A 120,679-nucleotide genomic window follows, 5' to 3' on the forward strand; every position below is an offset into this window, starting at 1 on the left:
AAAGGGCAGTTTGTGCATAGAGTAATCGGTATGTCCTGGCTCACACTCTGTAGGAATCCCCAGAAAGGCTCTTAGAAATCAGAAAGATGATGTATTCCCCTGCCATGAACCCTGCTTACCAGCATTTCTGCATGGTCAGATGAGCTTTATGCTCATGAGCTTTAAGTGCATAATTATCCAGGATTCTAAATCCTCAACTTGTTGTAGCTTGTGATCCTTCAAAGTTGGGTCAGGCATTAGTGCTAGATACTAGAAATTTTCATTTCCCTGTTGCTATTGATCAGAGAGACAGGCATTAATTAAAAACAGAAATATAAGAAAGGAAAGCTTCCACCCTGTGACTTCCTATCAGGGGACAGTGATCTTGCCAAAAATTTTTTCCCTTTCTTTTTTCTCCCTACCCTTCCCACTCCTTGCCAATGCAACCATGCTTTCTTCTTTGTAGATGCTAAGAGTTTAAGCCCTTTTCCCAGGGCATTTAACCAGCCAATCAGAACAGCACATCCTTTAGGGGAGATAACCTGGCCAACAGTGGTATCCATCATGTCAGCTCTGCTAGAGGGATGGGGCTCAGGTCCTGCTGCCCTCTGGCCTGCCCCCTGCTCCCATATCTATTACTGTGTCCATAGGAATACTCGGTAAGGGCTCCGTCTCTGTCAAGCCATGTAACAAAGGACACTGTGGGAAAATGTCTGGCATCAGAGGGAGCATGTGGAGAGCAACTTAGGAGGAACAAGTTTATTTTGTATTGAATGATTTTTAATGAATGCAATATTAATCCTTGCAGATGAGCAATAATCATTAAAGTCAATTAAAATGATAAGACCTTATTGGAATCCTGTGTCATTCTTGGTTGAACAACACCTTCATTTAGAATCTGTTTTCCAAGATGAGAGAAGTCATGGGTCAGTTAGCAATATCTAAGAGATTTTTTAGGACCTAGTATGTAGAGAAAGAGGCTAGATGCAGAGTTCCTCAGTAATATCTTAAATTTGTGTCTGCTCTGTGCCCAGCATTGGGCCTGCACACTTTCACTTTAACTTCGTTCCTGCACCTTGCTGCCTAAAATTCAGGCCTCCTCAGATACACAGTCCCCTTCATAAGACCCTGTACCTAATTCTTAAAAAATGCCTCCAAAGTTACATAAGCTTTAGCCCATCCCCACCCCACACCATACCTGTATCCATCTCTGAAGTAGTCTCCATATTTTCTGATTTAACAGTGTATCTGTTAATATTGTTCAAAAGTAATACCCTTTCTATTTTATTAAACTGATCCCAGTGTTGATTTTGCAGTGCAGATTGGTAAAATGAGTGTTTTTAGTTCTGCAAGGTTTTATCCATGCAAATAAATCCAAATATAAGATAAACTTCATGTTGCCTAGAGTTAAACTTTTAAAAAAAACTGTTTCCTGAATCTGATAACTTTATAAAAAGTTTATTATGATGGGAAAATATTTGAAAATTAAGTGTTTGAATATAAAGAATTTAAATGAACTGTTGACTGTGCAGTTTTATAAAATTAATTCTTCAACGTGTCTTTTATTGCTTTCTATGCGCTAGGATCTGTTTTAAATATTCGGGATACAAGTGAAACGAGGAGCTCTTCCTTTACCCACAGTTCAGCATTAGGTAGGGCTGCTATCCAAATGGGTTCCCAGCCTGGGATATGTGGGTGAGAGCTGGGATGTGGCCTAGTGCTGGGAGTCTCCCTGCACTTGGGGTGGGGAGGACAGCCATGCAGGAAAGCCATGGCAATGTTGGAGTATGTAGGAACAGGGAACTTGATTAAACCAGAAGAAATGCTAAGGCTATTGGAAGCCAGCTATCTGATTTTTAGAGGAGTTGTTAGAAAGGGAAAAGACTAGAACAAACTCTAGTGTTGAGTTTGAATAGGAGCTACAGGGTTTTGGTGTGAACTCATGAATTTCAGCATAAAGAAATAGGGGAATGGGTGTTTGTACAAACATTCCCTGGCTCTGTCTACTAAGTGAGCCTTGGAGCAGCAGTTCCCCTCTTCCTCCAGTGCACTGCATGCTCTAGCATCCAGATTCAAGCATTACATTCTCCACTTAAAGGAGTGAGGACTCTGGAGAAATGGCTGATTCTATGGCTGTGCAGAAGTACATGAAGAGCAGGAAAGCAAGGAAGTACTCAAAAAATGATTGCATGTCAAAAGGACACAGAAACCGATATTTAAGGGCAAATCTGGAAAAATCTGAGCACCCAAGTAATGGTTTATAAAGCACTGAATAGAAGAAGAAACTATATACTGATATAAATGAATCAGTTTAATAATAAAGAATGAGATATATAAGTAATTTCAGAGCACTTCTCCATAAAATACTTCTTAACACATTATTGACCAGAGACATATTAATATGCCTTTTGTTACCTGAATGTTATTGACCAGAGACGACATCAATACGTTTTACAATTAACATTACCATGCGAAGTTGTTAGAGCTTGAAATTGATCAAGGGTTCATTATACAACTTAACAATTGTCATTATCATTCACATTTTGCTTCATTAGGTTTTTGTTCGAACCTTGTGTATATTATTAACACAAAATTATTACTGTAAAATTTTCAAAAGTGAGACATCATGAACTTTTGAGTGAAGAATTTTTCAGTGAATTTTATGCAGTTTCTTTCTCTGATTGTCCGAGCAGTTTACATACTAGTGTCTTAGAAGATGGTAGTTCTTCAGAATCTAGTTCTGATTCAGACAGTCCTGGCGGGATTCAAATTTCAGTGTCTGTAAATGAAGTTTTGAACACAAACCACACTCATTAGTTTATGTAATGTCTATAGACTACTTCATTCACAATGGCAGAGTTGAGGCACAACCAAATGGCCCACTAAGTCTGAAATAGTCTTCGATGTAAAAACTTTGCTGACCCTAGGCATAAAGGTTATGTTAGGGATAAAGGGATAAAGGGAAAGATGTGTCTGAAGGCATTTACTGCTGCTGCTAAGTCGCTTCAGTCATGTCCAACTCTATGACCCTGTGGACTGTAGCCCACCAGCTCCTCTGTGCGTGAGATTTTCCAGGCAAGAATACTGGAGAGGATTGCCATGCCCTCCTCCAGGGGCTCTTCCTGACCCAGGGGTCGAACTTGGATCTCGTGTCTCCCGCATTGGCAAGCAAGTGTTTTTTTACCACTAGCACCACCTGGGAAGCCCCCTGAAAGCATTTGACTTGCGTTCTATTAGGTAAGAAGAGGAAGTCTCTGTGACAGCAGAAAATGAGAATGAAAGCATCAGAAAATAGCATTAAAACATCTTCTTTACCATATGTAAAGTTAGATAGCCAGTGGAAATTTGCTGTATGATGCTGGGAGCTCAAATCTAGTGCTCTATGACAACCTAGAGGGGTAGGATGGTGTGGGAGGTGGGAAGGAGGTTCAAGAAGGAGGGGATATACATATACCTATAGACGATTTATGTAAATAGATGTATGGCAGAAATCAACACCATACTGTAAAGCAATTCTCCAATTAAAAAAGAATACACACCTTTAAATACACATGACATTCTAAAAATAAAAAATATCAAAGAGTATTCTAGTCTAAGTGCATGCATGGTAAGTTGCTTCAGTCGTGTCTGATTCTTTGTGACCCTATGGGTGTAGCCCACCACGCTTCTCTGTCAATAGGATTCTCCAGGCAAGAATACTGGAGTAGGTTGCTATTTCCTTCTCCCGGGAATCTCGGACCCAGGGATTGAACCCCTGTCTCCTGCATTGGCAGGCTGATTCTTCACCACTGAGGGACCATAGATTAACTACTTTTTTCTTCCCTGGTAGTTCAGACGGTAAAGAATCTGGGATCAGGAAGTCTCAGCAAACCAATAAAGCAATTTTAAAATATTTTAAGGGATTTCACTGGCTGTCCAATGGTTAAGACTGAACTGCCAATGCAGGGGAGCACGGGTTTGATCCCTGGTCGGGGAACTAAGATCCCACATAACCACATGGCCGAAAGATAAATAATTTTAAAATTATTAAAAATTTTATGACTCCAATATAGAGTGTGTAATCAATTTGTGTGTGTGTTGGAGAAGACTCTTGAGAGTCCCTTGGACTGCAAGGAGATCCAACCAGTCCATTCTGAAGGAGATCAGCCCTGGGATTTCTTTGGAAGGAATGATGCTAAAGCTGAAACTCCAGTACTTTGGCCACCTCATGTGAAGAGTTGACTCATTGGAAAAGACTCTGATGCTGGGAGGGATTGGGGGCAGGAAGAGAAGGGGACGCCAGAGGATGAGATGGCTGGATGGCATCACTGACTCGATGGACGTGAGTCTGAGTGAACTCCGGGAGTTGGTGATGGACAGGGAGGCCTGGCATGCTACAATTCATGGGGTCGCAAAGAGTCGGACACGACTGAGCAACTGAACTGAACTGAACTGAATCAATTTTAAGTTGTAATCAATTTTTTGTATATATGCAGTATTGGAAGTTACACAATTGGAACTTTTAATAATGGTATTTTGTTTATTTTTTTTAGTGTTTTTGTTTGTTCTCCACTGCAACCACCAGATGGCAAGTTTTCTCACATTGTCTGGTTGTCGCATAGCATCTCTGGCCAGCAAAGGATAATAGGTTCACAATTCCTTTTATGAAACTCCTGTGTTTTAAAATTGAGAATATTTCAGATTTTTAGGAAATATACAAATATATAATTTATTATGTTATACCTCTTAAGGGGATGTGGAGCAGCATTCCATAGACAAGTTCAGTTCAGTTGCTCAGTCGTGTCTGACTCTCTGCAGCCCCATGGACTGCAGCACAAGAGGCTTCCCTGTCCATCACCAACTCCCAGAGCTTACTCAAACTCATGTCCATTAGGTCGGTGATGCCATCCAACCAACTCATCCTCTGTCGTCCCCTTCTCCTGCCTTCAATCTTTCCCAGCATCAGGGTCTCCCCTCCCCAAATGAAGCCTCCAGAAAAGACCACAGCCTTGGCCAATAGCTGGACTATAACTTCAGGAGAGACCTTGACAAAGACTCTCCACTTGACCAAATTCTAGTCAGGGTCCTCTGGCCTTTCTTCTTGACTAGGCCTTGACCTTGGCCCCATCTTGCGTAGCTTGGTTGTAACAAGGATCCTGCTAGGTCACTTTAGCAAGAATGCCTTCACCCTTGCTATCTGATCATATTCCCCATCCCCTACCCATACTATCTGATCACCCTTGCCTGTCTTCAGCAAGAATTCCCCTACCCTTGATGTCTCCTCTGAGTAACTTTTCACCCACTGACCCCTTCATTGCACTTGTTGGCTACAAATTCCCAGCTGTCTTTGGACAGCTCAACTTGGAGTTGAGCCCCACCTCTCTTGCCTATTCCAGTAGCATTGACACCTATCACAATTGCCCTGAATAAAGTCTTTACATTTTAACAAATGTCAAGAATAATTTTTTTAACAACCGTGAGCTGGAGACACCCGGCTAAGCCATCCCCAGACTCTTGACCCATAGAACTATGAGATGATAATTGGGTTTGTTGTTGTTTGGTGTGTTTTTGTTGGCTGCGTCAGGTCTTAGTTGCAGTGCATAGGCTTAGTAGTCGCAGCTTGTGGGCTTAGTTGCCCCTTGGCATATAGGATCTCAGTTCCCTGACCAGAGATTATTGAACCCGCATCCCCTGAATTGGAAGGCAGACTAAAACCACTGGACCACCAGGAAAGTTGTTTGTCATGGCAGTCTAAACACAGGTTGGAAAAGAATTTCCAGACACAAGGCAGAATGAGAGGAGAATAGAGTTTATTAGAGTGGGTGATGCTGTTACAGCAATGGGCCAGCTAAAATGAGAGCTGATGTTTATCGTGGGCTAGTAGCCAATTTTCATAGCCTCAAGAGAAAATTCCTACTGGAAGGGTAGCATTAGATGATTCGTTAGGGTGCTATATAGGGGGAGTACTGGAGTGGGTGTTTTTGACTAATGGGTCAAGAAGCTGGCTGGCAATGATGAGGGGGCTTTTGGCATCACTGATTCAATGGACGTGAGTCTGAGTGAACTCCGGGAGTTGGTGATGGACAGGGAGACCTGGCGTGCTGCGATTCATGGGGTCGCAAAGAGTCGGGCAGGACTGAGCGACTGAACTGAACTGAACAAAGGGGATTAGTCAGTTTCAGAGGTGACCTTGGTTCTGGGCTCTACGTCTATGTCTTTGGCACAGAGCCTCACACCTGTGGCCTTGGGATAGGACTCCACAGTGTTGTTTTAATCCTCTGTTAGAGTAATTTGCTACACAGAACTAGAAACTAATGTGTGGTGTATCCTGGATACTGTGATGCACTGCTCAAAATCCCCCTCCAGGGCTGCCGCTCTTATTCTACTGCCAGGAAAGCTGGCTGCTAGTAGTTCACAGATGTATGAATGTGAAGCACCTTGCCCAGTATCTGACACCCTATAGACACACTGCTGCTGCTGCTGCTGCTAAGTTGCTTCAGTCGTGTCCTACCCTGTGCGACCCCATAGATGGCAGTCCACCAGGCTCCTCTGTCCCTGGGATTCTCCAAGCAAGAATACTGGAGTGGGTTGCCATTTCCTTCTGCAATGCGTGCATGCATGCTAAGTCGCTTCAGTCATGTCCGACTCTGTGCCATCCCACAGACAGCAGCCCAGCAGGCTCCTCTGGCCACGGATTCTCCAGGCAAAAATACTGGAGTGGGTTGCCATTTCCTTCTCCAATTTAATCATTAAGTCATGTCTAACTCTTTGGAACCGCATGGACCATAGCCCACCAGGCCCCTCTGTCTATGGGATTTCCCAGGCAAGAATACTGGAGTGGGTTGCCATTTACTTCTCCAATTTAATCATTAAGTCATGTCTAACTCTTTGGAACCCCATGGACCATAGCCCACCAGGCCCCTCTGTCTATGGGATTTCCCAGGCAAGAGTACTGGAGTGGGGTGCCGTTTCCTTCTCCTCTATAGACACACAGTATGTGCCAATTTCCTTCTACAGAGCCCAGCTGGAACAACTACTGTTTTTACAGTACCTACAATGCTATAATAGCTCACACTTGAAATTTCATTTCCTCTGGTTTCTTGAACCATGACCGCTTCTGGTAAAGGAAGGGCCTTCTCATCATAGGCATCACCTCTTGGTAATAAAAATAATTCTCTTTTGAAAACAATGATTTATTATTTTTAAAAAAGGTTTCCCATAAATTAGCTCATTTGATCCATAGCCTCAGAGAGAGGTGGTATTATCCTCATTTTGTAGGTGCGGAAAGAAGATTGGAAATTCATCAAGGCACTTCTGCAACTTCTACCCTCTACTGACTGAATTGTCCTTCTCTGAAAGTGTCTTAGCCAGTGAGGGAGGGGGAGTTTATCAGCTCTGCTTCAGCTTCTTCACACTGGAGATTCCTTTTCCTACCAAATGCTACAGTTCAAGGAGTTTTTCCCAGGGTGGAGTGAGTACTCTCTGGAACTCAAAAGTAGTACTAATTTAAGTAGCTCTCCAATTTAGAATTCTTGTGTTAGTCACAGCTTGGAGATCCTGCTTTCATTCAGGAAATATTTCCACACAACCTGGGACAATTCTTATTTTTTTTTAAAAAAGGCATGTTACTTCTCAATATTGAGTTTAAGCAAGCAAGAAAAACTGAAACAACCCATATATTTATCAACAGGTGATTGGATAAACAATGGAATTCTATTTATGTACTATTGATATCAGGCAACAAGATGAATGAATTTCAAAATAATTATGTTGAGTGAAAGAATCCAGACAAAAAAGAATGCATATGGTATGATTCTGTTATTGTAAAACTGTAGAAAATGCAAACTAATCGGTAGCATCAGAAAACTTAACAGTGGTTAACTGGGAATGGGAGAGGGATACAGGAATGAATAGGAGAGGATTACCAAGAAAATTTCTGGGGGTGATGGAAACTTTTTTTACACTTTGGCTGCACTGGGTCTTTGTTGCTGTGCTGTCTTTAACTGTGGTGACCAGGGGCTGTTTCTAGTTTTGGTGAGCAGAGTTCTCTTTGTGGTGGCTTCTCTTTGCTGTGGAGCATGGCTCTAGGGCATGTGGGATTCAGCAGTTTTGGTGCACAGGCTTAATCCCCCGCAGCATATGGGATCTTCCCAGACCAGGGATCTGAACCCATCTCCCCCAGATTCTTAACCACTGGACCACCAGGGAAGTTCTTGTCTTGAATATGGTCATGATTTTATGTGTTTATGCATATGTCAAAACATATCAAATTGTATACTTCAAACATATGTGGTTTATTGTACATAAATTATACCTCAAAAAATAGCACCTTAATAATAAAATTTTCAAAAACACAGAAAAGTATAAAGAAGGAAATGAAAATAATGTAAGTTTCTACCGTCTAGAAATTAAACCTGCTACAATTTTGTGTATTTCCTTCCAGTCTTTTTTTCTATACACACATACAAACACAAGCACAATGAGAACCAACTGTACATTCAATTATATCATAAGTATTTTCCTATGCCCCTAAAAATTCTTACTATTAAACATAAATAATGACTTCTCCTTAGTCAATCTTTTGCTTGCCCCATTACTTACTTGGCTGTTTTCTTTCTTTCTTTTTTTTTTTTAACTTAGCTGTTTTCTTATTGACTATTTTTCAAATTAGGTTGTACCAACTTTACACTATTGAAAATATCACTGCCCGGAAAATCATCAGACAATATCTTTGCCTAAAGTTTTATCTCCTTAGAACTTATCACTAAATGTGGAATTACTGGGACTTTCCTGGTGGTCCAATGCTTAAGAATCCGCCTTCCAATGCAGGAGACGCAGGTTCAATCCCTGGTTGGGAAACTAAGACGCCATACGTTGGGGTGTAACTAAGCCAGCGTGCCACAACTGCTGAACCCTTGCACCAAAACTAGAGAAGCCCCTGTGCTACAAGGACCCAGTGCAGCCAAAAACAATAAAACAATTTTTTAGAAGTGGAATTACTAAATCAAAATATCCTTTATTCTGAATGTAGCTGAAATAGTGTACTGTTTAAAGGTCTAAATTTTTCCCCAGGTGATACAACTTGTGGTAATTAAGTCTTGGAACTTGATCAAAGCTTCTAAGCTTTTGGTCAGTCTTAGAACGTGACCAAACTGTGGTCACTGAAACTAGATGTCAGGTGTTCGGTTGTGCGGAGTTTGTTGGTATTACCTAAGAATTCTCTCAGCTTTGGTCCTTTTCCTGCAAATTCCTTAGTTTTTCCTATCAGCTTGAACCAGCTCAGCTTGGATGAAATGCTAACTTATAAAATATATTACTGGATTTGAGAAGGAACGGGACCAAAGGACAGGAACATAGGTAGGAAGTACCAACATAGCAGCTTGGGATTTATTATTTTGCAACAAAGACTTTTAAAGCAACTACCAGGTAGAACCTTGGCAGAAATCATATAAGAGTTGCATCACAATGACTTTCCAAGAACTCAGCAGCCAAAATGTAGTTCTGGAGAAACAAGGATAAATAAAACGCTTTTAAGGATTTCACAGCACAGTATCAGGTAATTACTACATATCACCTCTAAGATGTCAAATGGGCATCTCAAACATGACATGTCCAAAACAGACATCCTGATCTTCCTCCAAACCTATTTTCCTCTGACATCTCTATTTTAATAAACAATACAACCACCCACCCAGTTGCTCAAGCCAAAAATTTAGGACTCATCCTTTATTCCTTCCTATCCTGCTGATAGGATTCCAATCTTTCAGCAAATCTACCTACACAATACAGAAATACCATATCAACCCAATGTTCCAACCTGGCGTAAGACACCATCATTTCCATCTATATAGTCTCTGAACCTGTCCACCCTCACCTACTCTTGCAACACCCCAATCCTTTCTCCAAAAGCAGCAGCAGGTCAACATTTTCTGATGGCTTTCCATTTTACTTAAAATAAAATCCAGACTACTTTCTATGCTTTTCTAGGCCCTATATTTATCTGGCCCCTGCATTTACATGGCCCTCATCTCCTACTGTTCTTCTCCTGGCTCACTCAGTTCCTGCCAAGCCACCTAGGAGGCTCTGGAGTTAGCTGGTCCCTCTGTCTATGTTACCTCCATGGATATTGGTATGGCTCTCCCTCACTTCTTTTAGAACTCATTGAAAATCACTCTCAGCCCCTCCTTTCCTAAGCAGCCTACCTAACATAGCCCAGCTGTACCTCGATCACTGTCACCTTCCAATGCCTTACACTTGTTTTCGTTTCTTCTTAGCACTTGTTTGTGAGCGCATTGTCTGGCTCACTCACAGGCTCTATGTTATAGATCATTTCATTTTTTTCATTAGTGTAGGAACTTGATTTTGTTCCCCACTCTCTCGCACTGCCTGAAGTCTAGGAGACATTCATTAAATGTTTGTTGAATGAATGATTAAAAGAATGTCATAATTGTAATTGTTTCATTGATTTGCTCATTCGTTTCCCACATCTCCCCCACGTGAAGGTAATCTCCATGAAGACTGGGATCGTGTCCATTTTGTTCTCTACAATATCCCGCAAGCTTTGGACAGAGCTGTGAAAGTAACAAGTGCAAAGCGATGTTAAAGGAAAGAGAGGGGTTCCACTAAACTGGCTGAGGGGCTAAGCGAGGCTTTGCAGATAAAACGATCTCTAAACTGGAAACGAAACAGAAACTATAAGAAGGATAAGATTTCACAGAGAAAATCTCGCGAGATGTTGGGCAGTCAAGATGGCTCTGGCATTGGCCGCCACACTTAATATGGCGACCAGGGCGCGTTCCGGGAGGAATTCACGCGAGAGTTGCATCACAGCCATGGTCAGTGAATCGAGCCGGGGGTGTGGAGCCGCCAAGATGGAGCCGGCAGCCGGCACTCCCGGCCCGCTGATCATGAACAACAAGCAGCCTCAGCCGCCGCCACCTCCGCCGCCTGCAACCGCGCAGCCTCCACCTGGGGCACCGCGGACCGCCGGAGGCCTCCTGCCTGGTGGCAAAGCCCGAGAGTTCAACCGCAACCAGCGAAAAGACTCGGAGGTCAGGAGCTTCGGGGAGCGAGGCTAGCACCAGGCGGGCGGCGGCGGTGGACCCCGGCCCCACTTCGGGGCCGCTTTCGGGTCCAGGCTGGGTTTCCTGGAGGGTTCGGCAGGGGAGTTGTCATTTACAGCGAAAGGAGCTGGAAGCAAGGCAGGCATTCCCGGGGGTCGGAGGCGTGAAGCTGGGGTCCCCGCCCCGAGCTCTGCCGACCGGGAGAACCTCTCGGAGCCCGTGTCGCCTTTTCTGAGGCCCGGGCTGTGGGCGCGGCCTCCGGGCCCCAGCCCCTCGGAAGTCCGCCCCCTGCCCCATTTCTCGGGTGAAGAGTCAGTGATCTGCGTGCGCTCTAGAGGGCGGGGCGGCTACACCCCAGACCCCCTAATCATCTCCAGTTTCTGGTCCTGTAGGTTCCGCGGCGCACGGTGGAGGGCGTGTGTGGGCTGGGAAGGGACTGGCGAGGGTTGGGAAGGCACCTCAGAGAAGGACTGAGCTAATTAATTAGCACTAATAATATCAATACTACGCGCCTGTAGGTCGCGATGGTTGGAAAGGGGAACAGTCTTATTCTGCTCTGAACTTAGCCACTGCAGATTCAGGCCACGGTTAGACAGTGCCCGGTGGTTGGTGTGCCCAGTCCGCCCGATGCTGAACTGTTAAAGATCAGAAATAACTTAAACAGGCGTTGGGGCTCAACATCTCTCTTCTTTCGTTAGTGGGCTGTTCCTCCCATTCCGGAGACACCGTAGTCTGGAGCTGACTAGTCACCTCACCCCCAGTTAAAGAATTACTCCCACTGCATTCCATTGTAGAATTCATGAATGAAGACACACACGGTAGCAGCGTTTTAGGGCTTCTTAATCAGCATGTTCCCAGAGCACTTACTAGGAAATTTCTTTCACCTGAGGCTGATTAGCAGTCAGGTGCTTATTAATGAGAAGGCATTTTTTCTTGTCCAGATATAATGTATCAGGTCATACCAGAGTGATGATGCTGTCTTTAGACACCTGAAATCAGTACCTCTCAAGCTCTTGGTTTTTGTTGGCAAGAACAAACATCTGGTCAGACATCAAAATTTGACAAGTTCCAGTCAGATACACTTTGAGCTTGAAGTGAATTATTTGAAAAAGCAATGAAACCGACCTTTTAGGAGCCCTTGCATGATGGGCTGATTGCACATCAGTGGTGACTTATTAATAATTTTTCAAGTATGGAGGATTTTTAAAGTGGTAGGGGTGAATCCAGTTTCATCATCAGAAGCATCATAGTTGTTAAATAGTTAACAATTTTCCTAAGTGTTTCCATTAAATGTACTTTCTACCCTTTAATTTCTATATAGATTGAACACATGGAAGGTCATTCAGTGAACACATTTAAGCTGAGAGACCTGTCAAAATCTATTTTCTTAGAAATACTGATAACAGCTCTCTTTTGAGTCAAAGCTGAAATCAGTCGGCTGGGAGCCTGAGGCATGCCTGCAGAACGGGGAGGCAGGTGTTTGATGAGAGCCCACTGTGTGCCACATCATTTTGATTAGTCCTTAAAAAACCTTCAAGATAGATTTTTGTCATCCTCATTGCATAAATGAAGAAACTGAAGCTCAGGAACTTATGAAACTGTGCAGTCTGTTGCCTCTGAATAAGAAGTAGACTTATTTATGTTATTCATGTTTGAGGGTATGTTATGTCATTTTGTGGGTGGTCATTGTCTTCCCAAGTAGATTGTAATTAAGCTGAGGACTGCCTTTTTCTTCACCTCTTCTCTTTTCCCAGAACAGGGCTTCCCAGATGGTGTGTTCTCAGTACTCACATATTTCCAGCAGTCAAAAGATTCTTTGCCATAATCTCTCCTATGTGTGGGAGGGAAGCCATTTCTGTTCAGCTGCTGCCTTCTCTGTCAGTTCTTGCTGAAATTTGAGAGAAAGGCAGGAAGACTGAGGGTGTCAATACTTATTTTGTACTGAGCTGTTGATAGCCCACTAGCCAGAAAGAAACAAGGCTTCTAAAATCTTCATACCATGTGGAATGATCATTTTACTGCATGGAACACATGGAAGCTTTAGTGTTCATTTATCCAACAAGTACTTATTTGAGTATACGCTGTTCATTCGGTCATTCATGCCAAGTACTGTGCTGAGCATTGTGAAATCATTGGTGAGAATGGACACTAAACAGATGCACAGGTGCACGTATAATTACTAGTTATGGTAAGTGACATGAAGGAGTAGTGCAAGGTACTCTGAGAGGGCTTGGTAGGGAGAGCCAAACTAACCCAGAAGACAAAAACGTTGAGATAAAACGTCAGAAAAGTGAAGGCAGTGATGTCCTATAACACAGTGGTGTCTCTGGAAGCATGTGTGTTTGTTCCTTTGGAAAACACTCACAGTGATCTTTTATATAACCCTTTTTTTCTCAACAGGGCTATTCTGAGTCTCCTGACCTGGAGTTTGAGTATGCTGACACAGACAAGTGGGCTGCAGAACTCTCAGGTAAGGCAGAGGCCTTCTATTACTTGGTGTTTAATAAAATTGAGAGTGAGTGTCATTTTGGAGTTCATTTTATCTCCTAGTTAGTACTAGTAATGATATGTATATATGAAACTTAATATTAGATTCAAGCCCTTCGTATCTCATAACTTTGACTTGTCCTTTACTTTTATGAAACATCTCCGCATGGTCAGCTCAATTGGCTGTGGCCCAGTCCCACTGTGGACATTGATGTTCTTTGGCCATACACAATCCCCCTGACAGTGGTCTCTCCTCGAACAAGGAGTCCTGAGGAATGCCAGTGAGTGGGTCTATCTCTGTGTCCATCTGTTGTTGCCACTGCTGCTCATGTATAGTATGCAATCAGCCTGAGCTGCTTCTCAAGCCTCCATAGTACAGGCCCTGTTCTCATGCCACTTGAGAGAGACATGTTCATGGTGGCAGTTAGCCTTTGGCATAGCATGGTGGGATCAATGCGCATTGGACTGGAAATGCCAGGCTTTATGCCTAGCTGGCATCTGGTTATTGGCCGCAAGGGTAGTCAGCATTCCATTGTGCACATTAGAGCATTGAGACCCCCTTAGTAATTAGATAGCATCATCCAGGAGTCACTATGACTCAGGGACAGAGTTGGGCCTGGAGGCAAACACCTCACCTTCTCTGCTCCTTGTGGCCCTGCTATGGGACATCGACATGGAGATGATGACCTTTTTTCTTGACAGAGCTCTATAGCTACACGGAAGGACCAGAATTCCTGATGAATCGAAAATGCTTTGAGGAGGACTTTCGGATGCATGGTGAGACGATTCCCCTCCTTCTTGGCTCCTTTCACCCTGCATCCTGAGAGCTACAGGTTTCTCTTAGTCATCTGAATGACCTCAGTCATCCTGGAGTGGCCTAAAAAGCCTGCTGAACCATGGTTATTCAAGGCTGGATGTGACATGTAGGGTGGGCTTGCAGGTACTCTGGTGGGGGCTTTTCAGAAGTGTGTATCATGGGGGGAGCTTTATGTAATTAAAATTGCACCCAAAATAGCAGTATTTCAACCACACTTCAAATTCATGGGGCAGTGGTGTGACCTCCTCCCTTATGTAAGGAGTAATTTATCTTTCTGAGCTTCTGGTCCTGTGGCAGTCCTGAATTTGATGGGTTAATATGGTGTCTGTTCCATTGGGAGGATTTTTCTGGGCTCCAGTCTAAGCAGTCTCTCTCTTGGCAGTGACAGATAAAAAGTGGACCGAGCTGGACACCAACCAGCACCGCACCCACGCCATGAGGCTCCTGGATGGCTTGGAGGTCACTGCCAGGGAGAAGAGGCTCAAGGTGGCTCGGGCGATTCTCTATGTTGCCCAAGGTACTGAGTGGACACCCAGAGACCCCCTACACCAGCTTCAGTGATGCTGCCCAGTCAGATGCGGGCAGGGGCGCAGCGAGCCGTGCCCTGTGTCTGCTGCCCAGTCAGATGCAGGCAGGGGCACAGCGAGCCGTGCCCTGTGTCTGCTGCCCGGTCAGATGCGGGCAGGGACGCGATGAGCCGTGCCCTGTGTCTGCTGCCCGGTCAGATGCGGGCAGGGGCGCAGCGAGCTGTGCCCTGTGTCTGCTGCCCGGTCAGATGCGGGCAGGGGCGCAGCGAGCTGTGCCCTGTGTCTGCTGCCCGGTCAGATGCGGGCAGGGACGCAGCGAGCCGTGCCCTGTGTCTGCTGCCCGGTCAGATGCGGGCAGGGACGCAGTGAGCCGTGCCCTGTGTCTGCAGGCACCTTTGGGGAGTGCAGCTCAGAGGCTGAGGTTCAGTCCTGGATGCGCTACAACACCTTTCTGCTCTTGGAGGTGGGCACCTTCAACGCTCTGGTGGAGCTTCTGAACATGGAAATAGAGTGAGTTCTTCTGAGGGGCTCAAGTGGGGGAAGGGGGGCAGAGGGGCAGAGCTTGCAGAACTAAGCAGTTTTGAGTGGGTTAAATGGGCCACGTGGGGCTCTGTTCTGACCCGCCAGCTTGAATAATAGGCGAGATGCTGACCCAAACCTCGAAGACCAATGAGGGGCCCACAGCTCGCTAACACCAAAGAGCTCATTAGACAGTGCAGCTCCTGCCGACCTACAGTGCTCCTCCAGAAAAAGATAAAGGTCTCTCACTGTGAACCTGCGTACTGCCTTGAGTTTCCCCTGAGCAGGAGACCGGGCACAAGGCTGGCACATGGGCTCAAACAGCACCTGCTCTGGCCTTTGTCTCCACTAGTCCTTTGTCTGGTGGACACGCCAGCTGCTGCTCATCTAAGGAAAACACCATCAGTAGTAAAAGCACTCGTTGGGTGCTTGCATGTCCCAGGCCTTGTTCTAAGGACACTATACCTACTAATTCATTAATAACATAGCTGCTGTTACCGTCCCCATTTTGCAGATGGGGAATCTATGGCATGGAGAAATTGAGTGTCCAAGGGCACATGGCTAGGCAGTGTTAGAGCCACGATTCCAACCTTGGCAGTCTGGTTCAGGGCCTGAGTTTTTGCCCGCTGGGTCCTGTGGGCTCTTGTGAGTCTAAGTGCATCGCATAGGGTTTTATCACCTTGTTGGGCAGCACTTGTTGGGGGAACCACTTCTCTTCCTCCTGGGGGAAGGCACTGACTCTCACATCTCTCCCACAGCAACAGTGCTGCCTGCAGCAGTGCGGTGAGGAAGCCAGCCATCTCTCTGGCGGACAGCACAGACCTGAGGTAAGGCGAGCAGCACCCCTGGGCTCCCTGAGCGATAGCCGGAGAAGGAGGGCAGGGCAGGCAGGGGCTCCGGGTTTCCTCGCTGTATGTGCTGTTCTTCTGCACGTGCTAATCTGTGGATGTGATGGGCTTGGTGTATGATGAGCAGGCCCTACTGAGGGCTCCCTGAGTGGGCCCTGGGATGAGACCCCCAGAGGAAATCAGGGTGGAGCCACTTAGTATAAGTGTGGCCTCCTGCCCACGCTGCTGCCCAGAAGCTTGGTGGAGTAGCTTTTTGTATTGGGATGAAGCATGCGAAGTGGCTCCTTGTGTCAGCCATGTACAACCTGTGCTTTTCAAGCACAGCTTGCCCATCTGCATGGGGTTAGTCCTGATGACGTCAGGATGTTTCCTGGCTGTGTCCCAAGTTTCAGTTCAGTTCAGTTCAGTCGCCCAGTCATGTCCGACTCTTTGCAACCCCATGAATCGCAGCATGCCAGGCCTCCCTGTCCATCATCAACACCTGGAGTTCACTTAGACTCACGTCCATCGAGTCAGTGATGCCATCCAGCCATCTCATCCTCTCGTCCCCTTCTCCTCCTGCCCCCAATTCCCTCCCAGCATCAGAGTCTTTTCCAGTGAGTCAACTCTTCGCATGAGGTGGCCAAAGTGCTGGAGTTTCAGCTTCAGCATCATTCCCTCCAAAGAAATCCCAGGGCTGATCTCCTTCAGCATGGACTGGTTGGATCTCCTTGCAGTCCAAGGGACTCTGAAGAGTCTTCTCCAACACCACAGTTCAAAAGCATCAATTCTTCGGCGCTCAGCCTTCTTCACAGTCCAACTCTCACATCTGTACATGACCACAGGAAAAACCATAGCCTTGACTAGACGGACCTTTGTTGGCAAAGTAATGTCTCTGCTTTTCAATATGCTATCTAAGTTGGACATAACTTTCCTTCCAAGGAGTAAGCGTCTTTTAATTTCATGGCTGCAGTCACCATCTGCAGTGATTTTGAAGCCCAAAAAAATAAAGTCTGACACTGTTTGCACTTCGCCATCTATTTCCCATGAAGTGATGGGACTGGATGCCATGATCTTCGTTTTCTGAATGTTGAACTTTAAGCCAACTTTTTCACTCTCCACTTTCACTTTCATCAAGAGGCTTTTAGTTCCTCTTTGCTTTCTGCCATAAGGGTGGTGTCATCTGCATATCTGAGGTTATTAATATTTCTCCCGGCAATCTTGATTCCAGCTGTGCTTCTTCCAGCCCAGTGTTTCTCATGATGTACTCTGCATATAAGTTAAATAAGCAGGGTGATAATATACAGTCTTGACGGACTCCTTTTCCTATTTGGAACCAGTCTGTTGTTCCATGTCCAGTTCTAACTGTTGCTTCCTGACCTGCATACAGATTTCTCAAGAGGCAGATCAGGTGGTCTGGTATTCCCATTTCTTTCAGAATTTTCCACAGTTTATTGTGATCCACACAGTCAAAGGCTTTGGCATAGTCAGTAAAGCAGAAATAGATGTTTTTCTGGAACTCTCTTTTTCCATGATCCAGCAGATGTTAACAATTTGATCTCTGGTTCCTCTGCCTTTTCTAAAACCAGCTTGAACATCAGGAAGTTCACGGTTCACATATTGCTGAGTCCTGGCTTGGAGAATTTTGAACATTACTTTACTAGCGTGTGAGATGAGTGCAATTGTGCGGTAGTTTGAGCATTCTTTGGCATTGCCTTTCCTTGGGATTGGAATGAGAACTGACCTCCAGTCCTGTGGCCACTGCTGAGTTTTCCAAATTTGCTGGCATATTGAGTGCAGCACTTTCACAGCATCGTCTTTCAGGATTTGAAGTAGCTCAACTGGAATTCCATCACCTCCACTAGCTTTTTTGGTAGTAATGCTTTCTAAGGCCCACTTGACTTCACATTCAGGATGTCTGGCTCTAGATGAGTGATCACACCATTGTGATTAGCAGCTGCTAAACAGAAAGATTACCTTTCCATTTTTGTGAGGATTAGAATCCACCTCTTTTTGTGAATTTGGAAGTTTTCAGATTAGATGCTGGTGACGTTCCCTACTGTAGTTAGGGTCCCTGGCCATCATCCTGCTCGCTCCTGTTTCTACTCCATCACAGGGTAAACATTTGCTTGTTCTCACCTTGACCATCCTCTGCTTTGTCTGATCCAACACCCACTTCCGCAGCTCACTCCTGCCTCTGTGTTTTTCTCATTCCAGGAAGCTTAGGGTAGTAAATGCTTTGGGCCATTCTTGCTCATGTCTGGATATCCATTCAGTAGCCATTTATTAAGCATCTGCTTTGAGTAAGCACTCATACCCTAGAAACACAGAATAGAAGGTCTGGTCCCAACCTTAGCACCAAGGACAAAGAAGGAAACATCACAGGTGTTTTGTGGGACTGAGTTATCGGTTTTTCTACCTTACAGTCCCCACAGCCCTACGTCTACCCCCGCCCCAGCCAGCCTTTGTGTGCAGGCTTTTCTCATGTCAGGTGGGATGTGAGGAAACCAGGGGTGCTCCCTTGATCCCCCATCTTGCCCCCTTATGAGCTGCCTCTTATTCCCAGGGTCTTGCTCAACATCATGTACCTGATTGTGGAGACCGTTCACCAGGAGTGTGAGGGTGATAAGGCCGAGTGGAGGACGATGCGACAGACCTTCAGGGCTGAGCTGGGTAGGACTCTGGGGGCCCTGGCTGGAGGCCCTCCTGGGAACAGAGGCTGGAGGGCTTTGGAAGGGTCCTGTTGCTGCCGGTGGTCCTGATACCTTGGTGTCCCCCAGGTTCCCCGCTGTACAACAATGAGCCATTTGCCATCATGCTGTTTGGGATGGTGACCAAATTTTGCAGTGGCCATGCGCCTCACTTCCCCATGAAAAAGGTTCTTTTGCTGCTCTGGAAGACAGTGTTGGTGAGCACTTCCTTGAAGGGGAACTCAGGTGCTAGGGGACAGGGGAGGAGGGAGACTTTCACTGTGTATCCTTTTGGATATTGAATTGTATGAATACATAACTGCTTTAGTTGAAAAAAAAAAAAAAACTCTGAAAGAAGGGTCCTGAAAGGAAATGACAAAAAAGTGTCACTTTGGGCTCACAGCAGCCAAAGAGGACTTGTGTTTGAATCAGAATAGGTGGTTGGTTCCCTGGTTCCTGGAAACTGTTTTCTGCAATCATGGAACACCTTCTCCCCAGACAGGCTGCTCTTGAACCTGGAGCTTGTAAAATGATTCGAGGCAAGATTAAAGCTGGTGTAAAGGGCCCCTCAGTCAGATGTCACTGGAAAGAAGAAAGGGTGAGCCCTGAGCCTACATTATCCTCAGGGTATGGTGGCTTACTTTCTTTCTAGGTAGGGAAGGATTGGGTCCAGGAGAGTAGGCTGGCCATCACCCTTAGCTTGGGGGCCATGCTCAGTAGCCAGACCCATACCAGACCAGGAGCCCTTTTTTCTGGGAGGACAGAGGAGCTGGAGTCTGTACTCTTGCTCTCCCTGGGCCTCACCTTCCCATCTTCCATAATAGGCCAACTCTGCAGAGCGAGCTCAGTGAGTTTAGGCCCCTTCAGAGTGGTCTACACATTGCATCTTGGCCAGAAGCCTGTTGGTTGCCTGTGAAGCCTCATTGAAGCCAGAGTGGAAAGCAATTGAATTGCTCAGAAACAGTGAAATGAAGCAGCTTAAAATCATTGAGCTCTACTGGGGTTTTACTTCTAGAGGGCTGTTTAGATGAAGTGTTTTTTTTTTTTTTTTTCTTAATTTGAGCATCCAGCAATATATTCCCAATTTAAGTTTGAAAGACTAGCACGTACAGCATTTGAAGCATTTGAGTGTCACCTACTTTTCTAGGAACTTGAAGGGTTAAGCTCTTCAGGCAGCTTTGTTGTTACTTGATGAGTCCGTGGGCCGCACAGAGCCACGTGTGCTTCTGCGCCAGGCTTTGTCAGCCTATGTGTCTCTCCTCCTTGACCCCCCTTTCTCCTCTCCCATGATGATGTCACTTGCTTCTCTTGGAGGTGGGCTGAGTCCCTTGTTCAGGGGCTGTGTCGTCTCTGTAAAGACGTGGTGTCACAGATACTTTCGAGCCTGACACAGACAGGGACTGGCTTATGGACATGTTGACCTGGCTCCACACCTGTCTGATGCAGTGCACTCTGGGCGGCTTTGAGGAGCTGCAGAGCATGAAGGCCGAGAAGCGCGCCATCCTGGGGCTCCCCCCGCTGCCTGAGGACAGCATCAAGGTCATCCGCAACATGAGGGCTGCCTCACCCCCGGCCTCTGCCTCTGACCTGATTGAGCAGCAGCAGAAACGGGGCCGTCGGGAGCACAAGGTGAGGGCGACAAGGTCCCCATGACTCCTGAGGGTTCTCAGGGTGCACAGGTGCAGTGGCATGGTCTCTGGATGAGCCCCAGGTTATTGCAGGTCCCCTCTGATCAGCGTCAGTGTGCATGCCTTTAGAGCAGGGACACTGTCCCCAGCCCAGGGGCCAGGATCTAGTGGGCACTTAGGACGTGGCACTTCTGAGGGACTCTGGGGCAAGAACTGATTGGTCACTTGGGCCCGAGACCATGACTTGCTCTCAGGTTTTTCCACTGCTCCTGGCTCTCTTCCTACCACCTTTCTACGTAATTGCCTCTCCAGCCTCCATGCCCCTTTCTTGTTCGTTGGTTGGCTCTTGTCTGACCCTTCCTCTGCTTTCAGGCACTCATAAAGCAGGACAACTTGGATGCCTTCAACGAGCGGGATCCCTACAAGGCTGATGACTCTCGAGAGGAGGAGGAGGAGAATGATGACGACAACAGTCTGGAGGGGGAGACGTTCCCCCTTGAGCGGGATGAGGTCATGCCTCCCCCACTGCAGCACCCCCAGACCGACAGGCTGACCTGCCCAAAGGGGCTCCCATGGGCTCCCAAGGTCAGGTGAGTCTCAGACCTCCCGAACGCTCTTCACTCCTGAAACCAGAGTCATCATTCCCGCAGGCCTGGCATCTGGCCTGAGTTGTCACATGAGGTCCTGTGCAAGGCCAGGATGTCCTTGGCCTTGGGATAAGCCTCTCTTGAAGTACCCAGTGCTGGCCCTGGGGGGTCAGGGTGCTGGCCTGGCACAAAGAGGCCCTTACATGGCTCTCAAGTCAGTAATGTGTATTAGCTCTTGGTTAGATGCGATACTAGTGAAAGGAATTACGAAAAAGATTAAAACAAGGACATTTAAGTAAACCCATCTCCACTCTCCCAGGGGTTATGTATGATATTTGACAGAAAATTATAGATTAAGGAAGAACTTCTTTAGAACCATAATTAAGATGCTTGAGATACATGTGTGTGAATCTATGGATTTGAAGGTTCCTGTATGCATATAAATGTAATCTGTTTAAAAGGGCATCAACTTAAGAAATAGATGAACATGGGAAAGGGTATAGAAGTCATTTTCTTGATCTAAGTAAAGCCCCAGTTTTCAGTGATCTGTAATGGGAATACAGAACAAGTCATCAGAAAATGCAAGCTAGCCTAATGGTCTGAGACAGGACAATATGACTCATATGAAAAAATGAGTAGTTTACAGCTGTAATTGGAAATTTCAAAAATATCTGAGAAATTCTGTTGACAGACTTGTTACTAACATCAAGTACACTTGAATAAAGTACGCTTTTAAGTTTGATGTAGCACCTTAATTTTATGAATTAGTTACACTTAATATGTTTTCAGAGTATTGATCCAACAGCATTGTGAAGGACTTTAAAATAGTTTGAAGGTTTCAGTTCTTTCTTTTTTTTATTTTCTTTTTTCAAAAAGAAAAACAATTGTGGGAGACTTTTTCTTTTAGCTTCACAATTTCTGGACGTTTCGTGTTTTATTAACCATGATGCCTTGAGGTAACTTGTAAGAAAGCTGCAGTCTTTTCCTTTGGCAGAGAGAAAGACATTGAGATGTTCCTCGAGTCCAGCCGCAGCAAGTTCATAGGTTATACTCTGGGCAGGTGAGTATGATCTGAGTGCCTTTTAAAGAAAGGTAGTGGGAAGGTCACCCTCCCGGCCTCAGGTGTTTGAGGACCCAGACCTAACACAGGGCCTTTGTTCTCCAGTGACACGAACACAGTGGTGGGGCTGCCCAGGCCAATCCACGAAAGCATCAAGACTCTGAAACAGGTAGGTGGCTTCAGGTAAGCTTTTGGCCTAGTTTGGTCCCAAGTGAGTAAAGTGAGACCAGCCTGTTGGCAGAAGCTGTTTTAGACTTCTGTCTGCCTGAAGGAACCAGGGGTGGAGGAATAGGTGGACAGTGGCAGTATCCTTGAAAACACTTTTTCATACATTTTATTTATTTTAACTGAGCTTTTTTTATTGGATACTTCCTGGGGTACCCATTAAAGATTATATTAACTGACAGTTGGCGTTTTAAGGGGCTTAGGAAATAGCCTCCGTTTTCCTTGCCCAAGTTCAGGGAGTTGAGTTAGAGGAGTAGGCAGATGGAGATTCAGATGCCAGCTTCATTGCCGATGGAGTGCTTTGAGAGCACAGCTGCGGGAGGTGTCCTGACACCTCCCTTCCAGAGTTGGGCAGACTCGCCCACCCAGACCAGAGCGGGCTGGAGCCCTGCTCAGCCCAGCAAGGAGCAGAAGAGTGTACAGGCTTTCTTTTTCCTTAAGAGAGAAGAGAAAGAGGTGGAGCTGAGACTGTCCTGTTCCTCCTCCCATACTGGCCAGTCAGGAAGGGGAGGAGTGAGTTGGGGGGCGGCAGGGAAAGACCAGGGTGTTTGGTACACACGTGTCCCTCCAATGGGAGGAAACAGCACAATGAGGAAGAGGTGTATCTCCTAAGAGCGTATCTGGAATATAAATGTTCATATATTTTTGAAAAATACTTTTGAAATTTGTAGTACTAGGTGGGCCTCATGCAGCTAGGCTTTTTGAGTATTTGAGTACTTGATTCTGAGTACTTGAGTCCTTGATTCTGCTTTTAAGTTTCCTCCTATAGCTGTAGCTATCTGAAAGTCCCCTTCTCTCCTTTAATTTTCCTTTTTTCCCCCTAACCTGTTCTGTGCTTTTTTTTATTCTGGTTTTAAGAGATAGGTGCCCACTTAGAAAAATATTTTGGGTTTGGGTTTTAGTTCAGGATCTCTGTGGCGACTTAGCCCTCTTTGAGAAGATGACGTTTGAAGAAAATTGCATGGGGCCTTTCCCAGGTGTGGGCGTTTGGCCAGAGTGCGGGCTGTTTGCCCTAATGCCTCTTTCCCTCTCTTTGCAGCACAAGTACACGTCGATTGCAGAGGTCCAGGCACAGATGGAGGAGGAGTACCTTCGCTCTCCTCTCTCAGGGGTGAGTTGGGGGCCTTCCTCAGCTCACAGGATCCCAGCCGTTCGCAGCACTGTATGGGCCTAGGCTGCAGAGTACCCTGGCCTGCCCTCCCACAGCTCCCAGTCTAGCTCCTGCTGCAGGGCTGCTGCGTGTCGGGTGCAGGGGTAAGAGCACAGACCTGGGCCCGCCACCTGCCTCGGAGTCCCAGCTCCACCCTTGGTGGATGGGGACTTAGGCAAGGTACTCGATCTCCTTCTGCTTTCCCTTCCTCGCCTGTTAAATGGAAATAACAATAGTACTTTCTTCATAGAGTTGTAGGAAGGATTCATTGTGTCTTTACAAGTGAAGTACCTGGCACATTTTGTTATTGAAAGTTTGTGATCATCATCAGCATTGTCGTTTACGTCCATACTTAGAGATTCTCCTCCAGCCAGCTAGCAGGCTGGCTCGGGAGAGCATTGTTGGGACCAGGCTTTGTATCAGTGCCCCTTGTACCCATTGTATTGAAAGGGAGAAGAGGAAGTTGAACAGGTGCCTGCAGAAACTCTGTACCAAGGCTTGCTCCCCAGCCTGCCACAGTACATGGTGAGTGCGCGCCTCCTGAGAGCTCTGCCTGCCATGGGGTCACCGCCCTACAACATAGGCCTTGAGAGCATGCCCACCGGTGTCCTTGAGTGCCTCCTTTTGCCCCGTAAGCACCTCTAAAAGCACCGCCTCTCAGAAGTTTGTGCTGCCTGGGGCCCTCTCAGCCACGCTGTGTGAATGTCTGCTCCTTGCCAGATAGCGCTACTGAAGATCCTGCTGGCCGCAGCTCCCACCTCGAAGGCCAAAACAGACTCAATCAACATCCTAGCTGACGTCCTGCCTGAGGAGATGCCGTGAGTGTCAAGTCTTGAGTGTTGAGGATGTACAGAAAGGGGACATGTTTGCCTTTCAGTCCACTGTTGCTGGGTGCTGGTGGTTCTTGGTTGTGTTGTTGCTGCTGCTATGTTAGCTCAGCTTCTCTGCAGATTAACTTCAGGGTATTCCTGGTTTAGAAGAAAGAAAATGTACTGGGTAAAATATTTAGTTTTACTGCTTGTGAGGACACTTTGATCTAGTTGGCCTGGATTCTAGTGTAGACTCTGCGACTGAGTGAATTGGAGAAGTCACTTCCTCTTTCTCCTCTGTTAAATGATTAGGACATTCAGGATATACAGTTTTAGCTTCTTCACAAAAATCAGCCATTGGAGCTGGGTGTATATTCCTTACTATTCACCAGTGAACTGGCATGAAAACTATTTTTGAATGTCTCAGGGTGATAGTGAAATCTTTAGGGGTTCTTCCTCCCTGGGGCCCTGACCTCATCTTTTTGATGTGAGAGTACAAACTCAGATCACGTTCTACTTTGAGAAGGACCTGGGCACCTGATCTCCTGCCTGCCTGCCAGGACTGCCCAGCTCTGAGCCTAACTCCCTGGTGGGCTGGCCACTTGGGTCCAGTGGTGACAGCCAGCGAGGGAGTAGGAGGGTTGGCTGACACCAAAGGGGATGTCAGAGAACGCCAGGCCACCTGACAGAAAAAGGGTTCCAGACTCAAGTATTAAATCTCCTCTTATAAAGAGTTATAGTTAACTCCTTAATTAAGAACTTAACTCCTAAATTAAGAAACTGATTTAAGTAAATACTTCCTAAATTTATCTGACTCAGAATCCCTTTTCCCCATAACAAGAGCCATCTCAATATACTGGTATTCCAGCAGAACATGCTCTGAGAAACACAAGTGCGTATGGTGGCAGAAGCCTAAGGAAGATCTTGAGATGAGAAGTTCATTTTTGGAGGAAAAGCAGGGAAATAGGCTAAGAATATGTTTGGGGCATCAGAAGGAAGAAGTCAGTTGTACTGAGCTAGATTGCTTGGGAGGTGGGTGGGAGGAGCCGGGCCTACCTCTGAGATGTCCATAGGGTGGAGGGTTAGGTGGGAGCTCTGCCCCGAGAAGGCTCAGGAGTCCTGTGTCCTGGGAGCGCCAGGCAGGAGGTGCTGCACGTGCTGGGGGCTCACCGGGGGTTGTGCTTCCAGCACCACAGTGCTGCAGAGCATGAAGCTGGGAGTGGATGTGAACCGCCACAAAGAGGTCATCGTTAAGGCCATTTCTGCCGTCCTGCTGCTGTTGCTGAAGCACTTCAAGCTGAACCACGTCTATCAGGTATCTATAGCCCCTTCCTTCTGTCCACGGGGCCAGGGCCTTGGGCAGTGCCGCTCCTCTGGCCCCAAAGAACGGAGGCTTGGCCTTCAAACCTCCCTGAGCTCTGCACGAATGTGCAGATAAACAGTCCTCCATGCGAGGCCTTTTATCACTAGAGAAAGGGTGAGATCCCAAGGGGCATGCTTATTTTTTCTCCTGTTGCTTTCAGTTTGAGTACATGGCCCAGCACCTGGTGTTTGCCAACTGCATCCCTTTGATCCTAAAGTTCTTCAATCAAAACATTATGTCCTACATCACTGCCAAGAACAGGTGATAAGGACCAGGGATCAGGAAGGGGTGGGTATGGCCAGATGGCAGGGCTCCTAGCTGGCCTCTTCCACTGAGCCCAGTCAGCATCCACAAGCTGGTGCTCTGCCAGATGTCAGGACCCAAAGATGAAAGAGATGTAGTCTGTAGAAAACGCCAGTTTGTCAAACCTGAGTCTGGCTAGTCTGGTGACAGGTGACTCAGTCTGTCTGTGCCTGGGTGGGAGGTTCTCATCCTGGGCTCCAGTACTGCCCTCAGTCCTTCTGTGTCCCCCATTCTTTTGAGGAGCCTGGCGGGGCTGCCTGCGTGCTCCAGGAGCTCGGCCATGTGCACTGCGATGCCTTGTCTGCTCTTATCCCGCCCCATCACCTGGTGCCAGCTGTACTTGACACTGACTGTTTGTCACTGTGATACGCCACAAGCTGAGCTGTTAGCCAGACACAGTCTCCAGTAGGGGTTTGGTGTAAATTAATTGCCTTGAGAAATCTACCCCCAGCCCCAGGTTTGTTGCTGTGAGGGATAGAGTGCTCTCTCCACCCCTCACAAGATTACAAGCTTGTCTCTGGCTACAAAGGGGTCTTATGAGTGCTCTTGTAGGCGGTGTTTCCCTATCAGGGTAGTGCAGACAAGGTAGATTGCTGTTTCTGCTCCGGCAAGCCAGAGAGGAAAGCCAGAAGCCAGCGGCCGTTCCCCAGGCCCCAGCCCTTGCTCATGGTGGGTGCCTTGCTCTCTTGCCCCCTGCAGCATCTCTGTCCTGGACTACCCTCACTGCGTGGTGCACGAGCTGCCAGAGCTGACTGCCGAGAGTCTGGTGAGTAGCTGACCTCTGCCCCAGCGCTCCCTCTGAGTAAGGGCCGGACCGGAGAGCCTGCCCCCTCACCTGGGGAAAGGCGTCTTCACAGGTCAGCTCACTGTTGAGTGCCTGGCTTTTGAAGCACTGACATCGCATAGGAGGACCAGGGAGGGGACCTTGTAGGAACATTTGGATTTAGAAATTATTTTGTCAGGACTGTGGTCTTCAGGGGCTGCTGACCCAGAGCTCACCTGGTCGAGTTGTTTCCTTCTCCCCTCGCTGGAACTCTGGGGCCACAGCTCTGAGGGAGCCTGGGTGCCCCAGGTAGTGGGGGCTGAGGCCAGAGCCCCCAATGTCATGCTCCACATTGCCTGCAGGAAGATTCTCGGGATCACCCCCTACCCTTTGCCAGCTTCTGGGATGGCATTCCCCCAGGCTGAGGAGAGGAGAGGGTTCCTGGTGCCCACATGGAGTGACCCAGCAGTGCTGAGGTCATATATGGGAGGGCCTGGGAAACTGTGGGGCGCCTGCCGCTGTGCAGGGGACAATGGTTCCTGGGTTTTCCCTGCAGGAAGCAGGTGACAATAACCAGTTTTGCTGGAGAAACCTCTTTTCTTGTATTAATCTGCTTCGGATCTTGAACAAGCTGACAAAATGGAAGCATTCAAGGACGATGGTGAGTCAGCACAGCCAGCAGGCATGAGTCCCAGAGCTTAAAGCAGAGTGCCACACACCATCCTGTCCCCTTCACGTGGGGGCAGAGAGTCCCCAGGGTTGCTGGAGCAGCCACATCTTCCTCACCTAACTCTCCTGTAGCCACATCCTTACATGTTGAGGGCGGATCCCTGGTTCCTTGATGAGTTGAACTGGAAGCGGCACAGTCATGCACTGAGACAAATTCACGTGTAATATAGAAGGAATTTTGTATAGCCTCCTAATCTCCACCGGTAACATAACCAGGGTTCTGAGAATTGTCTTAACTCTGTGGATGCCTCGGGTGGGGAGGCCCACTAACCCCCTGAAATCGTATGTACCTGCACATAAGGATACTTCGGGTGGTGGAATCCGTAGCTTTCTTCAAATTCCAGAATGACCCATACTTGGGCGACCAACCGTCCAGGTTTGCCTGGGACTTGCCTAGTTTTAGCCAGGAGACTTTAGTCTAAGTCATATGTCCCAAGAAACTCTTCAGTCTGAGGAAGACTGCGACAGTTGGTCACCCTACCCAGATGATAGAGCAGGGTTCATTTCTGCCCTCAACACAGCCTCCCTCGTGCCCATTTCCAGATGCTGGTGGTGTTCAAGTCAGCCCCCATCCTGAAGCGGGCCCTGAAAGTGAAACAGGCCATGATGCAGCTGTATGTGCTGAAGCTGCTCAAGGTGCAGACCAAGTATCTGGGACGGCAGTGGCGAAAGAGCAACATGAAGACCATGTCTGCCATCTACCAGAAGGTGCGGCATCGGCTGAACGACGACTGGGCCTACGGCAACGGTGAGGCTCCGTGTGAGGCAAGGGAGGGGGGTGGGGGCAGGCGACAGCTCTCCCTTTGCTCTTAAGTTTCCCTCCGAGCAACCAACCTGGCAGTGCCCAGCTCCTGCTTCTGTAGCATCAGAGAGGGAAGCCCAGGAAGGACTTGGAGAAACTGCCAGGCTTCTGTCTGTGGTCATCCCTGCTCCTCTCTGTGCCTCCTCTTTCCTTTACCAGAAATTGTCACAAGACTTTCTCCGACCTCTCATCCTTTCTCTCACCCCTGCAGCTGCCTTGGTTCTGGTCACCGAAATTCTCGCAGCTCCTGATGGCTTCCCTGCCTCTAGTTCCTTTCCCTTCATCAGTGCCTCAGACTTTGCCCTACTGATATTTATAAAACCCAGATCCGGTGGTGGTATCTCTCTGAGTAAAATCCTTCTTTGACTTCTGATTTCCTGAAGAATTAGAGCCAAACTCTTAACGCATCAGGCCCACACATGGTTCCTCCCTGTCCTCTGTAATCTGTCCCACTTTCTCAGCCCAGCTTCCATCACACTGAGGGCTCTGAGCACCTTGGCCATCCTGTCCCGGACTTTTGTTCCCTCTCCTGGCAGGGTGCCTCCCTGTACCCCTCTGTATCTGCACGTGTTCCTCCCCTCCCACCTTGGCCTCCCTGGCAGAGTAGGTCTTCCTGGTACCCCCAAGCATGCTGCCGCACCCTTCGAATTCCTGACCACGGCCCCAGGGCCACGTGACTGCATCTGCACTCCCAACGCCCCGAATTTGTACAGAGCCAAGGTGGCACGCAGCACCTGGTCGGGGATTTGAGAGAATAAGCAAAGGGGGCATGTCTGCAGGTTCCTGCCTCTAATCTGGGAGAGCCAGGGGGAATGTGACTTTCAGAGAAGTGTGTTGTACTCCTGGCTTTCCTTCAGCAGATCCACATAAACTGCTGTATAGCCTCTTTCTCCGTAGCTCTGGTGTTTCCCCTTTGACCTGACTTTCCTGTGTACCTAGGAAAGAAGTTCTGTAAGTCTTCCCGAGGGTTGGGCTTGGAGGTTTCCTGCTATTGGTTGACATTGAACAGTCCAAGCCCAAGCCTGTATGGCCCTGAGCTGCAGTGACCCCAAGGGGAGCTGCCACAAGGCTTTGGCTCTCAACATAAAATGTCCTCCTGCTTCATCGTAGATCTCGATGCCCGGCCTTGGGACTTCCAGGCAGAGGAGTGTGCCCTCCGTGCCAACATCGAGCGCTTCAACGCCCGGCGCTATGACCGGGCCCACAGCAACCCCGACTTTCTGCCTGTGGATAACTGCCTGCAAAGTGTCCTGGGCCAGCGGGTGGATCTCCCTGAGGACTTCCAGATGAACTATGACCTCTGGTTAGAAAGGGAGGTCTTCTCCAAGCCCATTTCCTGGGAAGAGCTGCTTCAGTGAGGCTCCTGGGTGGGAGGCTGAAAATGAAAGAAGGGGTGATCTCCAGGTACTCCAGGGGCTGTCCTGGTTCCTTGCTGCAGTGCTCCCTTCCTCCTCCAGGTGGCAGCACATCCCTACTGTGCCCTTCCAAGCCAGTGCTGGGCTGGTGGGCAAGTCTGGATCTGGCTTCTCTTTGATTCCCAGGGTCCTGCTCGGGAGTGGTCATCTCTCTGCTTGAGATCCTCTCTTCTTTCACTCTTCCTTGCCCTCCTCTCTTGGACACAGTTGGTTGCAGCTCCTTTGTCATTCCACTGAAGGCTGGAATGGGCTGGGAATGCACCATGTCTGAATTTCAGGGGTCATGCTCACTCTTCTGAGACACAAATCCTTGGCATGTCAGCTTGCCAAAGAAGGAGGGCTTGGGATTAGAGCGGAATCTTGGCCTTGCTCTGGGGGTTTCTGATGTCATTCCAGCCTCTTGCTAGGTTTCATCCAGAAGCAATTGCAGAGGCTCTTGCTGCTGCCCCAGCACTTTGGTTTTGGATAGGGTTAGGGGAGAGGCAGCTTCCATGAATCGGAGGGGCTGTTTTTTTTTTCTTGGTGTGCAAGGTCTGTAAATATCTATATATAAATCTCTGTGTATTCTCGTGTCATGTTGAGGTTTTTAATGTGTTTGTGTATTCTGTTTACATTAAAAGGAAGCAAAACCAATGCCCATTGCCTTGTCTGCAGGAAACATGGCCCCTGAACATCTCCTCCAGGTCTAGAAAGTGGATTTTCTTGCCAGCATTGATAGATCACCCCCTTGTCCCTGCCAAACTGCCCACTTTTCCCATCTGAAGGAGAAGCAGAGGGGGAGTTGGTACTTAGCCCAAGTGTTCTTGCCCCAGTTAGTCTGGTTTTGCTCCAGGGCTTCCAGCCCCAGGGCTCAGGGTTGCTGAAGTGATAAGTTGTTTGCACCCCCCTGGGTTAGAGATAATTGCACTAGGAGCCCCAGGTTTCTCTGGCTCACACCCTTGAGCTGGCCTCAGCCAAACCAATTCCAGTACTAGGAGGGGAGGGGCCAGATCAGAGAAGGGGTCTGTCCTGGGCCCTCACTGGGCAGGTGCTTGGGACTGAGAGGAGACTTAAGTGCCCAAAGCTTGGGGAAGCAGACCATCAGGAGTCCTGGGAAAGAGAGGGTCGGCAGGCCCGTGTGGCTGAAGAAGGGCGCACCTTTGTGCTCAGCATCAGTGAGGCCTCCTGGAGCCTGCCTCCAGCCTTCAGATTCCCAGATGTGTCTGCCTCCACCTTGCTGGATCTTGAGGCTCTGCTTCTGAGGATCTTATGTTCTGATGCTGAGAAAGGGTGTCCCCTTTTCAGAACTGCTTCAAGTTTCCTTATCTTACTTGTAGGCCACGTATGGGGTTTTTCTAAGTCTCCAAGGGGTCTTGACTTATAAAGGAAATGTATTCTAGGGGAATTCTCCCCTTTGTTGGCTCTTCCGTTCAGTACCTGCCCATTGAGCCTCACTCCAGGCCCAGAGCTGGGCTTCCAGGACAGGCATTGACGTACCATCGTGATTATGAGCAGCCTGGTGGAGCCAGCAGTGTGCTCCATGTGTAAGTCACATGGCCTAGGAGATGGAAGGTCCCTGCAATTATCCTTTACCACAAAGTAACTCGCACAGGACAAGGAGATTCAACACAATTTATGTGTACATGATGGATTCTCTGCTGTTCTGTACTAGGATCAATAGCAAGTGTGTATTTTGAGACTGTAGTTTGAGTAAGATAAATTTTCACATTCTTATTTCACCATGCAGCCTGGCTCCCTGAACCCACCTAGCAGAGGCTTTTACCTCCTTCCTGGTTTTTTATTTCCACAATGTCTCCTCTGAAGCTTCACCTTAACAAAGGTGCCATTTTCTCTCTCGGTTTGCAAAGGTCTGTAAATATGTTTATATCTATGCAGAATGAACAAAGACTATCAAAGCTGCATGGGCCAGTAAAGCTTGGGCAGGTGAATCCTACATCTGCTGGTCCGGGAGGGGAAGGGCCTTAACCATGGCCACAGACAGTGCTCTGGGCAGATTGGCCATTTGAAGCCAGGTGTGGGCTGAGCCCATTCTGGGTGTCCTGGGTGTCCAGGTGAACAAGACACCACACTGTTACTTTCCTTGAGAAGCTCACAGTCGATGGAGAGCTGGCCAGAAAAGCAAGTGGAAGCAGTAATGTGGTAGAGACAGACATCTGGAGGGCCTCACAGGGCCCATTCCTCCCAGCCAGTGCCCTCCTACTGGGGAAGGGGCAAGGCGAGGGGAGCCTTCAGTTGTTGAGGGGAAGGCAGGGGGCTCCAGCATCAGGAATAAGGGCTCCTGGAGCACATGCTTTGTGCTCACAGCAGGGATGAGCCAGTGCCGAGGCTGTTCTCCCCCTGCTGGATACAGGAAATGCCCAGTTCCTGAGGATGCTGGGCTCCATTCCTGTCTGGGGCTGCAGAGGGTCTGTGCATTGGGGTTATAATTCAGGCTGATGTGTAAAGGATTGGGAGTGCCTGGGGCTAAAGATTGAATGGCTGTAATAAGAAGCATTTCCTGATGCTGGATTGAGACTGGAAGCTGAGACTGAAGGGCATGCTAGCTAGGGCTCTCCTCTCTGGGTCTGGTGTCTGAGCCCCTGGCAGGATCAAGATTTAGGGCTTCTCTAGGTGGGACCCACAGGAGCGGAGAGGAGCCTTAGCAAAGGGAGACCAAGCCTAGCTCCTCTCAAGATTCCAAGTGGGTCCACTTCCCTTTTCCTTTTCTAAAAGGGTGAATTAGAGCCCCCAACCTGGCCTTGACTAGGCTGAGGAGTAAGGCTGCCTCTGGAGTGAGACTGGGGGCAGGGGCGTCTAGAGACCTGGGGGCTGTGTCTTGGGGTGAGACGCCTAGGGTGTGGAGGGGGAGGATGGGAGGACAGCTAATGGGAAGCAGGTGGAAGGGCTGCCCGAGTCCCAGCCAGGGGACAGGCCGGCTGGGATGGCCCAGTCAGTGGGAGAACCCGTCAACTCACAGATAATCCCAGGGAACAGGCTCTGGGATGCCCATTCATATTCATTATGTGTGAAGTGGGCGGTTGTAAAGTTAGCTTTCTCTTCATTTGGCTGTCACTAGACAGAAAAATATGAGCTGTGGGCAGATGCCCCTGGATGGGGGCCAGCAGCTGGTCTCCGGCCTCCCTGTGCCCTCCCCCACCAGGGCCTCCCTCCCGCACAGGGCCCGCTGCAGCCCTGCCCGCCTCTCCCGCCCTTGCTGCGTTGATCTCCGACTCGACTTTGTGTTCTTCACTTTCTGTCTCTTTCCCACTTCTGTTTCCTTTGCTCTCACAGATTCCTTCCTCTTCCCTCTTTCTGAGCTGTGAGAGAGAGGGGGTTGTGGTTTTTCTTGACCACCGCTTTATGTCTGGCAGCCAGCATAAGACGTGGCTCAAGTGGGCACTCAGTCTCTGTAGAACTAATCTTTCTCTTTGCATCATCTTCTGTGAGACAGTCCAAAATCTTGCTGGCTACTCCTTAGATGAAGAAGCGTATAGTGCAGTGCTCTTAACCCTGGAAGTAGCAGGGTGGGTTTGCTTCCCAGTTCATCTTTGACCAGCTGGGGGAAGGTGGTGCTGCTCATCAGTGGTGGCTGGGACTGCTTCTCCCTACTGCCCAGGCTCTTCCCTTCCTGATGGACATGGGCTCAGGACACCTGGACCTCAGAAGCCAGACCCTCAGGGAAGAGAAGGAAGACACTGGGGTCCTCAGGGGCGGGGGGTGGTGGAGCCTTGTCACTGACTAGGCAGATCCATCCATCCGATGGATCTGCGCCCTCCTCGGGAAGAAGCACAGTGCTGGCCACTGGAGTCTTTGTGTGCTTGGGTTTCTCCGCGCCTGGAGGAGGCCCAGGATGGGGGTAGCTGGGCTGCTAGCTGAGGCCAAGCTGCTCTGAGCAATGTGGTTGTGTTTACTGGGAGGGTGGGAGGGCCGGGCCTGCTTTTTTCCTGCCTTCCAGGAAGATAAGGCAGAAAGCGGGGATGAAGGATAGAATGGGTAATACTCTGAAACCACAAGAAAGGGTCCTGGCTTTCGTCTCTGCCCTACAGCTCAGACATGCTCCTGGGGCATCTGGGAGCAGGGAATGGCCCCACCCCCACTACTCTGGGGTCCCTGCTCAGGGAAGCTCAGAACCCTCAGTGGGCTCCCCAGACTTCCATCTCCCCTCCAGTGTCAGTTCACCCACAAGCTGTTTCAGCTCTCTCACTCCCCTTCGGAGCCCTAGTTTTCCCTTCCAGATGAGCCCAGCAACCCTAGAGCCAGGCTTTTCCCCTTGCTTTCCTGTACCAGCTAAAGCCACAGGGACCCTGGGCAGGTGACATGACATGCATGGGCCTTGAGGGCTGGCTGCAGGTTCATCTTCCCCTACCCTCTAGGATCCCTGCCTGGACCCCAGGCACAGACCAGCCCTAGAGCAACCAAGTGCCAAACCCTGAGCATACACAATCACCTGGTATAAAAAATACTGCCACCTTTATTATTATGCTGGGCAGCACATTTTTTTTTTTTTTTACAAAAGTATCTTTACAAAAGTGGGGTTTGGAATCTCAAGGGCTGAGTCTGGGGAAATCTGTTTTATTCTTACCAACATCCAATGAGTAAACCAAGGGAACCTATGATCTCCACAGCATTTCTCTGGCCTGATCTCATGGAAGAGAATTCAAATACTGGTAGAACTTCTGGTAGAACTTCTGCCCCTTGGAAGGGGAAGAGGACTCCACAGCATGTTGCAGGAGGGGGCACAGGCCACGAGGAGAGGAGCAGGGGAGAAGGGGCGCCTTCTACGCTGACCTCCAGTTTCCAGGCCTTTGTCGGCACCAGACACTGGGTGCACACCCCCTGTGGTGGCAGGCCATCTGCGCGGTTGTACAAGACTCTGGTTTCCTCTAAGTGGCAGGAACGCCTAGTTCAACCTGTTTCATCCTCCCATTTTCCTGCATTCCCTGAATGAGGGGCCAGTTGTTTCAGCTGGAGGATTGACAGTTTGAAGGAAGTCTGAAGGAAGCAGGGCAGTATCTTTTTCCCTCCTGCCCAGAGTTTGGGGGAGGGGACCCAGTGTGTGGTAGGAAGAGTCCTACCTGCTTTGAAGCCCCCTTTCTCCTGGGCAGCCTTGCCTTATTCTAACTGGAAAGATTCTGTAGCTCGTTCCCTGCGGAAGCCTGAGGGTCCCAGCTGCTCTGCCGGGGCCTCCAGGAAACTTCTGGGCTTGGAGGCAGAGGTGCGCCCCCTCTGGCATCCAGGCCGCAGTGGGGTAGGAGCAGCTGGGAGCAGAAACAGGGTTGGGCAGCTCAAGTCTGCGTGTCCACGAGACAGATCATGTGGTCCAGTTCAGCAGGCTGGGCGGCTCCTTGGGCTTCACCCTGAGTGAGATGAGGCTTGGAGACTTATAGTCGCCATCCGGAGAAGGCTCAAAGCTGTGGCCCCCTAGGGCGGGGGAGAAGCCATGGATGGAGTAGATGCCAGGGTGGGCTCCAGGAGAGGTTGGCACCCCCATGAAGCCAGCCACATTCCCATGAGGGTGGGAGTATGGAGACATGCATGGGGAGGGGACGCCCTCTGGACTCACAAGGCAAGGACCCCCGGGGCTCCCAGACCCTGAACTGGGCCACAGGGAGTTCTGTAGCTGAAAAGAGAGAAGAAGCAAGCCCATGAATCAGAAGGCCCAGGGGCCTCCCTCACCTAGAGACTCTTCTCTTGGCCTTAGGGCTCCATAAGCTTTGGAGAGAGCTTCCTCTTGGCCCAGGTCTAGAACCTACCCCCCAACTCTCACAGTGACATCTCAGAAGGCCCCTGCCGTTACTTCTCAACTGAGCTTTCCAACTGCTCTACATACATCCATGAGACTGGTCAAAGCCCATCTTGCAGAGAAAGAAGTGATTCACCCACAGTCACATGGAGCCCTAAGGCTGCTCCTGCTCTCCCTGGGGCCACAGCTTACACTCTGGCTGGCTTTCCCACAGAACTGCCAGGCCCTGAGTCTGGGTGGGGAAGGGTCTCACCTGGGGATGGCTGTCGGTTCGGGGCAGCATGGAGATGTCATAGGCAGATGTGAAGGGGTTCCGCCCCTCCTGGATCTTCCCATAACGCTCACGCTTCCGCCACTTGGCTCTGCGGTTCTGAAACCAGACCTGGGGACAGGTTGGGAGAAGGTTGAGGAGGTGACAAAGCAGCCACGAGGCATGGAGCCCACTGGGTAAAGAGTTGATGGCTGTATCCTCCTGTGGGTGGTGGGGAGCTGGCTCCAGGCTGGTGACTCTGAATTGCAGGAACTTATAAATTCATGTCATTCTCAGGGCCTGGGATGGGGCCTAAAAGAAGCCCAAGCCCAGAGAGGGTTTACTGGCCCTGTGGGCCCTCCCCTACCCCGCAGGCTGAGTCATACTGGTTCTCCAGTCTGGCTGTGTCTGGTAAGGGTAGTGTTGGGGTCTGTGGCCTCAGAGCCCCGGGGCAAGTACGCGTGTTGGGCTTCTAGTCTTATCTCTTCCCCAATGTCCGCACCTGAGAAATGCAGTAAGGTAACCTGAAGGCCACAGCCTAAAGCCCAGCTCCTTAACACGGTCCCTTGGCACTGACCCCTGCCCCTCCCTACAGCCTCATCTCCTGTCGGGCAACAACACTCAGTTCTTCCTAGCAGCCTCTCACCCCAGCTGCCGTCTCAAACACTGCTGTCTTGCTCCTCCTGCCTTTGCCTAGGTTTTTCCAGCTTGCGCTACCCGTCCCCCCACACATACATGTGAGCTGGGCACCCTCTACTGGACTTCCTGAAAAACCCAGCAGAGCTCTCACGATACTCATCGCATCCTACTGCCACCATCGGTCTTGGAAACTCTTCCCCACTTATTACTGGGGGTGAGGGGGGCACATCTGTGTGCTGCCCACGTAGCTGGGCTGGATTTGTCACCTGGTTATGTCCTGTGTGTGCCGGTGCACGTGTCAAGCTCTAGGCTAGATATCGGTACTATCAAAACCAAACCAAACACATTGTCCTGCTTTCCAGGGATTCGGCTGGGAGCCACAACAAAAGGAGCTGCATGTGTGTATAAGCAACCCTATCTGAGTCCCTCACTGCCCACCCCCTCTCACACAGAAGGGAAGGCCCGATAGTTAAGAAGTTGGGCGTACTCCTGGCCCTTAACCCAGGGTTGCAGATCCCAGAGCAGGCCTGGGTCAAGGCTAGGGAGGGCCCACTACCGGTTCCTCCTTGATCCTTAATTTGCTCTCCCTCCCCTGCAGTCCATGGGGTTGCAAAGAGTTGGACACGACTGAGCAACTGAGCAACAACAACCTCTGCAGACAGATGGAGGAGCCTGGATTTGCTGATCACTTTTCTTGTAATTCTTCCGTCACCACCCGCTCTCCCCTGAGCTCTGAACCTGCCCCCTGCACTGTCCCATGGGTGGTCCCCTTACTCCTCCCACCGAGGTGGGGTCTATGGGTGGTGTCAATGCTCCTGTCAAGCATCCCTGGTCTTGGGCCTCAGGCATCATGGAAGCTTCTGGACTAGGTCTGGGCCATCCCTCCACCCCTTTAGGGTTGAAAAGGCCTAGAAGGGCAGTGAGGAAAGTGTGTACTGCCTCCCCAAAGCAGTTCCATGGGGGTAGCTATTCGGAGCATACCCCCGCCACAATCCCCACTGAGGCTTGCTGGGCTGTCTGGAAATGTGACATTTGGACTTCCACAGCTTATGTGATCTGGAATTATCTCGAAAGCTGGGCCTCTTACCCTGATGGTCCCATGCCCTGAGGAGCCCTGGGGAACAGTTCTCAGTCTGCTTTGGGGGCTACCTGGTAGGAACATGGAAGCAGGAAGACCCAGCAGAGTAGAGTCCTATGTTGAATTCAACTGAAGGGCATTCTCTGCTAGGCTGCAGCTGGCCTCTTTATAGACTGACTGCTGGTTCCCATATTCCCTTAGAGCCTCTGGAGGGGCCCCCACCCAGGCTGTGATAAGCATGAGCTCTGCCCTGGGTCCACTGGGACAGGGACTCTCCTTTGCCTAGAGGTCACCTCCTCACCTTTCCCAAGAAGCCCAAACCCAACCCTTCTCCTGGGGCCTCCAGCTTGGCATCAGGGAGCCTGCTGTGTCTCAAGCAGGTTCAGAGCAAGGCAGCAATGACCATCTTCCTCTTGGGCCAGACTCGTATGGAAGCCCCCTTTTCTGTCCCCACCTCCTGCTCGCCACCTTCGTGTTCTTTCTCACTCCCAGCAAGCCTTGGACATGGATTCCCTTCCTTTCTCTCTTTCCCAGCATCCCTCTGTCCTCCCGCCCCATCCACACAGGCTGGGCTCCACCCAAGTGAAGCTGGCGACAGCTCCATCCAGCCCCAGGGCCTGATTTCTGTTGGGAAGAGTTTGTTGTTGTGGGCAGGGGCTTCCCGCCAGGCTCTCCCAGCCACGGTCTGGGAATTGGCAACACTGAGGTCACTGGCTCAGGCTGGCTTTAAGCACCAATGATCCTGAGACCCCTGGCAGGGACCCTCCCCATTCTGGGCAGCTACCCTGGGAGCGGCCCTGAGACGTGTTTAGCATTTCACATCTAAAATGCTGTCACACCTGTGATCCTCCAAGATATCCTCATGTGGTAGTACTATCATTCTCCTTTCCTAAATTGGGAAACCAAAACTGTGACATGCCCCAAGTCACCTGGTCAGCTAGTAAGTGGCAAAGTTAGGACACCCACACAGGTCTTCTGACTCCAGGAGGCTGTCACCCTCATCCCATACAGGAGCCTCAACTTGGACTGCAAGCCTGTGGCTGCAGCTGAGCTGGGCGTGGAGGGGAGCCCGGGAGGGCTGACAGGGGCAAGGGAAGGGCAACGCTGTGGTGCCAGCATCCACCTCTCCTGGCCCCCGTATGGCCTGGCTCACGGTCTGGGTGGTCAAGGCAGCCAGGGAGCCCTGTGGCCAAGGTGCCCTCACCTGTACTCGGGCCTCGGTCAGGTCCGTGCGCAGAGCCAGCTGTTCCCGGGCATATACATCAGGGTAGTGGGTTTTCTGGAAGACTTTCTCCAGTTCCTCCAGCTGGAACGTGCTGAAGGTTGTGCGGTTCCGGCGCTTCTTGCTCTTATTCTTGGCCAGCTCCATGGAGTCAGGGAGTCCCGGGGACAGAGGGACACGCAGGCTGGCCAGGCAGGGGCCTGGGGAGCCTGGCAAATTAGAGGTCCCGTCTCGGGGGCCCCCTCGGCAGTCCAGGGGCAGCTGGGGGAAGCTGGCAGCTTTGGAGGCCTTCTCCTCAGCTGCAATGGAAAACACAAAAAGGAGGATGGAAACCGAACCAGGGGGTTTTGTGGGTGGAATGGAGGGAGGGGGAAGAACGTTGACGCTTCAGTCCCCGCCTCCCCCTTCCTTTTTCCTCCGTCCTCCCAGCAGCCACCCTTCAAGGGAGCCTGGCATTCGGAGGCCTGCCTGCTGAGCCTACAGCTGGGGAGGGGGCCCTGGGGAACCATGTGCTCTGTGGTCTGGGCGGATCTGCTGGGGCCGGAGGAGGGTTCATTTCGGGGAAGTGCTCTGTGGTGGCGCATCCCACAGAGTGTGGAGGTGCCAGGATTGATGCCACAGCAGGACCAAGCCCAGGAGTGGGAGGAGAGGGTAGGGATGCCCCCTGCTCCTGCCTCCTTAGCCCTGACTGCAGGCCTTGGCTCCTGTACCCTCATGCCCAGGTCTCTGCTCCAGGACCAGACAAGGACAAGGATGCCTTATTCTCTGAAACCCCAGTCTCAGGACAATGTCAAATCTTCATGTCCTGGTGTAGAAAGGGCAAAGAAGCTTCAAGAGGGATTGTCAGATTCTTCATTGATGTTTGGGCAAGCACTGAAGCCCCAGCATTAGACAGCAAGAGACAGGTGACAGGCTATACTCGGAGAAGGAGAGGTGGGGAACAGTGGGGAACAGCACAGCCTCAGAGCCCAGCATTCTCGCCACCGTCCATCCCCACTCCCTGGGAGTCTCTGACTCCCCCACTGCCCATGATTAACAAGCAGCCCCACTCTGACGTGCTCATCCTCATTTGGAAAGCTTGGTGGAGCTCCACCACGACAGGGCATGGTGAAAAATAGGTCACCCTGATCACCCCGCCCTCTCCCTCTGGCAAGGACCCCCAGCAGCGTCGCCATGAAATCTCTTCTCAACAGTCCTCTGGGATATCAGCAGCGACGCCACAGAGACGCCCAGCTGATTCACACAGCCCCTTCCCTGGCTGGCGCCAGGCCCATCTCCAGTGGGGGCTTGGCCCCCAGGAAGCCTAGGAAGCTGGCACCAAGAGGCGGTTTCTTTCCCAGGACTTGGTGTTGGCTCACTAAAGTGGGGAGGGGCAGGAGAGAAAAGACTGAGAGATAGGATCAAAGAGATGGGTTCTGGAGCTCTGGATCTGATGAGTCCCTGTGTCCTTGTGGAGGACAAGTTGGGTGAGGTTCACCCCTGCCCCTGCCCCCCATAGCTGGAAGGTGGTGAGTGACCTCCCAGGACTCCCCAGGCTGTGAAAAAAGCTATGCTTCATGAATGTCCTGGAGGCTGGGGAGAGTCAGGTAGGGCCTGCCCTTGGGCTAGGCCATAGTGACAGCCCAGACACTTCTTTCATGTTTCAGGTGGAGCACAGGTGGGGAAATTGCTTCAGTCCTTGACTTCTATTCCTGGGCAATACATTTGCTTATAGTGCTAGTTCCACCAGGTAGGACCTAAAGAAGGACGACTCAATGGTAGTTTGAACCAGATAATGTTAAGTGGTCAGGAAGACCAGGGAGACTGGGAGGGGCACCATACACACTGCAGGCTGGAGAGGGAGGGGTTTTGGTATCTCAGATTCAGAGGGAGGGATGGCTGGACTCCAGGCAGAAAAGGGTGAGGGTGGCTCAGGGATGGGGGTCAGAGGAGCTCTGATGTCCCTGCAGAGGGCTCCCCAAAGCTCCAGGTCTTGCTCAGCTCTCACCGGGCCCTCAGTGTCTGTCTCGACAGGATATGCCCAGATTGGAAGGGATCAGACCTGGGGCTCCAGGACTTGCCTTCTTGACCTTAAGCCACCCACCTACCAGGGATGAAAATGCAGCAAGCCTTCTTGGAATAGCTACCCCCCAAAAGAGCCAAGCTGGCTGGCCTCTGCTGGCCTCCTGGGACTGCCCGTTCTGCAGCCCTCCCAGAGGACCACAGAACTTCTCCCCTCCTCAGTGCCATTGCCCTGAAACCTCCATCTGCCCAGAGGACTCCAGCGTGAGGCCAGAGAATTCCCTCTGTGGACAGGGGTTTGCGTCACAGAACACCAAGCAGCCTCCTGAGAAGCAAGGCCCAGAAGACAAAAGAGGTGATGGGCTAAATGGAGGGCAATGGTCAAGGAACGGCAGAGAGGGAACAGAGGCCGGTAGTCTGAATCTGAGCTTGTCATGGGAACGATGCACTGTAAGCCCGGAGTACATTCAAAGTGTTCACGGGCTCTGTACAGGAGTCACTTGTACCTATTGGGGCCACTGGGAGATTAAGGGGGTAGTGCTCCTGTTGGAGACTGGAAGCCTGGAGCCCAGCACTGAGGTGCCAGGTGGCCTGCACAACCAGTCTGTCGGCCTGAACGACAAGAGTCAGGAAGAGCATCAGCAGAGCTCTGTTCCTCACTTCCTTCTCTCCAGTGCACTCCCCCATCCCGGGTCCTACTAGCGACTGACTGGAAGCCATGGCAGCTTGGAAGCCGCACAACTCGGGCTGCCTATAGGGAGCCGCACTGTCCCCCATGGATGGCGTCCACGATGCCGCAGGACCAGCTAGCCGGCTTTCAGGCTTTCAGCTTTCGCCAGAAAGCTTATTCCCCGCGTGCCCCTGCGCAAGACACCCGCAGAGGTCTCTGAAGCCTGGGGTTCCCCAGCTCGGCTGAAGATCCGAAGTCGGTGTAGACCTACACGCCGTTTGGAAACACCCAGTGGGGCCTTGGGGCTCTCCTGAGAGGTTTCCAACCTTGCCCTAGTCTCAGCGGGGCTGACGACTGGGTACTCTTAAGTCCGAGGCCGGCCCAGGAAGCGCGGCCAGCAGGGTTAGCCGGCTCAGGGCTTCCGCAGCGGCGAGCGCATTTTGAGATCAAGAAGCCAAACTAGAGGACAGACTGGAAGGCCCCCGGCAAAACAGAGTGGTGGAGGGGGGCGGGGGTGGGGGGGAAGGCTAGGCACTTCTCTGGCCCGCTGAGCAGCCACGCGCTGAGGGCGCGAAGGCTGCTGGCACTGCCCCGACACTACCGCGGTCCAGACCGGAGCTGCGCGCTCTCCGCAAACGGCGGCCACGGGCTGGAGAGGAGCGCGGTGCGCCGGCTTTAGAGCGCTCAACTAAGGGCCTTGCCGGGATCGCGCAAAAGAGGGGGCACAGCTGCGCGCTCATGGTCTAAACTGGAAACGCTTTGAGCTTGTTATTTTAAAAGCCGAGAAATTAGGCGGGTTCCCCCTTTTGACCAACATTTCCCACCAAGCAGACTGCACGGCCCGCGTCCCCCGGGCCGTCTGTCCTTAGCAGCCCGTCTCTATAGCAGGGACGCAAGCCACCCGCCCACCAGCCGAGTTCAGGCTAGGGCACTGGGGAGGCCACTGGCGTCCCGGGGCTCTACCCAGTTTCGGCTCGCATCCGCCGCGCCTCCATTTCGTTTGGTCTATCCTCTGCTCAACCCGCATGGTTAGTTTCCTTCTCCTACTTGTGCCCATTTTGCTATTTTCTGCACTTTTAGGATGCCTCTTTTTCTTCATATTGTCTGCTGCTTCTCTTTTCGTCCGTTCCCCTCTTCTCCATTTACCCTCTTCCTTCGATCCTCCTCCGCTTTTTATTCGTTCGTTCTTCATTTATTTCTTTCCGTTTTGCCCAGTTCGCTGATCGCCTTTTACCTTTCTTTCTTTCCTCTCTCCACTGTTGTTTTGTCGAATTTCCTCTTCCCTCTTTTTGGTTGTTTACACTTCTGTTTTTTTTTTTCCCCACGCATTTCGTTGTTGACCCCGTCGCGGTCGCTAGAGTCCTCCTCGCCGCTCTTTCTGCTCCAGCGCTCTCAGCACTTAGCTCGGCGCCAGGGTCGGTCGCAATCCCGGCTGTCCGTCCGTGATCCATCGTGCCCAGCAGGGAAGCTGAGCCGCAGGGTGCGTCATCCGAACGCGGCGCGTCGAGCCAGGCCAGGTACCTGTGTCCCGGGCGGTGCTCACGGCGCTGCGCGGCCGCCGCCGTCTGGCTGGGATCAGAGGAGCCAGGCCAACTGCTTCTCATTAAGTCCCAACTGTGGTTTTTATCAGGAGAGCCTCTTTCAAAGGGCACAGACACGAAGCTCCGCGGATTCGCTCATTTCCTCCACTGACCCCCACACACCTCCCTGCCCTCCCTTACACGTTCTCACAGCCCCGACTGGGCGAAGGCTGGAGCCGCCTGGCCACTCCGCAGAGGCCCGCGAGGCGCCAGCGGGGCGGAGGCGAGTTGGGAGGCGATCTCTAAGGATTCAGCTCCGGGCCTAAGCTTCGGGATGTGGCAGCAAAGATGAGGTGGGCGCGGGCACCGACACTTCCACAGGTCAGCCGGTGCAGTGGCAGCCGCGGGGTTGGGTTCAGGCCCCCTCAGGCGCGCTCTTTGGAGACCGCACGGTCCAACTGGCGTTAGCGCCCAGGGTATCAGCCCAGGAGCAGCCGGAGGCGCCCAGGACTTAGGCCCACTCCCGACGGCCCCGCGGTGATCATCCAGCGCGAGGTAGCCAAGACTGCTAGAAGGGCGGCCATCGTCGTGCATACGACGGAGAGGCCAGGTTAGTCTGGGAAATAAGAACACAGTTATTCTGCACTGAGAATGGCCCGGGACTGCCTCACCAACCGTGGCCACTGTACCGAGCGCCTTAAGGCGCAAACAGCAGCGCCTCTCCCGGGGGAGGCCAGGCCGCAACCTCCCTCAGCTGAGTCCGGCTTGGCCACTGTAGATCGGGGCCGACCACAAAAGCCGCGGTTCTCTCCCCTCACTGGGGCCAAGAGTTAAGCCTGGCTCCTGGGCCTCGGTGTCAGTTCCCGCCCAACTCCGGCAAGGCACGATCTCTGCTTCCCGGTTCCGGCCGTCTTCCGGCCCAACGGGGCCCGGGGCCGTCGCCACTCCAGTCTCCCTGGACCTCCGGCCTCCCTTTCCCGCCGCCAGAGGCACGCGTGGCTCTGCCTCCCCGCACGGCGCTAGCTTTCGCCCAGTGAGGACCAGCTCCGGTCCGGCTTCAGAGAGAGCCGTGCGGAGGGGCGAGAGAGGTAGAAAACTTCTGAAATAAGCGACCGGGAGAGGGAAGCGGGGAGGCTCCGGCGGGCCCGGGGTGTGAAGAGGGAGAGCGCCCCGCGCCGCGCGTTACCTTCCTCGGGGCTCTCGTAGAAGTGGCCGCCGTTGAGCGCCGGGCCGGGCCCGAGGTCCTGCAGGTACTTGGCGGGCGGCTTGGCCGGCTCCGGGAGGTAGGGCTCCAGGGGCCCGCAGGCCGGAAAGCGGGTCAGCCGCGGGCCGCGGGGTGGCGCGGGGTGCAGGTGAGACGCGGCGGCGGGGGTTCCCTGGGGGCCCGGAGGCTCGTCCCCGGCGGCCGCGTAGGGGCCAGGCCCGGGCCCCACGCCGAAAGGCGCGCAGCGCTCCGGGTCCATGCCGGCTCGGGGCGCACAGGCCGCCGGGGGCTCCGGGGCTCGCGCTGCCCGCGCGGCCTGTGAGCGCCCGCCAAGGGGGAGGGACCTGGACGCGGGGGCGCGGAGCCCCCGGGAGCGGCGCGCGCCGCGGGGGGTGGGGGGCGGGGGGGGGTGCAGGGGAGGGGGCCGCACTCTGACTTAATGCTGGAACCATCCACGTCACGTGCAGCCCCGCGCGGGTTAACCCCTCGGAGCCCGGTAGCCCCCTGATTCACTCCAGTCCTGGTATCAGAAGCAGTGGGAGAAGGGGAGGAAGCCACCCCCTCTCTCGAGGGTAGAGTCCCTTTTGTCTGTGCATCTTGGCGAGTCCCTTGTTTAGAGCAGCACTGGCCCTGATATCTGGCCCGGAGGCTCTTGACTCTGAAAGGGTGAGACACTTCAGGGTAGAGACCCCCTCCAGGCCCAACAAATACTTTTAGGTCTGGTCTCCTGACTTTTAGCCTGGGATAATGGCCAAGGAACAGGTAAGGGGTGGGCTGGGACGTTTACTCTCTTTACTGGGAGTTGGAAAAACTTGGCCTTCAGCAAAAACACCTCCGTTATAGAGATCTCTTGTTTTCCTCCGGTCGAGGAGTCATTATTGTGTGGAAACAACTCTAATCTGGTAATGGGTGCTGGGGGCTGGGAGCTGGGTATGATAATTAGCTGTGAGGCCTTGAACTAGTCACTTACAGTTCTCATCTGGCTGTGGACATTGGACAGTCAGTCTTCTGAGTCTCTATATATTCCTGGTGAGTTTCAGAAGCAGAGGCAGGGGCAGAGAAGACAGCGGGGCTGCAGAGGCATCTCAGGACTGAACAGAGTCCAGCAGAGGTTACCTTGGGAGCAGGTGGAGGAGTTCCTAGAGGGTTTTGTGTTTGAACAACAGGCATGGAGTGAATGCCTTTTAATGGGCAAATAATCTGAAAGTGCCTAGAGACCGCCTGGAGAGGGGCTGTCTGCAGCTCAGACCTCGGGTGCTGTTGCCCCGGGCCTGCCACTTTAGAAGGACAAAGTAGGACCATGTCACCTAATAGCTGGGTCTCCCTAGCCAAAAGGAAACCCAGGACTAGGGCAGTAGCTTAGAATTTCTTAAAAGTGAAACAACCTCCACCTTACCTAAGATCTGGGAAGAAATACCTGTGGGCCGTAGGACCCCTGCTCACTTTTGTAGATTGAGGAGTCCCTAGTTCTGGGTCACACAGTTTTTTATTTTCACTGCCTCCAGAGATTAGCAAGAAGGATGGGGAGTTGAACATCATTTGTATTTCATTTGAATTCTCAATTTTTAAAGGAATCCAAGGGGCCTGGTGTGAACACCTCCCTCTTCCGCTGGGGGCTTAGAGGGGGTTTCTTGGCTGTCCTCAGCCAGAGTTGGGCTGTAAATCAAGGGCAAACAGGAACCAGAAGCCTTGCATCTCACAAGTAGTCATTAAGCCATTATTAAACATACCATAACTTCTCTGAAGCCTTATTGGTTTAAACACCACATTGGAGGCATTATGGCCATTAGGGCCCCTAATCACAGACTGCAGACTGGAATAGTGAGATGGGAGCACCTGGAGCTGCTATTTCCAGCCAAGAGGGAGGCTTAGCTTGGAATTAAGCTTCCTCTTTGGCCTTACCAGGGGCATCCATTCTCTAGGATCCAGTGGATCCCAGCTCTGGGCAGCCAACTTGTATTGATCACTTTTGCCCATTCATAGGGGTTTTTCAATAGATATTGAGTTAGTAAATCAACTTACCTCAATTTAGAAAATAATAGTTATTGGGTTAGAGCTGTAGATATTGTTGACTTTTTTCAGGAGCATGTTAATGTCAATTCAGGACACCTTTTCTGTTCAACAAAGTAGTCAAGTAGCTTACTGTGGAAGATGAAAGTATGACAGAAAAATATCATCAACAGTCTAAACAGGGCAGCCAAACTTAAGTGCCAAGTGTTTTGCCTCCAATGATAACCTTTCTGAACCTCAGTTTACTCATCATGAAAGTGGGCCCTACCCATGAACAAGGAAAATTTGAGGAACACTTATTTGATGGATGTGATGAACTGTGTTCATTTAAGAGATTTTTATTATCATTAAGAGATCCAGAAACTGCTGCCAGATTTCTGGGCTACATCACTGAATTGGTAGAAGGCTCCATGACCTCAGATGGAAGGTTCTATAATTGGGGGCTGAGCAGAGAGACCTAGGGACCCACCCTGTTTTCCAAACCCAGAAATTCCTTCTGCCTTTCTCCCCCTCTTTGAACAGAACCAATTTCCATGCTGAGATGGTGTTCCCAATTGAACCGAGGTGGCAGGAAATCCCAGATTCCATTTAAGGTGGGTCAGGTAGATAGGGTTGCCCCTCTGACAGGGTTTTCTTCCAGGACCATGCAAAACAGTTCTTAAAGGGCCCCTTCCTGCCCCCTCTTAGACACCACTAGTGCACACTCATCTTTATCCATATGTGGTCTGGCCAGTTTGATGGGGCAGGAGCAGAGAAAAAACAAAAATGCAACCTCAGAGTTTCAAGGTTTTCTTTCTTAGGAGAGCTGAGAAATCATGAAGTATCATAGGGGACCTAATTTTACAAATAAAAACAATAGCTAACACAGGTAGCGTCATGTAGCATGCCAGGCACTGTCTAACGTATTCTCTGTCTATTGATTTACTTGACCCTCACAACAACCCCAAGAAGGAGACACAATTATTATCCGTATTATCAGAGAGAGACTGAGGCCACAGAAGGCTGCCATTTGTCCAATGTGGATATCAGTGGCAGATCAAAAATTTATGCTCAGGTCCATGGTTCCCACCAGCTATCTCATAGTTGTTCTTCAGCTAACATACCAAAACTGGAACCATTAGATGCACATCTCCTTCTCCCAAGGGAAGGTCAGGACTTCTTTTTTTTTAATGGATTTTTTTTTGGCTGCGCTGGGTCTTATTCACGGCACACAGGCTTTCTCTAGTTGCAGCGCACAGTCTTCTCTTGTGGCACGTGGGCTTCTCTAGTTGTGGTGCTCAGGCTCTGTAGTTGTCACATGTGGGCTAGTTGCCCTGCAGCACTTGGGATCTTAAGTCCCCCAACCAGAGATCAGACCTGCATCCCCTGCATTAGAACGTGGATTCTTAACCACTGGACCACCAGGGAGGTCTCAGAACTTCTTCCTGATGCAATTTGAGGCCAAAGTGGATGGGAACAGAGTTGGTCCAAGATGGAGCCATACTGCTGCCTTTCTGATCACCAAATGACAGTTTATTGAGACTCGCCACGCCCAGCTGTGGTGGTTGGGACAGTTTAGGTGGAGGGGGGTTTCTGCTAAGCTGAGACCAAATGAAACAGCATCTAACACCTGAGAGGTTTTATGACCCACCAACACAGCCAGATGTGGGGCAGAGTTTTAAGAGAATTTGTGAGTTCATCATTCGTGCTGTTTAATAACCAGTTGAATTACAATAGCATTTTGTCACTGATAGAGTGTCCAGAGACTCAGTGAGATGAGCTGAAAGGATGATCCAGATAATTCTGGGTCCTATCGTTAAAAAAAGAAAGAAAAGAAAAATCACTCCACTTGCTGAGAAAAACTACTTTTAAAATGGACATGATGCTTACTGGCTGTTTCTAGGCAACTGTTTTACACTGGCTGATTGTTTCATTCATTGATTTAATAGGAGGACCTACTTTGTGACAGGCATTTGCTGGCAGTGGGATACAGCAGAGAGCAAGACAGACGTGACCCCTGCCACATGTCAACTTTGCTGGAATGGAAATGTCTCCTCCACAATGAAAAAAAAAAAATCATTTGGATGTGAATCAAAATGGAATCTGGTCTCCAGAGCAGAACTCCTGGCCTCTAGCCTCAACTTTAAGGTTGGTTCTTGAATTGAACATTGGTCCCAACTTCAGCTTTCTTTCTCTTTTTGACTGCCCTGCGCCTATGCCGCACGAAGGTGAATGCGCCCCTTTATCTCCCAGGGGATGTCCAAGAGCAGTCAGAACAACAGGACAGATGGAACCTCAGATCTGACATTTCTTTGACATACAAAACTTCCTTCCAGACAGGAAAAACTCAGTTGCTTTTTCTTTTTTTTCTTTGAAGGCAAGACAGTCAATATTACTCTTGTCCTGTTTAGACTTTGAAATCCTAAATTGATCCCTATGAAAATTCTGGGATGGGGAGCCCACGTAGATTGTCTCTCATTAGTGACATTCTTCCTGGAAGGTCAGACTAAGGAATGGTAAATAAACCTTTAGATCCGGTACTTCCCCCTCACCCATGATATTTTAAAAAAAGAAAAGAAGTGGGGTGGGGGAAGCAGCAGCTTTGTGCTGTAGATATCCAGGATCCTTGGCTGTTGTTCTGACAACCCAAGCTGAAGTCTATGCTTTGGGATAAAATTTCTGGAAAGTTAGGGAGCTACTTTTTTCTCTTCTATTGATTTGATCTCTTTCAATGGGAGAACTCAAGTTTCATCCCCAGAAGAAGGAGGGGAGTGAGTCTGTAGTTCAGCTTTTCTGGAATGAATGAGTTCACAGAGATGTTTCTTGAGCCTGAGTCCCCCCCACCCCAAACTTGTATTTCTCTGCTCATTTTCTCCACCCACCCTCCTCGGGTTGGGCTAGTATGGGGACAACTAGAGAGGCAGAGCTTCATCTGGGATGTGGCAGTGCCCTGCAGGCCAGGTTTGCCCTGACATCTGCCTTGGTGTTACAGTAAATGTGTTCTGTGGCAAGTGCTGGCTTGGACCAAGAGAAGTCATTTTGTGGGAGAGTTTTTCATGAACTCTTTCTTGGTGTGAAACAGAAGGGGGCTGGTTTAGACCTCTTGGCAGACTTTGATCAATTGATTTTATTCATTTGTTTGTTCATCAGGCATTTATTGAATGCCTGCCATGTGCCAGGCGGGGGGGGGCCACGCAGTGGGAATAGACTCAGAGATGCAGACTGTTTATTCTCAGGGCTTTTCCACTCTAGCAGGAGAGACACAGAGCAACAGGCAGGTATCCAGCAGGGCATGTTGTTCTGAGGCAAGAAAGCACAGGGGGCTGTAGGGGCCATGAGATGGGCACCGCCTTGGGCTGGAGGCAGCTGCCATGGAACACTTCCAGGATGAATCTCGAAAGTTGAATGAGGGTCAGCCAGAGGAAGGTGTATGGAGGTGGCAGGGAGGGAAGGCATTCCAGAAAGACAGCCCAGAGGTGAGAAAGAGGAAGCCAAGTTTGGGGAACTTAGACTTGTTGAATATTGCTGGAGCCTAGGCAAGAAGAGAGTTTGGGGAAGGGTGGGAGGAAGACAGACAAAGGTGGAGAAGTCCACAGGAGTCAAGGGAAGCTCTAGGGGGAAGGCAGGCTGGTTCCACAGGTGTCCACCCCCAGCATCTGCCAAGCCCAGCTCCAAGCACTGGATTTGCTAGTGGGAGCCATGGAGGGGGGAGCCTCAGGCCTGAGAAGTCTCCTTAGGCTAAGTGGGAAGCCACACCCAGAGGGCGGATATGAAGAAAACAGGAAAACAACTGCAACAAAAAGCACATCTGCTCGCCCGAGCCATGAGGTGGAGAGCTGCGCGCAGGAGCTGTGGGATGTGGGCGGGCGGGTGGTCTGCAGGGCCTCTCGGGGCCAGGCTCTTACCGGGAATGCTGGTCAGGGCACCTCTTGAACTCATTTCAGCAGGAAATCCATTGGTTCCAGAGTGTAGATTCCAGATTTGTTATTTTACAGGGCTAACAAGTATGTAATTATCACATTTGGGGCCCTTCAAAGGAAATGCAAACACACACCACTGAACCCGCTTAGAAATGTGCGTGGGACCCACCCCAGAGTTCTGGATGGGGCTCACCACCATGTCGCACAGAAGTACACTCCAGCCCAGGGTCTCCTCCTTTGTTGGAGGAAGAGAATACGAAGACTGGGCCTAAACCTCATAAGAGACTGGGAGAAAAGCAAGTGAAGAGTGTGGAAGGGCTCTACCGGCCTCTTCTGAAGTCTCTTGAGAAGCAGAGGGAGCGGGATGGATTGTAATAGTAGGATCCACCACTCATAGGTCACCTACAATGTTCTGGTCAAACACCATCTCATATCTTCTTTATTATGTTATAAGGTGGATATTAATATTCCCATTTTACAGAATGGAGAAGCTGAGATTGGTTTGTATATTAGTTATCTAAGGCTGCATAAGAAATCACCCTAAAACTTAGTGGCTTAAAATAGCAATAGTCGGTGATTGTGGGTCAGAGATTCAGGAGCACCTTGGCTGAATGGTCTGTCTTAGGGGTACCTCAGGACCCCAAATCAGACAGTGGTCATTCTATGGAGGATTTGCTTCCAAGGTGGCCCTCTCACATCACTGGCAGGTTGGTGTTGACTGTTCATGAAGGCCTGAATTCTTCCCCAAGTGGGCCTTTTCATGGAGCTGCTGCAAGCAGCCCTCAAAACCTGGCAGCTGGCTTGTCCCACAGAGAATGAGCCAAAAGACCAAGGTGGAAACTGAGGTGCTATTTATGACCCAGCCTCAGAACTCACACAGCATTACTGCTGCCATATTTTACTGGGCACACAAGTCAGTCCTGAGTTTGTATAGGAGAGAATTCCACCATGTGGCTCCTTGGCCACTGTTGGGGCTGCACCCATGGGTTAAAAAGGGGACCTGATGAGGGGTGGGGGTATTATATTACTTATGGCTGATTAGCATTTTTGTATGGCAAAAACCGGACTTCCCTCGTGGCTCAGACAGTAAAGCGTCTGCCTACAATGTGGGAGACCTGGTTTCAATCCCTGGGTAGGGAAGATCCCCTGGAGAAGGAAATGGCAACCCACTCCAGTATTCTTGCCTGAAAAATCCCATGGATGGAGGAGTCTGGTAGGCTACAGTCCATGGGGTCGCAAAGAGTCGGACATGACTGAGTGACTTCACTTTTACTTTCATGGCAGAAACCAACACAACATTCTAAAGCAATTATCTTCCAATTTAAAAAAAAGAAGGGGACCTGAAGGGGCATGACAGGGTGCCTGGAAAGCAAGTGGCAAAGCCCACTGGGCAGAGAGAGCCACATTGCCTGTCCTGAGGGAGACAGGGGAGATCCCCAAATGGGGCAATACATGTTTTGTGTACCCCAAGTGTTCAGCTGTCACAGCAGGCAAACTCCTAGGGGGCTCACTCAGTACAGTGAGCTGATCTCAGGCTCCATGGGGGCTCTTTGTTCACATGGGTGAAGGAAGGAAGCAGACTCACATTTAACATGAGAGGAGAATTCACTTTCCCTGTTTGCCTTGCTGTCAGTTGGGCAGAGGAACTCTGGTCTTATACCTTGCGCTGAGTGACAGGGAGAAAGATGGTGTTGAGAGCCGATTGTGAGGTAGGTCTGAACCAGGGAGGTCTACATTTTAAAATTTCATATAATCTTCTCCAGAGGTAGCTATTATTATTTCCACTTCACAGATGAGACTACAAAACTCACAGAAATGAAGTAAATTGGCCAAGGTGTCACATACTTCCTAAATGACAGAACCAAGCAGGTAGCCTGGTCAGCCTGTACCATCTCCAGCAGGTGTGCTACCTGAGTCTTGGCAGACAGGCCAGGGCTGCATCTGCCCCCAGCCACTCTGAATCTGAGTGTTCAGTGAGGCAGATACTGTGCTGGGCACAAGTGCGGGATGCAGATGCACCCCCACTCCAAGCCTGGGTAGATCCTTCTTATGGAATTTTTTCTCCTGGGGAGACAAGATTTGGACACGTGAACAATATTCAGTCCTCCAAGATGACCACTAAGGGTGAGCCAGGTTGAGGAACAGATGTAGCAGGGAGGGGCTGGTGCCCTCTGAGGTCACTTCCAGGTGCAGAAGGACGCCACTGGGCAGTCATGAGCACATCAGCACTGAGCCCTGGACTCCCAACCGCACACCGTGAGACCATTCCCTCCTTGCAGGGAATCCTGGGAGATCTCTGAGCAGCCTGAGAAAATGGGAGGGTCCGGGAAACTGTGGGCTGATGGAGAAGGGGGCGCATAGCTGCTGAGTCTGGGTCAAGTGAGTAGGCATTTCCAGGCACAAGGAGCTCAGCTGCCCCCCGCAGGGGCTTTGTGAAGGAGTAATAGACGTGATAACACCTAGGCTGGGTGGGACCAGGTGGCACATGTGGAATACACAGCCTACTTCCTTTTGGGCAGCAGGGAGAGTATGGAGAGGCACTTGGAGCAGGGCCTGACCCATCGTAAGTGATCAGTGTGTTAATATTATTATTGTTGTTATTTAGTGGGAGAATGAGATGTGTGCTTTAGGAATATAATTTTGGTAGCTTGAGCAGAATAAAAATAGTAATGGTGGTATCTGGCTCCCCAGGTGGCTCTAGTGGTAAAGAACCCACTTGCCAATGCAGGAGACGTAAGAGATGCAGGTTCGATCCCTGGGTTGGGAAGAGCCCCTGGAGGAGGAAATGGAAACCCACTCCAGTATTCTTGCCTGGAGAATCCCATGGACAGAGGAGCCCGGTAGTCTACAGTCCATAGGGTCACAAAGAGTCGGATTGAAGCGACTGAGCATGCATGCACAATGATGGTACCTAAAGTTTATTAAGCACTTATGATGGGCCACTTCTTTTTTTAAAAAAATATTTATTTATTTGGCTGCATCGGGTCTTAGTTGTGGCGTGCAGGCTCTTTCTTTGAGGTGCATAGACTCTCTAGTTGTGGCACTTAGGCTCCAGAGCATGGGCTCAATAGTTGTGGCACACGGGCTTAGTTGCTCCGTGGCATGTGGGATCTTCGTTCCCTGACCAGGGATTGAACCTGTGTCCCGTGTATTGTAAGGCAGATTCTTAACCACTGGACCACCAGGGAAGCCCTGGGCCAGTTATTTTAAGTACATTATTGAATTCTTTGTGAGGGAGGTAGCATTATTTCCCCAGGGACATGGGAGAAGGGGACAAGACAGTGTATAGGACAGTAGTCCAGGCACGAGGTATCAAAGATGTGACAGGATGTGGCCGAGGAAATGAAGAGGGACGGCTGAAAGTGAAAAGCCAAAGTGTTAGTCGCTCAGTCGTGTCTGACTTTGTGTGATCCCAGGGAGTATAGCCCGCCTGGCTCCTCTGTCCATGGGATTCTCCAGGCAAGAGTACTGGAGTGGGTAGCCATTCTTTTCTCCAGGGGATCTTCCTAACCGAGGGATTGAACCCAGGTCTCCTGCAATGCAGGCAGATTCTTTACCATCTGAACCACCATGGAGGAATGACTGAAGGGAAGAGGTATTAATATTTAGTGGGAAGGAATGACCAGACTTATTGCCACATTGGGGGTGGGGTGTATGGATGACCTGCAGCCCAGAAAACAGGGGCTGCAGAGACCAGGCACAGAGGCGTGGCTTCAGAGGACATTTTGAACCCTAAGCCAGATTTCCATCGTGAAAGGGGTTCTTCACTTAGCATATATTGTCAACTGTAAAGCCAGGGCATCTACAAAGTTCCTGTTGGAATTTGGGGAGATCCTTAAGAGGCAGAGCAGGGAGGGCACCAAGTGAACTTCCAGGTTCTGGAAGCCCATGATCAGTGCCATCCTGGTGACAGCACAGGGCATACCAGGTGCTGAGTGGGCCCTCTTGCTCTTCAGATAGTCCTGGCTGGAAGGCCTCAGGTAGGTGGGGCTATAGGTAGGGAGCCCAGCCCTGGAGTAGGCATGATTTCTGGGAAGCCAGCAGGATGCTTGGAGTCTAGGGACAGGGGGAAGAGCAGCAAGGACCTCATTCTGAGTCAGCCTATGGAAGGTATGATACCTTTGTCCCTTTAAGTGGGTGGAGAGGGTCCGAGTCCTCAGCTGCAGGGGAGGTGTGTCCTTCCACAGAGCTCCCAAACTTTGGGATTGAGATGACAGCAATGATTTTAGCAGAAGCTTTGTCCTTTGGGGGTGAGGGTGCCATGGCAGGCCTGGGGAAGGGGCGACTGGGGTGGGGCGCAGGGCTGTTAGTCTGCTGTGGGCTTCTGAGGCTCTGCTGGTGGAGTATGAGCGTAGCCCATGCATGTGCGGAGTATATGTGGCTGGGTCTCCTAATTCAGGAAGATGCCTCTGAGCCCTGCGGCTGCTTTGGGGGGCCCCTTGCAGCATGAGTAGGCAGGCCCTGAATTTTGTGGGGTCCTCTCAGGGGAGGATATATATAACCACACACAGACCCCAGGGCGTCTGGGAAAGGCAGTCCTGTAGGCACATTCACACCAGATCCATTGGACAAAGAGACCGGATATTTTGCTGTTTGATAAACTTCATAAAACAGTGGAGCTGAGTGATTTTGCTGCTGCCTGAATGGAAGTATTCTAAGAACCCATGCCAAGAAGATAAATAAGGCTGTGGGTCCAGGAGGGGAGCTGAAACAAATGTGCAGCGGAGAGGTACATCAAAGTAAAACTAGCTCTCCTGACGACCCAGCTCTGAGTGTGACGGAGCGTGTGCGTGTGCGCGGGTGTGTGGCGGACCAAGTGTTTGGCAGACACTAGGCTACATCGAGGGGCCTGAAGATGTACCCTGGGCTCTTGCCAGCCCCTCTGACGGCAGCCCTGTACACAATAGGCCTGCTTGACATTTAAGTAGGATTAGGCCCAGCCCTGCTTGGTACAAAGGGAAAGCAGTGTTAGCCACTGCTGGAGATTCAGGCCCTACAGCCAGCCAGCTGGGGTTAATTCAGACTGGAATATGTGTAGTGAGAGGACTGGGATCCTTCAGTGGGCAGGGGCCTCAGTCCCTATTGGCCAGTGAAAGATTTATTCTGCACTGATGACAGGGGGTACAAGCTCGAGTGTAAAAACATCAGCCCCTCTCATATGTGGCTCCAGACTCCTCAGGGCTTGATGGGGCAGACACAGGAGCATGGAGATGGAAGAGTGTGTTAGATCTAGATGGAAGTTTACATATCATCTAGTCCAGAGGTTCTCAAAGTATGGATCTCAGGCTAACAGCAGTAACATCTAGGAACTTGTGAAACAGGCAGATTGTTGGTGCTCCCCGAGACCTACTAAGTCAGAAACTCTTGGGGTAGGGCCAGCAGTTTTTAATTTTTTTTTTTTTCCGGTGATATCGATGCCATCTAAAGCTTGAGAATCACCAGTGTACGTCTAGGCTGTCACCTTCATTTACACAGGAGGGAACTGAGGCCTAAAGACGGAACCTGTGCCAGGAGCAGAGAGCCAATTAGGACACGACTGTTTTCCCCCTCACCCATATGGTCTCAGCTATTTATTTTACATACAACACAGGGGGATTTTAATAAGTTTTTTTCTTAGAGGCAATTGTTATGTGTTTATGTATTTTCCATTTGTTAATAAACTATTTAGATCAGCAGTGTCGCTGGGGCCCAAACCATGGAGTTATTGGTTGTAAAGCTTGGGCTCCGGGAAGTGCACTCTCCTTCCAGTTTGGCCCCAAGTCCAGGCAGCCGAGTCCTGTTCCTGCTGCTGCCCTCAGGGTACCGGCACCTTCTTCCCCCCGTCTGTCCCCAGTTGCTCTCTCTGTAAATGCACCACCAGCCCCACAGCCTCCCTCTGCATCTGGATGTTTTGGTCCATAATCCCTCCCTCAATTTGCTGGGCCAAGCAAGGGTGGACGTGGCGGGATTAGTTTCACCCACTGGCCGCCTCTGCCTTCCTGAGAAGACCTGCCTCTCCTTCCGGCGCTCACTGTGGGCCCAGCATGTTTCCAATATTGCATCAGTGTTTTCCCCAACGGAGTAACGCTTTAATGGGGCAGATTTGTTCTCTGTACGGGAAACATGTGGGCCCTTGTCAGATGCTATGGAGCGAGTTGCCCTCCACCTCAGCCATCTGAGGTCACCTCTCGGGGGCTCCCGTCCCTGAGCCCTGAGAAGGGCAGTTTCCTAGATCTGGTGGTATGAGGACGGGACTTTGGGGTGAGTAACTCTTCTAAAAGAGCAGAACCTGGGAAATTCAGACAAGAATTCAGTTGTGGTCTGAATTTCCTAGCAAAAGAGGAAGGAAACAGTTTGCTTTGTCTGATGTAAACTGGACCTTACTGAAGGATCTTAAGTGGGAGTGGGGTGGGATAGGAAGAGAGTAGCCCACTCCCTCCTCTAAAGGCCTAGATGGTGACAGTTGGCAAGAGGGTGAGGGGAGAAAGCCTAGGGCAGAGCAGAGTCTCTGGCCCCAAACCTTAATAAACTAAGTCCCTGTCCTCCTGGGAACTTTCTTCTTCTGAGCCTGGGATTCTTTCCGGAGCCCTGAAATCTCTAAAGCTGGCGTTTCTCACCTTCAGGGAGCTGTGACACCCTGGGATGTTTTATTTAATCCATCGGCCTTCTCTTCTGCTTTTCGTGCCAATTGGGGGGCCCATAACCTGCAGTTAAATAATTAAAGGTTTATTTCATTTTGAGCATTTCACAAAGCCCTGGAGATAATTGGAGTTTCCCTCCAGTGTTGCAAAACCAGGTTTGGAAATCTCAGATGGAGAGGACATTGGGTAACGGATGATGGAGACAAAGGAGGAGAAAAGAGAGAAAGAGGTGGGGCTGGGGGAGGCATGGAGAGAGACAGAACCTTTTGTTTCTACTGGGTCTCCTGTCTGGGCTAGAGGGCTCTAGTCGGTTTAACAGAGTGATTCAGACCCCAAATGGTTGGTTCCGTTCTGATGTACCGGAACAGAGCCAGAAAAAGTCACAGCCGAAGAGAGACGGAGACAGAGAGGCTCCCAGGGTCCTCCGCCCAGCCGCTGACAGTATCATCCCAGAAAGAGACCTCTATTCTTGACTCCTTGGCCCCCCACCACCCCCCCCAATCCCTCCAACCCCGCAACCACAAGGATTTGAGGGAAGCCCCTCTTTACAAATGCGAAGTCTGCTGATTTGAATTAGGCTCCTGAAAACTCGCCTCCTGCCCCCGGAAGATTTATTTTATTAAGTGGTCCACACCTGAAAGTAATTGAGCCTCTCGGCATGGGTACAGAGGCTGCGGAGGGAGACCGGAGTTGCGGCGGCGGCTCCCATTTACTCCCGGTCTCCGCGCTCTGCGCCCCTCCGAGCCTTGGTCTCTCCGCGGCGTCTCAATTCTGCTCGGCCTTCCGCGCCGGCGTTGCTGATGGAGAGAGCGGTCTGGCGTGCGAGTGGGGGACGGAGGGATACGTGGGGCGATCGGGAATTACATGTGGATGTGGGTAGGTGGATACGGGTAGGTGGATACGTCCAGCGTTCCTCTCGCATCGCCATGTCACCTCTGGGCCCGCCGACCTCTGTGCTCGTCCAGCCGACCACGGTGCCCGCCCTGTCGACCCCGGTGGCCGTCCCGCCCGCGTGCCCTCGCCAGCCCTTAGCTCTGGCACAGGAGGCCCCGCCCAAAATAAGAATAAGAGAGAGATCGAAATAGATAAAAGCATTCAAAGTTTAATGTCAACATCAAATCTCTATAAAACCAGATCAAAGAGAACGGGCGCTTGGTTTCTTCCCGGATCACCCGCGGCCTTGAGGCTCAGGGGGGCCCCCCCGCCGGGGCTCGAGCCTACGGTTGCCCGGCGTCTTCTCTCCAGCCGGGGCCGAGGATTCCAGCACCGCCGCAGCCTGGGGCCTGAGCCCAGCTGGTGCGCACGCCAGCGGAACCCGCGCGGCGCCCGTGAACTTGGGGCCTGGTGAAGTAACGGCTTGTCCGCAGCGCGGCCAGGCTCTCCGGGAGCAGAGGTGGAGGCGGCGGACCGAGAAAACACGCGAGCCGGGAGCGCTGCGCACTGGGGCCCGTGACGGACAGACGACACGACGAGCGGGTGGCGGACCGGAGGGTGGGTGCTGCCTGCCCCTAACCCGCCGCTACGGCTCGCGTCCTGCTCTCATCCGGGCCGCAGGCCGTGGTGAGCAGCCCAGCAGCGAATTGCGGCTTCCCGTCTGTTGTGCGCAACAAGCCTCGCCGGCTCCCGCGCCTTCCCGGGGTTCCTGCGGCGCGGACCGTGCGCTTGCTTTCGTTTTCTTCTGCCCTTTCTCTATTCCGTTCTTTCATAAACACGTATGTGTTTCCCTTGCGCCTCTGAAACGATTCTTAGAAGGTGAATGACTATATGGAGCTTTCTTCTCGTGCTTGGTTACCGACAAATTTTGCAGGGCGGAATGAAACTCTCGGTGTTTCCAAAGAGACGTGCGAATTGAGCTGTTTTCTAATTACAAACCTGCGATCTCACAGAGCCTTCAAGGTTACGACCGCAAGAAATATGAAAGAAGATAAACCCTCAAATCTTGAGAATAAATATGGATAACTTTATTAGTAGCAAAATTATAGTCTCTTTCTCTCACTCCACATAAAAAAGAATTGTAAATTACCGAGGTTCTCTGCCTGTATCAGTTTTATGTGCTGTAGCATTCCACCCCTCCGGACATAAATTTCCATGTCTGCAGAGCCTGGTCATAGGTAAAACCACATGTCCATTTTGAGTGCCTGTGTATGCTGGCACAGGGCACAGTAATCTTGCCGCTATGGACAGTTCACGGTGATGGAGGTTGAGACTAATGTCTTTCGATGGGCATGCATGGAGGGCTATTTATATTTAGACACCTGGGAGAAATACCTGGGATTCATAAGGGTAAATATACCAGCCAAAGAGGATTTCCTTTCATACGTAGCCTGAAAGTACAAGAAATCCTCAAGCAGACAAAGGCAGAAAAATTCAATAGAGGCTGAAGAAAAGGTTTTTCTGCTGTGAAAGAAAGAAAAAGGAAGAGAAAGATCGAAAGGGAGAAAAAGAGAAAGAGAAGACAAAATGTAGAGAGACAGATGCAGTGCTAAAAGACAAAATGGATGGAAATTCACAACAAAGGGATGGGAATGTCACAAAAGACAGACTATGAGAGAGAAACAGGAAAAGGAGAGGAAGAACACTGTTAGGACAAGAAATATATAAAGAAAGATGGAAGGAGAAGAGAGACAGACAGATGGAAGGAGAAAGAGTAAACACAAAGAGATGTAGAAGAAAGGCATCAAGAAGGATGAAGAGACAAAGAGCGGAGCCCAGAATGGGGGTGGGGTCGGGTGAGGTGGAGTGGGGTGGGGTGGGGAGGAGAAGATAGAAGCCCTGGAAGCTGGGAGCCTTCCCAGGGCCTCACTTCTCAGATTTCCTCAACACAAGGGAAATCCAGGGAAGCCTTTGTGGGCGCCGTTTGTTTGCTCCAGACCCGGATCTGATGATGCCGTTGATTTGGTTTTTAAACAGTGGGTTTGCAGCCTTCTGGGCTGGGGCAGGGGTCTGCTAGCCATCCTTAAACCTTCAGGTTGGATTGAATTTCGGCCACTTTGATGGTCCTGTAATCGTCTCCCAGTTTTCCAATTTCCAATCCCCTCCACCCGGCTGGGGGTTGAAAAGGGACTTTAAAGACGCCTTTGATAACGTCTCACGGTTACATATTTCCATAACAATTTTCTTTACCAGATCGTTAAGTCTGATGTGGCCCCAGATGTTCTGGGGGAGGAAAAGGGAGCTAGTCCCCCTGTCCCAGCCTGCCAGGCACTGGAGACAGGAGTGGGGAGGCGAACTCAAGTGCCCCAGGACCCAGGACCCTCTTCCAGCCTCCTCCAGTCTCTACTCTCACTGTCCCTTCCTCCAGCTCTTCGTGGACCACATTTTCCAAATCCTTCTCAGAGCCAGGGACCCAACCTCTTCACACAGTTTTGGGACTAATGCAGCCCTACGTGTCTCTTTTCCACTCAGACTTCCCTATTTTGGATCTCCTTGAATGCTCTCTCCTTGGTGATGGTTGCTGGAGTGGAGAAGTTACTTTGCACTCATGTCTTAGTCAGATTGATTCCAGGTGCCCCTGTTGAGAACTTTAATGGGCCTTCCTGGAGACACAGTGTCCTTTTAAATCAGGAGACTTTCCTTCTACCTCAAATACATTGATATGATTTTTACTGTTTGAAAGGCTGAGATGGAAACAGTCAGTCAAACCTGTCCTACCCTTAAGGAGGGCAGCATCTGCATAGTTGGGGAAATAAGATGTATGCAAATAACTTGGGCTGAGGGCTGAGTGAGTGTGAAGAATGCAGGAAAGAGGTGTTATAAAGTGGCCACAGCGTTCAAAGGCAGCAAGATGACTGTGGCGGGGGACATCTGGGAAAACTTCATGGAGGAGGTGGCATCTGCTCTGAATCCCGGGGAACAGGCAGCGTTAGACTGCATGGGGGTGGGGAATGGTAGGCACTGTGGCAGGCTGATGGGGGACACATTTGGAGGCAGAGACAGTTCTCATTGCCCTCGCCCCAAATCAGACCTGGGTAGACACTGCAGCAAGCTTCACTTATTCATTTCACCCAACATTTGTTGAAACCGGGCACTGAACTGGGCATGTGCTGGGTGCTGGGACATAGGAATGAAAGAGACAGGTTCCTGCCATTCTGGGCATAGATCATGTTGCTTTAGATCGTGTTCCACAGCATTCTAAGGGGCTTCTCAGGGCAGTTGGAGCAGTGAAAGGGGGGGCCAAGCAGGTAGCTCCCAGCCCCCACCCCTACTGCAGCCAGAGCGGTTCCACTTTTTATTTACCAGGATTCTCGTGAAATTTCCTTTAGAAGAAAAGGTGGGGGGGGGGTGCTCTACTGTTTAAAAAGAAAGAAAATTCCTAGTTCATACGTGTTTATGAATTGTGAAAAACTGCTAGTGAATAACTAACTGAAGGAAAGCATGAGTGTGCATTTGCCAAAGACTGATAATCCAACTCTGGACACCTAAGTTTTGATTTAAAAGGCCCAAGGTCCCTTTTGTGCTTTTGCTGTCTGTGTTCTGTGGATAGAGTGTGCTGTTGTTTTCTCTAAAGTTGTCTTGCCACATCCTGCTCTTTTCTCCCACTCCTCAGTTGGTTGGGAGTGGCTAGGTTCCAGCTATTCCTGAAACACTCAGGGGTCTTATCCTAATGATATCCCAAGGCCAGACTTCCCAAATGCGGGCTGAACACAGCCAGTCAGAAATCCCACCCATTGCTTTTCGTTTTATCTCATGAGTTGCAATATGATAAAACGTCAGCAGGGGGCAGGACAGAAACGTGGGGCGCTGCTCTCTAAGGGCAACGTCCATGGAAAGTGTGGAAAGCCCATCTAAGCACTGCCCTTCTGGGTAGACTAAGATGAGTGCACACAGTCTTGTGTGTCTGCAAGAAGCTTACAGTCCCGTGGTGACTTCAGTGATATAATCCCCTACTCTTTAAACAGGCAGAGGAGTTGGTTGGAGTTGTCGCTGGAACCCCAACCCTCTTCCAGCACTGCCTCCATTCCTGCAGTCCCTTGTGCCCCAAGAGGCCTAGCCTCCCCTCAGGGTCCCCACTGGTTTCTCCGGCTGCAAGGACCAAGGTCAGGGGAGCCTCAGCATGGCTCTGATTCCCCATGATGACCCCAGACATACAGGGGGTACATTGACTATTGTGAGCTCCTTGCAGGTGGGATCCCTGAGGGACTAGGATGATGGAGCCCTAGGCTAAGACCTCACAGCTAGGAGAGAACAAGCCAGCTCTGCCCGCCCTCATCTAGGGGACCACCTTCCCCTAACCTAGGCTGGGGTCTGCCTACAGGCGTCACCCTTCCTAGCTGAGAGGGCTGGGCGCCCTTCTGTGCTGAGTCAGGAAGCATGTTGCTCAAAGTTTAGGTGTGCCTGTGTGCATACGCGTGTGTTTGTGCTTGTGTACTGGTGCAGGTGAGGGACTGGTCATTCACAGGTGTCCTCACTTCCAGCCTGCCCCGAGTGCCTTAGCCCCTCAAGCCAAAGACATGCATTAAGCACCCATGCTGCTCAGGGCCCTAGGCCGGCTCACTGGGAGGTAGAGCTGTGAACTAGACCCAGTCCCCACCTTTGGGGTTTGGTGGGGTAGACAAAAAGCTTCCCAGAAATGTGCCCCAGAGGCACCTTGCGGTGGGCTGGCCGGGCGGGTGTGCTGTGCAGAGTCCACCTGCGTGTGCTGGGAGGGGTGCCCAGCCTGCACGGCCCTGGCCACGCTTGTCCTTTCACTGCTGAGCCCCCTGTCTGGCAGCAGGCTAGCACAGAGGGGACGTGTCATTATTTGTTGTGTGGAGAACGGGAGGGGAGAAGTGAGAAGGCATTCTAGCATGGTGGCGTGGTGAGTCCCCAGCCAGAGCTACACCTTCATTTTAAGCCTGGGAGTCTTGTCTTTCAGGAAGCCCTACAGTCCCAGGCAAACCTGGAGGGCTGGCCACCCTAGCTTTTGCACCAACCTCCCCCCACCCCCCAACCACCACTTGGGAAATGGCCGTGCAGCTGGTTCCTCCTTGACCCTCCCTCTACACCCCCACCCCTTTCTCCTTCTCCCCCACCCAGCAGGCTCTCCTCTTAGGTCTCGTGGGTCTCGCTCTGCCCCAGCCATGACCCCCCAGCCTGACCTCCAGGGCTGCCCACTTCCCTTTCCCTCGGCCATTCCTGATAAGGAGACTAGAAGCAGGTTTGCCCTTTCACCTCTGCATATCTCTCCACGTAGCCCGCGGGTCCCCACATCCTAGGTCACATCCTCCGCATCCTGCGGCGCCCCTCCCCCCCCCCCAGGCTACAGGTTTTAGATGGGAGAGGACTGTGGAGATGAGGTCCTATCCTGGCCTATCCAGGCGCCTGCTCCCAGGACACAAGAACTGCTGGACAGGATGGCTGAGCTGACCGAGTCCCGCCCTGCATTTTGACTGACATTCTTGGTGGAATTGGCCGGATGTTTCTCCTTCGCAAGAGACACAGCCTCTGGCAAGACAGCTGTGCCTCCTTCAGCCCGGTCACAGCTGGAGGTGCTGAGAACCCAGGACCCATAATTCCTACTTTGGGGATAACACCACCAGGCCAAAAGGTCTCTAGGGAAGGGGTGTGGTGGCTTCTTTGGGGTGCTAAGAGGACAGCAAGACTCACATCTGAATATCCTCTGTTCTTGTTCTTCCGGAGCTCTGTTCTCTGCCTGGATCTAGGAACCCCACATGGACACTCTCACCTGACTTGGGCAGGCAGTCCTGTGTGGGGAGCACCTGATACACAGAGACACCTGAGGTCTGGCCTAGGCCAGATGCCGCTTAAAGATCTGAGTCATGCCCAAACCTACTCCTTATTTTTGATAAGGGTACCATTTGGGGACATTTTGATCCAGAACTTCTATCTCCATGAGTTAGAAGTATGATTGGGTACAGCTGTTATTTAAAGGGCATATTGTAGTGTTTGCTGATTCAGAAGCATTTCATAAGTTTGCAGTGTTTGGGAAAATACCATTTGTGTTAATAACATCAAATTTGTGGCCTTGAGATGGTGAGAATTGTATATTCAGAGAATTTTTGCCTTTGGTGAAACCTGTGAAAGTGAAAGTGTTAATCACTTAGTGGTCTCTGACTGTTTGTGACCCCATGACTGTAACCCACCAGGCTCCTCTGTCCATGGGATTCTCCAGGCAAGAATACTACAGTGGGTTGCCATTTCCTTCTCCAGGGGATGTTCCCGATGCAGGGATTGAACATGGGTCTCTTGCATCGCAGGCAGATTCTTTACAGTCTGTGCCACCAGGGAAGCCCTTTGGTGAAATCTAGCCACAGCAAATACCAAAAGCAACATTCTTGGTGGAAGTGGAAAATTTATCTACCTGCAGCCTGCTGGAGCTATAAAAGAAAAGTAAAATGCTCCTGCCCTTGATCCTGGGTGATTTGGGTGGTTATGGGCTTTGTGTACGAATATAAGATTCAAGGCTCTTGTTTCCATTTCTTCATGTTTTATAGTCATGTTTTTTCAGGCTTTCGTCATGTGAGTAGCACCTTCATGATTTCGGCCACATCTGAGTGCCACTTGTACTATTAACATTTTTCTTTAAATTAACTCACCACACACACACACACACACATACATGTCCACATACACATGAATATCTTTTCAAAGGACATTGTACAGTCCTACTATAAATGGAACACCAGTAGCACTTGTCTTAAACAGAGGGTAGCCAGAAAAATAAATAAAACTAAGGCATAGAATGTGATTACATTGTAGCTCGAGTTGCCTTTGGAAGGCCTTGAGTCTAAAGTTTGCTTTCTTTTGTTAAACAGGAATGTCAGCCACTGTAAAAGGCTGTTTAAGTCCCATCAGCCACAGTTTTAGTGACCAGACACAGCTATTATCCAAAGGGCATACTGTGATCAGGTCTGAGAGAGAAGTGGGTGGGCATGATTATTTCATTCTCTTGAGAGCACCATCTAACATTGTTTCCAATTCTACCCAGGGCACTGAGTGGTCCTGCCCAGGTGGTATTTTTCTCTGGCCATTGGCACAAAGCATCGACCACACCTTCCCTGGATCTTCGGCCATCAGACACCTGCTCACCACCCACAGGGAGAGGATCGATGGAGTTACTGGAGACAAGGGGTGCTGGTCTCGCCTTCTCTGATGTCGCCCAGAATATTCCAGCCTTAATGAGACAACCCTAGAAAGACTGTTTCCACTTTTCTTAGCAGAGCTACAGGGAATTTTCCATAATGATTACGAGAAAACCCCAAGCGTGAGAACAGGCAGGGCATGTGAGCTTGACTTCCTGCTGCTGATGACTCCCAGTGGTATTTTCCGCTCTGCCCGCTCCCCTGAGTGCTAGACTAGTATGTCCAGCTGTCCGCGTGTCCTCTCCGATTGCGGGCTTAGAAGGCGTCTCAACCTAACAAAGCAGAACCTCGACTGGGCCACCAATCGGCTCCTCTTGCAGGGGCACCATTTCAGCCACAGGCGCTGCCCCTCTCTAAGTTGCTCAGGCCAAAGACCCACATGGGCCCTTTCCTTTCCTCACCCCCCACATCCATTCTGCCCCTCATCCGATTGCTCCACCTTCCAAAGTATCCAGAACCCAGTGAATCACTCACCCCCTTCTGCCCTCCATCCTGGTCCATGGCCCCACCATCTCTTGCCTGGACGCTGCCCTGGACCTGTTCTCCTTGCTCCTCCCCATTCTTCACACTCCGAGGCCAAGAGTGATCTTTGGAAGAGAGAGGCCTGACTGTATCACTCCTCAGCTCAGACTCTTCCTGTGGCTTCTCCTGGCACTCAGAACTGAACTCAGACTCCTCCTGTGACCCAGGCCTCGGGCATTGCCTTCTTCATATCCTCCACCCCGGGCTCCTCCTACTCCAGCTGTGATGGTATCTTTCTGCTCCTCCAGCACACCACACACCTCAAGGCCTATGTCCCTCCTGTTCCCTCTGCCTGTGCTCCCTCCGTGGTCCTCATTGGCTCCTGCTCTGCCCCTTCTCCTTCTTCGGGTCCCCATGGAAATGGACCTCCTTCGGGAGATGTCCTCACCTCCCTGAGACGGCACCTTCCTCATTGTTCTCTAACCCTTTACCCTGCTTTCTTTTTTCTCACAGCATTTACCACTACTGACCTTGTTTGCCTGAGAAAGTCCATTTCTTTCACTTTTGAGGGATGATTTCACTGGATACAGAATTATTTCAACAGTTCGAATATTTCACTTCCCTTTCATCTTGCTTGCTTGGTGTCTGAGGAAAAGTCTGATATAATTCTTACCTTGTTCCTCTGTGAGTAAAGCATTTGCATATTTTTTTCCCTTCTGACTTCTTTTGGGATTTGTTCTTTGTCTTGATTTTCTGCCGTTTCGGTGTGGTGTGGTTTTGTGTAGATCTTTTGGTATTTATCCTGCTTGATGTCCTCTGCTGATGCTTAATATATACAGTAACATTTGTTTAAGATTTATCTATTTATTTTTATTTTGTGTTTTGACTGTGGTGGGTCTTTGTTGCTGCATGCAGGCTTTCTCCAGTTGTGGCTGGTGGGGCTACTCTTTGTTGTGGTGTGCAGGCTTCTCTTGTTGTGGACATAGGTTCTAGAAGCATGGGCCTCAGTAGTTGCGGCGTGTGGGTTCAGTAGTTGTGGCACATGGGCTTAGTTGCTCTGCGACATGTGGGATCTTCCCAGATCAGGATTTGAACCAATGTCCCTCGCATTGCAAGGCAGATTCTTAACCACTGGACCACCGGGGAAGCCTTGAGTTACATATTTGTTTGCTTATTTCTGTACTGTCTCCCACATGTAAATTCATGAGGACAGGGATTTTGTCTGATTCACTGCTTTATTTTACTGTTTGGAATAGTTTTAGAAGCTACTGGCATTCAATACATATTTGTTGAATAATTAATTAGTAATCACATATAGAGTCTCTAATTATGTTTGTGCAAGAAAGCCATGTCACAGCATGTAATTCACATTATAAAGTGTCATTTTATGTTTTCTTAATTTTAAATTTTTAAATTTATTCTTGCATTTCAGTATGAAATTGGCAGCTGCACTTTCTTGAAATAATATTAATAACAGTGCCTAGCACTTACCAAGTGATTACTATATGGCAAACGTGGTTGGATGGGCTTCACATGTTTTCACTCATTTAATCCTCACAGGAACTCTTTGAGGTAAGTATAATTATTATCCTCTTTTAGAGGTGAGGTGGCTGAAGCACAGAGAGGTTAAGTAATTTGTTCAAAGCCACATAGATACCGAGAGGTGAAGCTGGAATTTGAATTCATGAAGCGTTGCCCTAGTCCATGTGGTTTCGTGAGCTAACATCTGACTTCTGTCTGTCTCTGCTTTTTTTTCCTGAGGTGTAACTTACGTGAGCAGAGTGCACTAACCCGAGAGTACAGGCCAGCGAATGTCCGTGTATTCCCGATCTGAAACTAGTGCTTGCCTAGTGTCCCCCAGGCCTCCTGGTGTCTCTTTGAATCAGTTCCCCACAAAGTAACCTCTGGTCTAACCTCTGTCACTAATTGATCTTGGGAAGAACTGCCTTTTATCCTCTTTATGTTTTTTAAAAAGTGTTAGCATACTTTTATCTGTCTTTAATGTCCTTACTTGATTAAATGAAGAGTAAGAACAGTAGGTGATAATTTCAAGGAAATCGGGCGCTGCTCTCCCCTGCCTGGCCCCGCTGTCAGCTGCCTTCCCGAGTCTCCCAGATTGAGGGAGAGGTGGGCCTTTTTGAGAAAATTCCGCACGCTTGTCACAGCGTCAGGCCTCTGGCAGCTATTTGAAACACCTGCTGGTGGATGGATGGATAGACTGACTGGTCCTCCTCTGAGATGCCCTATCCCTGCCCTTAAGGGGCTCCCAGGGAGAGGACCGTCTTTGTCTGGGTTGAAGGCTCCAAGCTGCTGGCTGGTGAGATCAGTGGCTTCCAGCCTGGTACCAGGAACTGAACATCACCTTCTGGAGTCCCCTGGCTGGACACCCACACCCCCACCCCATACTCACAGGATGCTCACCACCCTTGCCAGCACTCTCCAGTTCTCTCCCAGAAGGCCCAGCCCCTTGCAGAACGTCCATAGGGTCTGCTTCTGCCTCTAGCCTTCTTCTTCCCCCTGCCTGGCCGGGGACTAGGGTGGGGCAATCCAGGATTGAAGCCAGGGTGGATGGCGCATTCCAGGGCTGACGGAGGAGGGGGGTGGGGGGCGGCAGGGGGCGCGGTGGGGAGGAGTGGTGCTGTTCAGATGTTTCTCTGCAAGTGGCTTGGGCCCAAAATCCTGCAACTATTGCCCTTGGAAGCCCAGAGTGTCCTGTGGCCCTCTGTGGCCCTGATGGTCATTCCATCCCCGACATCTCCAACACATGCATGCACACACACAGGTGCACACACGCATGCACATGCTCACACATGTGCACATACATCCTGTCAGAGAACAGAAGGGGCAGTGACAGTTGGAGGGTCCCAGTTCCCAGTCTGAAGGTCCCTTCGCCTTCTGCCATTTACCCCTGGCCTTGTTCCCATTTTCTTCCCAAACTTTTGAAATACTCAGGAGCACCTGGGAGCCACTGCATATTTTTATTTTAGTAAGCCCAGGCGAGAGAGTGAGAAAGAGATGGTGTACAGGCACAGGCGAGGCTGCACGGCGAACCGCCTGGGACCTAGTAGGACTCACAATGAAGGAACATGATCTTTATCCAGATTAAAGCATGTGGTGGGCCCTTCAGTGTACTGGGCACATGGCCAGATGGGGATGGGGCAGGCATGGCATTCCTCCTGGAGGGATTCTAAGGGGCAGAGTTGTATAGCATCGGGTTTGGGGGTATGGGGGGAGTCCTGTTCTTCCCCTCCATGGCACTCCACGTGGCCAGGCTAGCCACAAGCTGCCAGGTTCCCTGGCCTTCTGCAGCGGCCCAGAAGGGGCAGGAGTGGGATGGAGACTCAGAACCAGAGCTGTCTCCCCTGCTCCAGCCCCTTCTAGTGCCTTCTCAGAACTCACCGACTTCACAATCCCTGGCCTCCCCACTCCCCGGGCCCTTCCCTGAGTGTCAGCAGCAATTTCCTGGCAGACCTGGTGACAGTAGCCTGAGCCGGCCCAAGGGAAACCCAATGCCATGGTGTCAGCAGCGGGTGTCCCTTGGTGTCTGGGGAATGGGGCTGAGACTGTGCAGAGCTAAGCTGCCCGAGGGGGTGGAAGGGTTGTGATCACCCTGCCCCCATGGTCCCTGTTCCTTCCATACTTAGTGCGGACAGCTGTGCCCACTCCGCCTGCACCCGAGGACCCGGGCAAAGATACCTCTTTCCTCTTCACAGCTGGACCAAAGCTAAAAAGTCACCCACACACTGAAGACAGTGCCTGGGGGTACCAGTGCCGGGCTCTGAATCAGCACACGCTCTTTTTGATCTCGCTCCAGCATGCAGAGAGATGGCTTCATTCCAGATCCCATTGACGGCCAACAGTTCATGCCTTCTGCCCCTGCTTTTACTTTGCTGCTGGGTCTGTGCATGACACCCACTTTTTCTGTGGTCCAGAATGCTCGTTATGGGAAGACTGGGTCTCCTCCCATCTGTATCCCCCTCGGGTCAGTAGGGTATTTGCCAAGGACTGGTCCCTGAGAGTGGAGGCTGCTCATATTTTGTTTAGTCCAATTGCCACTTAACACACTGGGGTACTTACACGTGTGTGCGTGCTAAGTCGCTTCATTCCTGTCTGACTCTTGGTAACCCTATGGACTGTAGCCTGCCAGGCTCCTCTGTCCATGGGGGTTCTTCAGGCAAGAATACTGGAGTGGGTTGCCATGCCCTCCTCATGAATAGAGGAATACTTCTATTTGAAATTTGACTAATGTGGCCCTAGTGTATGCACATTTTCCTGAATAATGTGTGCATCCCCTGCCTTTGGCACAGAGCAGGGGAAAGTCCAGTTTGGCTGCTTTGGACTGGATCCACTCGACCTACAGAAGGGTGGTGAGACTCACAATGAAAGGGCAGCTCTGACCCTGATCCCAGCCTGGGAGGGCTGGGAGATGCATCCAGAGGCCTGGGCCAATGGGCCAATGGGCATTCATTTGCTTTGGGCCTCAGTCTTGGCTACTGTCCAGTTAAGCTCTTTTCTCAGGGCCATCAGATCTCTGTTGTTGTTACTAGAACTTCTTTCACATGGGCCATCTGTTCAAGAGCCCCCTGCACCCCTGTCAGTCTTCTGCCTGGGGCATAGCTGCAGACTCAGTGCTTGAGGCTGGTGGGTCTCTTTTCTGGGAGCCGTGGAATGTTGCCCCTGGGATTCATCTTAGAGTTTGCCTGAAAGTCCTGTCTCCTCCTGTCTCTTCCTCCAGAAGAGGAAACTGAGGCTGAAAATGGCAGGAATTTGCTCAGGCCTGCCCAGTCATCGGAGAATCTACAGCCCAGGTCTCCACATCCAAGTCCCTGCTGGCCTGGCCTGTAAGACGTCCCCTGTTCCACAAGTACCGAGTGCTTGTCGTGTGCAGAGCTCTGCACTGCGCCTCAGTGTGTGTGTGTGCACATGCTCAGTCATGTCCGACTCTTTGCAGCCATGGACTGTTGCCCACCAGGGTCTTCTGTCCATGGAATTTTCCAGGCAAGAATATTGGAGTGGGTTGCCATTTCCTCCTCCAGGGGATCTCCCCAACCCAGGGATTGAACCCGCATCTCTTGCATCTCCTGCATTGGCGGGTGCATTCTTTACCACTAGTGCCACCTGGGAAGCCTGTGCCTCAGGTTAGGTAAGAATGTCTCCAAATGAAATATTACAGTTGTTCTCAAACTTGTGGATTTTATGGACCAATTAAAAATTAAGGGGATGGACATAGGTTTGACAATTATAATTTTCCCAAAAACAGGTTTTCCAGAAGTCCTACTTTCATCATGTTTTGTAACAAGAAAGAAAGAACATTTAAAATCAGAACAGGAACGATATTTCAAATTTAAAAGCTGACTAAATGTTACCATATTTTATTGTTTTTAGTTGCTAAGTTGTGTCCAAATCTTTTGCGACCGCATGGACTGAGCCCGCCAGGTTTCCTTTGAACATGGGATTCCCCAGGCAAGAATACTGGAGTGGGTTGCCATTTCCTTCTCCAGGGGATCTTCTCCACCCAGGAATCGAACTCATGTCTCCTATATTAGCAGGTGGGTTCTTTACTACTGAGCTACCAGGGAAGTTCAAATGTTACCATATAAGGATTATTGATTTTTCACTTTCACCTCTGACTGGCAAAAGTGTCATCATGGACCGAAACCCATCTGTGAACCTGAATTAGAAGACCTGGTTCTGTCCCGAGGAGCTCATGTTTTGATCTAAGGGGACCTGGGGATTAGCTCAGACATCCTCTGGGCGAGGATGGCCCACAGTGTTGGAGTGTGATTGGCACATGGACGGAGCCAGTCCAGGCCTTTCTCCTGATGCCCAGAGGCTGGGGAATAGGAGAGTTCTGGGGAACGCCTCTGGGAGCTCTGTCCTCAGCTGTCTGACGTTATCGTTTCCATCTGGAGGCTTTGATCTGAGAATTAGCCGAGGCTGTCCCATCCATGGAGGTTCGAGCACTGGCCAGAAAACCTGAGCCTGAGGTCATTGTACCAACTTCTCTTCTTGGCTGTGTGACCTTGGACTAGTCCCTGAATCTCTCTGGGCAGCTTTCCTTGGCTCACAGGGCACATGTAAAGATAACCTCTCGTATAGCAAGTATACAGTCGTATGGCCACAGGGGCTTTTTAAAAAGCAGTTGCTCCAAGATCCCAGAGCACCCTCTGGCTCCCTCTTCAGAACCCTTCCCCATACCCCATGGCCCCCAGGTCTTCATGTAACCTGAGATCTACCCAGGGAGATCATTGTTTTCCCAGCCTTTTGCTCCTTCAGGCCTTGATTCCCTCAACATGACCCTGACACCTCGCAATTGCCCCTGGGTTCTGTGTGGTTGACTCACTGTCAGCACCTGTCCCCTCTGGTGCCAGCTCCAGCCCAGATACCCTTGCTTGGATTCTGTGGTGACCCCAGGCAGGGGCTCTTCCTGCCATCGGGTGGTGGAGACTGCAGTTGACTCTTCCTCGACTCCTTTCCATTATCCCTCATTCCAAAGGCCAAGAGGAGCCAAAAAAATGATTCTCTGTTGGCTCTTCTGGGCTCCAGGGGCTTCCCCCAGCCTCACAGCATCCTCCCCTCCTGCCTCTTGTCATGCCAGCAAGAGGGACTTGATGGGACTGCTGGCTGCTGGCCCTCTGCAGGCTTAGGGAAAACCCTGTCTTTCCCTCCCTCCTTCCTATCCTTTTCATCCTTCCTCCAGCCCCCTGGCCCCCCAGGTCCTTTCCTTCTCAGCCCTTATCTGCCCCAGGATCTGACCTGCAGATGCACTCATGGCTCGGCGTGCTCCTGACCCTGGGATGGCATCACCGCCCAGCCTGCCTGCCCCGGGGCCAGCTCCGGCCTGCTCTCCTTCCCTTTAAAAGCCCCCATGTCTTGAAGCTGATTAAAACAAACACAGCTCATATTTTTGTTCTTAATCCAATTCTGCGCTGGGTTAGGGTTGGGGAGGGAGGATAGGATGACAGAAGCACATTCCTCGCCGTGCCAGGAGAACCAGACCAGGTGCCCGCCAAGAACTCTGCAGCGGCTGGGGCGGCCATGGGCCCAAGTGGGGTGCTGCCTGACCTTAGCAGAGCCCCTCCCTGAGCAGGTCAGGAGGAAGGGCACGCTCTCCAGGCCCTCCCAGGAGGGGAATGAGAGGCCCTTCCGGGAGCAGAGGAGCCAGCTGGGGGGCAGGGGCTCCAAATAGAGGCCTTTATTCTCTCTAGTCTGGAAATAAGACAAGATCCTCTTGTCTCAGCCAAGCCCTGCCAGTGACATCCGTGCTTAGCACTTGGCCTTGGCATTCCTTAGGACACACAACCCCAGACGTGCTGTGGACACCTTCCCTTGGTAGATTTGGCCCATAGGCCCCCGAGGACTCTTACTGTCTGAGCCAGAAGTGATGCCTCCATCACCCGGAAATTCCCAATGAAAGGACTGCCTGCCGCAGAACATGGAGAGAAGGGAGGGCCCAGTGATGCTGTATACAGTCCAGAGGCCTGGGCTTGAACCTTCCCCTGCCACCTACCTGTTATAGTGTGGCAAGTTATTTCATCTCTTACACTTCAGTTTCATCGTCTGTAAAATGAGGGTAGAAGCAGCAGTACCCGCCTCATAGGAGTGTGAGCTGAGAACACAAACACTAAGAACAGTGTCTGGCCCTGTATTGTAAACTGCACTAAATATACGATCTCTATTTGGCATGTACTGGAATCCCAGGGATGGGGGCCCCTGGTGGGCTGCTATCTCTGGGGTCGCACAGAGTTGGACACGACTGAAGTGACTTAGCAGCAGCAGCAGCAGCAGTACTATATTCTGGAGCCATACTATATGCCACTACTATAAGAAATCTTGATTGTTGTTGTTTGCGAAGGCAGCTGGAGGTAATCCTGGGTCCATCATCTGATAGCTGTGTGGTCCTAGGCAATCATGCCTGTTCTGTGTGCCTCAGTTTTGCACCTGTAAAATGTGAGCAGCCTCAACCTCAGAGGGTGATGGTGAGGTTTAAACATAATGATAACCATGGAAGCCCCTGGCACTGTGCATGGCCTATGTTTATGGAATCTTAAAAAATTATGTGATCTCATTGTTAAATGAGACCTTAAGAGACACTCTGGTACAAGAGAGGAGGGAGGAAGATGGTTAAATCAAATAAAGATGGAAAGAGGAGAAAGAAAAGGTAAAAACAAAGTGAAATGGTCCACAGCATGAGAATTGGAGGGAGACTAATGAAGAGGAAGAGGAGAGAATGACAAGGGAGAGGAAAAACAAAAAAAAGAAAAGAGCAGAGAAGGAGCTTGATAGAGAAGACAATCAAGAAGGGAGGGGCAGTGAGCAGGATGGAGCGGGGTTCCTGGCAGACCTCAGTGAGGGGTCTTGGGGTCTACTTTGGGAGCCTGGAGGCAGGAGAAGATGGGAGCAGGTGGAGACTCTGGCCGCTTCTTCCTTTCCACCAGCCTTCACATCTCCCAAGCTGGGGACCACACCCCCTGCCCTATTCCCACTGCCCACACACTCAGAGCCAGAGCATTCTCTGTACTAAGGAGGATCAGAGGCCCAGGTGGGAAAAACGCTCCTGCGAGGCTTCTGGGATGAAGTTCCAGCTCTACATTGGAGAGATGCTTAACAATCTGCAACCCCCCACACCCACCGTGCCACATCCTTACAAGCCTATAGGCTCAGTCTTTCAGGGCCAAACAAGATCTTCAAAATCCATTGTTTGATATACACTAACATATGTAAAACAGATAGCCAGTGGGAATTTGCTGTACGACTCAGGGACCTCAAACCAGGCCTCTGTGACAACCTCAAGGGGTAGGATGGGGTGGGAGGTGGGAGGGAGGCTCACGAGGGAAGGGACATATGTTTACCTATGGCTGATCCATGTTGATGTATGGCAGAAACCAACACAATGTTGTAATTATTCTTCAATTAAAAATAAATAAGAAAAAAATCCATTGTTTGAACACTAGTCTGACTGGCTCACCTGCCTGGCTAGCTCCAGAACAGGCTGAATATCTCTTAGGACAAGACCCTCCCTGCCCTTCAGGAGCATTTGCTGAGCCCCTTCTGAGGCTGATCCATGGTTACTCTGGCTTTAGATCAGTCAGTCCGTCAGCACCAACTTGGTGAGGCCTTATTCTGAGCCCTATCAAAGGATAGAGGGGCCAGTCAGAGGGTCACCTCAGAAGACTGCCTGGCCCATGGAGGCTGGGTGACCGGCTGGGCCTTGCTGAGATACCCTTGCCTCCCTGGTGCAAGGCTCCCTCGTTCTCCTTCCCTGCCCCATTGGTCACTAGGCCTGGGCTGTGATAATTCCCCACACCACAGCTAGAAACCACAATGTATCAGTAGGTCAGGGGGAGGGGGACTAGAAATGGCCCGTAAAAGCCTCGGGCTCCCCATAAATGCAGAGCAGGCCTTTGAAAGCCCAAAGCACTTTTATGTGCTAGTTAAAGGGCCTTCCTGTTGTGTCGCCAGGATTTACAGGGAGGTGGGTGGGGGAGTGGGGTGAGGTGAGGCCAAGTGCAGCCTCCACCTACTGACACTCCCTGGGCTTTTCGAGCTTCAACCTTCTGGGTCCCAGAGGAGAAAGGAGGAAGGGGAGGGCTTCGCGACTTCTTGGCTGTCACACTCTATTTACCAAGCAGGGACTTCGAGGCTCCTCCTTGGCCCTTTGAGATCCTGAACCAGCTCGCTGGGGCAGTGATGACCAAGGCAGGGACGTATTCCAGGCCAGCAGCGCCCATAGCTGTGGGGAAGGAGTCCCTGGAAACAGGCAGAGGCCAGGCTACCCGTGTGGTGTTCAAGCACATAGGAGTAGGAGAGTCCAAATGGCTTTGTTTGGAGAGATTGTGCCATCACCAGTCTCACCGTGCCCTGTGTCTGATGCCAGCATTAAGGGATCACGGGGAGAGAGCCTGCATCTGCTCCAATCTCGACTCTGTGAGTTACTGATGCCTGTCCATCAACATGCCTCCATGGGACACCCTGTAGGAATGCTATGTCAATGAATTTAAACTTCAAAAAATAAAAAGGGAAAAGACCAATAAAGTTAGTGTGCTATTCTGGCTACCATCCGTCATGAAAAAATGAGTTTACTTTCCTCTCTGCGAGAGCTGAAAAGGACCCTCTCTGACCCGTGTGGAGGGGCGAGGTGCCCCTCTGAGTTCTTCCAGAGCATGCTGTGCTCACACCCACATGGGGCCTGCCAGCATCATGTGAAGACCCAGCGTGTTCTGAAGAACCAAGAACCCACCGCTGTGCATGTGTGTGCTCAGTTATGTCTGACTCTTTGTGATTCCATGGACTGCAGCCTGCCAGGCTCCTCTGTCCATGGGATTCTCCAGGCAAGAATACTGGAGTGGGTTACCGTTCCTATTCCAGAGGATCTTCCCAACCCAGGGATCTAACCCACCTCTTCTGTGTCTCCTGCATTGGCAGGCGGATTCTTCACCACTGTGCCACCTGGAAAGCACACCCCTGGAGCCAGGCATTGTGCCTGGTGATTCACTCACATCGTCCCGTATTGTCCCATTTCAACCTCCCACTTTTCTGCAAGGGAGACACCAGCATCCTCCCCATTTTATAGTTCAGAACAGAGAACTAGCAAATGCCAACCTCTTCTCCTGTATCAGACCCATTTGAGAAACAATATGTGCATTCTCCCCGTTCATCCTCCCGACCTCCCAGCTAAGTAATATCAACCCTGATTTGCTTATGAGGAAATGGAGGCCCACAGGAGTTCGTTGACTCAGGGAAGATCCAGGTGGGTAGCACCCAGCCGAGTGCCTTACCCCTCCCTTTGTTTCACTGGAGCTGTGGGTCTCCCCCTGTGCTTGTGCTCAGATGCCAGCACGTGGGAGTGGGGAGAAGAGCCCCACTCCTCTGCTGATGTCTGAGGAGTCTCAGCTTTTGGCCCTCAGGCCTAACTTGTCTTTGTTTTTCTAACAGCCCCATCCCCTTGCTCTAGCTGCCCTCTCCTGGATCACTTCATCCCTCCTGGGGAGCAGCAGCCACAGCATTCTCAGCCTCCTGGGCGTGAGACCCTGGGGCCCTGTACACAGGCAGGGGGATTTCTGCATTGACCTCGCTCTGACCCCTGTCCCCAGCCTGCTGGCCCCAGGTGCCCATTGTGGCCTCAGGCCTCTGGCATTCTTCCCTGACGCTGCAGCTCCCCTCTGCTCCTCTGTGACCCTATTGAGTTTCCCCAGGTCTGGCCAAACACACACTGCCATATGGGAGAGAGTTACATTTCCTGTATATGTGTCAAAATATCTGAGCGGATGTGAAATAGATCAGACATGTATAAAAATAAACTTTTACGGGGTGACTGACTACTCCCCTCCAAGGGGAACCAGCGATGCACTCTTCATCTGGGGCCCAGAAGGTTGGCTAGGGTCATGGGGACCATTCCCCACGCCCGGCTCCCCATGGCTGTGCCCCCTCACTTCCTCAGGCTAGGCACCGGCTCTTCTCCTGGAAGGCATTCTCCCAGGGGTCCACAGGCGTGGAGACCCTCCAGAAGAGGGCTGAAAGCAGCAAGCTACCTCTCTGGCCCCAGTTTCTTGTTGGGAGTAGCAGGTCTTGCTCTTTGAGTTCCCTTTCCTCTGGCAATCTATGACTCTACCACCCTGGGGTCCCCACGCTAGGCCACAGTAGGGCCGTCTCATCACCTCTTCTGTTGAGCGGAACAGGAGGGTTACACCTCAGTTGTCCTCTTCCTGCGGCATTAGTGTGAGGCCTGGTGGACTGGGAGCTCGGGGTTCTCTCTGTCTAGGCACCCCTGCTTGAGTTTACCACTAAGGCTTGTGAAAAGCATCTGTGTGTCAAGGTCATTTTGCCCATCCTCCTGCTTCTGGCTAACTGGTCCAATTAAACAAGGCCTTTTCTCTTTATTGGGCTTTCTGGGTGACGCTAGTGGTAAAGAACCTGCCTGCCAGTGCAGGAGACGTAAGAGACGCAGGTTCGATCCCTGGGTCGGGAAGATCTCCTGGAGGCTGGCATGGCAACCCACTCTGGTATTCTTGCCTGGAGAATCCCATGGACAGAGGGGCCTGTCTACAGTCCATAGGGTTGCAAAATCCATAGGGTCCCAAAGAGTCGGACATGACTGAAGTGACTTAGCATGCACTCATGCACATTCTCTTTATTGCTAAAAGTTTACAGAAAGCAGCATACCAGCTTTACGTCAGAAAATTTCCCCCTAATTGTTACCCTAAATTCTTCTGCACCAAGATCCCTTTTTACCCTTCTCCTCAGTCATGAGCTAGAGAGGATGCTCTGTGGTTTTGGACAGCTCAGGAGATTCCTGCGCTGACCACTCTGTGACCTCTGAAGCAACTGAGGGGAGAAGAGCCTCTGTGCCAACCCATGAGATTCCCACCAGACCCCATTCTTGGGCCACTGGTTTCTGTCTGGCAAAGAACCCAGCCTGATTTGCTGTCTTTGCTGTCTTTGCTGTCTGTCTTTGCTCAGCCAAGGGGCCAGAGGGTCTCAGGGCTGAAGACAGATCTCCAGCACATAAACTTGGTCAGAAGCCAGGGTTTCGATTCCATTCCCCACAACTCTCCAGGCTGGAGGCTTCCTCTTCTCCTCTTGGCTCCCACACCCTGCTTCCTGGTCCCGGGCTGTCACTGCAGACACACTACTCCTATAGACACCAGTATCTGATGGGCATCTGCAAGCCAGTGTCCAGAGTTAGGGCTACAAGACCAGCTCTTGGGCTCAAAGACCAGCTCTCAGCTTCCAATCAGCCTGACTCTTCCATCTCCCGGCTACTGCCCCCTGCTTCCCAGGCCTCTTTGAAGCACCTTGTGTCCAGACCAACTGAAAATGCCAGTTTTCAGATTCAGTTATTGAATCTGAGGTACAGAGTTCTGCTAAGCGGGAATACATGGCTATTAATATACTGAGTGTCAATGGGGGGCAGTATTTTGGAGAGGCCAAGGGAAGCACAGGTCTGACAGCTTGCTCATGGCCCCCTGGGTATTCTCTAGTTCTCTTCAAGACAAAGAGCCCCTGCCCTAACCCTAACCCTGCCATTCGAGACACTTAACTCTTAATCAGGTCCCTGTGAGTGAGAATACTGAGTTGACTTGTCTAGGAGCCCCAGGAGCACTTGTTAGTGAATGAACTTAATGTCCAACATGGTATTTTTACAGCTGAGAAGCTCTTGAGCCCTTGTTGGTGACCTCGGGAAGGCTATCATCTGGGAGTTCAGGCTGCCAGCCCAGCAGCTGGTCTCTTGGCTTTCGATGCCCAGGCTGACTGAGTTCTGATCATCTCCTAGGAGGTGAGGCGGCCCCTGATTCCCCACGTTCCTCCACTGGTTGATATGCCCCATGCTGTTCCCTGGGACATCCAACCAGCTGTGGGCTGGATTAGAAATTTTCCCTCTTGCTTTTGGCTCCCGCCTCTTCTAATGACCAGCTGCATGTGGTTAGTGCTGTCAGCTAGAGGAGCAAGAAGTCACCACTACAGGATCAGCAGTCTGCCCAGCCCAGTGCCCCACCTGCCAGTTGAAACTCCTCGGGGTCATCCAAGCCCAAATCAAATCCAAGTTGACCAGCTGCTTTGTCAGCTGTAGCTTAGCACCTCTCTTCCTGACAGAGGCCTGCCTGCCGAGTCATTTGGTTCCCCCAAGCCCAGGCTCATCTGGTCTGTTTCCAGCTTTCTTTCATCTTTTCTCTCTGGACCTCCATTTTGGTCCCAGCATCTTTGGAGCAACAGTCACATGGGTGGTTATATGCCATCTTCCCTGGCAAGAGCCTGCCTATAACTCAACTCAGAGAAGGGGCAGGTGGGCAAGAATCTCAACTAAGGGCTGGCCTGAGCATCCTCAGGTCAACAGCCAGGCTGAGAGGGTGGCACAAACTTCCCTGTTGGAGGACCAGCCTTGGCATCTCCCCAGGAGCAACAAAGGGCCCCTTTGGTCCTGCAGAATGGGTGCGGCAGCAGCATCTTTAAAGATGCCTACAGATTTCTCCACCCCGACCCCATGGCAGACTCACGAAACCAGCAAGAGCAGACGGGATTCAGGGCAGCACTCTGTGGGCACCTCCTCTGTCTTCACTTTTAACACATCATGTTTGATCTTTGCTGCATAGTAGAGGGTTCCTGCCACTCTGATTGATGACACAGATCTTCAAAGGAACTGTCATCCCTAGAGGGAGGGAAGATTAATCAAAGCTGTTCCCAGGCGGGTATCTATCCACCGATGCTAGGCCCTCTGGGACCCCTCTGTCCCTCAGCCAGGTCTCTGTAGCTGCCACCATTCCTCCTGATCCTGGAGCCCTTTTGCTTCTCCACTTAATCTGGCTTAGATGTGAAGAAATCTTTTTTTTCTATTGTTACAGCCAAGACTATAATTGTTTTGTTTTAGGAAGCTAAGGGGGGAATGGGCTCAGGAACTGGAAGACACATGATGGGTTACAGAGCATCAGTCTTAGTGGAACCACAATCTGCCCCATAACACCGTACCTGGCCTCGCATATCAGCCCCCACCTCAGCCGCCAGGACCCTGTAGCTTTCCCTACTCCCTGATCCCAGATGAGGAAGGCAGATTCCTACTGGGCCCCACACATTCTCCCCTACCCCGATCTAAGGGCTTCCCTGGTGGCTCAGCGGCAAAGAGTCCACCTGCAATTCAGGAGATGTGGATTTGATCCCTGGGTCGGGAAGATCCCCTGGAGGAGGAAATGGCCACCCGCTCCAGTATTCTTGCCTGGGAAATCCCATGGAGAGAGGAGCCTGGCGGGCTATAGTCCATGGGGTCACAAACAGTCAGACACAGCTTAGCCACTAAGCAACAACAACCCCGCCCCAGGCCTCTGACACCATCTGACTGGGTGCTGCCCACAGCCTCCCAGAGGACTTTAACATTGGCCTGGGACAAGGCTTTTCATGGTTAGCCCCTGCATGCTGCCCTGACGGACATTTTTTTCTGCCTGAGCTTTCTCCCCAAAGCCTCGTATCTGTCCTTTTTCTAGGACAGAAGAACACAGCTTCTCCCCATCTCACCTGCCCTTCTAGTTGCCCCACCTGCCAAGTCTGAGTCCAGCCTGAGCCCCACCTCTTGCTCTGGGTAAATTGGCAGCTCAGAGTTCCTCCCCACTGTCTAGCGCAGACGTCTGGCACAGATTTAGTGTGTGAGGAATGTTTGTGGAACGCAGGCGTGGATGCAGCATGAATAACCAGCCCTGGCTCCAAGCAGCTGACCCCCCCCACCCCCGCCACTCTCAGTCCCAGGACCCGATGATGGCTCCATCTCCGATGAGTCATTTTGCTGATTTCTGAGGCTTTGTAATGCACCCCTCTGAAGTTCAGAGCACATTTAGTATGTTTAAATGAGCGTCAGGTACCATGGCTACAGCCTGAAGCTGTCTTTTATCATCCAAAACCACACAGCCAAGGGTGCAGATGGGCTGAGAGGACGCCCGGTGTGGCTCATGGTGGAAGCACCCCCAACTGAGATGACGGGCCACCAGCCACATGATGGACGGGGTCTTCACCAGGGAAGGGCCTGGGAAGGAGGGAACACCCGCTCAGCAGCAGTGCTGGCTGGGCGTTCCTACAGCCCTGGTAGAGCAGAGACGGTGTGGGAAAGAAAGCCCTTTGCGGACCCCAGCTTAGGTTGGCAGTGTGTGTGTGTGTGTGTGTGTATGAGTGAGCAATAGCTGAGGGCTGCTCCTATGGGGCGCCTACATGCACTGCAAGGATTTAGGGTGTGACGTGGATAATTCAGTTTTGGCTGCAGTCAAGAATTCTTGCGTGAAGGTGACTGGCCCCTGCCCAGTTATCCTGCCCCATCTCTCGCCCCCTGCCCACCCCACCCCTACCCACTCCAGCTAGACTGAGTCCCACACTCTTACACACGGGCTTGTGCCTGCCGGGCTCTCAGTCAAGCTCCTGCTCCCCTGTCAGACACACCAAGCACCCTCCTGGATGAAGCTTCTCTGACCTAGACCTCCCTCCTGGTGGAGTTGGGAGTTCCTTCCTCTCCATGGTCACGTTTATGCCCAGTGCTAAAATGACAGGTTTCTGTGTGTGCATCCTCCACACAGGGACATGTCTTCCTATCCTCTCTCCTTCCCTCAGCACCTGGCACAGTGCCCTGCTCAGGGTGAGCACCGATGTCTGTGCCTGGAGCACGGCGGCCCAGAGCATGACCCCTGAGGGTGGTGGGGGTGACTGCCATCTGCAGGAGGACAGGGCTCATCTCCACATGAGGCTCTGGACCCTGTCCCAGGACTGTGTGCCCAGGCCCAGAGAGGGTGGAGGCCCTAGGTCTGGTTGGTTAGGACTGCTGGAGCTGGCCAGGAAGGTCACCAGTGACATCTAGTGGTCACAGTAGGCTGCAGCCCCACAAGGGTTTCCAGAAGGTGTGAGTCTGAGTGGCATGATGTATGCACTGCACTGGGCTTCTGAGAGGCTCCCAGCCAGTGTGACATCTCCAGGGCGGCAGGCCAGCAGTGTAAGGCAGGACCTAAGTTGTAGGGTGCAAGGACAGAGGCTTGGCAGCCCATAGAATCTGCAGCCACATCCCTGGGCTCCCAAGGCCCGCTGTGATCCCCTGCCCTCCATCTGCTCCAGCTCCCTCTCCCTGCCTGCCCAGGCTTGGGCCTATCTGCCTCAACCTTGGCCCCTAAAACCGTGTCAGGGAGCTTTGGGTCCCCACTGGAGCAGCCACAGACCACTTGGGTACAGCTGCTGAAACAGCCAGTGCCAGCCAGCAGATGAAGGATGGATGACGGGCCTCATTTACCTACTGAACACCTGCGTGCCAGGCATCCTGGAGAGCACCCAAGGCCAGGGCCACCTAAAGAGCTGCCTGCTTGGTCCCAGGCCAGCCCTCACTAGCCTGGCCCTAGCAGCTCTGGGAGACCCCTCCTCAAGGGGCAGGGGTTCCCTGATCACTGCTACAGGCAGTGGCACAGACTCCACAGTGGTGGCCTGAGGGCAGGTTCAACGGGGGGCTGTGTCTGGGGACTGGCCTGTGTTCTGCCTGCCTGCTGGTCAGCTCTCTCCCCTGCGGGCCTCGCAGAGCGCTGCGTGTGTGCTCAGGAAGTGCTGAAGGTGGGGCTGCCTGGCATGGAGGAGGCAGGGGCTGCTGGAACCAGGACTTCAGGCTCTCCACGTCTGAACTCCACTTTCTCTGCTAGTTTTTCCTGTGAACCATTTCCAGACTGTAAGGCGAGGGGAAGAGGGACACTATTCTCAGCAGGGAGGCCTGCAGAGGTATTCACTGTCCTTTTTTTGCAGTAACAATTCCTTCCTATTTCTCCTTCTCCCCCTCCTTCCTTTCCTGGCACAAATGTCCTTTCGTCCCTTCTCCCTGCCGCCTCTGCACGACTCCTCTGCCTGCCCCTCACTCCTCTTATCCCTCTGGACTCCTCTTCTTTCTGAGCATGGTCTGTGCTCAGCCTGTGCGCTCTCCACCCCCTCCTCTCTCCACTGTTTCTGTGGTTCCACCTGCCTTCCTTCTGCTTGCTTTGTCTCCATCCCCCCGTTTCTCAGTATCTCTCAGTCCCCCTCCAGCTAGCATCCCATCCCCCCTGCCCCACCTCCCCTGGAAGGCCAGCCTGACATTTCTAAAGTGTAATAATAACTTGATAACTTACCCGGAGAGTGAGGTGGGTAGAGGCATAATGTCCCTTGCTCATGAGCCTTTTGAGCAGCCATAGTCAGTGGTTGTAGATTAGCCAAAGCTCAGGGCACCGCCACTGCCAGCTGTCAACCAGCATCTCCTGGCCCCTTCATGCCCTTGGCCTGCTGGGTCTGCAGAGGCTGCTGGGCTGCCTACCTGTGCCAGCAAGAGGGCTTAGCCCATTTGTGGGGTATCACATGTGGGCATGTTGCTTCATGCAATGGAGTCTTCCCCTGACAGTTGGGGGTAACAGCTCACATTTCCAAGTTTTTATAAATACACAATGTCTTTATGGGTCAGGCACTGTGTAGGGTCCTGGAGGCATGACCTGTCTCTTGAGACCTTCACAAGGGAGGGGAGGCATTAGAGGAAGTAAATGAGATTCAAGGAGCAGGCTGCTCCAGGTGGCCCCAGGCTGGCCACTGGACCCTTGGCTTTTATCCTACAGAGTTCAAGCCCTTGTGTGCCAATGTCCCAGAGTCCTACACCAAGGGCTCCAGGCACCCAGGTGTTCTTCCTCCCCCTCCTCCTCTCCTAAAGACTTTATGCTGGTTTTCCTGTGACACGATTGCACTTAAAGTTGTTTGTCAGAGGGGCTGGGACCCACCACTGACCAGCGTTCTCTCTGTACACATTTGTTCCTTTCCCTCAAGTCACAAAACCCACTCATTCCCACTAATCTTCCTCCCTAATTATGGCAATCGTTGTCTGATTGCCTGCTCTGATTACACAACTGCATTTTCTCATGCTAATTGCATAATGAAGACAAGCAATCGCCTGGGAAAAAATTATGAAATTTCCAAGCTCCAAATATGATTTGAGGGCCCAACAAGGTTCCTCTATTACCCTCGCTGGGGAGGGCAATGGGGGCTCCATCACAGAGGCAGGGGTCAGTGGTGACCATCTCTCCTAATGGGGACATACTAATTCTAAGGCTTCTGTCATGGCCCCCTAGCACACTGGGACTCTCTAGATCAGGAAGTGGATTTATGTGACCCAGCAGCTCTGGCCCTTGAAGCCTTGGTCACAGAGGTGCCAGTCTGCAAGTGGCCACTAGCTTTGAGGAGCCAGAGTCTGAGCTGTGGTCTCACCTGTTTCTAGAAGCCCAGGGCCAACCTTTCTTCCCCAGTGGCTGGGGCAAGTCTAGGAGGTCTGGCTGAGGCAGGTAGCTGGTTCTTTTCTTCCTCCAAGCCCAGGACTCGGGCCCCTACTCTTTCCTCATAAATTCCATAGCCTGGGAGAGAGATTGCAGGCCACTCCCCTCCCCGTTTCACTTTCCTTCCATCTCCAGCAGAAGACGACTTAAACCTTGCCCCTAGGAAGCCTTTCTAGGTTAGCTCTGCTCTGGGCATTTTTCACAGTAGCTCCCCCCACCACAACCTTGTCCATCTCATGGTTTGTCCATCACAGGGTCCTTCCTTCCAGAGGCTGGGAACTCTCAGACAGCCGAGGAGAAACCTCATCCATCCTCAGCTCCCTCAGCAAGACAGACGTCCTGCCATCATGGAGTCCACGGGGCCCCCACGCACTGTATGAACATCTGCAATTTCTATCTTATTCCAAATGCACCAAGGGAGGTGGCTGTTTAAAGAATACTGTAGAAGATCCTTTGGTAAAGACTGCAAACACTTTCTGACTTATTTTTTTATGTAATTTTGAATTTTCATTTCTCTGGGGGAGATGGAGAGGCTACAAGCAGGTTCATTCACTTCCACAGCCTGCTGTTCTGGACCCTGCATCTGCCTGCACGGCTCAGCATGTTGAAATTTATCATCTTCTTTCAACAAACGTGCATGTGAGGCCTTCTGTGTACCAGTCTTTGTGTGCTGGAAGCAGGGTTACAAAAACAGATGAGACCCATTCTCTGCCACTGAGAGTCAGTGAGGGAGACACAGATCTGTATAGGTACATCAACACAAGTAATGTTCAAGGAGGGTAATGGCTGCACAGAGGCAGGTGGGATTACCTTCACCTAGGACTGGGGAAAGTAGGGAAGGCTTCATGGAGGAAGTGGGTTTTAACAAGCATTTAGAAGGATGAGCTGAAGCATTCTAATGAAACAGGTTAAGTAGAGGAAAAGGCTGGTGGGTGTGGCTGGAGTGGAGGATGCCAAATGAGGAAGCCTGAGGGGAAGCAGAGACAGGTCATGATGCCCTTGGATGCCAGGCTGAGGAGCTAGGTTTGATTCCAAAAGCAAAAGGGTGAAACCAGATGGTGTCACTCAAGAGTGCCGCCCAGTCAGCTGCCCCTTCCCCACCTCCTTCCTCCTCTCCTCTCCCGACCACAGGAGCCCTCTTATTATTTCTGTTCTTCCTTGGAACAAAATCCAAAATCTGCCCCTCCTTTGCATCTCCACCAATCCCAGCCCAGTTCAGACCCTCACTTTCTTCCAGCCGGTGGCTCAGAATTCATAGTGCGTCTCTTCCTTCCAGTCCTGCTCCCTCAGGGCCATTCATTCTTGGGGTGAGATTCCTGACTCTTTAGCTTAGTTTCTTGATGGACTAGAATTTGGTCACCTGCTGGAGGTGAGAACAAGGGTTTGGAGGAAGGAAGAGGGCAGCTGAGTCTGTGGCATTCGTGGATGTTTTCTTCTGCCGTCCAAGGCTGCCAGAGTCAGAGGAGGGGGTGGAGGCAGGCGCAACCTGGGTAGAGAATCAGCCCAGTGCTGTGGAAGGGTGAGGTCTGGAAAGTCCAGGGCTGTTGGCAACAGTCTCAATCAAGTGTAGCCCAGGCCCCAGGGAGAGGAAGGAAAGGGGGAAGAAGAGGGGAGGAGAGGAAAGAACAGGTTCTTGCCGGGAGCAGCCGTGGAGCACAAAGTGTCGCGGAGAAGTGAGTGCACCCCTGACAATATTCCCCACCAGCTGCGGGACGTCAGCCAGGCCTCCACGCTCACTCATTTCCAGAGTGCACCCATTGCCTTCCTCATGGATTTAAATGTGTTAGCACATTCACAGGGCTCAGCCCAGGGGACCTTCAAGTTGAGCAGAAAACTACCGAGACCACAGAAGTTGCTGACACCAGAGGCCCCAGCATGTTCCTTCCTTACTGGCCTCGGAGCCGCGGGCACCCTCGGGCACACAGGGCACCGAGCAGATGTCGCAGGAGGCCAAACTTGTGTGCTGCCTGCTGGCAGTGACAGTAGGCAGCCCCACCATCTCCTCTGGCAGGTGGAGGGTAGGACAGTACCTGCCCCAGAGGCCGGGAGGATTCACTAAGGTCGGGCCTTGCAGCAGATGCTGCCGGCGGCCCAGCCTGAGCCCCTCGGCATTCCCAGTTGCTTAAGATGGGTTCCAGCAGATTCATTTCTGCAAAAGGGGCTGGGCCCTGGGTGGGGTTAGCTGGCTCTGGAATTCAAAGGTCACGAGGGATTTTTTTAGGTTCTAGGGTTTTATCTTGTCTCAACCCATGAGAGGAGAGTGTATCATCCCAGGTGGTCTGACCCTGGGGTGGGAGCAGCTAGCCTCCATTGCCAGGTTTTACAGTGACTTCTGTGTCCTGGCGCCTCCCTCAGGTAGTCTCATTCTTTTGGTTGAGTGGGCTTTAACTGCGCCAAGAGAGAATTATTTGTAAGTAGGGGATGGGGGTGAGATGGAAGTGGAGAGAGTTAAAGTTACTGCCAGTTCCTGCAAGTCTCTGCCTAAGGAGGGTCTTCTTTGGTCACTGGAGCTGGCTCTGCACACATTAAGACCACAGGTACCAAGTTAGCACCCCAAAGACCAAAGGCACGGATTCAGCTTCTTTACTTCCCCGACGCACGGCTGGTGTATTCCATGCGGCCTCTCAAGGTGCCCGCTGGGACTAAGAGCTCCTAGTTGACCACAGAGGCCATCTGCTCACTGATGCAGTGTGGACTGCCCACCCTTATCTGTCTCGCTTTCTCGCTCCTGCTTACATGAGCATCCTGGGGTTACCTCCCAACTATGTATGTGCTTGAGAATCCCTGTCTCTGTGTCTGGGAAACCCAATCCAAGAGGGCGTGTCAAGTGTGTGACAGAAGGAGGACCCTTGATAAATTAAAGCAGGAAATATCTATCATGATATGATCTCTCCTTGGGGATGGGTCCCGGCAGAAAGGGCATGAAATAGTGCTGAATGAGGCAACATGGGTGTGTTTCCTTCTGCCGCCCTGTCCTTTGGGCCCTCCTGTCACACCCTCCTGCTCTTCTTTCTCCTAGTCCTACGTTCGCTTTCCCAACCCTCCTTTTTTCCTCTTCTCCTCTCATTTCTCCTCTAAAGGAGGAAGGAATGTTCTGTGTCCCAAATGCCCCCTCTCATTTCCCTAAAGTCCCACTCTGGACATGAGCCCTCTGATAAGCAGCATTGTGACATCACCATGCATCAGCCAATGGCTGTCCTCTTGGGCCCGGCCCTCGGCCTCCTGGGACCACTGCCCTCCGTTGATAAGGAGAAACCACACACATAAACCTTCTCCTACAGAACCCCTTCACCCTCAGGGCAGCCGCCAGAGCATGGATCCCTCCTGAATCTGCTGGCAGCCCGATGTTCCTCACAGTCAAGCTGCTCCTGGGCCGGAGATGTAGCCTGAAGGTGTCAGGACAGGAGAGCGTGGCCATGCTGAAGAAGCTGGTGTCCGAGCGGCTGCATGTGCCGGAGGAGCAGCAGCACCTGCTCTTCCGCGGCCAGCTGCTGGCAGATGACAAGCAGCTCTCCGACTACCGCATTGGGCCCAACGCCTCCATCAGCATGATCATGCGGCCCCTGGAGAAGCCGGCGCCTGAGGACACCCGCCTGCCCCAGCCCCTGTGGCACCACCTGGGCCAGGTCCTGGCCAAACACTTTGGGCCCCAGGACACTGAGGCAATGCTGCAGCTGCTGAGGCGGGAGCACGAGGAGTGCCTGCAGAGGATAAGCCTGGGGGACCTGGAGCAGCTGGCGCGGTACCTCCTGACCAAGGAGCCACTCGCACAGCCCACTGGGGAGAGGGAGCTTGAGGTTCTGAGTCCCAATAAGGAAGAGGAAAAGGAGGCTGTTCAGTAAACCAGCCATCCTGCTTGTTTGCACACTCAAATTCACCCCGCCTCATCCTTAAGTTTTCCCCAGTGACTCCCCACAAGTTCTTGCTGACATAGATGCATCTTTACCCCTTTTTGAAATTTCAGAGCAACTGGAGGGATTTTGGGCCTTTTTCTCCTCTCTTGGGCCTGTGGGTTCCCCTCTGAAACCCAGAGGGATTCCCTCCCCATCACTAGAAGCGGCTCTGGTCGCTCCACGGACAGCCCAAAAGGGGTGGTCACCGGCTGCCCCCACCCTCTGCCCCTCTGGGGGAGCAGCTCCTCCTGGGCTGGGCGGCTTTGCCCCTGCTTGTCCAGCAACAGCCCAGGCTGTCAGCACACCTCCTGGCTCAGAGTCTCCGTGTCTCTAGACAGACTGTCTTTCTCCTTGGGGGCAGAAAGACAGATAATGTGAGTTCATTTCTTCCATCCCCAGGCCATGGCGCCCACCCCCAGACCTCCGATGGCCAAGGGGAAAGGAGTGCCTGGCAGCTGGCACTTGCCCTCTGAGAGAGGCTGTCCCTACTTTCTGCCTGCTCGTGCTTCCACAGCGTAAGGGGCAGAGGCAGCAGAGGTAGGAGTTGGGGAGGGCTTCTGTGTGCAGGTCTGGTGTTCTCAGGGACACACACACACACGCGGGAGAGCAGGAAGCCGAGGCTTAGGCTGAAAAGGCAGTTTGCATCGTTGCACACTCACCGTGGTCAGCGTGAGCAGCACAGGGCCGCGCCCCCCTGTGCCCTGCCCCAAATCTCATCAATCACTGGGGCTCACTGAGCCCCCATTTCCTGCCCATCACTGCCCAGGCTTCCTGGGAGCAAAGAGAGTACCAGTCAGGGCCCTTGCTCTCACAGAGCATGCAGCTTCGGTGGAGAGGTCATACGTGTGACAAGTAAAGCAGCAACATGAAACCAGACTGCAACCCGTGTGACTACATGCCCAGGTGCCAGCCACCACCTTGCAGGGCGCAGTCCTCACAGACTATAGAAAAGCCAGGCCCCTTTCTCTGTTCTGGTGTGAGAAGGCCCTCACCAAGGGCTGAGGAGCTCCCACAGCCCATGTGTGAGAGGGCAGGGCACTCACTGAGAGCCTGGTGCTCTGAAGTCCTGGCAGTGCTGTTATCACAGTGGGTCTGTGGAGAGGAAGGGAAATGGATGAAGCACAATCTAGAAAGGAACTGGAGGCACCCAAGTTCCAAGGCTTCCCAAGTGGCGTTAGTGGTAAAGAACCTGCCTGCCAGTGCAGGAGACATAAGAGACACAAGTTCAACCTCTGGGTCAGGAAGATCCTTTGGAGGAGGGCTTGGCAACCCACTCCAGTATTCTTGCCTGGAGAATCCCATGGACAGAGGAGCCTGGTGGGCTACAGTCCATGGGGTCACAAAGAGCTGGACACGACTGGAGAGACTTAGCACACACAGGCATACACAGGTCCCTGGGAAGCATCCTGTCCTTGGCTTATGGGGCCCCCACATCCTATTTGTTGGGGTGTTTTATAGTAGTGTTTACTTACCCCATAGGTGTTGAAGATTACAATTGAGAGTAGGGTGGGATCAGCTACAGGGCAGGGAGAGACTCCTGAAACTGTGTCTCTGCCATCAGGGGGTGGGGGAACCCCAGCTTCTGGCTCCTCTCTAGGTCCTGCTCCCAGGTACCCCATCCTCTGCAGGAGAGACCTTCTGATGGAGCTTCAAGTATGTTCATGCTGGGCTGTGCCACGTATGGAGGGGGACAAGCCTATTATCTTTATATTAGGGGAACTAATAGCCCATTTCCTGGGAAATCTGTGAGTGATAAAAATAAGTGGGCCGTTTTATTCCTTTTGCCAAGAGGAGCTGGCACAAGGGGATGGGGGACGGCTTTGTTGTCTCTCTGGCTAGTGGGAGTGTCGGGGCTGGCCGGGAGCAGCCACCTCGGCTGGTAGTCCCCAGCGCTGCGGGGAGGGACTCCAGGCCCCACATGGGAGGAAGGAGAGTTGTTCTGCTCTGGAGTGCCTGTGATGGTCTCCCACTTCTGACTCCACCCTTCCCGGGGGGCCCTGCTCCCAGCCCTCCCCACAAAGCTGAGCCCAGGGGAGAATGCACTGCCTCGTGGAACTGAGCAAGAACTTGCCTCTGTTCTCTCTCCCAGGGATATTTTATTCAATGCTGCATTTCCCACTGTGGGGTTTGTCCCCTAATGGATGAACTTACAGGTATCAGGGAATATTGGGAGGCTGGGGGCAGAGGGGCCACTCACACTCCTGCAGTGGGTTAGAATCCTCCCCTGTGTGGAGAAACTTGGCTCCTATCTTGCCCTAGAGGTCCTTCCTTGTCTCAGTTTCACCTCATTTCAAAGGTGAATTGGAACCTATGCCAGCAAACCCACTGAAGGCTCCCTCCTCTGCTGTTACCATCTGAGGAGCCGTGGGAATGGGAGGGGGCACTCTTCTTAAACTGCAGCCCTGGGCATGTAGCCCTGCCACTTCCCCACAGCATCTCTCTCCTGCCACAAAAGGACACATAGATCCTTTTAGAGGTAACCGCTTTGCTCAAGTAGGAGTCATCTCAGGGCAGCCACGGCGTCTGGGTTTCCAGCTTTGTGTTCTCAGCCACATAGAAATCTGCCTTCTCCTCCAAGCTCCTGCCTGCATCACCAAAGGCCAACAGCCTCTATCCTCCGGTCCCTGGCGAAATCGTCTTTCTGATGGAAACAGGAATCACACCCTGGTTCATGTGCTATTTCATAAGTCCTTTATTCTTTGATGATACAGGTTGATGGTGGTCTTAGCATGGGCTATGCTTTGTGCTGGGGATCTAGGTTGGGCTCCCTGAGAAGACAGTGTAGGGAGAAGTGCGCCCCCTGCTGTCCCTGGTTGCTTGGTGCAGCAGAGGGGCTCAGGGAAGCCCTGCCACATAGCCTAGGATTGAGATGTGGGGATGTGTGTGTAACTGGCCGTATGATTTTTACTCTTAGCCCTGAGTGGTAGGGCAGGGAACAGTCTGTCAGGATGAACATTCTTGTAGATGTTGGTGAAGGAGAAGGCTTACAGCATTCCCAGGGCTTCAGAGACGCTGGATGCCTGATGCTACAGTAGAACCAAGTCACAGGTCTTGCCCACATTCAGAGAAAGGGAATCTCACAAAGGGCCAGACACCAGTGGAGGATAGGGAAGGGGAAAAGTTGAAGGGTACCTCAAGGACTTTTCCTGACACCCAGGGGTCTACACATCACACTTGGAGAACTGTTGCTTGGCTCAGCACAGCCAGCATCTGACCTGGCTGGGTGCCCCATGATACCCAGAATCATGTGACATACCCAAGGAGCACACTGGCAAACAAACAGATACCCCCTCAACACCTCACACCCATAGGGTGTGGTCTGTAGTGGCAGAACCAGGTTTGCAGAAATGAGCTTTAGGCTCTGTTCCACTTGCAGTGTCTGGGTTCACATCTGGCCTTTTGGGGTTCAGGCTGCTGGAGCCCAGGAAGTCCAGCCAGAAGATCCCTCACAGCAAATGCAAGGACAGAAAGAGGAGACTTTGCAGCGCTGAACCTAGGAATTCCTAGGGCTGCAGGAAGAGGTGGCCTGGACCAGCTTTGCGCTATCCAAGCGATGCCTTATATGGTCAGGACCCAGGTGCTCAAAAGACATGTAGGAACATGGAGATGGCCATGTGGGTGTACCCACTTGTGTGCTGGGTAGCAGCTGGGCCTTGCAACGGTGCTCCACACTTGTACTGACATCAGCCCCCTCATGTCTGAGGACAGAGACTCCTTTCTCTGTGTGAACTCTCCAAGGTGGCAAGTTTGCTTCTTACCCAGGCCAGGCCTGGATCACTCTCTCTGGGCTCTGAGCTGGGCCTGGGTGGTTGTGGTGTGGCCAGAGGGCAGGCTGCCCTGTGCTCAGGTCCAGCTGCCGAGCAAGCTCTAGCTGGTGGAGATGGCTGAGGTGAGAAAGCTGCAGAGCCAGGTCCTGGGCTCCTGGAGCAGATGATGTTCCCACCAGCTGCCTCACCCTGCTCCTCCCTCTCGAGCCTTCCTCCTCCCTTGTCCTTTCTGCTTTTCTTCCTGTACCTCTTTTCCACCCTTTCCCTCCTGTTCGTGACCACATCTGGGGCCGAGTTGGCTGCACTGTGTGGACATCTGGGCGCTTTTTGGCTCTCCCTCTAATCTTTAAGTCTCTTTCCATCCACCCCTGCCCAGCTTCTCTTTCCTCCCATCCATTTCATCCATACTCACCCTTCTATTAAACCCCACCAGCCCTTCTCCCTGTCCTCCTGTGTGCTCTCTCTTGTATTCTTGTATCTACTGACTCACCCATTAGATAGGCGTGGACAAGGACCCAGAACCCTCTGGCTTTGATGATGTCCCCGCCCTCCACCCTACCTGTGCACAGGTGTGATACTAATTAATAGACATAGCTGTCCGGTGCTCGAGCACAATGCGAAATGGCCTCATTGCATGCATGCACCTTTTTTGCTGACGTAAACCCCCAAACAGACACACATCCAGAGAAAGGGCACAGGTATTCACACATACAGGGTTACCACGAACAGCCTTGCTCGAAGATGGACGTGCTGCCAGGAAGACAGAACTGCCCAGGCAGGCGGTCAGGCAGTGTTGGCCAAGGTGGCAAGCTGCCTCTCACAGGCACTGTGGCCAGCAGGTTGGGTGCTGGGTTCCCGTGCTTCCCCTCACGGCTCTGTCTGGGCCAGTCCAACTGTACTGGCACCCTCGTTCTCCTTCAGCTCTGCCTCCCTCTCGGAAGTGGCTTGACTCCTGTGGGCTCCAGGACTGTAAATCCCCCTCAAGAACAGACTGTAACCCAAGGAGCCAGCAGGAAGCCCAGGCTCCCAGCATGCTCCTACCTCCTTGCTCTCCACCGCCTCCGACTGCACTTCCCATCACAGTGATTGAGCGGCTCCCTGGCAGCCTTTAGTGGCTCCCCTTGCCCTTGTAGATGGATGATAAATCTGAGGTAACTACTGTCGGTTGCTGGCCATAAACCCGTCACGGCCTGCTGCAATGGGGCCAGGCCTGCCTGCAAGGCCTGGCAGAGTCGGTCTTGTCAGCCAGCTGCCCTTGGAGAAGTCCCAGGGCACCCATGCCTGGGATATTATTTATGAGCCTCAGACTCCAGGATCAAAGCTGCTGTCCATCAGATAGGGCAGGAGGGAGGCCCTCGGAGCCCCCTCCTCAGCCTCTCATCTAGATAATTTCAGACCATTGCCACTACTTAAACTTGAGTGACTATGCGTTGGAGAAAGCCTTGGTCCTCTCAGGATCCCCTGAACTCCCTTCCACTTTATTTCCCTGACCAATTCCCAGTGTACCCCCTTACACACACACACACACACACACATATGCGCGCGTGCGCACACACACACACACACACACACACACACACACACACACTAGAACAGAGTCCACACACTGGACTCTGAAAGGCTTTAGTGACAGAGTTGGGGCAACAGAGTGGGCTTTAACCTGGAGGGCTGTCTTTCCTGACCGCTGCTGCCCCTCTCTCCAGCACGGCCTGCCTGAAAGGAGGAGTATTGGAGTGCTCAGACCCCAGGACTTTGTCCATGTGACCCTGACATCACCAGGAAGAGTTTGGGGGAGGACGTGCATTCATCTTACCCAGAGGGAGGAGTCTCTCTACAGCCTTTGCATCTCTCTGTGTTGGCTTATTTCCTGGGCCATTGTAGCCCCAGACACCCCTCCTCTGTGCTGTGAGTCTGGCAGCCCGTGAGGAGATGGAGGCGGATGGTGAGAACAGTGTGAGGCCTGGAATCTGAAGATTTGAGACTGAGCTTGAGATACTCCTTTAATTGGGAGGTTTGGTTGCTTGGTCTGACTCATCTGTTCAATGCCCTCTTTTGGGCTAGTAAAGAGCACCCAATGTATGAGAAGTGTTTTATGAACCCTAAAGTGCTCTGCAGAATTAAGGCTTATTCTACCCCTGCCCTCCACCCACATTGATTTCTATTGCAGTCAGCAGAATGCACTCTGACCAGTTCATACCTAAAGGGGTGTATTGCATGGAGGGGTTATGGTTTACAGGATCCCTGGGAGGGCCAAGTGACCAGGTTTGGACACTTAGCCAGGAGGGACACCCAGACTGCCATCTCACCTACCACTTGGCTCCTTGGGTTCCAGGGATGATCCAGAGTCCCCATGACAGGTGCGCCCTGGACTCTGCTGTCTCCAGCCCCGCTTTGAAGAGCTGCCTCTTCTGAGCTGGCCCACTTCCACCTACAAGTACCAGGTGAGTGGTCTGCCTGGAAGAAGCCAGGTTGTGATGAAACCTTAGTTGAAACAGAGTCTTAGACATGTGGATTTTAACTTTCCAAGAAGTTAGTTGGGAAGGTTGATCTATGGGAAATTTTATGGAACAAATGACCCAATTTCTTCAACAGGAAGAAAAAAATGAGCAAGAAAGAGGGAGAGAAATTTATAGATTAAAAGAAATTTAAGAGGTGTATCAACTAATCACAATGGATAGAGTTAGTTAGATCCTGATTTGAGCAAACTTAAAAAACAAAAGGCAAGGGACTTCCCTGGTGGTCCAGGGGTTACGACTTCACTTTCCAGTGCAGGGGATGAAGGTTCAATCCCTGGTCAGGGAGCTGAGATCCTTCATGCCTTGTGGCCAAAAAACCTAAAACATAAAAATAGAAGCAGTATTGTAATACATTTGATAAAGACATTAAAAAATGGTCCATATGAAGAAATATTTTTAAAAAGGCAAGACCATGGGGAAATATAAACACTGACTGGATATTTGATGGTATTAAGGAATTAGTGTCCATTTCTAGGCGGTGAGATATTGTCATGGTTATATTTTTAAAAGTCACCTTTTAGAGAAGCACGCTGAAGTACTTCGGGGTGAAATGTTACATTAGATTTTTTTCAGAACAATCCAGTGAACTGGGACAGAGGAAGTTCCTGCAGTGACAGAATGATAGCAGGGTGACTGTAGAAACTGGGTACATGAGGGCTTGAGCATACTACTCTATTTTTGTGTTGGTTTGAAATTTTTCATAATAAAAGCTTATTTTAGAGGTTTACTTCAGCAGCGGCTAAATTGCTGAAGCCTTGCCTCCCGCGGACTCCTTACTGTGGGGCTCTTAGAGTGAGAGCAGTAGCTGTTTCACCGTGATGTGCCGACCACCAGTCAAATCCCGTCTTCTGGGGCTAACTGACTCTCTGTTGTCTGGAAATGCAACGTGTTCGGAAACCAGTCCCAGATTCTCATATCCTCGAGGGTTTCTTGCTTGGAATCTCTTCCAATACCAGTCTGGGAGAACAGATTCCACTCTGGCTGATTTAAGCAGAAAGGAATTTATTAGAGGATATTAGGTAGTTTATAGAACCTTGGAGAGGGCCAAGACATCACAGAGCCAGGAGAATTCCATGAGCATCCCATGGGGCTGCCCTGGTGGAGACACAGCTCTGCTGCCTGTACCCAGGGAGCAGGCACTGGAAACCTCCACAGCTCACCCAAGAGGCTTTATCTCCCCTGACCCCGCTTCTGCCTTACATTTCTTTCTGCCTCCACACCTATCTTCCCCAGCCCTTCCAAGGCTCATGTAGGAATTTTCCTCGTGGAACTCGGTCACTCATGGGCCCTAGCTGCAAAGAAGTCTAGGAAATGTAGTTCTATGTTTTCCAGCATCTTTAGCACAGGAAAGCAAACTCTCTGTTTCAGTCTTTAAAAGAATTTTTTGCCTGGCTCCCTAGATCCCAGAACAGTGACCTAACCTTGGCACCAGGCTATCTTTTGTTTAGGGCTGCCACGACTAATGTTATTCAGCTCAGGCGCTGACAAGGCATATGTTCTGCCCATACCCTTAACATGAAACATCTACAGAATTCAGAGTTTACAAAGAGCTCTTACATACTTTTTGCCTTTTGATCCTCTCATCAAGCTTGGAAGGTTGGGCTCACCAACCTCATTTTGGAAGGGAGGAGACTGACAGAGAGGGTAAGTCAGGGAGCTGGTAGATAGCAGACCCAGAATCTGAGTCCTTTACTCCCCTTCCCCACTGCCCACCTATCTGCATGAGAGAATTTATTGCAACTGTCTTGTGACTTGATTTTGCTTCTGTGGCTAATTGTCCTTCCTCTGTCCCAAGGTCACCCAGGCAGGCTTTTGCGCCACCTTTCCTTACACCAGTTTTAGGGAGAGATGGCAAAGAGCAGTGGTTGGAGCACAGGCCCTGGAGTCAGAAAGCTGGGAGATGCTTGTGAGCTGAGCTGACCTTGGACACGTGACTTCAGGCCTCTGTTTCCCTCATATGTAAAAGTGGCTAATAATAATAGCGTCTTATTAATAGGATTAAATGAGGCAACATAAGTGATTAGTAGACAATAAATATTCAGTAAGTCTGTTATTGTTACTACAACAGTTGGTTGTCAGGGCACCTAGAAGACCACTTTTACCCTTTCCTGGATTTTGTTTTGTAAAAATACAGGTTCATATGGCTGAGTCATGTTGAGGTTTGACAGAAAACAAAATTCTATAAAGCAATTATCCTTTAATTAAAATAAATAAGTAAAAAATCATCAGATCAGATCAGATCAGTCACTCAGTTGTGTCCGACTCTCTGCGACCCCATGAATTGCAGCATGCCAGGCCTCCCTGTCCATCACCAACCCCCAGAGTTCACTCAGACTCACGTCCATCGAGTCAGTGATGCCATCCAGCCATCTCATCCTCTGTCGTCCCCTTCTCCTCCTGCCCCCAATCCCTCCAAGCATCAGAGTCTTTTCCAATGAGTCAACTCTTCGCATGAGGTGGCCAAAGTACTGGAGTTTCAGCTTTAGCATCATTCCTTCCAAAGAAATCTCAGGGCTGATCTCCTTCAGAATGGACTGGTTGGATCTCCGTGCAGTCCAAGGGACTCTGAAGAGTCTTCTCCAACACCACAGTTCAAAAGCATCAATTCTTCGGCGCTCAGCCTTCTTCACAGTCCAACAAAAAAGAAAAGAAAAAAATACAGGTTCATTGAGGGGATTATGCTGAAGGAGATGGTGGAAGGGAAGTTTGGAGGAAAACAAGCTAAAGAGCAAGGAATGGGGCTTCCCAGGAGGTTGGGAGGAGCCAGAGGACAATGGCAGCAAGGTGACCTGAGAAAGTTGACTCTTGGCAGAGACCAAATGAGGACTGGTCATGAGCAGAGCTGTGTGGACAGTGCACACAGAGGGGCCAGTGGGCCCTTCCCTGAATGTGCTGTGATGTGGGCAACTCCAGAATCTTTGCTCACCTCTAATGGATAGTGGAGAAGGAAGCTCCAATAACAATGCCTTGAATTCCCTCTGGACTGGTAGGATAGAGGCTTGGGACAGATTTAATTTAATTGGGGGAAAGAAATGGGGCTTTTTAAGCACCATATGCAGGAGAGTAAAATCCCCTGTTTGTGACTTCTTATCTTGTTGTCATCCAGAATGGGCCCCAGCAAAACCAACATTTAGGCAAAGATTGTTTCACATATCTGGGTCTCTATTCCTTTGCCCTTTTCTAAAATGCAGCCAGAAACTGAAGCTTTTCTCTCCTCCCTCCGCTTATCAAACTCACTTTCTGGTGAGGATGTGAATGAATCAGGTCAACACAGGCTCAAATCCCAACTCTGTCACTTAGCAGCTGTGTGTGAGGTTAGGTAAGTCAACAATAAAATAAATTCCCTTCAAAGAGCTGTCATGAGGATTACGTGAGACAATGGAATTTAAATGTGCTTTGTAAACCGTGACTGTATGTTGACAAGAAGTGTCTTTATACAGATTTAAGCAAGTGGGATGTGTGATGGCTTCCTGGTAGCCTGGCTTGGCTACAGAATCCCCGTGTGCTAGTCTTTCATGGAGTTGGACAACAGAAAGAAAGCGGCAGCTATTTTGTAGCATATACTTCCCATCTGCTGCTGCTGCTAAGTCGCTTTAGTCATGTCCGTCTCTGTGTGACCCCATAAACGGCAGCCCACCAGGCTCCCCCAGCCCTGGGATTTTCTCCAGGCAAGAACACTGGAGTGGGTTGCCATTTCCTTCTCCAATGCATGAAAGTGAAAAGTGAAAGTGAAGTTGCTCAGTCGTGTCTGACCCTTAGCGACCCCATGGACTGCAGCCTACCAGGCTCCTCCATCCATGGATTTTCCAGGCAAGAGTACTGGAGTGGGGTGCCATTGCCTTCTCCGACTTCCCATCTACCAGTTACTAAATCAAACACTAACTCAGGTGCTGCTTTAAAGGGCTTTTACACAGGTGATTCAAGCCCCTAATCAGTTGACTTTAAATTATGGAGATAATCCTGGGGGGCTTGGCTCACTGTGTTGGAAGCCCTTTTTGGCACCAGAGACCAGTTTCGTGGAAGACAATTTGTCCAAGGACTGGGGTGGTGGAGAATGGTTTCAGGTTGATTCAAGCACATTGGATGTATTGTGCACTTTATTTCTAGTATTAATTAACTCCACTTTATATCAGCAGGCATTGAATTCTGGAGGTTGCGGATCCCTGCTTTAAGAGAAGGCTTGGGGGACTTCCCTGGTGGTCCAGTGGCTAAGGACTCTGTGCTCCCAGTGCAGGGGGCTCCGATTCAATCCCTGGTCAGGGAACTAAACCCCACATGCCCCAACTACAGATCCAGCATGCTGCAATTAACACCCAAAGCAGCCAAATAAATGAATACATAAATAAATATTGTTTTAAAAAAGATAGAGACGACTTGGGTCTTTCCTGAGAGGGACTCAAGCCTGTGGCCAGCAGCTTCAGCTAGTGCCTGTGGATTTCAGTCTACCCATGATCTTCCCTTCCTGCCTGCCTGCCTGCCCCACAGATCTTGGGCTCACTTAGCCAGCTCCACACTCGTGTAAGCTCCCATACACATCTCCTACAGGGTCTGATTCATTGGTTGACACAGGGTGCTCCTGCTGACACACAGCAGGGCAGGAGGCATCAGTAAAAGAGTGGAGAGGTGTGTTTGGCGGTCCCAGGGTGTCACGTGGGTGTGTTGGGGGAGCTCTGCCTCTGCCTGCACGGCTGCAGCATTTGTGGAGCTTCTGCAAGTCTCTGGGTGTAAACACAGGGTCACATCAGGACCTTTAAACAGTGGGTGAGGCAGGCATTGTTATTCTCACCTTCGAGATAAAGAATCAGAATCAGCACTCAGAGAATGCAAGTGATTCAGCCAATGAGTGGCAGAAGCGAGTGGATGGTCCCAAGGACCCTCTCAGAAGCACTGCCCATTTTGCTTGTTGCCTTTGGAACTGCTTGAGTGTGTCACGTGCCTCGCTGGGGTCAGGTCCCAGGGCTGGAGTCAGAGATCTGGGAGAAGGGTGATGAGTTTGTTCCCCTGCCCTCACGGAGCTCCCAGTCCAGGTGTCTCTCTGGGTCTACGGCTGGGTGAGGATTGATGCTGGGCCTTCTGGGAGCTGTGTGTTGGAGTTGGCTTTCCTGCTTGAACCTGGTTGTCCTGAGCAGTACTCAGGAGAAGCTGCTACCGAGGTAGGTTCTCTGAGCCTGCAGGCAGAGTGGAGAGCCCTCAGGGCACCAGCGGAAGCCCTGGTGGCAGTCCCCCAGGGCCCCTGGGGCTCGTTAGCGGCACTAGTGAGGGCACTGGAAAATGTCATCCAGAGGAAAGTACGAAGGAGTTGCTGCACAAGGGGCTGAGGGACCGCCTTTCATCCTCCACACCACCTCCCAGCGCCTGAGCCCTCCTACCCATCCAGACCGAGAGAGCGCTCCACAGAGGCAGGTAGGACCTCACCTACCTTACCTGAGGCAGGTAGAGCCCAAGTGACAGCTCTCTGATTGTGTGTCCAAGCACCTTGGAAAACAAAAACCAACAAGAGATTATCTCCTGACCTGGGTGTTAGCTCACATAGTTATGTGGTAAGCAGAACTTTTTAGTTGGCTTGTCTATTCTGGTTGTCTACACAAATCAGAGATGGGCTTCTTTCTACTTCCAATGATCCATGTAGACCAGCCTCTTCCTTACTGATGTAAGAAATATTATTTGAAGGCCTGCTATGTGCCCTAAAATTCCCACCTCCACTCTGTAAAGACTGCAGCTCACTGAGGTATCTGCTGAGGGCAAAGGGAACAAGGGCCATCCAGCGGAATAAGGGAATTATAAATACTCTGCCAGCTGTGGAAACAAGGACAAGATTTCCTTATGAATATGTTTATATGTATATTTCTATTAAGCAAATATTTTTTTCTTCCTCTCTTATTCTCAGTGTCTCAGTTCACTTCAGTTCAGTTCAGTCGCTCAGTCATGTCCGACTCTTTGCGACCCCATGAATTGCAGCACACCAGGCCTCCCTGTCCATCACCAACTCCCGGAGTTCACCCAAACTCAGATCCATCGAGTCAGTGATGCCATCCAGCCATCTCATCCTCTGTCATCCTCTTCTCCTCCTGCCCCCAATCCCTCCCAGCATCAGTCTTTTCCGATGAGTCAACTCTTCACATGAGGTGGCCAAAGTATTGGAGTTTCAGCTGTAGCATCAGCCCTTCCAAAGAACACCCAGGACTAATCTCCTTTAGAATGGACTGATTGGATGTCCTTGCAGTCCAAGGGACTCTCAAGAGTCTTCTCCAACACCACAGTTCAAAAGCATCAATTCTTCGGCACTCAGCTTTCTTCACAGTCCAACTCTTACATCCATAAATGACCACTGGAAAAACCATAGCCTTGACTAGATGGACCTTGGTTGGCAAAGTAATGTCTCTGCTTTTTGAATATGCTAGAACCCCATGAATAGTATGAAAAGGCAAAATGATAGGATACTGAAAGGGGAACTCCCTGGGTCAGTAGGTGCCCAATATGCTACAGGAGATCAGTGGAGAAATAACTCCAGAAAGAATGAAGGGATGAAGCCAAAGCAAAAACAATACCCAGCTGTGGGTGTGACTGGTGATAGAAGCAAGGTCCAATGCTGTAAAGAGCAATATCTCATAGGAACCTGGAATGTTAGGTCCATGAATCCAGGCAAATTGGAAGCGGTCAAACAGGAGATGGCAAGAGTGAACGTCAACATTCTAGGAATCAGCAAACTGAAATGGACTGGAATGGGTGAATTTAACTCAGATGACCATTATATCTACTACTGTGGGCAGGTATCCCTTAGAAGAAATGGAGTAGCCATCATGGTCAACAAAAGAGTCTGAAATGCAGTACTTGGATGCAATCTCAAAAATGACAGAATGATCTCTGTTCGTTTCCAAGGCAAACCATTCAATATCACAGTAATCCAAGTCTATGCCCCAACCAGTAACACTGAAGAAGCGGAAGTTGAATGGTTCTATGAAGACCTACAAGACCTTTTAGAACTAACACCCAAAAAAGATGTCCTTTTCATTATAGGGGACTGGAGTGCAAAAGTAGAAGTCAAGAAACACCTGGGGTAACAGGCAAATTTGGCCTTGGAATACGGAATGAAGCAGGGCAAAGGCTAATAGAGTTTTGCCAAGAGAATGCACTGGTCATAGCAACACCCTCTTCCAAAAACACAAGAAAAGACTACACGTGGACATCACCGGATGGTCAACACCGAAATCAGATTGATTATATTCTTTGCAGCCAAAGATGGAGAAGCTCTATACAGTCAGCAAAAACAAGACTGGGAGCTGACTGTGGCTCAGATCATGAACTCCTTATTGCCAAATTCAGACTGAAACTGAAGAAAGTAGGGAAAACCACTAGACCATTCAGGTATGACCTAAACCAGATCCCTTATGATTATACAGTGGAAGTGAGAAATAGATTTAAGGGCCTAGATCTGATAGATAGAGTGCCTGATGAACTATGGACGGAGGTTTGTGACATTGTACAGGAGACAGGGATCAAGACCATCCCCATGGAAAAGAAATGGAAAAAAGAAAAATTCTCACCATCTAATATAACTTAAAAGAGTAGATAACTGTGTATCTCAAAATTTGTTACAAGATATTAAAGGAGGAGCATGAATTAACTAAGAGAAGAATAAACATCAAACAGATAAAAGTTCCTGCTCTGATTGAATCTCCACTCTACTTGAGGAAAGAAATAATAAATAAATAAATAAAATATATAGGTATCAGTTGCTGATCAATAATAAGGAGAAAATGGGGAAGGGGTAGAGAGAGCATGCTTGTGTGTATGTGTGTGCATGCATGTGGTTTTGAATAAGCTGATCAGAGAAGGCCTCCTAGAGGTAACACTTGAGCAATGGGAGAGAGCAGGTGCAAAGGTCCTAAGTTGGGTGCTGAAGGAGGCCTGCTGTGGCTGGAGCAGAAAGGAAACAGAGCGCAGCATAAGATAGGTTAGAGATAATGGGGATCAGGTCACACAGGGCTTTTGGGTTTTGCTAAGGACTTTGTTTTTTTTAATCCCAGTGAGGTGAGGACCCAGGCCAGGACTTTGAGGTTAGGGATATACTCTGACTTAGGTTTTCAGGCACATGGCTCTGCTTCCCCCCAAGGATTGTCAGAGCCCTGAGGTCCAGGACTTTGGGGACAGGCGCCCAAAGAAGGAGAGTCTGATGACATCCCCACCTCCCAGCCCAGGGCTCCAGCCCTTGGTTGTCTTTTTAGGGTCTCTATGACGCTAACATACACATGAATCCTGTTTAGTTAAATTCCATGAACTGAGCCAAGCCCTCCTTCTGGCTGGATTGAGCTGAACCCTGAAGGTTGCAGAGATGACCAAGGCCCCTCTTTGCCCTGCAAGAGCCCTGCAGGAGGAGACAGACATGTGTGTGACACTTAGATGCAGTGTCAGGAGGCTTGTCTGTGGAGAAGCTCAAAGGAGAGGGTGTTTTACTATGGGGTGGATCACGGTGCTGGGGGTGAGGAGTGAGGTGGGAGCATTCAGAGAGTGGACAACACCAGAGCTGGGGTGTTAAGAAGAGATCTTGGAGGGGCAGACCAGAAGAGGGAACAAGACACAGGAATGGGAAACTGTAGAAGGTAAGAATCTTAAACTCAGGGGTGGTGGTTGTTTAGTCGCTAACTTGCGTCTGACTATGTGTGACCCCATGGAATGGCCAGGCTCCTCTGTCCGTGGGATTTCCTAGGCAAAAATACTGGAGCGGGTTACCATTTCCTCCTCCAGGGGATCTTCCTGACCCAGGGATCAAACCCATGTCTCCTGTCTCTCCTGCATTGGTAGGCGAGTGAGTTCTTTACCATGGAGCCACCAGGGAAGCCCCTTAACTCCGGGGTAAGACAAACCAAATAACCTCATTTGACCCTATTGCCATGAAGTGGTGAAAATGTAACCTCGGTTGCTTTGGTGGGGAACCCCGGTCACTTTCCCTGGGACTGCTTTTTAAATCTTGGGAGCTTATGGAGTACCAAAGCCAGTGGGGGCAGGGCCGTCTGCCTTTGATGTCATCTCAGGCCCTGAGGGCCCATGGCCGGGTGTCCCAGAAAGCCCTAATCCCATGACCAGCTCTCATGTCTGGGGCTCCTCTGTTCCTTTCATGCCAGCCTGAAGGGGGTGCTTGGGCATCCAAGGGCCATGGGAAGTGAGTCTCTGAGAACCTCCCACTGCAGTGGAATCCAGGCGCTCCCTGACAGACTGCCTGTGGAGTGGACACCAGGCCACCCAACACCTCTGTACCTCTTAAAAGGAGAGACTTTTAAGTAGCTGTGAAGGTCGGGGGTGCGGGGGAGGGGAAGAAAACTGGATGGGGAAGCAGGCTTCCCTGGCAGCGGGCTGCACTTCAGAGCCCAGTGACATCAGGGACCTTGACCTCCACTTTGAGGCATGGCCCTGGCTCTCTGGACCTTCTGGGTGTGGTTTGCGGGAAGTTGTGTTGCCCACCACACCACAGCTTAGCCAAAGACGGACTGAGCAGTGTGGGCATGGGGGAGGGGGCCAGGATCACCCCTAGATTCCCTTGCTGGCCCTCAGTTCTCAGGGCACTGACTGCTCTCAGGAATGGGGATGGTTGCAGGTGCCCTGGCCCCTGAATGAGACACTGGGGACTCCCGAGACCTCTCGACAGGCAGCCTAGAAGCTAGCAGCCCCTGCTGTTTGGAGCCTCTAAAGAGCCAGGATTTATGTCTCTTCCCCACCGTCCATGTCTCTGGCTGGGGAGAACGGCTCATTTTTCACGCTGCCGCGTGACTTTCCAGACTATATTTTCAGCCTCGGCTTGACGTCAGTCTCTTGCTCGGTCCCTAGGGATCAGCTTTGTACATTTCCAGGCTGTCCGGGCTGGAGCCTCCCCATCCCCTTGGGCCTCTTGTGGTGTCTCTGCTGTCCCTCCAGCCACCTCTGGTGGCAATCCCTGGGCAACTGCCTGTGGGGGTCGCTGGGTCCCCTAGGAAGCCAGTGGATGTGGCAGCAGGGAGGGGAACTGCTGGTCAGCAGGAGAGAAGGCCAGGTGGGCTGGTGCCCTCCAGGGTGGGCTGTCCTGTGTGGCATGTGAGTGTGGGGGTGGGGATGGAGAGCTAGGGGCGGGAGGAGGGAGCTGGGCTGACCGAGATGGGAGACTGCACGCTTGTCTCTAGGCTGCTTATCTGCAGACACTCCCTGGAACAGGCTCTGTCCCAAGGCCTAAAAAGAGAGGAGGGAAGATGAGAAAATGGGAGGGCAGACTGGGGAGAGAGAGGAAGATGGAGGAGCAGGAAAGGGAGAGGGGTAGTGGCAGAGGCAGAAGACTGGACTAATAGCGCAAAGACAGATTACAGGGCTTGGGTCAATGCTTCCCCGTTTACTTACCTCATTTAATCTCCAAAACAACTTTGCTGTGGATATTGTTGTCTTTTTACAGATGGAGAAAACCGTCGCAGAGAGAATGTTCTTGGCTCACGGTGCTTAAAACTCAGCCTAGCACTGCCCTTGGCTTTCATTTCAAAGTTGAAGGGGCACGGTCTGCTCTCAGAACTGAGCACGTAGGCACCACCTGAACCCGCATCAAACAGCAGTCCCCAAATCCTGGTCACGACTTCTGTTCTGGGGTGTCTTCATCTTTGAACCTAGACTGGGGTCCTGTCTCTATCAGGCACCCCAGACACAGTCAAAGAGACTTCTAGTTTCTGCACTGACACTTACCTTCCGTGTGACTCCAGGGTAGTCACTTAACCTTTCTGGGTCTTATACCTGATAAATTCAACATGTCCTGGACATGGACATGGACATAAATTCAACATGGCCTATTCTCTCTAGTTCCTTACTGGTGCCCCTCAGTCATCCCAAACCAGAATCCTCAAGTCCTCCTTTACTCCACAGCAGTCGACCACTGTGTCTGCTGACTGTGACTCCTGAATACGTCGAGGATGGCTATGCTCCCTGCCTGGTGTTTGGTAGATGCTAAGAGATGCTAGTTCTTTTTCTTATGAGCCCTTCTTCCTGCTTTGAAAAGTACCAGGTGATCTGAAAATGTGTCGCTATGATAGAGCTTGGATCCCTGAGCCTCCCTTCTCACTTCTCTGCCAGTGTCCCAACACCCACCCCATGGGCTGGGGCTTCAGGACAGCTTCTGACTGACACCCGAGTCCCACTACAGGGGCTGGGTCCAGGCTCTCATGGTCCGCTGGAGTGGCAGCATGTCACGGTGGTTAAGCATGTGGGCTTGGGACTCCAATCTCAATTCTGCCACTAACTAGCTATGTGACTTGGACAAATAACTTAACCCTTCTGTGCCACGGTCTCTTCACCTGTAAAATGGAAATGATACTACACTTTGTTATGAGAATTAAATGAATTTATACACATAAAATGCTTAGAACAGTGCCTGGTAAAAACAAGCATTCAACAAATACTAACTTTTGTGATTATTGCCTGGAAGATAATCACCTCCTCAATGGTCTGTGCTTCCAGTGTTACTCCCTATGAGACATTCTCCACTCAGTGGCCAGAGAGCTTTCTCTGTCACTCCATGCAGGGTTGCCAGATAAAATACAAGATGCCCAGTTGAAACTTAAATAGATGTTTGGTATTTGCTAAATCTGGCAACTCTTCTCCCATGCTTAAAAATTTCCCCTGGTTTTCCATTACCTTTAAAATAAAATCTAAGCCTTTTAGCATGACATTCAAGTTCCGTATGATTCAGACCCCTGCCCTCTCCATTTAATCCCTACCTCCCTATTCCTTACCACTCCAGCCCCCTCATCTTATGCTCCAGCCATCTCCAACTGTGTTCCTAGAATCCCAGAGAATGACTCTCAGCATTTTGGAGCTAGGATTGGCCATTGGTCACATTTTCAGATGAGGGCTCACAGAAATTAAAGCCCTGCCCAAAGTCATGAAGCCCACATCACCCATGTTCTTGATAGGATCTCACACCTTGGTCCTGCCACACTGAAAGCCACACACAGGCTCCTCTTAGAGTCCGAGAGTGAGGGAAGGCTGGATCTGCTGGCCTGGAGGGTCAGCCTCAGCAAGATGTGATGCTCAAGAGGTTTGCAGGGGGCAGAGAGTTGACCTGGAAGTATTTCAGACTCAGGTAAGGAGCTCCTCAGAGTGTAGGGATGTGCTTCTGAGACTCAGGGTCAGGGAAGCAAGGCCCTGTTTGCTGCTCTGTACTTGGGGTTTTGTCCTGGAGTGGAAACTTACTTCCCCAAGTCCAGTTAGCCCAGAGTAAAGCTCAGGATTATAAAATAGACAGAATAATCTTGGCTGTCAATAATCCTGCCCAGAAACCTTGTGGTGACCTCAGGGGGAGACAGTGGAGGCCATCAAAATGGGAGTGGTGGACACCTTCCCCACAGGGCTTCTGGGCAGGTGTCAGCACTCTGCAGTCCTTGGGAGGCTCTGGCTCTGTTACAGCATACGAAGAAAATATCTCTGCTCAGCGTTGAGAACTTGGTCTCAATAATTGACTTGTATGATGTCCAAAGACTGCGCATATAACCAGCTCAAAGTGATGTATCATCTTTAGCAAAAAGATTTATCATGGAATCTGAGACAGCTTCCCATTTGTCTAGAACAGAAATAGGAATGACTCTCCTTGCCAGGAATCATCCTTTGTCTTCAAAGCAAATTTCTCCATGGTTGGAGGTTTCCTGGACTGAGGCTGAGACCTGTGGCCGACTTACTGGCCAAGCTCCCAGAGTCCTGGTGTCTCTGTCTCAAGTATCTCAGCTACAGGCAGCAGGGACAAGGGAGAAAGTGGAGCCCTGGGTTTAGGAGCCCCAAGTTCGGGAACTGACTCTGTCACCACGTGACCTTGGGCAAGTCACTTGGTACCTCAGGCTTTTGCTGCTCCATCTGTAAAATGGAGTTTGTGATGTCTGTTTAACTACCTTATGGCAGTAACGGGAGAAGAACATTCATCACCTGCTTGGCAAGGAAGCAGTGAGGAATCAGGGTGCAGAGCATGGGTTTTGGGATCTGTTGGATCTGGGTCAAGTCCCAGCTTTGCTGTCTGCTTTTTCCGCACTGGGCGAGTTTCTCAACCTCTTTAAGCTCTGGTTTTATAAAATGGGGATCCTCAAAGTCTTTTGGACTTTACTAAAACATTTACAAAACATTAGTTCATGGTAATGTTGTCAGGAAGAAAAAGAGAGGATGTACAGGAGCCCTTAGAAGGGTGCCTGGCACAGGATGTACACTCAAGGACTAGCTGTCACCACACACCCAGGCACCTGGGGGACCAGGCCGTGCCAGCAGTGATGTCTGTTGTTACAAGACAGGCCCATTACCACATGTCACGTCATCTCAAGGACCGCATACAACTGTAGGCAAGGAAACAGATCTGGAAGAATTGAGGACTTAAAACCCGTCAGTGGCAAAGGTGAATTTTAACCCTATTTCTAGCTGAACCCAGGGTCTGTATTTTTTTTTCTGCCACACCACACAGGCTGGTTATGTAGTTGAGAGAGTAAAGATGGTCAAGTAAGAGTATCATTAACAGGGAGGATGCAGAAGCTGTGCACAAGAGGCGGAACCAAACAGGCCGGAGTTTTATCTTTCACTCTCGCCACGTCATAGCTGTGTGACCATGGACAAGTCACTTACCCTTCTAAGTCTCAGGCCTGTTAGGTTCTCAGCATGGTAAATGGCGTCCCATCCCGGTAGCACTTGTTGTTACTGCTGCGTACTGAAGGGTGGTACAATGGCCAGTCCTCAGTGTGAGCAGAGTCTACGCAAGGAGCATCCTGTGGGTGATCGGGCATGGTAGCAGGGAGGAGTGACACTGAAATGGGGCTTTGAAGGACAGAAAGGCTTCTGATGAGTGGAGCTGAGGGGGAAAATCTTCTCAGAAGAAGAGATGGTGCAGGGGAAGACTCAGGAGAATGCTGGGCTGGTGAGCATGGAAGCTGGTACCCACGAGGAGGTTTCCATTCACCCACTATAGTAGAGATGACTGCTTTTTACTTTTTAAAAAATCATTTGGCTATGCCATGTAGCATGTGGGATCTTAATTCCCCGACCAGGGATCAAACCCACATCTTCTGCGTTGGAAGCATGGAGTCTTAACCACTGGACCCTGAGGGAAGTCCGAGGCAATTGTCTTTTTTTTTTTTTTTTAATTGGTTTTGCCAAATATCGAAATGAAACTACCACAGGTATACATGTGTTCCCCATCCTGAACCCTCCTCCCTCCTCCCTCCCCATATCATCCCTCTGGGTCGTCCCAGTGCACCAGCCCCAAGCATCCAGTATCCTGCATCGAACCTGGACTGGCGACTCGTTTCATATATGATATTATACATGTTTCAATGCCATTCTCCCAAATCTTCCCACCCTCTCTCTCTCCCACAGAGTCCATAAGACTGTTCTATACATCACTGTCTCTTTTGCTGTCTCGTATACAGGGTTATTGTTACCATCTTTCTAAATTCCATATATATGCATTAGTATACTGTATTGGTGTTTTTCTTTCTGGTTTACTGTCTTTTAAAATCACTTTCTACGTGCCGGACACTTCGTAATCACTTTGATTTTCACAACTGTTTCTCATATTAGGTGACATTATCCTCTTTCATAGATAAGCAACTGAGGCCTGGAGAGTCTAAATAAGCTCCCCAAGAGAGTCACAAGTGAGCAACAGAGCCAGAACTAATACAAATCTGTCTCCCTAGGGTGTGCTGACCACCGTGCCATGCTGACTACCTGTCAGTGCTGAATGAACGTGTGCCTCCACCCCGCACTCCCAGCTATAGGCCAGAATAGGCTTTTCTAGAAACAGGTGGGGCACTGTCTCTGGACTCCAGCAGCTGGCAGCCTTGGTAAAGTAAACACACACAGCATGGGTGCTCAGCTGGTGGTGAAGCAGAGAGAAAGCATGGCCTGCACGGCTTGTTCTCTTGCCGCTCCCCCTCCACATCAGAGCGTCAGCTCTCACCCCTTGAGCTTGGGGATGGGCTGTTATAACCAGTCCACTGTCAGGCTGGCTAAGAGCCCGTGGTGGTGAGGGGGCAGGGACAGGCAGGAGGCTCTGTCCTCAGTGCTAAAGAGACTGCAGAGGTGAAGAGAGTTAGGGAGACGGAGGATTGCCCTGGGTCACTGTGGCTGGTACCAGCCTCCAGCCTGATGGATTTTAACCTCTGTGGAGCTTGCTGGACACCTGTCCTGAGGCCAGGTGGTTGCAGAGCCTGTGGCTGATGCTGACACATGCAGGCCCATGATAATGTCTGGTTTTTTGTTCTGTCTCCCCCAGAAATATGTCAGTGCACGAGTTTCTTTGTTATCTCTGGTACTCCTGGACCCTACACTGCTTGCTGGTGGTTTGAGCTCATGGGATTGAATCACATGAATCAAATCTGCAATCAGCAGTGTCCTAACCCAAGGCATGTCCAGAGTTCCCTCCTTGGTCCACCTCAGCAGAGCAGTGCCCCGCACCCCCCTGCCCCTGCACAGGTCCTACCCCAGCACCCAGGATCCCCTGAGAATGCCCCTCCCCATCGGCCTGCCTGGCTGTGTCCTCCCCTCCCGTCCTCCTGTAAGCCTTCCCCAACTTCTATGGCCCATCTTACATCCAGCTCCGAATGTCCCTGGAGCTGAGCTGCTGGTTAACCAAATTCTCTTCTATTCACTTCTCCATGTGCAGCAGGGCAGCTCTGTGAAGGCAGGAAGAGTCCTTTCCTACCTTTGCATCTCATCCCCAGCCCCAAGCAAGGATGGGCATAGGACTTGGTGATGTTTGAGGGGTTTGGCTGGATGACAGCAGATCTGGGACATTCTGATCACGGAAAGATTTCCATAGATGACTAGGGATGGCATCTGGCTTTGCTGGATACTGCAGGACTTCTCATAATTTATTAGCCACTCTCTCCACATGGATCTGCCAAGGGGCCAGGGTGGAGTCTCGCCCAGAATGGTTTTTCCCTCCCCTGAAGGACCCATGATCCCAGCCAGGTGGGATGACCTGGGAGCCAAGGTACCGAAGTCCCCACTGACCAGAGTCACACTTATATCTCTGCAGCCCCTTGTCATCCCCAGGCCAAAGCAGAGTCCCAGTGAGGGATGCAGAGGAGCCTACAGAGCACACGCACGCTGATTCTTGTCCCAGTTTCCAACTGACTCGCTGCCTGACCTTGGACAAGTCCCTCGACCTTTCCAGGCCTGGTTACCTTCATCTGACAACCAAGGGACTATAACAGTGCTCGAGAGTTGTTAAGGTGCCCCTTACAGCTCTGAACTTTTGCTTCTCTGACTCAGAGGCAAAAATGTCTATTGCTTCTCAAATAAAAATGTTCCTCCCCTGACAGCCAGCCTTGGGGAGATGAATAATTCTGTCAGAGCATCCTTGCATTAAGGCTGGCGCTCTGCCGTTTCCCCCAAGACCAGACAGTTTATCATTATTCATTGTTCATTCCTGTTCTCCCTCTCCTTAGCCCTCCCGCCAGGCCCCTTCACCACCCCACCCCCAACACGGGATGCGGCAACCTGCCATGAATGAAGAGTAGCTGGTCACATGGCCCGGTCACCATGGAGACGGATCCCCGCAGACAGAGGTAGGCATCAAAGTCACATGAGAACCCGGAAAACTGGCTGAGGTATTTATAGAAGCAGGCTGGTGCTTTTATGGAAATGGGTCTATATTTGACTCCGGTACTGAAAGCTTCATGCTGGCTCTGGAGCAAGGCAGGCTTTGCACTTGATTCTCCCTACCCAGATCTGGGGTGGGGGCAGACAGATAGCCCCCTCCCTTCCTACTGTCTCCCAGCACATTCCCCCCCGCCCCCAACCTCACACTCAGCTGATGCTGCACCTACTAGAGCAGAACCTGCTCCCTTCTGTTTACACTGAACAAAGCTTCCTCCCAGGCTGGGAGATTGGGGCTCCAGGATGTTGGGCACGTGAGCAATTTGGGACACCCTCTTTTACTCCTCAACCCCGAGTACAAACTAGAAGAATGTCCTCACTGCTCTTCATAAATATTAGAATGTACTGTCAATGCTCAAAGCCTTTGCCACTTCTTTCTTCCTTCAAAGTTTAGAGGTATCTGCCAAAGGTCAGCGGGGGGATATTATCTCATGTACACCCGCCTCAGGCACCCTAGAGCATAGACACTACTGTTCTCCCATTTTACAGATGAGGGCAAGGAAGCCCCAAGTCAGAGAAGATCCAGCAGTCCCTGCTCTTCCCACCATGTCCAGCTGTGGAGAAGGCGGCATGAGCCTGAACAGAAGGGCAGGGGTTGGGGGTGGGGCCCAGCAGACAGTGGCAGTCTGGAGGAGCAAGGAGAAATGTGTTTTGGTATTTTAATGAGCAAGTAAGACACGCCTATGGTCCAGAATGCAACTGAAAATCCCATGGACAGAGGAGCCTGGTAGGCTGCAGTCCATGGGGTCGCTAAGAGTCGGACACGACTGAGCGACTTCACTTTCACTTTTCACTTTCCTGCATTGGAGAAGGAAATGGCAACCCACTCCAGTGTTCTTGCCTGGAGAATCCCAGGGACGGGGGAGCCTGGTGGGCTGCTGTCTATGGGGTCGCACAGAGTCGGACACGACTGAAGCGACTTAGCAGCAGCAGCAGCATGGTCAAGAAAAATTAAAACGGAACTCACAGAGTTCAGTGCCGAGTTTCTGTTTCCAGGGCCCTCCAGCCCTCAGTTTCCTTCCGTAAAGGCAGTCACTGTGGCCAGATTCAGATTTCCCCTTTCTAGAGATCTCAGATGTATTATAGAGGCAGATATGGCTATACTAAACCGTTATACCTATACTTATACTATACTTATACCTTTACTATAAGGTATGCTAAAATTCAAAAGATGAAAAGTAAATCTTTCTCCCATGCCTTCCCCCAGCCATGCCTGCCCTAGCATTATGCACTATTATCAGTTTCTTATGTATCATTCCAGAAATATTTTATGCCTCTACAAGTATGTGCAGTATATACAAATGGTCACACAGCCCTGCATATTTTTTCATTTAACAACACATTTTGCAGATGTTTCCACATCATAACATATAGAGCAGATTTGTTCATTTTCATGGCTGCAAAAAATTTGATTGTGTGGCGGTACCATAAATTATGTAAACAATTCCTTGTTGATAGATGTCTAAATTGTTTCCATTTTTTAGTGACAAATACTGCTGAGGGAGTATCTTTGGATGAATGTCTTTAGACGAATGAGTGTGTGCCTTCATAATTTTGACAGATATGGCCTAATGAGCCATGGGATGCACCTTTGCAATTTTGATAAATGCTGTCTAATTATCTTCTGGAGAGACTGTACAGTTTAACTCTTTTCCTACCAGCAACATATGTGTTATCAGTTTTTTTTTTTTAAAGAAAAGTTATTTGTCAACATAATAGGTAAAATATGGTATCTCATTTTTCAATGTGCGTTTATTCTGTTGTGAGTGAAACTAAACATCTTTTTACATGTGTTTATATGTGTAGGAGTCACTTGTATTTTATTTTCTATGAACTTTCTATTCATATCCTTTTATCTTTTTCTTACTGATTTTTAGGAGCTCTTTATATATTAAGGAAATGCCTTCCCCACTTTCTGAACAGTCACTCCACAGACAGCCCTCCACACCCACTATATGGCAGGACTGTCCTAGGCCCTATTCCAGGGAATACAGAGCTTGTCTGTCTTATTGAGAGCAGACAAGAAGCAAATAAGCATGATTGTGAATTGAGCGCCAGAGGTGAGAAGTGATTTGGAGAACAATACATAAAACAGGAGGAGGTACAGGAAGTGCCCGTGGTTACCAATCAGACTTAGAAAGGTCTTCCCCACCCAGGCTGTGACAATCTTTCTTCCATGATTTTTTTTAGTACTTTTAGGTTTCATTTTTTTAAAAAATCAGACTTCTCAAAGGACAAACTTCTGACTTTGATGATCCTCTCGATTGTATATATGCTTTTCTAGTTTATCAATTTCTATGTTGGTAATCTACGCAGTATTCTTGCCGGGATAATCCCATGGACAGAGGAGACTGGTAGGTTATTGTCCATGGGGTCACGAAGAGTCAGACATGACTAAGACTACTGAGTATGCATGTATATATGTTGCCTTTATCATTTTCTTTCTTCTGTTTTCTTTGGGTCTGTTTCCCTAAATTCTTGAGATGGTTGGTTGGTTCATTGATTTTTCACTCTTTCTTTCTGTTCTAATGTATCTATTCTATATAAATATCCTTCTAAGTACCACTTTTGATACTTTCTATGGCTAATTTTTTTTTCATTTATTAATCTCAATACATCTACAATGTATATGGGTATAAGGATACTGTCAGTTCTGTCTATTAAAAATCCATCTTCCCCCTACTCATTTGAAATGTAATCTTTATTGTATTCTAAGTGACTGAACCTGGGTTTCTTTCTGGACTATGTTCTGCTTCACGTCTTTCTCATAAGTAGGACTACATTAATTTAAACTCATAACTTTATACCATGCTTTATGACCTGGTAAATTCTCACACCATGCCCATTACTCTCCTTTATGATTTCCCTGAATATTTTTGCTGATTTCTTTTTCCAGATGAAGCTTAGTGTCCGCTTGTTTAGTTAAAAATAAAAATAAAATCTTTTGTTATTTTCATGGAGGTCATTTTAAAACATAGATTGATTCAGAGAGAATTAACATGTTCATTGGGCTTCCTGGGTAGCTCACCTGGTAAAGGATCTGCCTGCAATGCAGGAGACCTCAGTTCGATTCCTGGGTCAGGAAGTTCCCCTGGAGAAGGAATAGACTACTCACTCCAGTATTCTTAGGCTTCCCTGGTGGCTCAGAAGGTAAAGAATCTGTCTGCAATGCACGAGACCTGGGTTCAATCCCTGGGTAGGGAAGATCCCCTGGAGGAGGGCATGGCAACCCACTCCAGTATTCTTGCCTGGAGAATCCCTATGGACAGAGGAGCCTAGCAGGCTACAGTCCATGGGGTCACAAAGAGTCGGACACAACTGAGCGACTAAGCACGGCACATTCATTATGTTTTGTCTTCCAATCGAAGAACATGCTGTTTCTTATGTTCAAACGTCCTTTTGGAGCTCTCTGTGGCATTCAGGAATTTTCCACACATCTTTTAAAGTTTATTTCTATGTATTTTTCATTTTTGTTATTGCTATTGTAGCTGAAGCATTTCTTATATCTTCTTACTGGTTGCTGTAGATTTGAAGGTTATAGCTATCGTACATGTTAAGTTTGCAACCAATCACTTACTGAATTGTATTAAGTCTTTTAGTTGTGAAGTTTTTAAATTTATTATTACTTATTTATTGGGCTGTGCTGGGTCTTAGTTGTGATATGTGGGATCTTTAATTGCAGTATGTGGGATCTATTTCCCTGACCAGGGATAGAAGCCAGGCCCCCTGCATTGAGATCAAAGAGTCTTAACCTCTGGACCACTAGGGTAGTCTGGTTGAGTTATTTTTTAAATGAAGTTTTCAACTTTTAAGGAAAAAAAGTACTTTATATTCTATAACATCCTGGGTAAATGGTTATTTAAACATTCAATGAATTAATAGGTGTAAGGTGCTTAAAGTAGCATTGGGCACCTCTTCAGAGCTAATAGCAACAGTGGGAATACTGCCTTGACTTGAAAAAAAGGGTTTTATCTCATTTAATCCTTCCAACGACCCCATGAGGTTAGAGAACAGATTATTTCCATTTTCCAGATAAAGAATCTGAAGATCAGATACACTATGTGATCTGTCAAAGGTCATCTGGCAAGGGAGTGTGGGATTGAAACTTGAGTTTATCTGACTGTATACATCTCACCATCTTGGAGGAAGAGAACATGGCAAGTCCTTTTGTCACGCGAAAGGTCAAATCACTCATCCTACAGGTGAGTTTTGATTTTTGTTCTGGATGTTTGTGCAGGAGTGTGTTTAGTTGGGGCACCCACCTTGCTGGATAAGGGCCCTATGGAGTCAGATGCCCCAGGGCCAGCATTGCAGGGCACTGACTCCCAGTAAACAGAAGGTTGGGCTGTCTTTGGAGTTGGGCAGTGGGGCCTGGTCTGCCCTTGAGAGGTGCCTCTTATTCCTGTGAAGAGCTGTCCATTCCTCTCTTCCAGCACCACAAGGACAACCTCAAGATGCTGATATCAGGTGAGGGTGGTGGTGATGAACCAAGTGGTCTGGGCTCACCTAAGTCACACCTGGGGACAATGAAGTGGCTGCTGCTGCTACTGCTGCTAAGTCACTTCAGTCGTATCCGACTCTGTGCGACCCCATAGACGGCAGCCCACCAGGCTCCGCCGTCCCTGGGATTCTCCAGGCAAGAACACTGGAGTGGGTTGCCATTTCCTTCTCCAATGCATGAAAGTGAAAAGTGAGAGTGAAATCGCTCAGTCATGTCAGACTCTCAGTGACCCCGTGGACTGCAGCCCACCAGGCTCCTCCGTCCAGGGAATTTTCCAGGCAAGAGTTCTGGAGTGGGTTGCCACTGCCTTCTCCAAATGAGGTGGCAGGTACAGGAAAATATCTGGAGGCCCCCTCTGGTCCTCCTGAACCTCTGACTTCTTGTTGTCTCTCTCTCTCTCTCTCTCTCCTGGCATTCCCCAACTTGCTCACCACTGGGGTTCTCTCAGACATAGAAGTGAGGCTTCCATTTTGCAGCCTGGGGAGTTAAGGTTAAGAACAGAGACTCTCAGCTGCTGCAGGGTAGAACTTGTGTACAGAAATTGCTGTCTCCTCTCTGGGAGCAGAGATGTTTCTGAGGGACTCTGGGGTTGTCATCTCCCATTTAAGTCTAAATAGGAAGTCATCACTATAATGTCACTATCATACTCTAAAACTTTCAGTGACTCCCTTTTACTTTCTGACATAATTAGAGGCATTTTAGTCTAGCACGTCAGGCCTCCACATTAGCAAATCCAACTTGCTTTCTAGCTTTATCTCTCATTTGTCCCCTAAACCCACAACTACTAAATGGCCTGCCTGTCTATATCCAGACCTAGGTCTGTGAGGCTGGGGACATGGTAAATTCCTTCACAAGCTTGTCCTTGATTGCTTTCTATTTCTTCAGAGTGAACCTCTAACTCCAGAGAAGAAGCTCAATAGACTGGTTACATCTATCCTTTCATTTGAAAATGATAATTCTATTAGTGAAACTCAAACTTACGTTAGCTCCTTTAGCAGAATTTCACGTTGCTGCTTCATATTTATAGCTTAAATTAAAATTCCAGTTATTTTTCATATGAATTCTGATAGAACTTAGAAGGATGGATTTTGAGAAGAAACATATAACAGAAATGTAATAGGGAATAAAATCATCTGTGCTGTTTTTACAAAGATTCTTACATGAATCATATATATATATGTGAATCATATATATATATATATATATATATATATATATATATATGGCACATGCCTGCATAGAGAAAACTGGGGAGAAGAGATAGAATCTTGTTCTCTTCTCCAAGCAACAGAATACTCAGAGCAAAACCTGAACTGAACACAAACCCCTAGGTGCTAGCAAAGTCCCTTTTTCAGTGCTTCAGGAAGCATTTGCTTCCTGTTACAGACCTAAGATGAAGTTCAGCATTGTCTTCTCCTATCTGGGGCTGCTTTGGGGCTTTTGTTAGGCTCTGGCCGAGGCAGAGGAACATTGTTTAGCTCCTAACACCTTCCAAGTTGTCCTTGACCTACTGTATAAAACCTGCCTCTGAATTCAGCCACAGACTACTGAGGTTAGCACAGTCCCTGACACAGACTAGCTCTCCCCAAATAGATGTAGTTGGATTTGAAGTCCAGATCACTGCCTGTAGACAGGAGCAGGTGTGCTCAGAGCTGTATGAAGGGCTGCCGTCCTCCAAGGTTGGCACCAGGTGAGCCAGGAGAGAAGGAACAGCTGCCTGCAAGCCCAGGGAAGCCCCTTCCCCATTCAAGTTCTTGCTGCTTTCTCCTTAACACATGACTTACTTGGACAGATGACCTCCTAGATGGCCTGATTTGCATGGCATAGTTCCAGGTGCTGTTCCATCTGCATGGGACCCCAGGACAAAGATCTCTGTCCTGAAGCCCCCCTTCCAAGCCCCTGGCCCAGCTCCTCACTATGTATCATCACCACCACCACCATCATCCTTATCACCACCACCATCGTCACCACCACCACCATCGTCATCACCACAGCAACAGTTACATGTACAGAGTCTTTAATGTACACCAGGCTGCTGTTAGAAAGGTATTACTTGGGGGAAAAAAAACTCAATTATTCTCCCCATTGTGCAGATGAGAACAATTGGCCCTAAGGGTTCCTCAGTTCAGTTCAGTCGCTCAGTCGTGTCCAACTCTTTGCGACCCTATGGACTGCAGCACTCCAGGCTTCCCTGTCCATCACCAACTCCCAGAGCTTACTCAAACTCATGTCCATAGAGCCGGTGACACCATTCAACCATCTCATCCTCTGTTGTCCCCTTATCTTCCTGCCTTCTATCTTTCCCAGCATCAGGGTCTTCTCCAGTGAGTCAGTTCTTTGCATCAGGTGGCCAAAATATTGGAATTTCAGCTTCAGCATCAGTCCTTCCAATGAATATCCAGTCTGATTTCCTTTAGGATGGTCTGGTTGGATCTCCTTGCGGTCCAAGGTACTCTCAAGAGTATTCTCCAACACCACAGTTCTAAACCATCAATTCTTCAGCATTCAGCTTTGTTTTTAGTCCAACTCTCACATCCATACATGACTACTGGAAACACCATAGCTTTGACTAGATGGACCTTTGTCAGTAAAGTAATGTTTCTGCTTTTTAATATGCTGTCTAGGTTGGTCATAACTTTTCTTCCAAGGAGCAAGCGTCTTTTAACTTCATGGCTGCAGTTACCATCTGCAGTAATTTTGGAGCCCAAGAAAATAAAGTCTGCCACTGTTTTCACTGTTTCCCCATCTATTTGCCATGAATTGATAGGACCGGATGCCATGATCTTAGTTTTCTGAATGTTGGGCTTTAAGCCAACTTTTTCACTCTCCTCTTTCACTTTCATCAAGAGGCTTTTTAGTTCTTCTTCGCTTTCTGCCAGAAGGGTGGTGTCATCTGCATATCTGAGGTTATTGATATTTCTCCCAGAAATCTTGATTCCAGCTTGTGCTTCATCCAGCGCAGCATTTCTCATGATGTACTCTGCATATAAGTTAAATAAGCAGGGTGACAATACACAGCCTTGATGTACTCCTTTCCCGATTTGGAACCAGTCTGTTGTTCCATGTCCAGTTCTAACTATTGCTTCTTGACCTGCATACAGATTTCTCAGGAGGCAGGTCAGGTGGTCTGGTATTTCCATCTCGTGAAGAATTTTCCAGTTTGTTGTGATCCACACAGTCAAAGGCTCTGGCATAGTCAATAAAGCAGATGTTTTTCTGGAACTCTCTTTCTTTTTCGATGATCCAACAGATGTTGGCAATTTGATGTCTCGTTCCTCTGCCTTTTGTAAATCCAGCTTGAACATCTGGAATTTCATGGTTCACGTACTGTTGAAACCTGGCTTGGAGAATTTTGAGCATTACTTTACTAGCGTGTGAGATAAGTGCGATTGTGTGGTAGTTTGACGATTCTTTGGCATTGGAATGAAAACTGACCTTTTCTAGTCCTGTGGCCACTGCTGAGTTTTCCAAATTTGCTGGCATATTGAGTGCAACACTTTAACAGCATCATCTTTTACGATTTGAAATAGCTCAACTAGAATTCCATCACCCCTACTAGCTGTGTTCGTAGTGATGCTTCCTAAGGACCACTTGACTTCGCATTCCAGGATGTCTGGCTCTAGGTGAGTGACCACACCATCATGGTTATCTGGGTCATGAAGATCTCTTTTGTATAGTTCTTCTGTGTATTCTGGACTTCCCTGGCAGCTCAGACAGTAAAGCGTCTGCCTACAATGTGGGAGACCTGGCTTCGATCCCTGGGTTGGGAAGATCCTGTGGAGAAGGAAATGGCAACCCACTCCAGTATTCTTGCCTGGAAAATCCCATGGACAGAGGAGCCTAGTAGGCTACAGTCCATGGGGTGGCAAAGAGTCAGATATGACTGAGCTACTTCACTTTCACTTTCTGTGTATTCTTGCCACCTCTTCTTAATATCTTCTGTTTCTGTTAGGCCCATACCATTTCTGTCCTTAATTGTGCCCATCTTTGCATCAAATGTTCCCTTAGTATCTTTTTTTAAAGAGATTTCTAGTTTTTCCCATTCTATTGTTTTCCTCTATTCCTTTGCATTAATCACTGAGGAAGGCTTTCTCATCTCTCCTTGCTATTCTTTGGAACTCTGTGTTCAATTGTGTTTCTCCTTTGCCTTTTGCATCTTTTCTTTATCAGCTATTTGTAAGGCCTCCTCTGACAACCATTTTGCCTTTTTGCATTTCTTTTGCTTGGGGATGGTCTTGATCACTGCCTTCTGTACCATCTCATGAACCTCTGTTCATAGTTCTTCAGGCACTCTGTCAGATCTAATCCCTTGAATTTATCTGTCACTTCCACTGTATAATTGTAAGGGATTTGATTTAGGTCATACTTGAATGGTCTAGTGGTTTTCCCTACTTTCTTCAATTTAAGTCTGAATTTGGCAAAAAGGAGTTTATGATCTGAGCCACAGTCAGCTCCCAGTCTTGTTTTTGCTGACTGTAGAGAGCTTCTCCATCTTTGGCTACAAAGAATAGAATCAAGCTGATTTTGGTATTGACCATCTGGTGATGTCCATGTGTAGAGTCTTCTCTTGTGTTGTTGGAAGAGGGTTCCTAGGTTAGTCAAAATGGGGTGAATTATAAACATTGGCACCTCTACTGCAGGGGCTAATTTTTTCAGCTCAGATTTCGTTCTCCTGTGATAGACATTGTCCTCTCACCTCCTGACTTCTGTCTTCTTTCTTGACCCTCTTGCTCCTCCTACCCCTTAGAAGTAAGCAATGCCCTGCACCCCTCAAATTCTGTCTGATTGACTGCCTTTTAAGTACTTCCTCTGCCAACTTTTCCTCCACTTAATGACCCCTTTTATGCTTATGACTCCCCAGTTGCATCTCTACCCTCTTTCCTGGACTTTATGCTCGTATTTCAAACCACACCTTACCTTTTCAGCAAATCTTTATGGAGCGTCTACTCTGTGTTGAAGGTGATCTCTGCTGCGTGGAGCTTATACCCCAGCCACGGAGATTGTGCCTCAGCCCCAGTCACACCAGCAGGTCCTCGGTCACAAGCATGATGAGTCACAAGCCCACGAAGAAGAAGCTGTGTCCACCTGGGAGATGCACTGGACTCTTCTCTAGGTCAGGAGAGGCTCGTGAGGAAGTAGGGTTTAAGTGAACTCTGTGGGGGAGTAGGTGGGGAACGGGGGAACAGGAGGAGACTTAGTGGCTTTGGGCAGAGAGGGCATAAGGCCTGGAGGCTGAGTCAGGAAAGAGTGGGTGAGCAGGAGAGCTGAGAAGGTTGTGTAGATAGTGGGCTGCAGAGAAGGCCGTGGGGAGAAGGGTGTGAAATAAGGCTGGAGATGATGAGGGGCCTTGAAGGACCTGTTAAAGATGTGGGCAAGAGTCTGCAGGCTGGAGATGAGGGTGAGCATATCTGTGCTTCTAAAAGATCATGCTTGCTGCTGCGTGGAGAAAAAGGGATGGGACTGAAGTCAGAGTCAGGTGAGA

General features: G+C 50.4%; 3 protein-coding genes and 3 long non-coding RNA genes across 7 annotated transcripts; 4 read left to right on the top strand and 2 right to left on the bottom strand.

Annotated features, from left to right (window-relative positions):
* Positions 1-10,817: 10,817 nt before the first annotated feature.
* STRIP1 (striatin interacting protein 1) lies at positions 10,818-30,355 on the top strand. The gene is made up of 21 exons (XM_086391716.1): positions 10,818-11,009; positions 13,422-13,491; positions 14,211-14,285; positions 14,708-14,842; positions 15,242-15,362; positions 16,130-16,198; positions 18,765-18,871; positions 18,979-19,106; positions 20,335-20,517; positions 20,889-21,106; positions 22,098-22,163; positions 22,269-22,332; positions 23,428-23,499; positions 23,989-24,063; positions 24,259-24,356; positions 25,536-25,662; positions 25,871-25,971; positions 26,713-26,779; positions 27,333-27,437; positions 28,049-28,253; positions 29,418-30,355. The coding sequence occupies exons 1-21, from the start codon at positions 10,830-10,832 to the stop codon at positions 29,663-29,665; spliced, it is 2,514 nt and encodes an 837-aa protein (XP_086247842.1). The 5' UTR covers positions 10,818-10,829; the 3' UTR covers positions 29,666-30,355.
* A 3,797-nt stretch (positions 30,356-34,152) lies between these two features.
* Positions 34,153-44,384, bottom strand: ALX3 (ALX homeobox 3). The gene is made up of 4 exons (XM_086391718.1): positions 44,011-44,384; positions 38,616-38,932; positions 35,698-35,826; positions 34,153-35,321 (listed from the first exon to the last, which is right to left on the bottom strand). Exons 1-4 carry the CDS (start codon positions 44,285-44,287, stop codon positions 35,013-35,015), a joined length of 1,032 nt encoding a protein of 343 aa, XP_086247844.1. The 5' UTR covers positions 44,288-44,384; the 3' UTR covers positions 34,153-35,012.
* On the top strand, positions 43,500-66,250 carry LOC147376005 (uncharacterized). 2 transcript variants are annotated; one of them, XR_015160626.1, is made up of 3 exons: positions 43,500-43,912; positions 47,967-48,165; positions 64,485-66,250. It is a non-coding gene; the product is annotated as an uncharacterized LOC147376005 (long non-coding RNA). The 2 variants fall into 2 exon arrangements; XR_015160627.1 differs by lacking the exons at positions 43,500-43,912; positions 47,967-48,165 and adding an exon at positions 57,250-57,433 and having other exon boundaries at positions 64,485-65,503.
* LOC147376006 (uncharacterized) lies at positions 55,308-56,961 on the bottom strand. Its single transcript, XR_015160625.1, has 3 exons — positions 56,821-56,961; positions 56,534-56,620; positions 55,308-55,439 (listed from the first exon to the last, which is right to left on the bottom strand). It is a non-coding gene; the product is annotated as an uncharacterized LOC147376006 (long non-coding RNA).
* A 282-nt stretch (positions 66,251-66,532) lies between the features above and the next one.
* On the top strand, positions 66,533-72,002 carry LOC147376007 (uncharacterized). The gene is made up of 3 exons (XR_015160628.1): positions 66,533-66,672; positions 70,486-70,649; positions 71,801-72,002. It is a non-coding gene; the product is annotated as an uncharacterized LOC147376007 (long non-coding RNA).
* A 15,113-nt stretch (positions 72,003-87,115) lies between these two features.
* UBL4B (ubiquitin like 4B) lies at positions 87,116-87,758 on the top strand. The gene has a single exon (XM_086391719.1). The coding sequence runs from the start codon at positions 87,230-87,232 to the stop codon at positions 87,725-87,727; it is 498 nt and encodes a 165-aa protein (XP_086247845.1). The 5' UTR covers positions 87,116-87,229; the 3' UTR covers positions 87,728-87,758.
* The last annotated feature ends 32,921 nt before the right edge of the window (positions 87,759-120,679 follow it).

This window comes from Bos grunniens, chromosome 3, assembly GCF_055505025.1.
Source record: "Bos grunniens cultivar Pamir isolate PY7600 chromosome 3, Bosgru_T2T1.0, whole genome shotgun sequence".
NCBI classification, from domain to species: Eukaryota; Metazoa; Chordata; class Mammalia; order Artiodactyla; family Bovidae; genus Bos; species Bos grunniens.

What these genes read in the sequence shown, in the direction of transcription:
- ALX3 (XM_086391718.1), bottom strand. Translation starts at nt 44,287, where the DNA reads ATGGACCCGGAGCGCTGCGCGCCTTTCGGCGTGGGGCCCGGGCCTGGC. An exon ending in TGACCGAGGCCCGAGTACAG is followed by an intron (nt 35,827 to 38,615) that starts GTGAGGGCACCT and finishes ACCTGTCCCCAG; the next exon opens with GTCTGGTTTCAGAACCGCAG. An exon ending in GAACCGACAGCCATCCCCAG is followed by an intron (nt 35,322 to 35,697) that starts GTGAGACCCTTC and finishes CTCTCTTTTCAG; the next exon opens with CTACAGAACTCCCTGTGGCC.
- STRIP1 (XM_086391716.1), top strand. Translation starts at nt 10,830, where the DNA reads ATGGAGCCGGCAGCCGGCACTCCCGGCCCGCTGATCATGAACAACAAG. An exon ending in GGAGGACTTTCGGATGCATG is followed by an intron (nt 14,286 to 14,707) that starts GTGAGACGATTC and finishes CTCTCTTGGCAG; the next exon opens with TGACAGATAAAAAGTGGACC. An exon ending in GGAAGCATTCAAGGACGATG is followed by an intron (nt 27,438 to 28,048) that starts GTGAGTCAGCAC and finishes GCCCATTTCCAG; the next exon opens with ATGCTGGTGGTGTTCAAGTC.
- UBL4B (XM_086391719.1), top strand. Translation starts at nt 87,230, where the DNA reads ATGTTCCTCACAGTCAAGCTGCTCCTGGGCCGGAGATGTAGCCTGAAG.